At 39.5% G+C, this 144,179-nt stretch overlaps 1 protein-coding gene across 1 annotated transcript; it reads right to left on the reverse strand.

Annotated features, from left to right (window-relative positions):
• Positions 1-31,768: 31,768 nt before the first annotated feature.
• On the reverse strand, positions 31,769-88,758 carry LOC148037775 (uncharacterized). The gene is made up of 3 exons (XM_087676735.1): positions 87,011-88,758; positions 32,814-33,000; positions 31,769-32,534 (listed from the first exon to the last, which is right to left on the reverse strand). The coding sequence occupies exons 1-3, from the start codon at positions 88,667-88,669 to the stop codon at positions 32,386-32,388; spliced, it is 1,995 nt and encodes a 664-aa protein (XP_087532861.1). The 5' UTR covers positions 88,670-88,758; the 3' UTR covers positions 31,769-32,385.
• Positions 88,759-144,179: the final 55,421 nt, after the last annotated feature.

Genomic DNA, 144,179 nt, shown 5'->3' on the forward strand with positions numbered 1-144,179 from the left:
TCAAAGACCTCACCTTTCCAAAGTTTGTTTTCTTCCACCACAAGTTCTCAAGGGACAATGCAAAGTTCCCTCTTTTTACATTGAAGACCCTATCAAGATATCTTGGAGGGTATCCTACTAGGTGGAACATAGAGAATATTATATTTTTGGAGAAACATGAAGTTCTATAAAAAAAATTTCAAGGCCCCAGTATCCAAGTACAATGTAGTAAATAGCACTTAGCGTATGTATCATTTGGCTTGATGAGCAGATTAAGGATCCAAATATGCTTGAAAAATATGGAAAAAGGTGCCTACTTAGAACTAGATCAATTCCAAAAATTAATCAACAATATTTAAAAGAACTAGAGCAACAATTACAAGATGAAGTTGGGCCATCTTCAAAGAGGCCACAAGTAGAGAGTGAGCTTTAAGCATTGATTGTATTATCACTTTACTCAGAAATAGTGGTTTTTCAAAAAAAAAAGATGTATAATTATTGTATTAAAAAATTATTCTAAAATTTGAGAAGTGTTCCTTTGTATCAAGATTTCTCCAAAATTCCTTTTGTATTTATATCATTATGTATGGGCTTATAAGGGAATATTGTTTATGGGTATCCAAGCCTTTCCTTGTCTTTGTCGAGTTTGTCACCACATAGTATGTCTCATTGCTACATTAGAATTCTCCCATGATTCCTTTCTTTTTTTTCTCTCCAAATGTTGCATTGCTTTGTTAATTTCAAATGTTCTTAGTGTTTCTTTTCTATTAGCTCTATGGGTCAAGCTTTCTATAGGTCCATTGGTGTAATTATTTTAAATGGTTAGCTTTCTCTACTCCTCCATTATGTCTTATATGGTTGAAATAGCCTATGTGAGCCTATAATGGTTTTCTCCTTGACCATACTGATAGACTACCATATTCCTTAACAAACCAAGGGGTGTGGTTATATATAATGTGATGTCAAAGCATAAGAAATGATGCCAAATTAGTCTCTCACTTTCAATTCAGTGATTATACTTTATTAAATATTATAAACTCAATGTACCATGTAGTGGATAATGTGCTAATTTGTCCATGCACTAACCATTGACTTTTTAAACTCGTCCACCAATGTTTTTTCAAAGCCCTAATAGTCATGTGAGTTCCATACTTGCATGTCACAAAACTTAAAGATTATATCTAAATATTCCAAATGTTGGCCTTGCACGATTATGCTTTAGTGCTATCAACATGGTCCACAACCGCATTATGGATATACTTCCGCCTGTTGAATTGATTTATTTGAGTGGATTATATAACTTGACAAGGATTATCTAAGGGTGGTACAGATAACAATGTTCGTGCTTTCACACCTCCAATGGAAAGTTTCTTTAGCATGTCTCTACCATCTTTTGACCTTTTCTCATCATTTTCCATCTTTATATTTCCACCATGCAAACCAATATCTGATGATGCCTTCTCAAGTGTTGTAATTTCCTTGACCTACATAGATCTAGTTTCCATTATCCATGCAAAACATATATACTAGAAAAGTAATTTCTCAATGATTTTACGTAGACCATGCATTGTGTAGATATGGACTCGAGACAAGGAAATATCTCATATTGCTCTAAATTTTGGATCTTTGAGATGCCTGTCAAGTGCCTTTTTCCAATTATTTTTGTCAATTTTCTTTGTGGTACACATGCAATATATGCATGGGCTCTTCAGATTTACCCCTTTTGAGACATTGTACATGCACTTTAGGGTCTTCAGATCATTTGCTAGATGCCACTCTACTTTGAATCTTCCAAACCCTTCCACATCCAAGATTCTCCCATTCCTCTGCTCACTAATGATTTGGGGTATATTTTTCTTACGAAAAATCCAATGGAAGGTTTCAATATTCTCAGACATAACTTGGATTACACTCATATTATAAGCATGTCACATACCCACACCATTAGCACAAGCAAAATTTCAATATAAATATATTGCTCACCTCAAAGGACCCTAGAGAGAATATATTGTTATTTGACTTGATACTAAACCATCTTGGATTGTGCTTTGAAATTGTTGGATCAAGTTTCATGTTCATCAAGAAGATGGTGACCCATTCTAGCTTTGTATCCTTCACAATCTGGCACTCATCAAGCTTTAGTACAAATTTCAAGACACCATCACATTCATCTAGAGTCACCTCAAATAATTGAACAGAGTATGACTATAAGGTATCCAAGCTATAAAATATATTATTGTATTTTTTATCAACCATTTCCTCCCTTGCTCCATAATATATATCTTTTATATGAAACAAAGCTCCTAGGAGTTAAAGAACTTGAGCATTCGCTTGTTTTCGCATTTTTTTGAGTGATTTTGGATTTGGTAATATTGATCCATGTAGCTTGAATTCCTTCATCTTTGATTAAAGATATTTATAAATAGTTATGTATCCGCTACTAGATATGTTTGCCTCATCCAACAAAGCTTGCATATTGCTTGAGCTAAGTTGGTTCTCTCTCAAGATGGCCTCAATCTCTTGTTGTGTAAGCTTTTTATACTTTGAATCCTTCATGTTCACTTTGATAGCTTCCTTAAGCATTTTAATGTGTTCCATGGATACCTCTATGCTCGAAGCCTTTTCTTTATTAGATTATAGGATATCTATGTATTCAGAATCAAAATGTTTAGTTATCATATGGTTTGTTATAGATATTGTATGAGATGGAGGAATGAATAAAAAAGAGCTTACTTACTTCAATGTGTGCATATTTTTCTTAATGCTACCACTTTCTAACTTCATATCTTGAATATTTCAAAGTTTTTTACAATGTTTGTGAGCCCCCAATATTGTTTCTTTAAGCCTCTTTGTTTCTCCAGCTATAAAATAGTCTCCTTGTTCTACAGTAGTTTGTGCTTATATTGCTCTAATGTTAGCCTCAAAAAAGAGGTATTATCCTTCTCTCACAAGTCCCTTTTTAACTTATGTGCATTGCTAATGGCATCCAAATGTTGTGTGTATCGTAAGAGGCTATTATGACCATTTCCATTAAAGCTTACTAAGGATGTAATATCCCTAAACAGAGACATGGAGTTATGCAAAGTACCTTTTGGATACAATTTTTCACTAGTCCATTAATCTATCTTCCTCTTTCCTTGTAACCTATACAATTCTTTAAATGTAGAAGACATGAGATAAGGTTTCTTTTTCTTACTCAATGGCTCATCCTCACTCTTATATCTCTTTGATGATGATTTGAGCACCACTATCTCCATTTGTGATGTTGATTCCACCTCAGTCATCTCCATTTGTGATGTTAATTCAGTCCCAATCATCCTTGTTAATTCCACCCTAGCCATCTTCCTTTGTGATGTTGATTTGGCCCTAGTCATCATGTTTGTGATGTTTGTGATGTTTGTGAAGTTGCTTCCAAAAAATAAGAAAGAATACATGGAATGTTTCAAAACATAACGTGGCTGGCATAGCTCAAGGGTTCACATTGTCTTTGGCTCATTTTTTGATAAAAATATACTACACAATTAATCCCAATCAATTTAGATACGAGCCATCAAGTTTTGAGCATCGGGCACTTAATTCCAAGAACTAACCTCTAGACTCTTAATGGCTATTTGACAACTTAAAAACTATGGGCTAATTTGTGTACTTTGAAAAAAAAAATGATAAAAAATAAATTTGTTAAAATTTTTGATGATTTTTAAATTACCTCTCTCTATACTGAGGTGGGATTTTTTACAAGGCCCGAAAATCTCTCCTAATGTTGGCCGCAAAGGGAGGCGGCTAATAAATTGCTCAAGGAATCTATAAGGGTTATCCTTGAATCTATATTTATCCAACTACTTGGCCACTAAATTTTTTGCTTGATTCTTATTCCCAAATGTGTTTCCCATTTTGGTTTAGAGCCTTTGAACAATGTGCATGCATGTTTGCAACATATCCATACAATCAAATAGGCCTCACTACTTGATATTAAACAACGAATGTTGTGAGAATATTGTAGCTCTCACATTCAATAGCATCCTTTGGATTCTATCCATTTCTACTTGCATGGTTGCAAGTTGTTGTCTAGTATCATTATTGAGGTCCAATAACTAGTTTTGATTATGTTTGTCGCTTGCTCCTACAATTCTATGATTTTATTTTTCATGGCCTCGAGGGTCATATTTAAAACCTGAAATTTTATAGCATATTGAAAAGTGTCACCATTTTAGTGACAATGACATTGATGATATACTCTAGGAAGAAAACTACAAACTTCATTGCACTATTTTTCTACAACCAAGTCATCGTGTTTGTGATGTTTGTGAAGTTGCTTCCAAAAAATAAGAAAGATATATGGAATGTTTCAAAACATAATGTGGCGGGCACAACTCAAGGCTTCACATTGTCTTTGGCTCATCTTTTGATAAAAAGAGACTACACCATTAATCCCAATCAATTTAGATACGAGCCATCAAGTTTTGAGCATCAAGCACTTAATTCCAAGAACTAACCTCTAGACTCTTAAAGGCTATGGGCTAATTTGTGTAATTTTGAAAAAAATAGAAAATGATAAAAATTTAAATTTGTTAAAATTTTTAATGATTTTTAAATTACCTCTCTCTATACTGAGGTGGGATTTTTTACAAGGCCTAAAAATCTCTCCTAATGTTGGCCGCAAAGGGAGGCAGCTAATAAATTGCTCAAGGAAGCTATAAGGGTTATCCTTGACTCTATATTTATCCAACTACTTGGCCACTAATCAATTTTTTGCTTGATCCTTTCCCAAATGTGTTTCCCATTTGGTTTAGAGCCTTTGAACAATGTGCATGCATGCTTGCAACGTATCCATGCAATCAAATAGGCCTCGCTACTTGACATTAAACAACGAATGTTGTGAGAATATTGCAGCTCCAACATTCAATAGCATCCTTTGGATTCTATCCATTTCTACTTGCATGGTTGCAAGTTGTTGTCTAGTATCGTTGTTGAGGTCCAATAACTAGTTTTGATTATGTTTGTTGCTTGCTCCTACAATTCTATGAGTTTATTTTTCATGGCCTCGGGGGTCATGTTTAAAACCTGAAAGCTTATAGCATATTGAAAAGTGTCACCACTTTAGTGACGATGGAATTGATGATATACTCTAGGAAGAAAATTGCAAACTTCATTGCACTATTTTGCTACAACCAAGTTTCAAGGGAGTGAAGGGATATCAAACAAGAGTGAAGCAAAGAAGGTACAGGGTGCTAGGAATAGTTTGGTTTGGTTTTGGGGGGGGGGGGGGGGGGGGGGCAGGGGTTTGGTTCATATCTTCATTCAAATTGAGATCTATAGTAAGCAATCATGAGAATCCAGTGTGAACTAAAATTTGAGGCACTATATCAAAATGAAAGCATAAACATGAATGACAAACATAGACAAATAGGTCAGTTTAAATATGTGGCTAAATTTTCTTTTAAATTCATGATCATAGAAAGGAAATATCATTCACAAATGTGTAAAAAAACACAAACAACTAATAGTATACATGTCTTCTTAATGCATTGTTCCATGTTTGCCAGTTCAAAACTCCACTATGTCAAAATTAGGCATTCCAAAACAACAAAGAAAAACAATATTTAGAGCAAACAAAAACTAAACAAGTGGATTGAGAGAGAGAGAGAGAGAGAGAGAGAGAGAGGTGATCAAAAGTGCTATGAGGTAGAAGCAAACAAGCTATGTGGCTATGAGGTGAAATTGAAATATTTATACAATTTTGTAAAAAATAGTATTGTTTAATTCATGACAACCTATACATATAAGGGTTCTCAAATACCTCTTGAATGTGCACATTATAATATATTTATTAGTATCGAATCATCGATATGTGTTATATGGTAATAAGTTGACTCCTTTTTCTTAAGAAATCTATGGGATTTTTTTCAACTTGTAATTAAAATCACCCCTATTATATGGTAATAAAATGATCTCCATTATATGGCAAATAAGTGTGGAAGTCTTGGTGTCGTGTTGTGAGTGTTGATATGGAACTACAATATGCACCTTTAGCTCAAGAAACCACAACCATATTAAAGGATGGCTGATTTTCATATGGAGTGGTTCCATGTCCTTAGGGATCATCCATTCATGTCCATGTAGAGCATTTCTCATCCCTGCTATCTCAATCAATTAGAGTGGTGGTAGTACCCTCAGTATCACCTACTTTATAGACCTTAGTAACACCTACTTTACAAAGCATGCTCAATGTGCAACATGGCAACATAGAAGAAAGGAACATTCAAAAAACATTATACCAATGTTGCAACAAAATAACTATGTGTTGCTTTGATAACTTATATATTTCTTGTAAGCCAACTCATATTTTGAGGTCGATTGATCATGATTCATTAGTAGAAGATAAAAAAGCTATCAAGATTCCAAGCTAGCACAAAACGGGTGCAAGTTTCTCTTTGGTTAGGATTTAAATAGCATAATATACTTAGATGAAGAATACATATACATCTTACCATCTGGGTGTGCATTAAGAACTTGTGGCTACAATTGCTAGATCATAAATGATGGGGAATGTTTGTGCTACTATACATCTCCTAAATATTGAGCATTGTATATTAAGACACATGATGAGTAGAAAAGCAATCATAGATACCAAATGAGATTGCTACATTTATGGGCATTCATTGGGCATACACCTAGAGAATTAATAGAGCACTTTTGGGAGGAGCTAGAGTATCTCCCAAATTCTAAACAGTGCTATGAAAGCATATGGGATGTAAATAATACATTGAGCATGGTTCTTATTTCTTGGAGATAACATACATAGAGATTTATGATGAATTTCAAGAGACCCAAATGGATATTCCATTACAAAAATATCTTTTGAAAAATGCAAGCCTTGATTAGCTAGTACTATTCTCCCTCTCTCTCACTTAAGAATGACTTGAAATTGACCCCATAACTTGGATAAAATCATGACTAGTAGTAATTATTTTATTTTGCAATGTCTTGAACTTGAGAGCTTGATTTCTTTCTCTCAATAATAGATTTATAATATGTTTTAGAATATTCCAATCCAATAGTAATGAAGGCCTTAATTTTTTGAAGGCATGGATGGACTTTAAAATGTGTAAACCAATGTGATCAGCTTGCACTTAGAGCAACAAACTTGAATTAAGAATAATCTCTACATCTCTTAGATCTGGGATAAAATCTTTTTGGCTAAGATAGAACTCAAACTATATTACTTCAAACTACCTTAGTTGTAATAGTTGAACAAGCAACAAAATGAATGAAGATTCCAACTCTAGATGAGCTACCTTGGGGGAGGCTAAGCTATGGTCACTTGGTATAATGTGGTCTCTTGTCTTGCGATGTACAAAATGTGTGAAATTTTATTTTTGAAATGAAGTTAAGTACTTAGGTGTTGCACCTCCCTTTATAGTATGATGTGCACAAGTTGGAGAAAGAAATGGACCATTAATATCCTCATGTTACATGAGCACTTTAAAGTAGATGGGGATTCCCATTCAACGAGCAATAGAGAACAAGCAAAACTAAGAATGAGAAACTATAAGACCAAACACATCAATTAAGTGATTTCACGATTGCACTCGAGTTTGCTTGCAATGCTCTAGGTGGACTACAATCAAGGTCGGGAAAAAAAGTTGCATGAATAAAATTTGAGACCTAGATAGAATTGGGAAAAACATAACACCTATCTTGAGCAAAAACGCTAGAGTATATTGGTAGTATTAAAAGAAGATAGATTGTTTTATTTATTACATATATACTGATACTTTTTTCATGTAGAGGAAAACTAGCTTGCACATACACATTCTTTCACTAACAAGGTGGAAATCACATCTGAAAAAATAGTTCCCATATATGATCACCCCTAAATGCTAAAAAATAAAAGAGAATGCAAAAATGCTAGTAATAACATGGGTACACTATGTACAAAATCATCACAAACCATCATGGCATTGCCAAGTTTTCATGATAGCAACAACTTGACAATGATTGGAACAACACAACTTTTGTCAAAAGCTTATTAGTGCATAAAATCATGGAAAGCTTCATCAAGGTTCAAAACTTGCAAGAGGGTGTAGTACATATTCTTGTAGGGCATGAAACCCCATGTGTATCACAAAAACCCCATGTGTATCACAAATCTTCCTGAAATCTGGGAATGAAATAATGTATCACTTAAGGAAATTTCTATAAACACTCAGGAGGGATCTTGTACTGGCCACAAACAAGAGACCCGCGATCTACTCCAACATCTCCAACTAGCATGTAATTCCTCAACTTCCTAACCCAATGGGTATCGTTAACAATTGATCTAGACATGGATCTAAAGGTACTTGAGGGTTCCTTTGATGAGACAATTGGTTGTTTACTTAACATCCCATGGATAATTGAGAACAAGATGGTCAATGAAAGATGGGGTGGAATGAGATGATTAATGAAAGTGAAATACTTGAGATTTCAATTGACAAAGTCAAAGTCCTCTCTCCCTTGTATCCTCATCCTTAAAGAAAACTTATATATTAGGTATTCTAACTAATTTTTTGGTTTATGATAGGGTAAATTTATGATAAGTAAATTTAGCATCCACAATACTTCAATGTATGATCAGATAAATCCATGACTATTTGTCAATTTATGGCTAAGAATTGGATGTGGAAACCACTTCAAAAATACAAGGATAAAGTAGCCCATGCCAGTGCAGGCTACTTTAAGCCAACATCAAACTTTCTTAATATGGTTTTGGGATTGCATGTGACCCCCTAGCCCCAAGAGGTGAAGAGGCTAGTTGTGGACTACTTGTCCCCCATGAGCTTAGTGAATTAGTTGGGTCAATGAGATAGACAAACAAAAAGGAAAATAAAATAGACACTGGGTCTTTGGATTTTGAAATAATTAAACATGCAGCCAAATTTAAGATTAGAAAGTGGAAACTCAAAGAGCCCTATCCATAGAAGGGATGGAGGAAATTCAATGTACAAGAGCAGGACTCACTACAAGATATAGACCTTATACCGACATTTAAAGCAACAAAAATACAAACAACAAAATTTGCCCCCGTCGTCGCAAAAAGTGTCGTTATTGACGACGCCATAGAATCGTCGCTATATGCTGCCTTGCCACATATAGCACTGTGTGCTGTATGAGAGCCATACAAAATAGTTTCTGCACTGCTGCATACAAACCGCTTGCAAACAAAAAGAATGTATACTGAAATCATAAAACTGATACATGAAATAAATACATGATCGCATAAAATGCGATTGGTACAATCATGAAATGATATCACTAATACATAGAAAATGTCTACATAGATCAGGCGACTAAAAACTAAAGGTGTGTGAGCTCTAAGGATCCAAGGGCGAGCTACAAATCCTCGTCCCCCGAAAGCTCGTCCCGCCACAAAGGAGCATCAAACGGATTCTGCAGAAAAAAAAACAACATATCAATCCACCATACAATAATGCATTCAAATATCTCATGGTAACTACAGACAAGAAAGATGAGTAACTTACAGGGCCGCCGCGTCTATACAATCGGTCGACAATGCCCTGAGACCGTGCCTCTCTGCATATCGAGTCTCAAGTCCTTGCGGATCGCGATTTGTAATGGAGTGCTGCAAAGAAAACAAAATGCTAATTGTTAGAAACATGATTGTCAGTACAAAGAATATCTCAAAAAAACAAATAAGCAAAACAAAAGAGAAACTTACAAAGTCCTCCAAATATGTCCTGTGGCCGCCACTCCCAAGATGATGCACCGATCCGGCCTCGATTCGTGCCCTCACCGCCTCCCGCTCTGCTGACTCCAACGTCTTGGCAAATCTGTAGCCTCCTCCCTCAATCGCGCCAGTCGTCTGCATCTAACCACTTGGGCTTTGGAGCCCCACTCTTGATTGCCTTGCGTGCGTCGGATCATCTATGTGACATGTATGCACGCATGCAATCCATCATCCAACCCGTAGAGAATCTATCTACTACGACTGGCACCGGGAACTCCTCGTGCAAGGATGGTACTATGTAGTCCTTGCTCCCCTCCGGTATGTTCCTCCAATGATCCAGGACGTTGTACCGAAAAACTTGTTGGCACAACTCCCTCATGCGAGCCATCACCCTCCTCCCCTCATCATTCATGATGATGGCTCCTGACCTACTATCCACTAGGTATCCATAACCCCTAGGAGTCTGCCTAAGATGGGCCCTCTCCCATCTCCGTCCACGCTCCTGGGCATATCTAGGAGACCCCTGTACATCCAGTGTACCGACGGGGGTACCCTCTCCCGGAGTGCCACTCAAAGGGGTGCCACCAAAGGGGGTGCCACCAAAAGGAGTGCCACCAAAAGGCATGCCATCTGCCAACGGCTGCGCAAAAGCTTGAGTAACTGGAGTAGACGTCCCCACAGGTGTGACAAATCCTGGAGGTGACGCAGCTCCAGCTGAATGATGAGACGGAGACACCACGTCCGTGTCTCCACAGCAGCACCCCCCTGATCCTCCTACAGTCCCTCCCTCTGGCCCAAGTCGTGAGCGTCGAGATCGTCTGCTCGAAGCTGAAGCATCTGATCGCGCTGAAGCAGATCTAGCAGAGTGCCCTGACAAAGAATGAGACAGCTCCTGGTCTGCCATCTCTCTGAATCTTGAGAGCTGATCTGGAGACATGCGTGCCATCATGTCCTGAAACTCCTCATCGCTCATCCCTCGACTCATCCTGAAAATGTCACCTGCATAGATAAAAGATGATGTTAGAATAATCAATTTAAACTATACAAAGCATAGTAATATAAATCATTTTTGAAAAATCCCTCTTAAAATGCATATCTTATCTACCTTTACGGAAGATCTAAACAACGAATTGAGTAATACAATTCTCCAAGAATGAAGTATTCTATGGTCCCATGCTAATCTCGTGACACAACTCTGCATACACTGGAAGGTCGATAGACATGTCACCACAAAAGAACGAGTATGCCTCGTTCTCAAAAAATTCTACGACTTCTGTATTTCCATCATTGTTAGCCGATGCGGGCTCCAAGCTTGCGATGGCCTCCACCCCTTGTAATATCGACCCCTCTATTTGCATATTTTCTTCATCTATGCCTGGAACATCGCTTTGATCATATACTTTCGCACCTCGAGGAGTTGAAGGTATAACATACCACCATCGAGGTTATCGGGGGTTTGGATAGAAGATTACATGTTCACAAACACTTACAAAGGGAGTTCAAACCATTGTGACATAAACCATGTCGTATTACAATTAGCAAGCAAATGACTATTTGCACATGTTCACAATGGGCCGGCAACACAAAGGTGTCGCGCAAATCCGTCCATTTTTTTTTAGAATCTATTTCGAGAAATCCAGATCGACCTCGTCGAACTGTTGCTTCAGCTCCTCCAAGTACCACTTTGAACCATTGCACATCGAATAGTATCATGGAGAAGCTACGGTAATCCACCGTAATAATACTTTGCAAGTTCCCAAAATACTCCATCTCATCCACAACCGTGTTCGTATCCATTGCTCGTCGCCAGCTCTCTTGCTCAAACCTTGCCATGACACCACAATCCATTGTGGAGCGCATTTTGTCAATACGCTCCACCCGAAAATGCCGTCTGCGTGACCACACTGCACTATATATTTTGTAATGTACATTGAAACACTCAAATTAGATGTAGCAAGCAAATTTAGATACGACACATTCTAAACCCCTCATTACCTTTGGACTACATCCCCTCGAGAACTCTCACTCCTCCATTGAGACCTCTGTCCTTTTACTGGATGCTGCGGTCAAGGCTCCATGCAACCATCATGTTGACATAAACCGCGGCATCTCCTCCATGCCTTCGGGATATCAAATCGATCGGTGACACGTACTGCGTCGGAATTCAGCTCGCGCTTCCTCACGATCTTGCCTTGCAATCTGGTACTTGGCGAGCCACGTCTCCATGGAGGCATGGTGCAACATACAAAAGCAATTCACCTTCTCTTCCATTGAGGCATCCATTCTTTTTTCTACCCATTTCCAACCACCACATCTCCAGTCAGCCTATCATCGTCCTTCAGCGTCCATAGCATTTCATTGTCTAGTTCCACCGTTGGTAGCCATTGTGAGATATGCACTAACGCCTCTGACACCAACTAACCTTCTGCCATGCTACCTTCTGGACGAGCTCGTTTTCGTGAAGCGCTTTGTTCATCTTTAGAAGACATTTGGTCATCTTTAGAAAATGCGGACCTGAGAGAACGCATCATACCCGTCGGAGTGCGAATAGACTTGATTACTTGCTTCACAATGCGCTCTTCTTTGGTAGACAAAACCCAGGGAGTGCGAGGGAGCTGCACTCCCCCTTCAGCTCTCGACTGCGGCCAAAGCGCCTCCATCTTACCTACCTCCTTTAAATCCATACGTGACCCTATAGTGTCTCTCTTTCTTGTGATGTGGTCCCATAGCAAGCTACCCACATTCTTGAAAATATGCATGGGATCCAACAAGTGGTTGACCTGTAAGTGGGTCCAATATGGCAACTCATAGAAAACTGAGAACCGTCGCATTCCATTTGGATGTGATTCCAGGTTTACCATTTTCAGCTCATACTAGCTTGCAGCATTCATACGTGCTGGAGGTCGTCCAAGAAAGCCTTCCCTGAGTTCATGATCCTCCGGCAAGAAAGCGGTGTGTCCTTGATATACCATCTTCTTCATGATTCATGACCTTTGGGAGTCTAGCTGTGGCCCACACAATGGACATGCATGATAACCTAAGGTAACCAGACCTGTAAGGCGAGCCACGACCTAGTGAATACTTGATTGAATGAAATAAAATATAGATATTACCAGCGAGAACAAAGGTCTGCTCACCTGAGCACTCTTCCAATCCCGGAAAGTCATGCATCGTCCACATGAGAATGGCTCGAATGTTGGCTAACCGCCGACCATCGCGCCTGCTCATATCTTGCACCGTGACCCCCTCCTCCCAAAAAATCTTAAGCTCATCGACTAATGGATGAAGATACACGTCCATATTTTTTACTTTGTAGCGGCCTGGGATGAGCAAGCTAAGGATGAGATGTCCTTTCTTCGTAGAAAGCCATGGAGGGATGTTGTAGTTGACAAGCACTATAGGCCACACACTGTAAGAAGTCAAGCGCAGACCAAATGGGTTCACACCATCCATGGCGAGACCGAGCCAAAGATTCCTTGGCTCTCGCGCAAAGCCTGGGAAGGTAGAGTCAATGTGGCTCCATGCGCGTGAATCCGCTGATATTCATTGAACTCCATCCGTGGACCTATTCTGCACATGCCACGTTGTCAAGCTTGCCATGCCAGACATGCGAAACATGTGGTTTATGCGGGGGATGAGCGAAAAGTATCTGAGAACTTTTTGAGGGATGGTTTGCCCTTGCAAGTCCTGTCGATACCTGTGAGCACCACACTTTGGACATGTCTCCATAGTCTCGTATTCATCTCGAAACAATATGCAGTCGTTGATACACATGCATGGATGTTATTGTAGTCCATGCCAAGCTTCCGTAAAACATGTCGTGCATCATCACGAGACTCGGGCATGGTATTTGCAGGTGGTAATATATGATATTTCAATAACCTGAAAAAAATCATAAAACACCTTGAAAAAACACAAATGTTTGCAATAATATTGTTTAAAAAAAATCAATGAAGCCTGTGTGCAAGGTACCTGAATAACTCGGTCACACTTGTATTGATCCAACCGTATTTTGCTTGCACACTTAAGAGTGCAAGCAATGTCTTCAACCGAGATACTCGGCACCCATCATATAATGGTATGGATGCTTCCTCTCTAAGCGGGTCAGATGTCTCAACATCCATGGGAATCAATGCATCGATCATTGCCTCCATCTCAGGCTCCAAGATTGTAGGTAGGTCGAGAAGGTTGTCTGTCTCCTCTGGCATTGACGGTATAGATGGGCCTTGCGAGTGGTCGATTGGCTCCTGCAATCCATCCATCGCACGTCCACGAACTTTTCTAATTGGCCGCAAAGGGTGCACTCCCCCTTGGGTCGAGACATCACCCCCCTGGATAGAAAATTTTCCAACAAGACCCAATCTTATTGTGTATGGTTTTCAAATAGCTTGAGAGTACAATGCATGATTAATATTAACTTCAAATTACCGTTTGCTGAAAATCCGCAATCGCCCGATCAATGATCTCAGATTGAAACTCGTCAAATCGTCGTACGTGTTCTATAGACAATCGGCGTTTTCGTCTAATTGCCAACTTGCATTGAGAGCAAGGACATGGGACACGCTGATTAAGATATGTCTTGCGGTCTTGAACAATAAGACCTTCTTCGTTTTCCATCTTATCTACATTACAGCAAACGAGGCTTAAATGAATAGCTTTATGGAGATGTACGTCAAGTTGCAAGTTGACCATAAATCTTGCATTGTATATAGTAGTTGAGAGATTTTCCGATGTTATATCTCGGCCTTGTATCATGCTCGAGGATTTGTTTGTCCCGGTAGATAATTATTTGTTATATCTCGGCTTTGAGTATAAGTAATCCATTTTAAAATTAATGCGCACCATCTATGAAATTTAATAACTATAGTAATAAAATTTATTTCAATCAATTCTACTCATAGTCATAAGACCTAAGAGAAAATATCCTATACTCAATTTAAGGGTTTCTTCTTCTATAACAATACGTTTGGGTTCATTTTGATGAAGTACCGTAATGACCATTAGCTAGGGTATCATTTTCTTTTAGTCCTTCCGTTGACTAGTTTGCATGATTTCTAATTTGGTATGCCTATAAAGTTAATACAAAAACAATGAATTATGCATATCACAATTAGATCCCCTACTTGGTCATTATGAAGGAATTGACCATTTTTAAGCCATCTTAAAGAGTCACCAATGTATGTGGCCCATGGCAAAGCACATTGCATACCATTATCGATAAGTCTATTATCTTAAATTTCCTTCCCCTCACTCTCCCTCTCCCTCTCCCTCTCCCTCTCCCTCTCTTTCTCTCTTACTCTCTCGTTTCCTCTCCTAAACAAGCAAAAAAGAAAGTGATTTAAAATTAAACAAGCAAAAGGGAGAGGGAGAGAGAGAATGCACTCTCCCTCTCTTTCTCTTTCTCTTTCTCTCCCTCTCCCTCTCCCCCTCTTTCTCTTTCTCTCCCTCTCCCTCTCTTTCTCTTTCTCTCCCTCTCTCATTTCCTTCCCCTCCCTCTCCCTCTCTTTCTCTTTCTCTCCCTCTCTATCTCTCTTTCTCTCTCATTTCCTAAACAAGCAAAAAATAAAGTGATTTAAACATTAAACAAACAAAAGGGAGAGGGAGAGAGACAATGCACTCTCCCTCTCTTTTTCTTTCTCTCCCTCTCTCATTTCCTTCCCCTCCCTCTCCCTCTCCCTCTCTTTCTCTCCCTCTCTTTCTCTCTTATTTCCTCTCCTAAACAAGCAAAAAAGAAAGTGATTTAAACATTAAACAAGCAAAAGTGAGAGGGAGAGAGAGAATGCACTCTCCCTCCCTCTCCCTCTCTTTCTCTTTCTCTCCCTCTCTTATTTCCTCCCTCTCCCTCTCCCTCTCCCTCTCCCTCTCTTTCTCTCTTACTCTCTCATTTCCTCTTCTAAACAAGCAAAAAAGAAAGTGATTTAAACATTAAACAAGCAAAAGGGAGAGGGAGAGAGAGAATGCACTCTCCCTCTCTTTCTCTTTCTCTCCCTCTCCCTCTCCCTCTCCCTCTCCCTCTCTCTCCCTCTCCCTCTCCTTCTCTTTCATTTCCTCTCCTAAACAAGCAAAAGAGAGTGATTTAAACCTTGAACAAGCAAAAGAAAGAGAGAGGGAGACTCACCAATGAGATATGGCCAGCGTGGGGCGGCTTCTCTTTGCGATGAAGGCTCCTCCTCTCCTTCGCGAACAACGGCGGTGGCGGCGGCGGCGGCAGCGGTGGTGGCGGCAAGTCTTCTTCCTCTTCTTCTCTCACAAAGCCTTCGCTCTCTCCCTCGCTCTTGCTCTCAAAACTCGAAGCAAAAGAAATGAAAACCGCGCTCGGGTTTCGGCCGCGTTTTTTCCTTGCGGCATTGCTATTTGCATCGCTATTTGCGTCGCATTTGCAACGCAAATAGCGACGCCGCTATCCGCCGTCGCTAATCGGCATCGCTAATGGCCCAAATCCTTGTAGTGACTTGTTGTAAACCACAATAACCTAGGAAAACTGAAGTCTAGATCTAAATTTCAAGAATGCAAGTGGTAAATACAATCATGGGAGTGAGAGTAAATGCAAATAGAGAACGAAGTGGAATCTGGAAACCTTTCTTTAGGCCATGATGCAAGGAGTTTTAACCAATCTGTATTGGTTTATTCTATTGTGTGACAATTTGTTTGTCATTTGGTTACTTCATGTTGTGTTTACCTCTATGATTGCCTATAGGTTACTATTCCACAAATTTTATACCTATCCATCCAACCATATCAAGACATGGTACATCATGAAACTTCTACATTATGAAGGTTAATGTTGATCACAATAGGGGCAAATAATTGTGCAATGTAAACAGTAACTAATGAGTCATCAAATAGGAAAGTGCCATCCACCAAACATCTCGGGAGAGGTTTTTTTGGGTGGCAATATGCACACAATGTGCACGTCCATCGATTAATATGTGACAATGAACTTCTAGCTTAGATGTCAAAAGATTAGGCTAATATATGTTCAAAACAAGCATAAATATTTTTGTAAACATTAGAGAATTATCTAGATGTAGTAAATACAATTTTTCTTAAATTCTTGAATCCCATGCAATAGGGCCCAAATTCAATGATACACAACTATTTTTCTCATAGTTGGATGCAATGGAATATATTTTCATCAATATTAAAAGTGAAAATCAAGAGATTTGGCAACTATTCATGGTCTAAGTACGCTCTATCTTACAAGTGCACTATACCCATTCTAATTGGAGTGGAGTTGTGTGGCAATTCTATAACACGATTCCTTCTATTGAGACATTATTCATAACAACCAACAAAGTGCTCCAAAAATTTTCATATGCATGTTTTGAATTCGTCTCTTGTAAGTTACCAATCAAACGAATAGAGATAGCACTCATATTCTGTATATGAGTATCAATGCTAGCCTATACACCACAACAAGAAACTAGATATGGACATAATGCGTGCCACATAAGATTTGGTAACTCTTGTCTCTAAAATATAATTATGTAAATGGTATTGGTCATGGAAATATTGAGGGCATAATAGGTGTGAACAAAGATATATGAACTAACTAAAATGACACCATCATGATCAAAGAGTTTGTAGAATAGATGACACATGAGCTTAAATTGCAACCAACATCAATATGTACTCGGTCTATAGTATTAGACAAATCAAGTGTTGAATCTTTCAAAATATCTTTTCATTGAAGATCCATCTATGTCTCCTTAAATTGCCTTTAAAGCTCTATCTATGTTGTCTCCAAGAAACAAGAACTGTCTGCTCAATGTATTACTTGCATCCCATATGCTTTCATAGCACCTTCTTGAATTTAGGAGATGCTCTAGCTTCTCTCAAAACTACTCTATTAAGAGCTTAGTTTGATTAAATCTCGTATTTTCTCTAGGTGCATGCCCAATGAATGCCCATAATGTAGCAATATCATTGGTATCTATGATTGCTCTCCTACTCATCCCATGTTAATATACAATGCTCAATGTTTAGGAGATGTACATTAGCACAAATATCCCCCACCATTTATGGCCTAGCAATTGAAGCCACAAGTACTCAATGCACAACCAAATGGTAAGACATATCTATACACTTCATTAAAGCGTTGTTTCACAAGCATGAGGCAATACAAACTCGAGTCACAACCCGAAGACATGCAAGGACAAGGAGTGTCAAAAATTTAAATGACTTTGTGAAAGAATGGAACTCAACAAGAATAATGTTTCAAAAACGAATAAACCTCCAACACGTAAACCTCTTACAATAGATGTAGAATATCAATACACAAATCAACAATTGGTGTCTGAGCAATAAAGATCATACCTCAATGTGTCAAAACTCATGAATCCACAAAAAAATTTATTTTCTCAATGTTTGAAACTTCAAACACACCAAGCTCTACATCCAATTATATAGTTTTGTGACCCTCCTCTCCTCCCATGAACCAAATTCAATCTCAAGAGAAGGGCCCTTAGCTCTGGCCCTTAGCTTTAGCCCTTCAAGGGTTTATATAGTTTTCTAGTCTCTCAACAAACACAAACATTATTTTTAAAAAATCTTAAAGATTTTATGTTTGTGTTTAAAATCCTTAATTATTTTTTATCTTTCTTTTTTATTATGCTTTTTTGTAGAAAGTAGGCCGCCATACAACATCAAATAGCCACAATTGCATGTGTATCTCCCTTAAAGCCATTTGGCAAAATGGAAGAGCCTTCTCAAAATTATTGTTGTCATTTGATCTACACCATCTCCTCTTGCAAATTGTCTCTTTGCTACTACGAGCCTATGCCAAATTGTTCACTTTGTACACAAGTCAGTGGGGCCACTTGTATGAGAAGTGTTTTACAATATGGCTTTGGACTCTATGCTTATAACACTGTCACCACAAATGACAAGATCTTGATCATGGACTTCCTCAAGCCCTCCCCAGCTGATCGATAATCAAGGTGCATGCATAGCCTTGATTAGCAAAATACTAGATTTTGGAACCAATGGAACCACTTTTAGCATAAGCATCAAGATAATATATTTCATTGCCATTGCTGCATACTAATGCATCAAAACTGTTAGCATGTATTTCCTCTATATCCAAAAGCTCGATTGTTTTTGGCAATGTTATTACTGTTTAAAAAATGAATCCAAGCACAAGTGTGGAAGATTCATATTTTACTGACAACATAATTTCCTATATAGCCTCGATCATTTTCGTGTTAGGTTGTCCATCAACACCATAAGAATCTAGACTGATAACAAACACCCTCTTCAACTTTATATGCTAAATCCTCTTATTCACATAACTGAATTTGAGATGTAGTACAAAGTCAAAACTTGCAATGCAACCATACAAAAAAATCCATACACAAAGATATGGGTGCATTGAAAAAGATTTGTGCCTAGGCTAGTCTATGAGTGCCCATGCATCATGCAATATGCAAACATAGATCCTTGGTTAAATTACAATCCTTAAACTCGCCTCTCAATACTTAGTGAAAAGAATAATTGTTTCGCTCCTCTCCATCCACCCAAATCTCACAAACACTCATGAAACAATGGTCCTCAAGATGTTGTGAAACAACCCATCTCACAATTGTAGGTGTCCTTCACGACCCTTAAACTCACCCAACCACCTTTCCCACTCATCCTGAGGCTCCTAATTCAATTATGAAGATCCCAACTCTTGTGCATGCAAAGAGTTGTACATGCACAACAAAAGGTGTTCTCTCAAGTGCACATGCATCTAAATTTACCACATATAGGTATAGCAAGCATCATGCCATGCTAATGCTCAATGATGGTGCAATAAATGCATGAACCCAATCAATGGCATGGAAGTAATTGAGAAAATCAAGAGAGGACCCCCGAGTGCAGTGCGTCCAACAAGTTTAACGTGAGGTGCTCATGAATCCATACTCCCTATGTTGTGCAAAGATATTAGCAAGGAAATATACCTAATTTAGGATGTCCATCAACTTCAATCAAAATCCAACTCCAACATATCCAAGAAATACCAAACTTGACCAAGATTATCAAGTTTTCAAGCACAACAAATCTTTAAAAAATGTCAAAAAAAATCTAATCTAATCAAACAAAAAAAATATAGCTTAAAAATAGCAAAATAAACAATCATGCAAATGACTAAACACAAAAAAATCCTACCTACTTGATGTTTTACTAGGGGCTTATAGATTACACAAAAACACTTAACAATGTATTATGGTACCAAAATCCTAATCAAAGAAAAACTTGCATTTTCCTTTTGTGTTTGCTTGGAACCTTGATAGCTTTTCTATCTTCTACTAATGAATCATGATTAATCAACATGGAAATAAGGTTGCCTTACAATAAATATATATGCTATCAAAGTACCACATGATTATTTTGTTGAACCATTTACATAATGTTGATTTTCTAATGTTCCTTTTTTCTATATTGCCATATTCCACATTAAGCATACAATTGATTGAGAGAATGAGGATGACCGATGCTATATGTGAACATGAATGGATGACCCCTAAGGACATGGCACCAATCATGTTGAAAATCCATCATCCTTCACTATGGTTGTAGCTGCTTCAGTAGAAGGTACATGTTGTACTTCTGCATCAATAATATTAACATGATGTCAAGCCTTCCACACCTATTTTCCATATAACACGTCATTTTATTTCCATATAATAGGGTTCATTTAAAATGCAAGTTGAAAAAGGGCCCATGAGTTTCTTAAGAAAAATGAGTCTTTTTAGTATCATATAACACATGACTAAATGAGGTTTCTTAATATCCTTTGAATGCATGTGATATGGATGATCTCTTATATGTGCACCCCTTGAGAACTTGATCAATATCTAAAATGTCTATCAAGACCTAATTTGCATCAAGGATTCAATATTAAGAAATCTTTTATATTGCCCATGTTTAGGATTTGAGAACCCTTGTATCTACAAGTTGTCATGAATTAAATGATACAATTGTTTTCAAAAACTTATGAATATTTTCTCTAAATTGATATAAAATACCCCCATGTAATTTTAATACCCTACATTCCCTTCAAATTATATTTAGGATCAGTTTAACCCCCTACAAGCTGGGGATCGTTCTACAAGAAGATGCTAATGCTAGCTAAGGGTAGATTCTTGGTATATTACGTTTGGGTCTATTTATGTTGGTTTCTTTCTATTCTCACATATGCATTTGTTAGAAATATACTCTTTATTTAATTCATCAATGACAAATTTTATCAAGACTAAGTACAAGTACATATACTCAAAATCCATAGCTAACCCAAAGTTCAATTGCCAAATCCCCATAATGCAAGAACCAAGGCCTAAATGGGGAAAAAATTTATCTTGAACCTTTGTAATTGGGAGGAAGATAATAATGAAGATTAAGGGAAAGGAATAACAAGGAGGGGGAGAGGGGGCTCTTAACGATTTCTAGAAATGATGCCCCCCACAAGTAACGGCCTTTTTTCAACATATATAAAAGAAGGCCACCCAATCATTGGGAGGTGTCATGAGTTGTCAAAAGCTCTCTCTCCCTCTCATTTAATTCAATGAAACAACCTCTCCCCCACACCCTTTCTTTGTTCGTAAAACCTAAGAAAAAATATGTTATTTTCCCATTGCCACCTATGGATAGCTTGAACCTCAAAATGATGAGACTAAAAATATCACTCTCTTCTCATGCCACCAATTGAGACATCAAGATGCTTGTGATCTCATGGCATATCCTCCCTCTCCTCCTCCCACTCCTATAAAAGGGATTACTTGGCAAGAAGAGAGACATATATTCTAAGCCAAAGGGCTACTCGAATAAACAATAAAATCACGACTACTCAAAATAGAGAATAGAATGTACAAGAGCAAGAGAGCTTGAGAGGTGAGTGTACAATAGTGAGTGAGTGAGAGTGATACCCTTCAAGCTAAAGCAAAGGTGAATTAAAGTGAGCCCTCCATAGATAAATCCATTTTTCATAAATTTCAAATTATTCACTCTCCTTCTTGATGTGACCTTGCAAATGATCGATACAATGTGACCTTCAAGCATGGCAAGGCCCGCATCAAGCAAAAATAATGCAACCATGCATCCCAACACCCCTAATAATCAAATACAAGTATTGCTATTTTCATTCCACAAATGTTTATATTATATTAAATAGGGAAATACATGTTTAATTAATATAACAAAATTTTCATTTATAAATGATACAAAAGATGAGATAATCTTGAAACATAATTAGAGAGATAGGTGAAATTTTGTTATTATATGATTCATTATCTTTTTCAGTAAGCTTCATGTATTCATTGAGGAATTGATTACTTCACATAATTTTCTATTATCGTTTAAAAAAATATTTAATTGAACTTGTAGACCATATTTTTAAATTAGACTATAATAAATTTAATTGCAAATTAACTATATTCCTAATAGTCTTTGATGATATATAGCCTCTCGTAGAATATTGAATGCCTAAAATATAATCATAAGTAACTAGCTGATCAAGTTGTAAATACAATTTACTTATTTAAGTCTTGAATCTTTAAAAAAGAAATATTCGACATAATTCTTCTTACACGCAACTTATCTTCTCATAGATCTTAAAGCCAAAAAATGAAATAAACAATTGACTTAAATACGGTATCTTTCTTCTCTTGTCTTGATCTTCCCCTTCTCCTCTTGATTTCCACATATATACGTGGATCTTGGGGAAGCATGCTTGAGGGGAGGGTATAAGTCAAAAGAAGATCAAGGACTTGTTAAAAGTAATTAGATTATGTAGTAACTTGTGATCATGAGAGAACAAACATCCTAGCTTCCTCTTTTTGGTACCATATCATGATAGATTTGCAGCCATGAAGGATAAAACATCTCAAAACCACATGAGATGTAGTGTGTACATAAGTATTTAAAGAAAGATCTTCCATAAGAAAAGGTGATAAGGGAGTTCCTTCCAAGTTCTAGTGTAGGAAGTGATGAGACAACCTAGCAAGTAAATAAATATAGTAATTCTTGGCCCTCTAGGCTATTAATAAGATTAAGAATAAGTTATCTTATATATGTGTTAATAAATAGAAAACCAAAAAACGAAATTAGAAAAATGAGTTCTAGTCCATAAGGTGTAGGACCTACCACATAAATTTATTGATAAGGGCTTTCTAGGCTTAAAATATAGAATATTCTATAGCAAAAGTGTAATTCATCTCATGAACACTCCCATCCATATAGAAAAGCTGGGGAGATTGGTTAATTTAGACATGGTATAAGTAGAATGCTCATTTCCTTATTGACAATCTGGGATTTTCCATGTAAGTCTTACAATTACTAGTATGCTATGGAATCTATTAAATCTAATGGGCAGATTTTGTTGAACCTAGAGAGTAGATACTAACACACTGAGAAAAATAGAGTGATGCACATAGAACTAATCCTAGTAAATTAGTATGATGATTCTAATGGAGTACAAAAGGTGACAACTGGAAAAAGATTTTGCCAAGCATTACCCTATGCTAACAAGTGATGGGTACATTAGACATAGTATTAGAGCGAGTTTATTATAAATATTTGAATAATAGTGTTTGAAAATTATTTAAGAAAATAGATTGACAATGGAAAGTTGAAGGATAAGTCTCAAAAATTATGGAAATATGATCAAGGAAAATAAATACCTAAAATTTCAAAGTTTTTCGTGGACAAGATCCATAGTAAAAATCCATAAAAGTGACAGTTGGATACATATGGGACCTAAGGGAAAAACTAGAAGGCACTGATAGATCAAGAAGACGTCTATAATCTAAAACAATATGATAAAATAGTAAGACAAATAAAATCATTAACTAATCACACTATGTTTTAAAAAAAATTGAGATTCTACTAAGGAAATGTTTACTCACTTTCCTTAGTTATGTGCATGATGAGTTGCAACAATTTTATGAACTATTTCCTATGGTTAACTAGGTAGATCTCAATATGTAGCTTCCCTAAAGAGAGAAAATATTGTGTATAATGATGTGGATCTTTATTCTTCCATTCCATCAATTTGTTCAAGAATGGTGGACTCAATACCAAGGCTAGGGTGGATACCTATTTACTACTCCATCCATGCCAACCTAACAAGCAACAGTTAATACAATTTATGGAGGCTACATTCAGTAGAAAAGCTTTGATTGGTCTCACTCTTTACATCTAACAGAAGCCACAATAATCCCCTGGTGCATAGAGAGGACAAGATAATGACCATGAGTCAATAGATTTATCAAAGTGTCACCGAAATTGTTCGGTCAAATCGCATGGTCGTAGCTTGTCTATCTTGTGTTAATAACTATGAGATCAAGGATCTTCCCAACATAGGTAGCAAATAGCTAGCACTTACTACCCTCAAAGAGTCTCCTACTTATTATAGCATGCACGTGTGCATGATCCATGGCTTATAAAATCTATCTACTTAGAATATCTTTTTAGCAAGCGAGTATAATGTTTACCTTATTGTTGCCCACAATACTGCTCCAATTTGGAAGGGCCACATCCTACCTAAAAATTGCATGGTCGTAGCTTGTTTATCTTGTGTTAATAACTATGAGATCAAGGATCTTCCCAACCTAGGTAGCAAATATCTAGCATTTAATACCTTCAAAGAGTCTCCTACTTACTATTCCATGCCCGTGTGCCTAATCCATGGCTAATAAAATATATCTACTTAGAATATCTTTTTAACAAGAGAGTATTGTGTCTCCACCAATCTCTATCCTTAATCTTCTCAAATGTGACCCAAACTCCTTGATGACCAACCCATAATAAGCTCTTAAAAATCCTTTATAATTTACAGCTGAGTATCTATGTCATATACTACTCATAGTAGGGTACATTTCCTATGCTTTGGGTGCTTCCATAGAAAATTGTTCTTTAGAAAATAGCCGTGTCTTTCTATTGATCCTCTTGAACTCTTCATCTATCCACCCTACCCTCCTTGTCAAAGTGCTCAATTATTGCCCAATCTATAACCATTCACATGCATATAACTCCTCTGAAAAAGTTTCTAGAGATAGAACATACATGATAAAGTGTTTTTCCTACAATTTTAGCGTCTTCATCATCTACCTTCATTCTTCTTCACCTTCCATACCTTGCTTTTGAAAGCATATCAATCACTAAACTATCCTTACCTACTACATGTCACTATATGTTGAAATTAAAGATTCATGGGCTTAATACACTCCACAATAGCATAGAAATGTCAGAAGTGGAGCAACTAGTGACCATCCCAAGACGAGGTAAAAATTTTGTTTCCATGATAATTTGTGGTATAATAAAATATGCATTATCACATTTCAAAGTTGTACCACAATTCTCTTTTGATATGTGGACACCTTCTTTGGCTTTCATTTAGCACTTTAGCCCCAAGTCTTCTAGCATACCTGTTTCCCTCATCATCACTATACTTAGAGGTCCAACAAATCCCCATAAGACTCGTATCAACAGTGATAATGATGGGCCTTCCACCTACATAATCAGCCTTCGTCAATGTAGGCAATGTTCATAGTAATCTTTCTCATTGCCTTCATATGCATTCCATCCCACTAATGTTTGCCCTTTTCTCAATAAACTAATGAAGAGTATCAATAATATATGTAGAGAAATCCAAATAAGATAAAACACACAAGATCCCACTAATGTTTGCCCTTTTCTCAATAAAGTGACGAAGAGCATCAATAATATATGTAAAGTGAGAAATCCAAATAATATAATATAAAACACGCTGTCAAGCATTTTTCTGAAAACTGAAATCCCGTAGTCAAATTGTAGTTAGGTTTGATTTTTAGCTAGTTTAGTTGTTGTGCGACAGTTTGTTTTGTTGTTTTGTAATTCGATTTATTGTGTTTGTCTAGCTTAGGATTTATTTCTGTCTTTTTGTTTGATTTGTTGAGTGTGAAACTTGATAGCCTTGGTCGAGTTTGGTATTTTTTTGAACAGGATAAAGTCGAAGTTTGCTAGGTATGTATTCTTGTTGAGACTCATGTACATCACACGGATTATGGGTTCACGAGCACTTCACATTGCACTTGTTGATGCACTGCACTCGGGGGTCGTCTCCTATTCTTATCAAATACTTCCATGCCATGGGTTGGGATTATGCACGTTTTGCGCCATCATTGAGCACTAGCACAGCATGAGGACCGCTGCAACTATATGCAGTAAATCTTAGATGCACACGCACATGAGAGAGCACCTGTCATTGAGCACGCACATTTCTTGCACACACCATTTGGGATGTTCATCACAAAGTTAGGAACCTCTGGTTGAGAGTGTAAGGTGGTTGGGAGAGTTAGAGGGTCGTGAAGGACGCCATCAATTGTGAGAAGGGTTATTCATATTTGGTCAACATCTTGAGGACCACCATTTCCTAGAGTGATCGTGAGATTTTGAATGGGTGGAGCGGAGTATATCATATCTTTTCTATGAGAGCTGAGAGGTGAGGATAAGGAATTTTAAATTAATAATTAATTCTGTTTGCATCTTGCATGACGCACAATCACATCTAGATAGACTAGGCACAACTTCTTCAGTGCATTCATATTTTTTGTGTGTAGCACCGATTGATTGGTTGCATATCATGGATCCAACATTGCATATTTTTTCAAATCATGAATGATTGGGCACGGAGTTCATTTCAGAAAAGCATGTTCCTACTAGGGCACACTGCATAAAAAACAGGTTCATATCCAAAGAATATTCATTTTGAAGACTCAAGGATCAAAGGAAAAAGGTTGTACGTTTTACATCGTCAACGAGTATTTCTTGAAGAAAAATAGGACATGTGTGCTGAAAGTGTATGCAATCACAAGAACAATAGGCCAAGGAAGAGAATAAGTCATCCAAGTTAAAAGATGGAGAAAAATGATGCAATTTACGAATATCAAAATTTTTACTCGATTTTGATGGATTTTTGTAATTCTACTCGCGCTAGCGTGTCGACCAGATGCGTTCCGATCGTTTTAAGTACCCGAATGTCTATATTTGGATCTCAAATGACGAAGTTATGATCCAAACAAGTTACAAATATGCATAAAGCAGAAAAAATGAAAATAGTGAAAAGCTGTAGAAAAGCAAATGCCAAAAGCTGAAAGCAAAAAGCCTAATGTGTGAGAGTGTGGATAGAAAACTGTAAAAGGGGAGGAGAGTGGAGAGTTAGGGGCCTTCCCCCTTGCTTTCAATTGTATTATGTGAGAGAGGAGAGAGGAGGGTCGCATGCTAGAGTGAGCACTTGTCATGCCAATTCGAAAGTTGAAGCTTTTGGGTGTCAAAGCGCCGAGCATCGGCTCAAGGTTGTTAAGGTATGAGAATATATTTCTCTTGGTTTGTTTTCGAATTTTTGGTATTTTCATTGTGTGGTTGTGTGATACTCTACCCGCATATGGATTTGCATCCGACAATGTCAATTACCCCAATCGGCACTCCTTATCGTCTCGTTATCGGGTTGTGAGTGAGGCTTGCTCTCGATCACTGCTCGCGTAACAACGCAAGATCCTAAAAATCCCCACACCTCTGAAACTAATATGCAAGTCTCATCCATCCTATCAACAACATCCACTTGTGCTTGAGATGGCCATCTTCCATATGGACCACACATATGACCCACAATCACGTCTCTTCCCATCCAAACTTTATCTTTGTCCTCTTCTATGAACTCTTTTATCGGTATGTTATTCAGAAAAAGCATAGTAAGTTGCAGTGTATAATCCCGCAATACTTTATCCATTCCATTGTATAGCCAACTGAAACTCATCATAACCAAAATACAAATCACCTAAAAAGTAAATAGCTCTCTTAGAAAAAGCCTCCGCAAATTCATCCACAACAAGACTAACACCCATATTTCTAATGGTCTCTTTATTAACAGACTACATATCCTAAATAAACCTCAATGTTCATTTTTCTTGGGCATTGTTAACCATCAAATGGAGAGTTGAATAGGGCTCCAAAATTCCCATCTTAATCTTCTTGTTCAACCAAATAGTTAACTTGAGTAGATGGGCTTTAGGTACTAGAATCAACCACAAATTCCAAGATACATGCGGAATAGTAAAAACAACCATGACCCTAGATACAACAAAACTTGGATCAATACATCCAATTTCATGTGTCTAAAATGTGAATGCTCTACCATGTCTAAATAGCATTTCCATAAAGCATTGCTTTTCTACAAGTGTAAGAAAACCCTCAACCAATATTTAGTTCCTTGAGAGACTCCTTTTAAAAATCAATGTCCAATAAAATTTCCAGCCTCTCAAATTCAATTGAGAAGAAGCTAATTTAATCTTCTCTTCACTATCAGGAGGCAATGGAAGTGCAACAAGTTTTATGTTTTTTTCCCGTAATTTTATACTTCGTATCAATCCTTACTTCAACCCTCTCATCCAACCACAAACACTTTTATTTCAAAAGCTCTTTACTTGTCTGATACATATCCAAGGAACACATTTAAACCATGTTATTTTCTTATTTCAACCTAGAATTCAACATAGCTAAAAGTTCAATCATAGTATCAACATAAGACATGCCATCATACATCCCTAATATACATTTTTCAGCTTCCAATAATCAACTTCTACTCGTATCTTCATGTGCCCTGCAAACATACTACTTTGCAACCCTAAAAATGCTTTCAAACCTTTGGAAATATACTATGCTACCTATAAAAAATCTAACAAAACGTGTAGACAAGGCACCCGAATCTACTATACGAGGCAAGAGCCTTTTTTATCTTGCACCATCATTGTCTCGCTTTACATGGTACCTATTGAAAACCCATTGATTCACGAGAATCCCTAAATTCTTTCACATTAGGAAACAAAAGGATAGTCTCTCAGACTTTCATGATTTTTTTAATGACTAACACAAACAATCAAAAACTACAAAGCCCCCTTTCCATCGTGGATTCTAATTCTTATATATGCTCAACCATCATCCAAAACTTTAGTTTCCATGCATACAACTAAAATCTATAGCTACCCAAGAATTATAGGATATGAAAAAGAATCCTGAACAAAAAAGTGTTATTCATCTTGGGCATCTACAATAGTAACCTTTACATTAGGACCAACTACATACAAGTGGCCCATAAGCATTATTAACAGTCCACATCCTCCATCAATGCTCTACATCAACTAGCCAAGAGGCACACATATAGACTCCTAACCACAACAATAGTTTCAAATCCATGATCAATCAAAGCAATGCAAGGTTCCTTTAGATCTGCAACTTTCACTAGCAACTCAATGATTGCTTTAGCCCAATAATTCCATGTTTAGTGACTTCTAGATATAACATTGATGCATGGCTTTCATTGTAATGCACTTGACATACCACCCTTGAAGTATGGCTACAATCCACTGCATTTTCAACATCAAGGACTAATTTTTCAGCATTAGTAATTGCATCTACAATATCAACAATTGTATTTTCTACATCCTCCAAAACTCTATTTAAATCAATAGCAATCTCAATATATTATTGCAACTTGTCTCCTAGCTACTTTCCTTTGGGATTAGCATGGTCCTACTTCTTTTCTTTCAATATATCATCCATAGAATGCTCAAGTGAAAGCCTACCAAGAGGTAAAGGCTAATCAAGTTCAAATCTACCACTCCACTTTGCTACCCTCCTTGACGTTTCTAGATTTCCATCATCCCTCTTTCTCTTTTCCTCTATAATAACCTAGTATTATGAGCTTTGGCAACATATACATAGAGAAAAAATCCATTGTGACATCTCATCCTATTTTTTAGGAATACAAATACTACGATGTTCGATTCACCCCTAGTAATCTTTCCTTTCTCTACAATATGCATTGCATATCTCCATAGTTCCATTTGCTTGCCAAGCATAAACTCATAACCATGATCCTTCCCAACTTGCAAGCTTTTTTTGGTGCTTGCTTCACAAGTAACCCACTACAACCACACCACCACATCATCTACGAGTCAAAAGGGTCATATCAAACCAAGTAGCCACTCTTTGGAGCACAATGCCCATCATCCCATCGTTGCACCCAATTCCCTTACCTCCAACAAATTCAAGCCATCATCGCTCACCATTAGAGACCAATATTTTCTCTCAATGAACTCATTGTCTTGAACCAAGCCATGACAAATATTCTTGCCTCGAGTATAATACAATGTTTCTACAGAGCTCTACCGATCAAGATGGAATCCCCCAAGTCAACCAACAAATCAACAACGAATCATTTTATACAAAATAGTAGCTTCCACTTACAATCGTGATGATTATAAGCATTATCTTAGTTTGCCATTTTCTAATTTCATTGTTTTGGAGTCCAAATGAAATGGTCGAAATGTATTCATTTCTTTGTTTCATAGGTCATTTGGACTTTTTTGAGATGTAAACACCCCACATGAGATTATCATAGCTAAGTTGGGAGCATCACCCATGGTGGTTGAGGCCTTGGTCCAGGCAGTGACTTTTATACATAGACTATGGGAGCTCCCCCAAGATAGATACCCACGGCTAGCCCTGGCCTCTTCTAGACAACTAGCAACAAACGATGACAGACACTATTGGTATGCTCAAATGAGTACATGGATAAGTCTACATGGGCTGCAGATTGACAGACTACCCCCCTTTGACTATAGCCTGGATTGCCCTACACTTGTCCATTCGATTCCACCTCATTCGATTCCATTCGATTCCATTCGATTCCATTCGATTCCATTCGATTCCATTCGATTCCATTCGATTCCATTCGATTCCATTTTTTTTTTTTTTTTTTTGTTGGCGACGGACCGACCCAGCGACTGATCCATCACCCGACCCAATTACATGGACACACAGCTACCTCATGGACTACGCACAGTTATTGGTCAGATCCACACCTCATCCCACCACCTGAGGATTGAGACAGACAAATGGGAGGGTATACAGACAGAAGAACGCATATGCCCACTATGCGAGAGAGAGCCAAAGACGAAGGAACACTACATCTGCCAATGCATTGTATATTATGACATACGAGGTAAATACCACTGTCTGTTTCGAGAGGGTTTTGGACCCCCGAGACGGATCATGCAATTTGAGGATCAGAGATGCTTGGGATTCTTCCTCTTGGAGCTCCAGAGGCACAGAGCAACAATTCTATGGAGTAGGAGGCCCCCACAACTCGGCTCACATAGACTGAGAGCAGTCACTGACTTTTCACTGATACACGACAAAGTATGGCAGATACCACTACTACTGCCACACAACCTATAGGAGTACATCATCATTGGACCGCATCTTCTGTAGGTGTCCCTTTGGATAGAGCAGTGGCACTTAGCCGATCTAGGCGCCCACGTCCACCCGGACGAAGGCCTAGACATCCACACCACAGACAACTTAAAGCCATCATTGAGCACCACAGGAGACAGATGCCGAGACGCCTCAACCATGCAGAGATACACCTCCTTAGAGAACAGACATATCATTGATGGAGAGTTTTCCTTTCTCTACTCTCACTTTTAGATCACTGACATGTTTCCCTTTTATAGGACACTATTTCATTTTTTTTCAGTCTTATAGGCATGTTTTTCATCTTTTTCTCATTCCAAATGAGAAACACACCATCATTGTATGTATTGCCTTGGTCTCATAGGCCACATTGGCCTTTTAGAGACGTTAATATTCTCTCTCTCTCTCTCTCTCTCTCTCTCTCTCTCTCTCCACCAAAAAAGGGCAGCTCTATGCACCATGTTGATCCATTGCATTCGCTGAGCCAATTGCTACTCTACTTGGTCATGCCAATCCATGATGCCACACTTCACTCAACCAATCCTCCACCTATCAACCCCACATCACTCCATACTCAACACACTCCATTGCTTTTGGCATTGCCTGTTACCACTGGCTTTGACAAAGATTCAAAGATTCGGCGACTTCTAATGTGCCCACCACTAGCTTGAATATATATATTGGGATCATTTTGGAGGTTCAGCGATCACTAAAGCCACAAGCAAAACAATATAAAACAGATCTTCTCAAACATCCCTAAGAGAAGCAAGGTACTGTCAAATGTGTACCTTTGAAACCATATGCATCTTGTAAACTATGTGTCTCTCTCTGCTTCACACCCATGTGCATACCATCAGAATGAGAATGTGTGCACACGTGCATGTGTGTACATCCCACACACAAAAAGGCAGACTGTGCAGGCACGTGAAAAAATGTAGTGACTTACACTCACGAGTCTTTTGAAACTTGTAAAGTGGATCAATGACCACTGATATTAGTGATTTACACTCACGAGTCTTTTGGAACTTGTAGAGTGGATCACTGCTTGCTGTTATTCAAAAAACGTCATCCCTCAGATCTTAGAGTGGACATAACTCAGCGGAGTGAAACACAAAGCTGTGGCTCACCAAATAATGGGATGGATGCTAACAAGTACATTCAATCGAGTAGCAAAAGATTCTCAACACTTGAAACTTCTATTTTCTTGGCATCAGCACCTCCAGGCATCGAGAAGTGTCATATGAGAGTCATAACAATGGTGTCAGAAATATATGAGACAGCCAAACTACTCTCCTGACACCTAATCGAGGCAGACTACATACAAAGTGCCAAAAGTTCTGGAGAAGGGCTCACCAAAGGATCATCGAGTTACCGGTATACTAAGTTTCCAGTAAAAGTTCCCAGTATAATTAAAGAAATTGTGCCTGTTTATCAGGAGGTTTATCTGCAGGTGGATAGGGGGGCAAATCCAGAATACGCTTATCCTCCACTGCAACACCAACTGCAAAATGGTAGAGACTCTGAAACTCGTTTCCTTGGATACCTAGAACTTGATGCACTGCAACAGAAGGCAAGTTATGATTCAGAATGATTGCTGATACAATTCTCACTTGGCACATAGCTGGTTGAGCTATTTTTCAGTGAGCCAAACACACAATACAATGCACAAGACGTGGTTTTAATCCTAGCATGTTTAAGAAACCTAGCAGCTACTACACAGCACAACAATGATTCCATATAAAATGGAGTCACGGCTGTTCAAAATGATAATTCACACACACACACACACACACACACACACACACACACACACAGAGAGAGAGAGAGAGAGAGAGACCTGGATCATCAAAGTAACAACCTAAACCTGAAGCAGATAATCCCATTGATAAAGCTTCCAGATAGAGCTGCTGCCCAAGCACTCCACACTCCCAGTGTAATCGAGGGTACATCCATGAGCCTTTCTCATTTAGAGAGTTGAAGCGAGCTATCATTGCCACACTAAAGCAGCCACTTCCTCCTAATTCCTGAAGCAAGAAGCAAGAGTCCCAATATTAAACAGCAGAACATAAACAAACCTTTTATACCAGTGATCCACAAAACCGTTAAAAATACATGCTATAACAGTAAAAATGAAATAAACTGGGGTAGCTCATGTCATGAGCATGAATGGCAGATACATCATGGTTTGGAGGTAAGTCAGGCCTGAACTGTTGGGAATAAAGGGCCATCGTGCCTTTTATATGTGCATGGGTGTGAACACACCCTTAGCACATTTGTACTTTCATATATATCTATCTAAAACCTAAAGAGGTACACTAGTCTTTTGTACCCAAGAACATTGTGCATCTCTCTCTTTGACTCTCACTCTCTACTCTTGCTCACATTTTGCTCTCTACATGACAATCTCATTGCCGGACATTGCATCGCCACTGCACATTGCTCACTTCAAACTGGTATCAGGGCACAAGTTGTGCACGCTTTCGAGATCAGACCAGCTGACGGCAAGCAGAAGACATGACAGCTGGGCGACGGTAGGTCGACGGGAACAAGCAACCAGTCCGCAGCTGCTGAGCGTGTGGCAGCAGGCGTGCAGCAGCACGCGACGGGACCAGTCCAGCGGGCGCAACTCAGCAGCAGTCGTGGCACAAGGCAACAAGGCAGGCGCAGGCCCAGCATGTCAGGTAGTGTCACGGTTGACGTGCAGTAACTGAACCAGCGGTGCGCTGACGCGGCGCACAGCTAATGGACAGGGCAGTCGACAGGAGCCACCCGGCCAAATCAGGCACCGTCACCCGTCATTCCGTATTTCCGTTTTTTCCTTTTCTTTGCAAAAACCATTATTTTCTTCAAATTTTTTGTTTGAAACTCCTCTCTCTAACCGGAGGTCATGCGGTGGAGGCACAAAACTCAGATTTGTGCAACCTTGAGCCCAAAAATTTGGGGCTTTTTCAGATTTGTCCAGATTTGATGCGAGCAAGACACAACAGTGATATTTGTCTCAAAAATTGCAGGAATTTGTGACCTTTTGCCTCCGACATTTGGGGCTTGTCATGTACATGCAAGAATTGGGCTGAAATTTACCCAATTTCTCGACATTGATGCACATTGGACCCCATGCAATTTGAGGCTTTTGTTGTTTGGGCGAAATTTGTGCGCCATTTGGTCATTTTATGTACATGCGGGTTTAATTCCATGCAATTTGGACATCTAGCACTTGGAAAATTTAGGGGTTTTGCTGAAATTGCTCTATTTTGGCAAAATTGGCCAATTCTATGGATGTCAAAGACAGTGCAAATGTATGGTTGATGCTTTAAGCACAAAAATTTTGGGGCTTTTGACCATGCGTGTCAAATTTTGTGCCCGAGGGTACATGTACAACAGAAATTGCAGCTAAAATTTGGAACTTCTTGCGTAATGTGATGTATTTGTTCTTGAAACAGCTGTAATCAATTGTGGAGTGTTGTAGCACAAGGTTTAGTACTTCTGAAAATTTATTTGCAGATCTGAATTTTCTGCTTTTACGTGGTTATTTATTGCTGGTTGGTACTTGTTTGTACCTTGGTTACTTGTGTGACAGTTTGGGCTTGCATTTTCTGAATTTGTTGGTCACATTTGGGCTGAAAATCATGGCTGGCAGCAGTGACAGCAATCATCTCATGCACATTAAGAAGCTAAAAGGAGCATATAACTTTGCAATCTGGCAAAAACACTGCTATAATATCCTGTTGCATAAGAAGCAGGCAAGGCCAATTAAGACTAGAGGGGCAAAGCCCGCAGATATGGAACATGAAGATTGGGATGAGTTAAATGAGCTTGCATGCTCAACCATCGAGCTATCAATTTCTGATGCTTTGTTTAACATTGAAGGTTTGGATTTTTCCTATGCTATTTGGACTCGACTGGAAGAACTGTATGCCTAGAAGAGTGCCGCAAGCAAAATTTATTAGCTTAAAAAGCTCATAGATTTGCATATGAAAGAGGGTACAGCAATATCTACTCACTTGAGTGAGTTTAACTCCATTTTCAACCAGCTGGTTGCCTTGAAGTTCATGATTGATGAAGAATTTAAGGCTACGTTCTTGCTTTGCACTCTGCTAGAGAGTTGGGATACATTCAAGACTACTATGAGCAATTCTAATGTGATCCTTCTGTATGCTGATATAGAGAGTGCTCTTCTCATGGAAGAAATGAATCGGCGAAACAATGCATCCAGTAAGTCTTCCAATGCTTTGCATAATAGGGGCAAATCACAACAGAAAGGCAAATCTAATAGCAAAGGACGCAGTAAATTACATGGCAAAGATGTTGAATGCCATCATTGTGGCAAGAAGGGTCACTTTAAACGTGACTACTACAAATGGAAGAAAGAGAAAGAAAAGGGCAAGAAGACAGATGATAGCAAGGAAGAGAAGAAAGAGGGTCAACCTAAGAAGAGTAGTGTCAAAATAGAATAGGTGAATGTAATCACTCATGACAGTGATAATGGGAATGACGTACTCTTTGTCTCTTCACACTTTGGTGCACATGCTTTACTTGTAGATACAGATGATGACATGCACACTTGGATTCTAGATTCACGTGCTTTCTTTCTTGTCACCCCTCATCGTGAGTGGTTTTCTAACTATACAGGGGATCGACATAGTATTGTCCATCTTGGGAACAACTATGCATGTGACATTGCAGGTATTGACAGTGTGCAATTACAGTTTAAGTATGGTTTTGTCTTCACACTTCAGCGTATATGGCATACACCTCAGCTCAAGAAGAGCTTGATTAGCAGAGGGTAGCTAGATGACGATGGATTTCATACCACCTTTGGTGATGGGAAATAGAAGATCTATAAGGGATCTGGAGTGATTGCCAAAGGTCTGTAAAAGTGTCATGTATCTAGTGTGCGTGACCATGTTGTTGCCACGGCCGAGCAACCAAGTGTTTCTTTGTGGTATGGCCGGTTAGGACACATGAGTCAAACTAAAATGAAAGTGCTTTCTCGTTTGGGTTACTTGCCTTGTCTTCGTTATGCTGATTTTGAGCATTGTGATCATTGTGTTTATGGTAAACATGCACAGACGTCTCATAAAAAGTCTCTTTCGCTGAAATCTTCTCCTCTAGAGTTATTCAATCCTTGTCATTCAACTTATTCTTCGAAAGAAGAAAAAGAAAAAATCAAAACTGTTATGGGGAAAAGGAAGAAATTCCCAGTCATAACAGGTCTCATTCCAAGAAAAGGTGGCAAACACCCTTGGATGGGAAGATGGCTATGGAAAAGGTGGTAATCTCAAGTCCCAACTACATACTAGAAAACCCTTAATTATATATATGGATGCCAATGATCTTGGATAGATAGGGGTCCTTTGTGAATAATAAGATGATGGTCATGAGAAACTTTGCTGATCTGGAAGTGGCACTTTTTCTAGTACTAGACATAAGTATCCTTAATCCCAATGAGAACTTCTCGTGATCTAAAAATCCATCCAATTTGTTGAAGTTGTATCCTTCACTATTAAAAGTGACCTCAACCATGTTGGAAACTATTTAAAAGGGAAAGCATCTAAAGCTATTGAAAACAAAAGGTTACTTTGATGGGCTATCTAGTTTGTTCAGCTTAACATCACACTCCAACATATCAAAGGAAAAGAAAATATTATTGTAGATTATCTTTCTCATCATCCCTCAAAAGAATAAAGAAGGCGTGTCTCTCTCTCCTTCTTGTAAGTAATCGAGCCATGTACTATCTCATTTTCTTCTCTAGAACATAAAGAAAGGAGATATGTCTCTCTTTCCTTCTTGTAAATAATAGAGATATATCTTATCTCCTTTTCTTCATTACCAATGATAAGATCATAGCATAGGCCACATATTAGTTGTATCTCAATAGGAATTTTTATATCCCCAAGGTAAAGCCAAGTCTTGGCTTTGGTGGTGATAAGATCATAGCATAGGCCACATGTTAGTTGTATCTCGATAGGAATTTTTATATCCCCAAGGTAAAGCTAAGTCTTGGCTTTGGTGGTGATAAGGATTTTTAAATTATTTGAGAGCTCTACGAGCAGAGGAGATCTTTTTTGCTAGCTTGCATGAGGGAATAATTCTTATGGGGCAGTAGTCATTATAGAGCCTGTATCGATAAGTGAGTTAACAAATATCTTGAAGTATCTAGAGTCTCTAAGGATTACAAACACGGGTAGGATTTGACCATTTCTATTCAACGCATTGATTTTGAGAGAAGAAAGGGATTCTTTGCCTTTGGTAGTAGCTTGTATTGACTCCTTGGTGTGGGTTGTCTTCTGCTGAATGGAAGTACGTAGAGTAGAAATATCTTCTTTATACTGTTTCAAAATTTGATGTAGTGAAGTCACTAAGGATCGGAGAGTAATAGTGACTTGCTTGATTTCCAAGATAATTTGTTGGAGATTAATTTTCATAATATGGAGTTGTCTATGACTTAGCATCATTGCAAAAGATTGTGGTCTGGTCATCTCATTGTAAATTGGGGAGAGAAATTGATTTCCTCTTTTGAGAGTATTCCTACTCAATGTTTCAAGATTGCTTTGCAATTTTGGCATATCATAGGGTGTCTATAGTTTTTGGGAGGGGAGTTTCCTAAGAAGCGTGGTCGAGCAAGCCATCTTTGTATGCACACTTGAAAGTGTTTGGTTGTGAAGCATTTGTGCGCATACGTAAGGAAGAACACAGTAAACTTGAGCCAAAGTCATGTAAATGTATTTTCCTAGGATATGGTGACAAGGGTGAAATGGGGTATAGATTATGGGATCCTGAGAAAAAAAGGTAGTACGCAACAATGATGTTATCTTCCAGGAAGATCGCATGCACAAACAGCCTGAAAGAACAAAGGAAGTCCGTAGAATTATATTCCGGGAAGAAATATCTTTTAGACAGCAAAATGTGCCCGTTGTACAGCAACAAATACCTGCTGTAAATGAACCTGCAAATGCAAAAAATAATGTTGGAAATGATCAGCCAACCATTTCCCATAATGATAAGCCATTGGATGTGCAGAAACAACCAGGACAGCAAGCTGTTAATGCTAATTTGCAAGCTAAAATGCCAGGACATTAAGCTGAAAATGGAAATTTGCTGGCTGTTGCAATGATCATTGGATTAGGAGATCGTCTAAGGCTACTAGACAACCTGATAGATTCGTTGCAAGTGCAAACAATGTGGCTGATTATGTCATGTTGACAGACTGTGGTGAACCGTCTTGCTTCAAGGAAGCAATGGACAGACAAGACAGCAAGAAATGGTATAAAGCCATGTTGTCAAAGATGGAATCTCTTGAGAAAAATGGCACTTGGGACTTTGTGCAGTTGCTTAAAGCACAGAAAACCCTTCCATGCAAATGGGCTTACAAGATGAAGGTCACTTTCAGTTCCTCGCCAAAGTACAAAGCAAGATTGGTTGCAAAGGGATACACGCAGAAACATGGAGTTGAGTTTGATGAGATCTTCTCTCCTATAGTCAAGATGACTACATTGAGAACCATTTTGGGCTTGGTTGCAGCTGAAGATATGGAGCTCATACAGATGGGTGTAAAGACTGCATTCTTACATAGTGATCTGCATGAAGACATATATATACAGCAACCTGAAGGGTTTGTGGCAAAAAGGAAAGAGAAGATGATATGTAAACTTAAAAGAAGTTTGTATGGGCTGAAACAAGCACCAAGGGAATGGTATCATAAGTTTGATACATTTAGATTTTATGCAGTCTCAAGGTTTTCATAGAAGTCAAGTGGATCACTGCTTGTACACCAAGAAGGCAGCAGATGGCAGCCTGATCATCTTGGTTCTGTATGTTAATGACATGCTGATTGCTGGCAAGGATACTCATGCCTTGGACTCACTGAAGCAAAGTCTTCATGGTAGCTTTGACATGAAGGATCTTGGTGATGCAAATCACATTCTTGGCATGTGAATACTCAAAGATAGGTCAAAAGGAGTACTCTATCTATCTCAGCAAAAGTATATCTCCAAGGTTTTGCAACGTTTCAATATGGAGGGGAAAAAAACAATTTGGATTCCATTGCCTCCATATGTGAAACTCAGTGCAGAGGACAACCCTACATCTGATGATGAGAAGGCTAAAATGGCCAAGGTACCATATGCTTCAATTGTTGGCAATTTGATATATGCTATGGTTGCTACGCATCCTGACATTGCCTTTGCAGTGGAAGTAGTTAGCAGATGCATGGCAAACCCTGGTAAAAAGCATTGGGAAGCAGTGAAAGGTATTATGAGATACCTCAAAGGCACAGAGGATTTGTGCATCTGCTTTGAAAAGCAAAAGGCATCTGCCGTTGGCTTTACGGATGCAGACTACATTGGTCATGCAGACTACAAAAAGTCCACTTCTAGGTATATATTTACCTTCACAGGTGGAGCAATCTCTTGGATCTCCAGGCTACAAAAGTGTGTTGCATTGTCTACTACAGAGGCAAAGTATGTGGCTACCACTGAGGTATGCAAGGAGGCTTTATGGCTTTCACGTCTGGTAGGAGAGCTTGGCATTACAGAGTTACATATTCTCCATTGTGATAGAGTGCTATCATGCTAGCACGGAATGCCATCTTTCATGCAAAGACGAAACACATACAGGTGAAGCATCGCTTCATTAGAGATGTACTTGACAACAAAAGCATTGAGCTTGTCAAAGTGCATATAGATGATAATCCTGCAGATCTTCTCACGAAGGGTCTTCCAACATAGTGGTTTGCTCATTGCCGACAGATAATGGGAGTTGGATAGGTATATGTATTTCAGCTTTGTACATACCTAGACTTAGCTGATTCTTTTCTCCTCTTAAGGCACATTACCTTTAGGTGGAAGGGGGAGGTTGTTGGGAATAAAGGGCCATTGTGTCTTTTATATGTGCATGGGTGTAAACACATCCTTTGCACATTTGTACTTTCATATATATCTATCTAAAACCTAAAGAGGTACACTAGTCTTTTGTACCCAAGAATATCGTGCATCGCTCTCTCTAACTCTCACTCTCTACACTTGCTCACGTTTTGCTCTCTACCTGACAATCTCATCGCCGAACATTGCATCAGGGTGTAAACACACCCTTTGCACATTTGTACTTTCATATATATCTATCTGAAACCTAAAGAGGTACACTAGTCTTTTGTACCCAAGAATATCGTGCATCGCTCTCTCTAACTCTCACTCTCTACACTTGCTCACGTTTTGCTCTCTACCTGACAATCTCATCGCCGAACATTGCATCACTCACTTCATGAACCTTGTCAGTTTACATGTTATTATAAATATGTATGCCTGGTTTGCGTGTTAAGAGTTTCCCAGAAGTGTGATCCATTGACAGCAGTATCAGACTCAGCTCTAATAATTGAAGAGTGGGAGAGTATCAATGGTGAAGAAACATGCATGTTTCTTTGATTTCAAATTGTTGCATTCATCACACAGCTTGAAGGAAGCATAATGCATCAGTGCTTCAACAGGAGGCAGCAACAACAAACTGTTTTTTAGACACAAACCAATTTTTGATGCAGTTTTGCACTAATTTTCTGCTGGTTTACAAGCTCAAATGAAACAGAAGATGTAGATATACCTGATGAAGGATGCCTACTTCGAGAGCCCCCTCTATTGACATTTACATACAAAAAATCATCCAGATCCTACACAACAAAACGAGAAACAAGAGAGAGTTTTGATTCGTACGGCTCAAAGGGGTTGTACAAACCTAACACTAGGTCTAGGTGAAATGAAGAGGATGGTCACCATCGTCCCAAATGTCATATGTCCTCCATGATTGGAGAGGTGGCTAACCTCACCAACCAATCCGGATGGTGTAGCAACAGTGGTAGAAGGGGTGTGAGATCGACTATACATGATGCACAAGTACTCTTCAAATTCCTCCTCTATCATGAGACTAAAATCTAAAATAGGAGAAAACTAAGAAGGTGAGGATAAAGGTGGGTGTAATCTTCCTCGCCAAGTTCATGATGCCTCCTTAGGGCCTCCAGTGATGGAGAAGCCTGATAATACATCATAAGGTCCTAGGAAGAAGGTGATTGAGACATTGTGATTCAGTTATGAGTCGTTCGTGTGCCTCCCACAAAACCCAGCACTCCACAATATCCGCAGGATACTCTTTACAAGAACACTGGCTTCAATACCATGTGAAGAAACTACTAGGGTTTGCACTGAGAAGACAGAGTGTACAACCATGACAGAAGTTATGAGTCGTTCGTGTGCCTCCCACAAAACCCAGCACTCCACAATATCCGCAGGATACTCTTTACAAGAACACTGGCTTCAATACCATGTGAAGAAACTACTAGGGTTTGCACTGAGAAGACAGAGTCTACAACCATGACAGAAACACAAACACACGAACAATTATGTGCAAAACTCAAACCCTATACGCAAAATGCAAAATGCAAAACTCAAAAATACAAAAACACAAACACAAACAGAGAGAGAATGAGAACTCTAAAGTGAATAAATCAATGCAATAAATGAATGTAAGAGTATACAGAATGCTCAAGGGCATAGCAACGAGTGTCATAGTGTGGCGTCCACTGAAGAGGGATCTCGAGTGATGTAACCACCAGTTAGAGTGTGTCGAAGGGTATAGAAGACCAAAGTGCAAATCACCAAAAGCAATAGGATGCCTAGCGATAGCAATGGAAATGCATGAGTATGCCAACGATGGCTGAAACTACCAAACGCAGTAGCAACAGTGTTGATTGGGGTTGGCAATGGTTGTCTAGGGCTAAACACAACAATGAAAGTAGCGCCAAGCAACAGCCAGAACCGCCTACCAATTTTACATTTTTCATTAAATATGCATGTTTTGGGGCCGTTTTAAGAGGCTAATCAACATGAGATGCATTTCTTAGCTCAACAAAGGGTGTCAATCTAGATTGCCTAGGGACCTACCAAGATCACAGAGTCAATGGATATCTTCTTTTGAGTCACACAAGTGAAGTAAGACCCAATAATACACAACCATAATCAAGGGTGTTGTTGTGGATAGCACTCCTACAAACCTTGCAAATACATCTAGATTAATTGGTGAGATTGGTCATATTTCCAATCCAGGAGGACATTCTATATTTGGGATGACCGGTGATCCATTTTCTTCATCGCAACCAAGCCTGGTTATTGAGCTAAAAATGCATTACAAATTGATTAGCTCTTATAAACAACCCCAAAACATGTAAATTACCAAAAGTTTCATTAAATGGTGCGTGATCCTAGAGAGTTTTTGTATCCCATAGGCAAAACCCTAATTTGGAAGGACCCTTCTACATCTACAAATAGACAACATGCCCACCATTCAGCCTATCTTATTTTTGCACATTTTTAGCCATCAGCCTTTCATCAAGGGCTGTTCAGCCCATACAACTACTACCACATCATCATCAGCCTATGCACTACTGCTTGGCAACTGCTCCTACTGCTGGTGACTAAATTAAATAGCCTAGACAGCCTATGTTTGCAGTTCCAGCTGGCCACTCTCCTAATTTGCTCATGCATGGACATCAGATTGCTGCCGTTTTTTTATAAAGCAAACCTATATTGCATCCAATACACCTACAAATGTCGCCCAGCTGACTACAACTCCCATGATCAGTTTGCAGCCTTATTCAAGTGGTTCACTGCTTTGTTTGCCAAATTCAGCCTGTAGACAACTGCATTTTGGTGACCAACCTGCTGCCCTTCCACATTCAACACTTTCAGCTCCGACTGGTGATTACAAAACTCGAGATCTGTATCTAGTGAACGTCACACTCTATCTACTTACATTGCTTTGCCTTTGAGCATTCTATACACACTTTCCTTCATTTACAGTATTGATTCATTAACTTCAAAGTTCTCCTTTCCCTATTTGTATTTGTTTTTTTGCATTTATGAGTTTTGTGTTTTACGTTTAGGGTTCTTGTGTTATGGTTTAAGTTATTGTGTTGTTTTAGTCGTGCTTATACATTCTACGTTTTCTCAATGCAAACCCTAGCTTATCTTCACATGGTTTCGGAGTCGGTGCTCTTGTAAAGACTATATTATGGCTATTGTGGAGAGCTTGGTTTCGTGCAAGATACACAAATGACAAGTAAACAATTCACAATGTCTCAAACTCCTTGGGATCCTACTAGGTCTTATCAAGCTTCTAAATCATATTGAGGCTCTAAGGAGGCATTATGGACTCAATGATAAAGATGCCACTTTACCTTCACCTTTTGAAAACGAACCGTCCTTCTTGGATAGGGTGATAAATAACCTAATTTAACACTAATTATAGCAATAATAAAACTCACACAAACTGAAAATGCAACATTACCGCTTAACCTTGGGCGATGGACAGCTTGTTGGCCCCAAAGCTAGTGCCCCTTGCAGCATTTCTTTAGCAATATTTATTTATCTTGTATTGCAATTTGGATGGAATACAATAACATTCTTTGAATCCCCTTTGCTCTCCATTAGGCTCTTGCTATCACAAACGATCAACAAGCCTTCAAACCAATTTGTCCTTTGCTTTGCTCAGGGAATCGGCCTTCACTATGCTCCTCGGGCAACAAATTCAACCTGAAATCATTGTTGGATGCTACCACCCAGTAGCTGTCAAACACAGCTTTAACTTTTGGCATCAAAGGACATCTCAAGGCCCTAGGTCCCACATTGTGAAATAACTAACCTACACCTCACATGTGTAAGTCACATTTGCACATTTGATTCACTTGTAATCAAATGCTAAGCAAGGCATCAAAATTTCACATCCTCGCCCTCGATTGCACTACAATGTGTCAACAACAACTACTACCACTACCGGAATATATACCAACATCATAGTCAAATAATCTGTGCACCTATTACTTAACCATACTCGTGCCCTTTGCATATCTAAAATTCCAATCACTTAAACCAATTACGATCCACACACATGAATCATAACCACTATTAAAACCATAAGAGATGCATCCACACGCCAAAGCCCAACATTGTTTGGACCACCAACACATTGTAATGCAAAAATTGAGTATAACCAACACCTCATAGCAATGATTTACCACATGATATTCATGAAAGCATACATCAACTACAAACAACATGTAACTTATAAAATTGTACTTCTCTTGCATTGCTTGCAAATGTACATTGCATGCCATTCATATATCCCATACATACCTTGCAAATGTACATTATATCCAAATGTATATTTCATGTACTGCATACATGTCAACAACCTTACAAATGTGTAGTTCAAAGCCTATATGCAAACCATACACATCTGCATATCAACTCATAGTGACTTGTGCACCGAATAGTGATCCCAAAGGGAGAAATACTTTCCGCATACACCCTAGATACAAACCAAGTACATCTGAAATCCACTACATAACCAAGTCATCCATCACTAGAGAAGTGGAGGCGTAACCTCCCCCTTGAGCATCATGCAATGCTCTGTACCTTCTATGCTTTGTTGAGCCTAAATGAGCCCAATCCAAACTTGACTCACTAAAACACATCAAGGCAACATGCAACACTAAGGATGATCTACTAGGTCACCCTCCTCCTATTGGATGTAGGGTCCCTTCGTCTCTGTGTAAAGTTATACAGGTGTAAACACATCCTTATTTATACCCTAACATATAAATACACTATTTATTATTTGTGTACCGATACAATCCGATACACTCATCTTGGCATTCACTCTCTCTCACTCTCAACACTACTGCTCCACTTCTAACTCACACTCCCATTGCACGCTCATTCCTTCAAACTGATATCAAAGCTGCCACTAAGATGTACAAGCTTCTCAAAGTCTGTGTATGTCAATCTCAACTTGTCCATGCGAAGAAACGTCAATTCAAGCCAGGTTGAGTATAGACAACAGCTTCAAGCACGTGTGTACTAGACAGACAGGCGACAGGTCAAAAACCCTAAATCTATGCAAGCAATGGTCTTTTCAATCAGCTTTGACCAAGTGAGTATAAGCAACAGTTCCCAAGTCACATACAACAATTCCCAAGTCAACGTGACTACAGGCAACAACTCTCCGACTAGGCGACACAACAGCTCACGTGATCAAGCGGCAACCAATTTTGACCAGCAAGACACATGCGAAAGCTCACAACTGGTCATGACAGGTCACAGCAGTCAATAGACAGTTTGTTTGACATTCTTGTATGAGTTGGCATATTTATACAAGCCCCAATTCACGCATGCAAGCACATATAAGATTTTTCAACAATTTCACACCTGAAATTTGGGGCTTTTCCCAAATTTGATGCCATTCATGCATAATAGTAACATTTGACCCGAAAATTGCAAACATAGTACACATTGGGTCTAAAAATTTTGGGGCTTTTCATATATTAGTGAAATTTTGTTCAATGTGCTGAATTTATTGACATTGGTGCACATTTGGATCTAAGAAATTGGGGCTTTTGCAAGATTTTGTGAAACTTTGCTAAATTTTCTCATTTTATGCTCTCAGAAACACGTATTAATGCAATCGGGGCAAATTGGTCAATGAAATCTTGGGCCTTTTTGTTGAAATTTGTGGATTTTGGACTGATGTGTGCAATGCATTTTGGGGACATTGCTGAAGCAATCTTGGTGATATAAGCAATGAAATTTGAGCCTTTTATCTCCCACTTGTGAGATTTTGGAGAAATTATAAAGAATTTTCGGGTATTTTTTGTGTATCAGAAGTTGATTTGGACACATATATATGTGTAGTGTGCATGTCAAACAGCTCCTATTGAGTTGATGTGTTGCTGAATATTCATGGTGCGGCAGTCTTAGAGATCACTTGTAAATCTAGGATTTTTGCCGATGTAATTTTTGGTGGCATTGCTGAAGTGGGTGAAAGTTATTTCCTCTACTGTTGTACTTGTATTTGGGCATTATCTGTAATACACTGACACTAAATCTTGCTCTTATTTCTTGAAATTTTGGGCTGAAATTAGCTGAATATTCAGCCTGTTGCTTGTTATCATAAATTACAACATCAATCCTTGGTACTTTGCTGACAAATGGCCACTAATGCTTCTAGCAACAGTGACACTAAATCCCTCCTTGAAATCAAGAGGTTTGATGGCACTAACTTTGATCTATGGAAGGACAAGATGCAAAGCATTTGTTTCTCAAAGACTATGATGATGCTCTCTTAGAAACTAAGCCTGTAGCTATGGCAGATGTGGATTGGGTTAGACTCAACAAGAAGGCCATTGCATACATTAAAATGGTTGTATCTGATGATGTACTTACAACCATTAAGCGTCACCTTGATACAACTTATGCTGTATGGAAAATGTTAATGGATACTTATGAAAATACAACTCCAGTAAATCAAGTGCATCTCATACACAAGCTTGTGAACATGAAGTTGGATGAGTCTAAGCCAGCATCTTAGGATTTGAGTGCTTTCATAAGGATTTTGAGTCAATTGTAGGACTCTGGTTTGCAGCCCTTCAATGATAAGTTGAAAGCTATTTTCTTACCGATGGCTTCACCTAATAGCTAGGAGGCTTTGGTTGTTTCACTTAGCAACAACATTGCTTTAACCTATGATGGTGTTAGGGGCTCTATCCTCAATGAGGAGATCAGAAGAAAGTCTAGTGGAGAAAGCAATGGTTCAACCTATCATCTTAGAGGTAGGTCAGTGAAGAGGGGTAATGCAACAAATAAAGGCAAAAGTAGAAATAAAAGAAAGGGCAAACAACAAGATGTTACTTGCTATCAATGTGGACATAAAAGGCATAAAAACCCTGAGTGCCAATATTACAATAAAGAGTAAGAAAAAAAGAAACAGCAAGGAAAGAAAAAGAAGAATGACAAGAAAGATGATAACAACTCTCCCTCAAAAGAAGTTGCTGAGGCAAATGTTGCATCTAGTGTGGTCATTGAGGAGCTCTCTAACACTAGAGAGATATTTGTTACAGCCTCATGCAATGTAGACATTATGGCACCAATAAGTGATATGCGCATCACCCAAAAGAAAGTAATTGATGCCTTACTTTCAACTCATGATGGGATCCATTCTTGGAGCCATTTTCTAAATACACTACAGGTTGCCTAGCCAAGGTTTACTTACGCAACAACTATGCATGTGAGATAGAGGGGGCACATTCATTTGGTTCTCGAAAACAACCAAGAGCTGGTTTTACAGGATATTAGATATGTACCTGGCATAAAGAAAAGTCTATTGTCAATTGGCCAACTTAATGCAAGAGGGTATTTTACTACCTTTGGTGGTGGATCTTGGAAGGTCCACAAGGGCTCTATGCTGATTGTTAAAGGCAGCAAAAAGGGGACTTCGTATTATTTGCATTGTAAAGCATTACCTTTGGTGGTGGATCTTAGAAGGTCCACAAGGGCTCTATGCTGATTGTTAAAGGCAACAAAAAGGGAACTTTGTATTATTTGCATTGTAAAGCATTACCTGGCAAGTTCTTAGCCATGGCTGAAGTTCATTAATAGATGGCACTTTGGCACAAAAGACTTGGCCATATGAGCCAAAAGGACCTTCAGATTCTCTCATCTTTTTAGGGAGATTTGATATAAATGGCTCTGGTTTCGAATTTTGAAATGATTACATACATGGAAAACATGTGAAGTCTCCTTATTACTCTGGTGTCATTAAGAAGTCCAATGCTCTTGATTTAATACACTCTTATGTGTGCACTATGCATGTTATTTCATATGGGGGTGCACAGTACTTTGTCACCTTCATTGATGATTTTAGTAGAAAGTCATGGGTATATGTGTTAAAGAGCAAAAAGGAAGTGTTGGATACTTTTAAAAGGTTTCATGCTTTTGTTACCACACGAAAAGGACTTAAGTTAAAAGCTATTAAAACAAATAATGGGGGTGAGTATATTTCCAATGAGTTCAAAAAATTTTGTGAGATACATGGCATTAAGAGAGAGTTGACAACCCCTTATAATCCTGCAACGAATGGCATGGCTGAAAAATATAATCGCACACTTTGTGAGAGAGTCAAATGTATGCTATCCACAACTAATCCCCCGCAGAAGTTCTAGGGAGAAGCTCTTAAAACTACACTTCATATATGCAATTGCTCTCCAAATTGTACATTGGAAAATGGCATTCCTGAAGAGGTTTGGTTTGGCAAACCTACTTCATATGACCATTTGTGTGTTTTTGATTGTGATGCCTTTGTATATGTACTTGTAGATCAAAGGACCAAACTAAACATGAAATCTATCAAGGGCATCTTCATGGGATATGGAGATGAATAAGAGATGGGTTATAGAGTTTGATTTCCTCAAGGTAGGAAGATAGTACGCAGTCGAGACATAGTATTTAATGAGGCAAAGTTGCTGAAACATGCTACATAAGGTGACCTTGACGAAAAGGAGGTCAATTTTCAATTCGAACAGCCCGCCATGCAACAGCCCTTAGCTGAAGATTCTATCCCTTTTGATGCTGAAAATGAGAAGCAACCCATTGTGCTACAACCAAAAGATAATGGGCAGCATATAAACGCACAAAATGGAATAGGACAACAAGAAGAACATGCTGAAAACAAGTTACAACAACACAAAAATGCTGAATATCAACAACCTAGTGATGATGTGCACGTACTCGAGGATGTAGACCTATTGCCCGACAATACAAACCATTGGGTAAGAAGATCTACACGTGTCAAAAGGCAGCCATAAATGTTTCAGCCATCTTTGGATTGCATTTTGTTGACTAATTAGGGGGAGCCTCTAACATTTAGAGAGGCACAGTCATCTGAAAACAAGAGAAAGTTCCGAGCTTGCTATGCGTGAAGGGATGAAGTCTCTGTATGCAAATAACACTTGGGAGCTTGTACCTTTGCCCAAGGAGAGGAAAGCTATCCCTAATAATTGGATTTACAAACAGAAATGTTCTGATGGGAAGTCCAAGTACAAGGCACAATTGGTTACTAAGGGCTATACACAAACAGAAGGCATAGCCTTCCAAGAGATCTTTTCACCAGTGGTGAAGATGATTGCGCTCCATGTTTTGTTTGCTCTCACTGCATCCTTGGATTTAGAGTTGGATCAGATGGATGTAAAGACTACTTTTCTTCATGGTGACCTGGATCAGCTTATATGGGCTAAAAAAAGCCCCCAAACAATGGTACAAAAAGTTTGATACCTTCATGCTCAACCATGAATTTAAGCGTAGTCATGCTAATCACTACTTGTACACTAAAAAGGCTGATGATGGAAGTCTTATTGTACTGGTCTTGTACATGGATAACATGCTTACTATAGGAAAGCATAAGAGTACTTTGAATGCTCTTATAAGGCAACTAAGTTCAACCTTCTCTATGAAAGATTTGGGAGCAGATGAACACATTTTAGGCATGCACATTAAAAGACATAAAGGGTAGCACTTGTTGTCTCTCTCACAAGACAAGTACATTAGCAAAGAACTTGACAAGTTTAATATGGTTGATGCTAAGCTTCTTGGTATGCCTTTACCGCCACATACAAAGCTTAGCAAAGCTAATTGCCCAAAGCAAGGTTGTCCACGTCCAACGGACGGGTCAACTCATCCAACCCATCCAATCCCATCTGCCACATCTGGCCCCACCTAGACCCATCCGGTCTTTTCCCCGCCGAGTCATCCAATTGCGTCGACTCCACCCTATCTAACAGTCAACCGTTACCCACACGCTTGTAGCCAACAAGCAATCACTTCTTTACCCTTTTTCCCCGTAACCAGTTTATTTCTTATCTTTCTTACCTTTCTTTTCTTCTTTTCTTTCTTGAATCTTCTCTTCTTTCTCTCTATTCTTTACTTTCTTTCTTATCTTTCTTTTCTCTCTCTATCTTTTCTCTCTCACACAGACTCGAGAGAAAATATTAAAGATTAAAGTTTCAAACTAACAAGTTTAAAAACTCTCTCTCCTTTCTCTCTATTATTTACTTTCTTTCTTATCTTTCTTTTCTCTCTCTATCTTTTCTTTCTCTCACACAGACTCGAGAGAAAATATTAAAGATTAAAGTTTCAAACTAACAAGTTTAAAAAATTTCTCTCCTTCCCTCTCCTTCTCTCATGCTTCAAATTTCATCCATCTCTCTCTCTCATATATACACAATGGCACAATGCAACCATCCTCTCCCATGGATGATGGACCACCATTCAAATTTCAGAATTTGAAATCTCTTTTTTTTTTCGTAAAAGGTAATTGTATTAATTACGGAAAAAAGGTACAAGTTTACACGATTACAAGATACACGAGAGTGTAAAATCCCAGTACTAAGCCACAAAAAAGTTACACAAGTCATGGCAAAGACCCAGAGGAAATTGCCATATGCCAGGGAAGCAAGTCCTCCCGGGGGAGCAAGTCCGAGTGCCGAGATCTATCTGCCAAAGCAAGAGACCTTTAAGCCGGGCAATGTGTCTCGAATCAAAAAGAAAGGCATTCCGAGTGGTCCAATTATGCCAGCATCCCCAGTATCTGAAAAAGTGGAATAAGATCTTCATAAGCAACTGTGGTGGTGTGGGGTATTTTGGCCGCACGAAAACCCAATCGAAAGGGGTTAGAGAGGACCCCACCACTGCAAGCAAAACCTGTGACAAGAGTGACCATATATTCTTGGCGAGCGGGCAAGAAATAAATCGATGTCGGGCCAATTCCAGAGTAGTGGTACAGAAGAAACAATTGCCATTCGAGATTCGACACTTGGAAAGGGCCGAGGCAAGAGGAAGACCACCAATCATCACCCGCCAAAGAAATACCTTACATTTGAAAGGTGTTTTATTCAACCAGCCCTCCATCACAATTGCCTTCCACCATGAATGAGATTTTTGCAATCCCCATACAGTATTAGCTTTAACACCCAGCCATTAATGATCTTTAATCAGAAGATGATATACCTACTTAGCAGAGGAGGCCTTTTCCAGACTCAATCGGCCTGCAAGATCCCAGTCCTGCCAAGGACGATCTACAACAAGGGCAGGAAAGGGTTGCCTGCCCTGAAGCACTAACAAAAGCTGTTCCCATAAATCATGGTATCCACACGGGAATCTGAAAAGTCTCCTAGCAATATGAAACGATGCGAAGACATTACGACTGGCAAGGGTGGCATCCGCAACTGAAGTCACACCCAAACAGGCCATGCGGTTAAATTTTGGTCTGAGCTCATGTTTGTCTTCCCATTAAAGTAATCTCGAGACTGCCAACAATTCCAGTTGAAAGGAGTTAGTATACAAGCGGTCCTCTGCTGGATGCCAACACGCCTTTTGGAGCATCACTTTCCAAGAGCCGACCAAATGCAGTAACAGCAAGGAGGAGGGACTGGTAAACCGAGAGTCTGCATTAAGGACATGCCACCAGGAGCCCCAAGGTTGTGTATTACCATGCCAAAGCCCGTTGTCCTCAAGAAAATAACGGGCTATAGATGATCCACGCACATAGCGCAAAAAAGAGACCAATGAAGAGCCAGCATATGAGTTTCAGCATCCAAAATAGCTCCACCACCCAGGCGTTTGGGGGTACATGTATGTGTCCATGAAATCCACGAAATACCTGCATGCAATGAATCCTTCTTCCATAACATGAAACGAATGGGGCAAGTGACAATTTGAAATATCTCTCTCTCTCTCTCTCTCTCTCTCTCTCTCTCTCAACCCTAAACCCCAAAGCACTCTCCCTTTCTATAAAAATCTCCCCCCCTCCAACCATCTCATTCATCCTTTCAAGTTTTCCACCCCTTCTACTCCTTTCAAGCTCTCCATCCTTCCTACTCTCTCAAGTTCTCTCCTCCCTTAACCTCTCAACCCTTCCAACCTCCTCTTTCATCAAGCTCTAGCCTCTCTCTACCCCCTCAAGCTCTCTACCCTCTCCACTCCTTTCTTCAATCATCTCACCCTCCACCCGTGACCCTCTAGGCTCTCTCTATACATCATCAATGGCACCCCCTCTCCATGAGGCCTTTCACTTCCATTGCACCTACATCGAATGAGTGAAGGAGAAATCCAACACTTGCAAGTGGCAATGCAAGTATTGCCCAAAGCTCCAAATCTCATCCGTCACTCGCATTCTCATCCACCTTTGCAAATTAGGAGGGAAGACCACAGCATGCCCCAATATTCCCAATGATGTCTATGAAGATTGTTGTCGGAAATACTTGCCATTGAAGCAACGCAAAGGCCTTTCAAGGGCAAGTGAGGAAGTGCTCTCTCCCGATCATGAGGTCTCGGATACGGAATACGATCCCTCTCCAATTGTCTCAATTTCCTTCATTGTTGGAGGGGCCTTTTGTATCCCATCTAGAAAAAGCCATTCGAGTGGTGCACCTATGTCCAACTATGCCCAAGAGACAAGCCACTCTTACCCAAGCAACAAGGCAGGTTTCCGATCCTCTCTCCTTTCTCAAGGAGAGGCAAGGGCAAGCGAAAATAGAGATTGCACGCACCATAATTGAGTGCAATCTCTCTTTCCATATTCTCAAAGTGGATCGATAGAAGCAGATGGTGAAAGCCATTGCCGCCGTTGGTCCATCCAAGGATGGTACGGTGTCATGTACAATGACATGCATACCAAGAAACTCAATGAGGAGGAAGAGATAGAGAGGATGGGCAAGTCCCTTGAGCCTGTGCATACCGATTGGGCAAAGTATAGATGCTCTATCCTATACGATGGATGGAGTGACCACAAAAAAGGCGGATCATCAACATCCTCCTCTCTTGCCCACTTGGCACATACTTCCTATGAGCGGTGGATGCTAGCACAAGGAAAAGGAGAACCACGTGCTCGTTCATGTATCGGCACAAACGGCAAGCGATCATTGAGATAATGCTTCTAAATCCGTTATTTTGTAATCTCTCTTTTCTTTTAACCTCCCAAATTTATTTTAATTTCATTGTGTATAATCTTGTAGACTGGGCCGCAAAATGTGGTGCAAGTTATCACGAACAACGCCTTGAATTGTGCATCTATGGGGCGGGAACTTGAGGCCGAGTTTGCGTCCATAGTATGGATACCATATGCTACACATTGTCTAGATCTTCTTATGGAAGATATAGGCAAGTTGAAGTGGGTGGCAAGGATAGTCAACAATGCTTACACAATCATTGGCTTTGTCAACTCCAAGGTCCGAGTTCTTGCGATTTATCGCTCATACTTGGACTTGAAGTTGAAAAAGCCCTCTAAGACTCGGTTTGCGATCATGTGGCTTCTCCTCGAGCATCTCTATGACGTTCGCAATACGCTACAAAAAACAGTCGTGTCACATGAGTTTAAGGAGTGGCTTGAAGGGAAGTCCACATCAAGCCAAATAGAAGGAAAGGCCATTTAAAGGCTTTCTTTGCTTAAAGGAGGAATTTTGGATGAAAGTAAGAGACATTGTCATTGTCGTCGCTCTCATCTACAAGGTGCTTCGTATGACGAACATGGAGGGGGTTACTATTGGCCTCTTCTATCATCTTATGGCGGATGCGATGGAGGAGATACAATCATCAACCATCTTGGATGGGAAGGCCTCTTCTTCATGATATTGTTTTTATTTCTTTTTTTTTAATGATTCATGCTTCTTTTTAGTTTTAGAATCTATAATTCATATTGTCTCATTCTCTTTCTTTTTAAATTTCACCTCTAAATCTCTATCATCTTACACCTATTGTAGTAATATCTTGCATACCACCCCTAAAAGAAATTATTTTCTCTTTTTGACAAAGAAAAGATAGTAGTGGATGAAGCGACCCATACATGGGTTTGCAGCACTCTTGCATCTCGCCTCCAAAAAACCCTCTCTCTTTATAGATGCCAATGTCCTTGCGGATCATGATGCCTTTCTTCCAAAGGCTCTAACGGAAGAATACCATGGTGCCTTCCTCTACAAGCTCATCAATTATAGCAATCAAAGAGGCACCGCTTTCACATCTACCATTTTTTGAAAGCGGGAATCGTTTGTAAATCCCTTTTTTTTGTGAGAGTCATTTAGCTACCAATTGCCTCACCTCCAAAGAGTGGCCTTACGCATTCTTGCACATATTTGAAAATCTCTTCTCTTTTTTCATTTAATTCTAGTTACAACTTACAACTTGCAAATTTAAATTTCAACTTACTTTTTCTTCGCATGGTTTAGAATTGTTCGTCGAGTGCATGTGAGAGGAATTGGTCCGCCTATTTCCTCATGCACACCAATATCTGTAATAAGTTTAGGACACGACAATTGAAGCGACTAATTTATTGTTACTCCAATTTACGCATGCTACACAACATACATGAGATATCTATGGCAAAGTAGGTATCGTATTTCCAATTTTTATATATTTTAGTTCATAACTTTATTCATAAATTATGAAATATATTTAAAAAAGTTTTATTTATTTAATCTAAGTTTTTCATCCTTTGAATGTATAGAAAAATGTAGATTCACTCAAGCTCTCTGCTAACACACTTAAAAGTGTGACTTGGAGCTAGCAAATCTTTAGGGAGCTTTACTTGGAGCTCGAGGAGATGGACCAACGGGTCTCTCACACTCGTGCACGTCGTACCCGTATTGTTATTTGTCTTCGTATAAGTAGCAATGGAGCTTCCACTTCGACATCCATATCGACTGCCCGTGATGCTTGTGGGGCTCTTAGATGCTACGAAGTCGTGAAAGTGGCTTGAGAAGTACTTCTAGTTCGGCCCAGGAGGACATATCTATCACTGCCTCTCACCTGGAGCTTAGAGAGCCGGAGTGTGACATTAATGTGACATTAAAGTGACATTTAATGTGACATTAAGGTCACAAACATTAATGTAACATTAACGTGACATTTAATGTGACATTAAGGTAAATCAAGGGGAACACGCACGAGGATGACCGTCCGGGGTCCTGGGCGCCTGAACGGGGTTTAGGGGAGCCTAGAACCAAAGAGAATCCAAGAATAGTAGGACTCACCAAGGTTTGACGGTTGGCAATTGGATCACGATGGGTCTGGCCAGCAATAAACTAGGCAAGGCTGGGAGGTGAAAGGATGACTCGTGCTCATTCATCCCGACTGCTTTTCCTCTGGCTTTTATGGTCTTCTTCAGAGTCATCTGTCATTGGTATCAGAGTCATCTGTCATTGGTATCAGAGCCGACGGGTCTCGTTTTGTGGATCCGTGAAGCTGTTCGAAGAGAAGACGGAGCGGACGGGTTTTGCTCAATTGACCCGTGAAGTCATTCGTTTTCGGCGCCCTGGTAACAAGTCGACGGATCTTGCCTCATCGACCCATGAAGCCGTTTGTCTAAGGCGCCTTGGTAACACGTCATACTAATTTGACGTAAGGTTTATCTTCGCCACGTCACGAATCATTTGGCGAAAAAGAGACTGTCCTTTTTATCGAACGTCGTAGGCTAGATCGCGCGCCGAATTCTGGCTTAAGCCCAACTTAAAAAGCATCAACGGACCTAACGCCTTGTTCCCCTTTCCGCAGGTTGGCCCTCCAGTTGCGTGAAACTAACATTATTTTCTGGTTCTTTTGTGACCAGTCGACTGCACGCTCTGGAATTTCTCTCGCTAGCCCCGACTGCACTTGCATCACAAGTACAAGTTCAGCAGAGAACAAGTTCAGGAAAGGTGCATTGATGGCCTGCGTGATCATTAAGAAGGGGGCTGAATACTAGTTGTTTCTGCAAACAAGCTCCATTTCTTGCGTGACCAATTTTGTTTGAAAGATAAAATTTGTTCCTTACTCTTCGGGTTTATTTACAAACTAGCAACAACTGCCTGCCATTAAAATCAAGGAAGTACTTTACTTTGTCTGCAAATTTCTTATCTTTGCTTTCCAATTCCAGTGTATTAATGGCAGAAAAAGGGAAAGAGGAAGTAATGGAAAGTTCTAGTTCTGGGGACCACCCTATGGTAGATCCCCATGAATCAGAAATGCTAGAAGAACAGTGGGAAGAATTTTTTGCTACACGAGAACAATTTGATGATCTTACTGCTCGTGTACAGGCTCAGGGGGTTCAAATTGAATTTTTAACCCAAACACTCATTGAAATAAAATCTCAATTAACTTTATTGTTAGAAAGAGATAAAAATAAAATAGAAACCTCGGATGTCCCATCTTCATCGAAAGATTTAGATGTGACTATGCGAGATCCTAAGGAACCCCACCACAAATTGAGGGATAATCCAGTTCTAAAGGATATGAAACCCCCTCAATTTCACGGGGAGGAAAAAGATAGAAATAAAGATACAATCTTTAATTTCCTCCAAAAATGGGAAGATTTACATAAACTTAAAAATACTCCACCACATCTCCTAGCATTGGAGGCTAGTTTAACTTTGAAGCCCAAAGCATATAAGTGGTGGCGAACTTTAAAGGAGGCAAATAAAATACCTGAAACTTGGGCTCAATTTGTATCCGTCTTTTTGAAAGAATTGCTTCTTGAAAATGAAATGGAAAGAAATTGGAAAGATTGGGATTATGTCAGACAAAAGGGAAGACCCCTGCTGACATATCTGGAGGAATATCGTGAGATAATCCTCAAATTGGAAGGAATAGATGAATTTCAAAAGACAAGAGGATTCATTAGGGAAGTAGATAAAGCCTGTAAAAAGGAAGTAAAAAGGAGTTCACCTAAGACGCTGGAAGAGGCAATTAAATTTGCATTAATCAATGAAGATAGTGTGCGTCCAGCTACACTCACTAGTCTCACTGATACGGAGCCCAAGTCTAAGGAATTGGAAACCTCAAAATTTGTGGACAAATTTAAAAGAAAAATGCCATTTTTTAAGGGTAAAAAACAACCTTTTGAAAAGAAACAATATGTGAGGCCAAAGTTAAGTCCTGATGACTTTGATAAGGCCAAAAAAGAAAAGTTGTGTTTCAAATGCCTATCCCCTAACCATGCTGCTTGGAATTGCCCTCAAAAGAAAAAGGGGGAAGACAAAGGAAGGGATAAGGACAAGGACAAGGGAAAAGAAAAACAAATCCATGTAGTGCAGACCTTAGAATTAAAGGGGCATGAAAAGTACAAATCTTTAGAGGTCTTGCACATGGATGTACAACACAAGTGTTGTATGTCAACTTCTATGTGGCAGCCTACTTTTGGGCCACATGATTTACTTAGAGTACATGGATTGATAGCTGGAAAGAGAGTTAGAGTCATCATTGATGACTCTACTACACATAATTTTATAAACTATGCACTTGTCAAAAAATTGAAACTTCCCCAATAAAAGAGTGGGCATCAATATGTTGTTCGTATGATGCAAGGCCAAGACAATAAAATATGGGATACAATGGTATTCAATTTGGAAATTGAGATTCAAGGATATAAAGATAGACTTGATTTCCAAATTATGAACATGGAAAGAGCTGATATTGCTCTAGGGAGGGAGTGGCTATGGGGATTGGAACCATCCTTAAAACGTAGTTACCATCATAACACACTGGAATTTGAAAGGGATGGTGAGACTTTTATCATTCAAGGTGAACATGAAGTATCTGATAATCCTTTGTTGTCTTCTACTGAAATTCAGAAGCTGATAAAGAAGGAAGTTTGTGAGGTATATATGTTATGGTCTCTTCCTGTACAGAACACTTTTACTTTCTGTAATATAAAGCAACAATGTTCTTATGTTTGTGAGTTGAATGTTAATAATGAATTAAGTAGTTTGTTAGATGATTTTAAAGATGTGTTTCCTTCTGATTTACCAAGTGGCCTTCCACCAAATAGGGGTGATATAAATCACCCAATTGACATAAATAAGGATACACACCCTATTTCTAAACCACCATATAGGTTAAGTGAAACACAACATCAAGAAGTTGAAAGACAAATTAAGGATTACCTTGATAAAGGGTTTATACAACCCAGTAATTCACCTTGGGATTCACCAATTTTATTAGTAAAGAAAAAAGATGGTTCTATGCGACTTTGTCTTGACTATAGAGCACTTAATAAAATAACGGTGAAGAATAAATTTCCTATGCCCAGAATGGAAGATCTTTTTGATCAATTGCAAGGGGCAAAATTCTTCACAAAGATAGATTTAAGATCAGGCTATCACCAAGTAAGAATTAAGGCACAAGATGTTCCCAAGACAGCATTTCGTACTAGATACAAGCATTATGATTTTTTGGTGATGCCTTTTGACCTCACTAATGCACCAGCTACCTTTGTGAAGCTGATGAATAGTGTGTTACGGCCCTATCTAGGACATTTTATAGTAGTCTTTTTGGATGATATCTTGATCTTTAGTAAATCAAGAGAAGAACATTTGGAACACTTACAATTAGTATTCCAACTGTTAAGAACACATTCTCTTTATGCGAAGAAAACTAAATGTGAATTATTCGCACAAGAGGTCAAATATTTGGGGCATATTATCTCGAAAGAGAGAATCAACATGGATCCAGAAAAAGTAAGGGCAATTATTGAATGGCCATCTTCAAGGAACCTGGAAGAGCTGCAGATCTTTCTAGGTTTATTTGGATTTTATCGTAGATTCATTCGAGATTATGCCAAAATAGCCGTTCCAATGACTGACCAACTTAAAGGGAAAGGAAAGAGCTTTAATTGGGAAACAGACCAAAATGAAAGTTTTCAAAAACTTAAGATAGCTATTGCTACAGCTCCAGTATTATTAATTGTGGATTCCAATAAACCATTTGTGGTTGAAGCTGATGCCAGTGATAAGGCGATAGGCGCGGTCTTATTACAAGAAGGTCGACCAGTTGCTTTTGAAAGCAAGAAATTAGACCGTGCAAAACAAAATTATTCTGTTTATAAGAGAGAGTTGTATGCAATAGTACATGCAATGAAGAAATGGAGACACTATCTATACGGTGCCAAACTTTTGATTTTATCGGATCATGAAAGCATTAAGTGGCTTAATGATCAACCAGATTTACACGGGCGTAAAGCCAGATCGGCCGAACTCCTCCAAGAGTTCGACTATGAGATAAGATATAGAAAAGGAAAGTATAATATAGTAGCTGATGCACTCAGCAGAATGCCCATCATTAATGAATTGAGTTTTACTCAGTTCACTTCCAACTTGCTTGAATCTTTAAAAGTAAAATGCCAAGTTGATCCGGCATATTCCAACATATAGGAAGCAATAATAAATGGGGATCCAAATGAAAGTACTTCTACTAAGCAAGGAATATCTGAGGATGTTCAACAAAGAAATGGAGCATTAGGGGTTGCTCAAACCGGATTCAAGTGGAAGAATTTTACCATTGATAATGGTTATTTACTCTACAAGGGTAGGGTATGTGTCCCGAAAGATATAGAAATAAGGCGCCAGATACTCTTTGAGTGTCATGATACCCCTAGCGCGGGATATCCAGGAGTTAATAAGACTTATAGCCTTATTAAAAGGCAGTTCTATTGGCCTGGAATGAATAAGGACGTCCTTGACTATGTGGTCAAATGTAATAAATGCCAGGTTAATAAAGCTGAAAGATTGAAAATGGGAGGACTTCTCCATCCACTAGAGATTCCTTCGGGAAAATGGGAGAGTATCTCCATGGACTTTATTGTTGCTTTACCTAGAACACAGAGGGGGCATGACTCTGCGTGGGTGATTGTGGATAGGTTAACCAAAATGGCTAGGTTTATTCCAACTTCAATTGATGTTAAAACACCAGAATTTGCTAGATTGTTTGTAGAGAACATATACCGATTGTATGGCCTTCCGGCAAATATAGTTTCTGATCGGGATAGAAAATTTGATAGCCAATTTTGGCGTGCGGTATTTAGGAAATTGGATACTAAACTTAGCATGAGTACGGCGGATCACCCGCAAACAAATGGGCAAACTGAAAGGGTTAACCAAATCCTTGAAGATATGCTTAGGGCATATGTAAGTAAAAGGCAAACTAATTGGGAAGAGTATCTACCGATAGCAGAGTTTGCATATAATAGTGCCAAGCACTCTTCCACTGGATATAGTCCATTTATGTTAATGTATGGGTTTCAACCCAGAGCTCCTTTTGCAGTAGGACTGCATAAGGAAAAGGTTCAGGCAGTCAAAGACTTTTTGGAGGATATGAATAATATGTTAAAATTTGCTCAAGAAAATATTAAAAAGGCTCAAAATCGAGCTAGAGCATATGCAGATCCTCACTGAAGAGATATCTCCTTTGAAGAAGGAGAATTGGTCTATCTATCTTAAGGTGCCTGAACAAACTAAAACTATGAAAAAGGGACAATGTCCAAAGCTTTCACCAAGGTATTGTGGTCCTTTCATAATACTTAAAAAGGTGGGAGAATTGGCTTACAAGCTCCAACTACCTGCTGGTAGTAAAATACATCCAGTTTTTCATGTAAGTAAATTAAGGAAGAAGCTGGGTGATTTGGATAATCTAATCTTAAATTATGATACTGAGGAGCTATTAAATGACCAATCTAATCCACATGAACCAGAAAGAATATTAAATGTTCGTAATAGACGAACAAGGAATACTATTTATCAAGAATGTTTGGTTAAGTGGAAAGATTGTTCAGAAGAACGCTCAACATGGGAGCAAGTAAGTACTTTAAAGAAAAGGTTTCCCAATTTACAATTAGACCTTCCAAGTATCGTTTTCGAGGACGAAACCGATTCTTAAGGGGAAGGAAATGTGACATTAATGTGACATTAAAGTGACATTTAATGTGACATTAAGGTCACAAACATTAATGTGACATTAAGGTCACAAACATTAATGTGACATTAAAGTGACATTTAATGTGACATTAAGGTAAATCAAGGGGAACACGCACGAGGATGACCGTCCGGGGTCTTGGGCGCCCGAACGGGTTTTAGGGGAGCCTAGAACCAAAGAGAGTCCAAGAATAGTAGGACTCACCAAGGTTTGACGGCGGCTGGCAATCGGATCACGATGGGTCTGGCCAGCAATAAACTAGGCAAGGCTAGGAGGTGAAAGGATGACTCGTGCTCATTCATCCCAACTGCTTTTCCTCTGGCTTTTATGGTCTTCTTCAGAGTTATCTGTCACCGAGTATGATGAGGAGGGCAATGTCATTAGTGAGGGTGATTTTGTTGAGAAGGGTGATGGCTCCTCAAGCGACGACGAGGATACTTCCACCTTCGATGTGGAGAGTGATATGAGCACCTAGAGTAATCATGTATCTTGATTCGGATTGAGCCATGGATTATGGCTTTTATCTCAATCCATTTTTGTATACTTTTTGTGAGATTGCACATCTGGCTCATAATAAAGTTGTTGGTTTCATTATTCATGCTACACTCTTGAGTCTTGTTTCAACTCTCTTTTGCACTTTTGACTTGAATCTCTAAGTTTATGTTTTAACTTTTAAGTCCAAATATTAAGCATAGACTTAAAATTATACGTATTTTTTTTTCATCGGACGTAACATCGGACATAGATCCAAAATTTACTAGTCCGATTAGTGTCATACTAGCATCGGACTGTACTAATCGAACGCCATCGGACATGACAATCGTGGCCCAAAGAATGATGCAATTGTTAGCACTATGAAGGGCATACCTTATGCATCAACTTGTGGATCTTTGATGTATTCTATGGTTGCAACTTGCCTTGAGATTGCTCATTCCATGGGAGTTGTTAGTAGATTCATCCCTAACCCTAGCAAGTCACATTGGAAAGCAACAAAATGTATCTTTAGATACTTAAAATGTATGCAAGAGAACTATATATGCTATGAAAGGGTACACTAGAGTTGTAGGGATTCTGTGATTCGGACATGGCAAGAGATCTTGACACTAGGAAATCTACTGGCAAATATGTCTTTACTTTGACTGGTGGGGCTATCTCTTGGTACTCAAGGTTGCAGAAAATTGTAGCACTGAGGCTGAATATATTTCAGCCATAGAAGCTTCTAAGGAAGTTATTTGGCTTGGCCATCTGATCAAGGATTTTGGTCTTTCTTCAAGTACCCCAGTGCTTGGTTGTGCTAGCCAGAATGCAATATGTCTAGCTACGAATGCCATGTTCCATATCCAAACATCTAGATGTTCGGTACCACTTTATTCGACAAGTCTTGGATGGTGGTAAAGTCCCTTCGTCTCCGTGTAAAGTTATACAGGAGTGAACACACCCTTATTTGTACCGATATAATCTAGTACACACTCTTGGCATTCACACTCTTTATTCTTTGCGTACCAATATAATCTAGTACACACTCTTAGCATTCACTCTCTCTCACTCTCAACACTATTACTCCACTTCTGACTCACGCTCCCATTGCACGCTCTTCCCTTCACCTCCATCTATTTGCATCTGTCAATAGGTGAAACAATATTGAAACTTCACCGAGAAGCACATGAAAACTTTATCTCAATCTCTCCATGCCCCAATACTTATACTAGATCCTAGGTCCTTTTTCCTTTTGATCACATAAATCCTTGGAACTTTCACATTGCTACCAAAAATGATACATTGGCTGCATTTCCCTCATGACCAACACTATATTTAGCATTTGCATGGCCAATATTACTACAATGGGTCCTAAACACAACGAGCTACATATATACATTGCCAAACTTACCACTTTGTACCCAGCATCATTCCAATATTGCTATACATTGGGCGTTTCATTCCAACCACCATACCCAGATATATTGGACCTTACATACCATGTATAGGTGGCTGCACACCAAATATATTTAATTATTGCATTCCCATGGCCGAAGCATTATAAGGCTATTGCTTGGAAAACCGAACCACTACCATAAGGGTCTCAAGTGACCCACATTATAGCATGTATGCCTTGATATCCAAAAAGCATTAGATTTGCACTTTCAAGTTGGCCTTGCATGTGCATCAATTGCCCCATTGGCATCATTTGCTTATGCTCATTACCCACATTTGAAACATTATGCTATTGCATTGGCTGTTCCTTCAATGCATCCTAGTATCCCATCACTCTGAAAGGCGATTTCCTCTTTTTGCCTTTACTAATCTCCTTTGGGAGGTTCAAAAAGCACATAAACCAAGGATCTTTTGCCAATTGCACAAACATTTCAGCTGTTATCCTTGGTTGATCTTTAAACTAGTCATCAAATTCCTCTCCCTCTTGCTAGTCATCAATGTCAAGAGGCCTAGAAGGACCCACCTCTTGTCCAATTCCCACATTCTCAACTTGCTACCCATACTGAGTCCCTTGTCCAAGATTAGGCATTGCATTTCCCCCAACACTTCATAAATTTTTCAAATTGAAAGGCATCATCCTTGCTCGATCCCATCTTGCTATATAAAGACATTCTTGCTATAATGCTCAACTAATTACAATTTCAACACTAGGGCAGTGCTTTTAACTTTCAATGAGGTGCCATAGGCCCACCAATTCAAGGGAGTTGATGGTATCCCAATAATGGAACCATGAAACCAACCTTTTTTCTCGAATAGGGTGGCAAATGACCTAATTTAACACTAACATAACAATAATAAAATTCACATAAACTGAAAATGCAATATAAACCAAAATGGAACAAAATTCACATAAACTAAAAAAGCAATATAAACCAAAATGGAGAGGAAGCTTTAGAGAGAGATTTCAGAGTTTCATCGCTAGAATGGACTGAAATTGAATGCTGCCCTACAATATGGATGGTTGACTGACTGCAGCCCACCACCAACAAGAGCCCCACATGCAATCACATATCGTTGTGGGCCCCAAACTTGTTGTCACCTGCCTATAGACAGCCTACAAGGGATGTCACTTGCCTCCCGTGGCCTCCTAATCAAATAGAGGCACCTCTTTGACAAACTTTGATGGCTAGGTTGATCACCAATGGCTGGAAAATTGCAGAAGCAACTCTCCTTCCTCCTCTCCCAACCTCCACATTGCTATAATGGGGCTCTAACAACCTCTAATAGCCTTTCCCTCACTTGCATGGGCAAGTTTCACCAAGTAGCAACCTTCTAATTGCATGTTTCAGCAATTCTTAGCCCAATTAAAAACTAATTTAATTATTCTTCATTTGTGCTCAAAATTTTTATACCAACCAACAATTAAACTCATTAGGCCAATTTACCACCCAAGTATTCTTGAGCACTCTCATTAGTCCCTAGACTGGCATTATTTCATTAATTAATGCCAAGCACCTAATGTCATCATTGGCATTTATGGCTAATAAAGTGACCTAGGCCAATTTCTAACACGAGGTACCACTACTACCTATCAAATACAACTTATTACAACTTTCACCTTTGGCACCAACTAATATCTCATGGTCCTAGGTCCACATTGTGAAATAACCAACCTACACCTCACACGTGCAAGTCACATTTGCACATTTTGATTAACTTTTAATCAAATGCTAAGCAAAGCATCAAAATTTCACAACCTCATGATACCTTCTTCTTGGCCAAATACAAGATTAATGATAATAAGGAGTTCCAAGAATACTTGCACGTCAGATATGGTTGCAACTACCACTCTCCAACTCCTGAAAATCTTGCTCCTAATTCATCCGGAGTGGTTGGTGAGGCTAGCCATCTCTCCAATCAAGGAGAACATATGGCATTTAGGATGAGTGGCAATCCATCTTCTTTATTATAACTAATTCTAGTGTCAAGTTCGTCTACCCTTTTGAGTTATTTGAATCAAAACCCTCCTCTATTTTTCCTTTTGTTGGGAACAAAGGCTCACCGTGCCTTTTATGGTGTTCAGATGTACACGCACCCTTATACGTACCTTATATATATTATCAAAAAAAAACCTAAAGTGGTACACTTTTGTGATTGTAACCACATCGAGTGTTTAGCTCTCACTCTCTTCCTCACGCTCTACCTTGCACTCACTCTCTCTCTTTCTGCAAAGAAACTATTGTACTTGTCTCGATTCTCGTGTACTCTGTCACAACAAATTGATATCAAAGCACAAGGAGTGCACGCTTCTCGAGGCAAGTCAAGCTGGACAAGCAAATATTGGTCGCAGTAAGACAAGAGAGATAGGTGCGTAGGCTGATATTCATGATGTGGATAGCCTTGGTGTGATGCGACGACCAAGCACATGCTTGGCGTGACGTGAGAAGCTTGACGGTTGGTCAATTGACACGAGCGACAATAGACCAAGGCGGCATGTTTGGCATGGCATCAGCTAGGCTCACTGGCAATGAGTACTGAAGCCAGTGATTGTATATCGGTCAGGCACGAGAGGCCAGCGCAAGCGACAATTGGCGAGCAGGCAACGAGGCAATGGCTAGCAAGCAAGCGACAAGACCACGCGATAGGCGGCAAGTCAACATATCCAACGTTTAGATTTGATAGCCACTTTTTCGTCTTTCTTTTTAAATTAATTTCTCAAATTGTCCCTCTTCCACTGACGTGTGTTCGCATGCCCATGCACAGTGTGAAATTTTGGCCCAAAAATTAGGGGCTTTTTCCGTGTTTGGGGATTTTGATGCTAGACAGGACAATCGGACTCAAAAAATGCAAATTTGGTGCACATTTTCCTATGAAATTTGGGGCTTTTCACGTTTTAGTGAAATTTTTTCAATATTACTAAAATTTGTGTACACCGAACGCAAGAAAATTGGAGCTTTTGCAGAATTTCACCAATTTGTGCAAGAATTTCTAGTATATGCTCTTGGGTACATGTATTGATGCAACTTGGGCGGATTTGCCTTTGAAAATTTAGGGTTTTTGACCACAATCGTCAAAGTTGTGCCAGAGAATGCATTTGGAGTAGAAATTGCAGCAAAATTTTGGGGATTTCACATGTAATTGGTGCATTAGCCTATAATATAAATCTAGTTGTGATTGATTGTGCAGTACAATAGCAAACATTCTCTAATTCTGGAAATCAATTTGCAGATCTGAAATTTCTGCAATTTCCTAATTTTCACTATTGGTTGGTACTTGCAATGTACCATGGTCATTTGTGTGACATTTGGGCTTGCACTTGCTAAGATTTCAGTCAATTTAGTGCCACAAATCATGGCTGGAAACAATGATAGCAACCTTTCGCACATCAAAAAGCTTGAGGGTGCACACAATTTTGCAATATGGCAAAAACAATGCTACAATGTCTTGGTAGTCAATTTAGTGCCGTAACACTGACAACATCAACCTTTTGCACATCAAGAAGGTTAAGGGTGCACACAATTTTACAATATGGCCAAAACAGTGCTACAATGTCTTGGTGCAGAAGAAAAAAGTGAAGCCCATCAAAGTGAAGGGAATAAGACCAACACGTATGGAACAAGAAGAGTGGGATGCTTTGGATGAGCTTGCACGCTCTACCATAGAGCTCTCAGTGTTAGACAACTTGCTCTTTAACATTGAGAAGTTGAATTCTACATATAAAATGTGGTAAAGACTTAAGGAACTGTGTGCTTAGAAAAGTGCAGCTAGCAAGGTTTATTAGCTGAAAAAGTTGATAGACCTTTCAACGAAGGAAGGTAAAGCCATGTTTGTACATTTGAACGAGTTCACCTCTATTCTCAGTTAGTTAATTGCTTTGGATTTCCACATTGATGATAAGTTCAAGGCTACTTTTTTCGTTATGCACTTTGCCTGAAAGTTGGGATACTTTCAAGACAGCTTTGAGTAACTCAAATGCTCAGTTGTTATATTCTGATGTGGAGAGTTCTTTGCTGATGGAAGAACTCAAGTAGTAAAATAATTCAGCAAACAAGTCTTGATACCACTTCTCCTCCAAAATTTGGGATAAGCAGCAACTAATACTATACATGGTTGCTGCTAAAAATATATAGAATATTTCGCCCCTTTTAGGTGGTTTTAAAATAGGTGCTTTGGCAAGCTCCTGCTTCACATTATCAAAAGATACTTTACAAGCATCACCCCATGCAAACTGACAATTAAAGGACAATAGGTTCGCCAGTGGCAATGTTCTTTCTGCCAAGGCATTAATAAACATCTAATAATACCCTGCTGATGACAGAAATCTATGCACTTCCTTTGGAGTACGCGGTGGACTCATGGCGACTATGACCTTAATCTTTTTAGGGTCAATAGCAATCCCTATGGAACTGACCACATGGCCTAACAATAGCCCAAAGGCACTCCAAAGACGCACTTCCGCAGGTTGAGAGCTATGCAAAATTTTCACACTAGGAGCAAATTACAGTAAAAAGGCAGTTCTGAAAATAGAGCACACAACAAGTCTCATGGCAAAAATGTGGAGTATCATCATTGTGGTAGGAAAGGGCACTACAAACAAGATTGTTTTCAATTGAAGAAAGAGAAAGGCAAAAGCAAAAACACTGGAGACAACAAGGCTAAGAAAAAGAACAGCCAACCTACAAAGAAAAAGAGTGTGAAGATAGAGGTGGTAAATGTAGTCACTCATGAGAATGACGACGACAATGATGTACTTATTACTTCTTCTTTGAGTGCACATGCATTGATTGCATATTCTAATGATGACATGCACATGGATACTTGATTCAGGTGCGACTTTTCATGTTACATCACATCATGAGTGGTTTTCTGACTACAACGGTGGAGAGCATGGTGTTGTGGATAACTATAAATGAAAAATTGTAGGTATTGGTAGTGTGAAATTTGAATTTCAGCATGGCTCCGTGTTTGTTTTGTATAATGTGTGGCATGTACCTCAGCTCAAGAAGAGCTTGATAAGCACACGGCAACTAGATGACCAAGGCTATCACACCACCTTTGGGGATAGCAAATGGAAAATTTGCAAAGGCTCTCGCATTGTTGCCAAGGGCTCTAAAAATGATACTTTGTATCCTTCGCATGTAACTAGCGTACGTGACCATGTAATCACTATAACTGAGCAGCCAAGTGTTTCTTTATGGCATAGCCAATTGGGACACATGAATCAAACTTAAATGAAAGGGCTTTCTCATTTGGGTTATTTGTCGACTTTGAGGTATACTGATTTTGAACAATGTGATAATGGTATTTATGGTAAGCATGCTCAAACATCACATAAAAAATCTCTCTAAAGTCCTCACCCTTAGAGTTGGTACATTCAGATATATGTCAAATGCCAAGGTTATCTCTAGGAAAAAAAAAAAATTTCATTACTTTTGTTAATGATGCCACACGCAAAGTATGGGTTTATCCAATTCGTCGTAAAGATCAGGCCTTGGATAAATTAAAAAAACTCCTCGCACTTGTTGAAAATCAAACCAACAAGACATTAAAGTATCTTCGCTCTGACAATGTTAGGAAATATGTGTCCAAAGCCTTTTAGGACTTTTTGTGACAGCAAAGGGATTAAAAGGGAGCCCACCACCCCTCACAACCCACCCCAAAATGGTGTTGCAAAGCATATGAATACGACCATTCAAGACATGGTTTATACAATGCTGCTACATGTTGCTTTACCTCATGGATTTTGGGCAAAGCCTGTTATGACAGCCGTACACTTGATTAACCGATCACCAAACAAGTCGTCTTTTTTTGGGGGAGGGGGGCGACCTTTCCTCAAGAAGCATGGTCGTACAAGCCATCTTCATATGCTCACTTAAGAGTATTTGGCTGCAAGACATTTGTGCACATTCACAAGGAAGAATGCAGCAAACTTAAGCCAAAGTCCTAGAAATGTATTTTTTTACGATATGGTGATACAGGTGAAATAGGGTACAAGCTATGGGATCCTAAAAAAAGGAAATTTGTACATAACAATGATGTTATCTTCCAAGAAGATCACATGCACAAACAACCTGAAAAGATTAAGGAAGTCATAAGGGTTGTATTTTGGGAAGGGCTGAAACAAGCACCACGAGAATGCTACCATAAATTTGATACATTTATGCAATCTCACGGATTCCATAGATCTCAAGTTGATCACTACTTATACACCAAGAAGGCAACAAATGGCAATCTTATTCTCTTGGTTTTATATGTGGATGACATGCTAATCGCAAGCAAGGATATTCATGCCTTGGACTCCTTGAAACAAATCAGTAGCTTTGATATGAAGGATCTTAGTGAGGCCAATCATATTCTTGGCATGCATATACTCAAGGACAGATCGCAAGGTCTTCTCTATATGTCACAGCAAGAGTATGTTACTAAGGTTCTGCAACGTTCCAATATGGAGGGGGGGGAACCATCAGTGTACCGTTGCCTCCATATGTGAAACTTAGTGCAGATAAAAGTCTACATCTCATGATGGAAAGGCTGAGATGGCCAAGATTCCTTATGCTTCAGCTATTGGTAGCTTGATGTATGCTATGGTTGCTACACGTCCTGACATTGCATTTGCGGTGGGAATGGTTAGCAAGTACATGGCATATCCTGGCAAAAAGCATTGGGAGGCAATGAAGGATATCATGAGATACATTAAGGGCACAAAGGACTTGTGCATCTACTTTGGAAAGCAGAAGTCATTGGTTGTTGGCTTCACGGATGCAAACTATGCCGATCATCCTTGACTATAAGAAGTTTACTTTAAGATATGTATTCTCATTCACAAGGGGGGCAATCTCTTGGATATCTAGGCTACAAAAGTGTTGTGACTACAGAGGCAAAGTATGTGGCTGCCATTGAGGCATGCAAGGAAGCTTTATGGCTTTCACGTCTGGTGAGAGGGCTTGGCATTGCAGAGGTTCCTATCCTCCACTGTTATAATCAGGGTACTATCATGCTAGCACGGAATCTTGTCTTTAATGCAAAGACAAAGCACATACAAGTGAAGTATCATTTTACCAAATATGTACTTGACAACAAGAGCATTGAGCTTGTCAAGGTACATATAGATGATACCCTTGCAAATGAAACCGGTCTATGACTCACATAAAGCGGTAGTTCCTTCAATTAACACCTAGTCTTTTCACACAAACAAAGACCTCACTCCCTCGCTTAACACCAGATTGGCCCCGAAGACCGGCGCCCCTCTCGGTATTTATTTATCAATTAAAAGATGGAAAGTTACAAAAATGAAATGTTCCAAAATACATAACCTATGAATAGTTGGTTTTCATCTTTTCTAAGTAAATCCCAACTGCATAAGGATACTACACCATGACCAAAACAATATTTATATAAGTAAAGAAAAGAAAAATAAAATATTTATATAAGTAAATAAGAAAAGAACCTCGCTAAGGGACTTCCAACATAGCGGTTTGTTCATTGCAGCCAAATGATGGGGATTGGATAGTATATGTGTATTTCAGGTTTTTTCATACCATAGCGGTTTGCTCATTGCAGCCAGATGATGGGAATTGGATAGTATATGTATATTTCAGGTTTGTACATACATAGACTTAACTAATTCTTTCCTCTATCTTCAAGCATGTTGCCTTTAGGAGGGAGGTTGTTGGGAATAAAGGCTCACCGTGCCTTTTATGGTGTTCGCATGTGCACATATCCTTACACATGTACTTTATATGTATTATCAAAAAAACCTAAAGTGGTACACTTTTGTCACTTGTGATTATACCAACATCGAGTGTCATGTTCTCACTCTTTTTCTCACTCTCTACTCTACTCTCTTTTTTTTCATGACGATAATTGAATTAAATAGTAAATATTTGCATCAGACCATCAAGTCAGCAATCTCTCTGTATCTCTTACTTTATGTTATATCAAACCATCAGGTCATCTGAGAATCTCTCTCTCTCTCTCTCTCTCTCTCTCTCTCTCTCTCTCTCTCTGCGTTTACATTCTATTACATCAGACCATCAAATCCTGAAAGAAAGTGACGAAAGACTATTAGGACTATGACACAAAGAGAAAATCACACTGTTGGTGTAGAGCAAACAATGGCCAACCAATGGGCAGCAATGTTAAAAAGAACCAGGTCAGCTAATCATAGAAGAAATCTGCCATAGCACTAAACCTCGAATATGGGCCACATGACCATGGATGCCGAGACCAAATCAAAAAGAAAGGCATTCCGAGTTTGCCAAATATGTCATAAGGCAGTCCATCTAAGGAACTAAAACACACACACACACACACACACACACTCTCTCTCTCTCTCTCTCTCTCTCTCTCTCTCTCTCTCTCTCTGTGTTGCTAACAATCCCTGTGAGTCTCCATCCTCTCATGGGCCCGTCACTACGAGAGAGAGAGAGATGAAAGAAAGGCATTCCGAGTTCGCTAAATATGCCATAAGGCAGTCCATCTAAGGAACTAAAACTCTCTCTCTCTCTCTCTCTCTCTCTCTCTCTCTCTCTCTCTCTCTCGTAGTGATGGGCCCATGAGAGGATCGACTCACAGGGATTGTTAGCAACAGAGAAACAGAGAGAGAGAGAGAGAGAGAGAGTTGAGTAGCAAAGAGAGTGAGCACGATTTTTATGGGTACAATGACGAGTGTACCACTTTAGGTTTTTAGATAGATGTATATATAAAGTACAAGTGCTAAGGGTGTGTTCACACCCGAGCACATTTAAAAGGCACGAGGGCCTTTATTCCCAACAACCTCCCACCTAAAGGCACATTGCCTTAAGAGGAGAAAAGAATCAGCTAAGTCTAGGTATGTACAAAGCTGAAATACATATATCTATCCAACTCCCATCATCTGTCGACAATGAGCAAACTGCTCTACTGAAAGACCCTTCATGAGAAGATTTGCAAGATTATCATCTGTATGTACTTTGACAAGCTCAATGCTCTTGCTGTCAAGTACATCTCTAATGAAGTGGTACTTCACATGTATGTGCTTCGTCTTCGCATGAGAGACGAGATTCCGTGCTAGCATGAACTCTGACTATCACAATGGAGAACAGGTAACTTTGTAATGCCAAGCTTTCCCACCAGACGTGAAAGCCATAAAGCCTCCTTGCATGCCTCAGTGACAACCACATACTCGGCCTTTGTAGTAGACAATGCATCACGCTTTTGTAGCCTAGAGATCTAAGAGACTACTCCTGTGAAAGTAAACACATATCCAAAAGTGAACTTTCTGCAGTCCGCATGACCAGCATAGTCTGCATCTGTAAAGCCAACGACAGATGCCTTCTGCTTTCCAAAGCAGATGCACAACTCCTTTGTGCTTTTGAGGTAACTCATAATACCTTTCACTTCTTTCCAATGCTTTTTACCAAGGTTTGCCATGTATCTACTAACCACTCCCACTACAAAGACAATGTCAAGACGTGTAGCAACCATAGCATACATCAAACTGCCAACAGCTGAAGCATATGGTATCTTGGCCATTTCAGCCTTCTCATCATCAAATATAGGGATGTTCTCTGCACTGAGTTTCACATATGGAGGCAATGGAACCCCTATTGTTTTTCCCCCCTCCATATTGAAACGATGCAAAACCTAGGAGATGTACTCCTACTAAGATAGATAAAGCAATCCCTTTCGACCTATCTCTGAGTATTCGCATGCCAAGAATGTGATTTACATCACTAAGATCCTTCATGTCAAAGCTGCCATGAAGACTTTACTTCAGTGAGTCCAAGGCATGAGTATCCCTGCCAACAATCAGCATGTCATCAAAATACACAACCAAGATAATCTAGCTACCATCTGCTACCTTCTTGGTCTATAAGAAGTGATCCACTTGACTTCTATGAAAACCTTGAGATTGCAAAAATGTCTCAAACTTATGATACCATTCTTTTGGCGCTTGTTTCAGCCCATACAGACTTCTTTTGAGTTTACATACCATCTTCTCTTTCCCTTTTTCCACAAACCCTTCAAGCTGTTACATATATATATCTTCATACAAATCACCATGTAAGAATGTAGTCTTTATATCCATCTATATGAGCTCCATATCTTCAGCTACAACCAAGCCCAAAATGATTCTCAATGTAGTCATTTTGACTACAGGAGAGAAGATCTCATCAAAGTCAATTCCATCTTCCTGCTTGTACCCTTCCGCAACCAATCTTACTCTGTACTTTGGTGAGGAACCAGAAGTGACCATCTTGTAAACCCATTTGCATGGAAGTGTTTTATACCCTTTGGGCAACTGCACCAAGCCCCAAGTGTCATTTTTCTCAAGAGATTCCATTTCTAACAACATGGCTTTATACCATTTCTTATTGTCCTATCTGTCCATTGCTTCCTTTAAGCAAGACGGTTCACCACAGTCTGTCAACATGACATAATCAACCACATTGTTTGCACCAGGAATGAATCTATCAGGTTGTCTAGTAGCCGTAGATGATCTTCTAACCCAATGATCATTGTTTGCTGGCTGTTGAGCATTTTCAGCTTGCTATCTTGGCATTTCAACCTACAAATCAACATTAACAGCTTGCTGTCCTGGCTATTCCTGTACATGTCATGGCTCATTATAATGGGTAATAACTGGCTGATCATTTTCAACATTATTTTCTACATTTATAGGTTCATTTACAGCAGGTATTTGCTGCTGTATAGCAGGCACATTTTGCTGTCCAAAAGGTATTTCCTCCTGGAATACAACCCTATGAACCTCCTTAATCTTTTCAGGCTGTTTATGCATGCGATCTTCCCGGAAGATAACATCATTGCTGCGTACTACTTTCCTTTTCTCAAGATCCCATAATCTATACCCCATTTCACCCTCGTCACCATATCGTAGGAAAAAGCATTTACAGGACTTTGGCTCAAGTTTGCTGTGTTTTTCTTCACAAATGTGCACGAAAGCCTCACAGCCAAACACTTTCAAGTGAGCATATGAAGGTGGCTTGCCCGACCACACTTCTTGGGGACCGATTAATCAAGTGTACAGCTGTCATAAACAACCTCTGCCCAAAAACCATGGGGTAATGCAACATGAGACAGCATTGTACGAACCTTATCCTGTATGGTCCGATTCATACACTCTGCAACTCCATTTTGGGGTGGATTATGAGGGGCAGTGAGCTCCCTCTTTATCCCTTTGCTGTCACAAAATGCCTGAAAGGCCTTGGACACATATTCCCCACCATTGTCAGAGCGAATACACTTAAGCGTCTTATCAATCTAATTTTCAACCAATGCCAAGAATTTTTTAAACTTGTCAAGCACTTCATCCTTGCTACGAATAGGGTAAACCCATACCTTCCGTGTAGCATCAAGAACTTCAAGGCAACCAGCTGGCTGAAAATGGAGTTAAACTCACTCAAGTGAGTAGACATTCTTGTACCCTCTTTCATACGCAAATCCATAAGCTTTTTTAGCCAATACACTTTGCTTGTGGCACTCTTCTATGCATACAGTTCTTCCAATCGAGTCCAAATAGCATATGTAGAATCCAAACCTTCAATGTTAAACAAGGCATCAAAAACCGATAGCTTGATGGTTGAGCGTGCAAGCTCATTTAACTCATCCCAATTATCATATTCCATATCTGCGGGTTTTGCCCCTTTTGTCTTAATCGGTTTTGCTTGCTTCTTTTGCAACACGATATTGTAGCACTGTTTTTGTCAAACTACAAAGTTATGTGCTCCTTCAAGCTTCTTTTTGTGCATGAGATTACTGTTGTCACTGCTGCCAACCATGATTTTCAGCCCAAATGTGACCAAAAAATCCAGTAAATGCAGACCCAAACTGTCACACAAGTGATCAAGGTACAAACAAGTAACAACCAGCAATAAATGACCACATAGAAGCAGAAATTTCAGATCTGTAAGTAAATTTCCAGAAGCACCAAACCATGTGCTACAGCATTCCACAACTGATTACAACTGTTCCAAGGGCAAATGCATTACATTACATGGGAAGTCCCAAATGTTAGCTGCAATTTTTGTTGTACATGTACCCATGGGCATTGTCACGAAAACGTGAAATTTTGAGATGCTTTAATCTTGCTAGTAACATTTGATTAAGTTACTAATCAAATGTGCAAGGTTGTTTAGCACATGTGATGCACATGGCAGTTATTTCATGGAAACGGGCCAAGGACCCCGAGGATGCAGTGGGTGTTAAAGGCAAAAGTTGTGTTAAGTTATGCCACCTGGGTTTTTGTGGTCAGTTGGTGCCAGGTTGGACCCTAGGACAATTGTTTGGCCATTAAGTGTCAGTGGTGACACTAGGGACTAGCATTAATTAATTAATTAATGCTAGTCTAAGGGTCAACAGAGGTTGGGAACCACTCCAAGTTGCAAATGGCCTAGCCAATTTCATTCCAGATGGGCATGTTTAATTTTGGGCAGGGTCAAAAGGGCTGAAATTAATTTTCAGAATTAATTAATTCTAAAAAATTAATTTAATGGCTGAAAATGCATTAGGAAGACTGCCACTTGGCAAAACTTTCCCATGCAACTAGGGAGAAGGCTGTTGGAGGGTGGTGGGAGCTGAATGGCAGCCATTCGGAGCTTGGTGGAGGTAGAGGAGGTGATCAGATTTGGCTCTAAGAGGCGACGACGAGTAATCGCACGTCGTGACAAGGCAGGGGGCAACAGGGGTTCTCTTCCGCCTCAAGAGAGGCGGCGGTAGGAGAGGAGGGCTCGCCAGCCGAGCATGTGTTTTACCCCCCTTTTGAAGCTGTTGGTGCCATCAGATTTGTCATCAGAGCTACGAATCAGAAGATACATTTCAGCTGATTTTCTCTCTTTCTACAGCATTCTCTCATCTCCTCCAGTCTATGCTCAAGTATTCTCAGTAATTCTCAGCCATGGGTAGTAGAGTACAGCCAAATTTGGTGGACAGCAAAGAGTTTACTGCTGTAAACCCTAAATTACAGCAGTAATTAGGGTTTAGCAGCCACCTTGGGACCTATGCCATTAGTCAAAGGCATTGTACACTGAAATCAACACCGGAAATTCGTGGAATTGTGAGGATTTCAAATGCCAGCCCATCTATTGTGAATTTGGGGCAGCATTTGACCAATTGGGGTTCCATTAGAGCAAGTCCTAGGTAAAAATCAAGGGGCAATTTGCCCGAATGCTTTGCTGATTATTGGAACAGCAAGGGGCTTTTGAATCAGCCAACGAGATTGTGAAATCTCGGCTTGTAATTTATCCATCAGCAATTGAAATTAAAGAAATACTGAAAGGGGCACCAGTTTTGGGGCCAACAGGGTGTCCACTGTCCAAGTTTATGAAGGTAAAGTGAGCATTTCAGTTTATGTTCATTTGCTAATTGCTGTAATTAAGTACTTAATCAAGTTAAACCACCCTATCCGAGAAGGAAGGCTGGTTTCAGGCATAAAATTTGACATGCATGGTCAAAAGCTCCAAAATTTTTTGTGCTCAAAGCATTATCCATACATCTAAACTGTCTCTGTCATGCATAAAATAGGCCAATTTTGCAAAAATAGAGCAATTTCAGCAAAACCCCCACATTTCACTGACAAATCTGTCCCAATTGCATTAATACATGTTCCCGAAAGCATAAAACGGGCAAAATTAGCAAATTTTCACAAAGTTTTGCAAAAGCCCCAAATTTCTTGGGTCCAAATGTGCACCAATGTCAAACAATCTGACTCAGCTCAACAGAATTTCACCAATACGGTAAAAGCCCCAAATTTTATAGGTCCAATGTTTAGAAATTTCACTCAGATGAGCAAAATTTCAATAATTTTGGTAAAATCCCCAATTCAAATGCGCACAATGTCTGCAATTTCTAACGCAGATGCCTCAATTTTGCATGGACAGTACTCAATCTAGAGAAGCCCCAAATTTCTGGGCCAAGATTGCACAAATCTAACCTTTTGTGCTTGCACGCACAAACCCCATTTAGAGGGAGGAGTTTGAGAAAAGATTTTTTTGAAAAAAAAAAAAATGGATGACAAGTCCGTTGACCCATCAGGACTGTCCTCACCCCGCTGGCCCCGTCCGTCGCGCACCCTATTGAAGTCGCCTGCAGGTTGTCTAACGCCTGGCTGCCGTCTCCCATCCGTTGTTTGTCAATCGCCACACTGCCACACCTGCTCCTTGCTTGACTGGTTGTCGCCCTACTCGACTAGTTGTTGCCCTGCGCATCAGCCCGTTGCCTGCTCGCCCAACCTATCGCACCACTACCACACGTGTGTTGGTCACTTGACTGCTAGTCTTCAGCACAACTTGTGTTAAACGTGCCTTGTGGCTCGAGCAGCTTGTGCCGTGGTCTCGGGAAGCTCGCGAAATCTATGCTCTCATACCGGTTTTGTAGTGACGGGCCCGTGAGAGGATCGAGACTCACTGGGATTGTTAGCAACAAAGAGACACAAAGAGAGAATCGAGTAGCGAAGAGAGTGAGCACGATTTTTTTGGGTACAATGACGAATGTACCACTTTAGGTTCTCAGATAGATATGTATATGAAAGTACAAGTGCTAAGGGTGTGTTCACACCAGAGCACATTTAAAAGGCACAAGAGCTTTTATTCCCAACATCTCTCTCTCTCTCTCTCTCTCTCTCTCTCTCTCTCTCTCTCTCTCTCTCTCTCTCTCTCTCTCTCTCTCTCTCTCTCTCTGTGCAGGCTGAGAAATTGTTGTACTTGTCTCAATTCCTCACGCACTCTGTCACAACATCTTTTAGCATACAAGATCAGAATAATGACAGGTTTGAGTATATAAATGTAAATCAAAGAGACACTCGAAGCAAATGCACTTCGACAAGAATATCTAGCTGAAACTAACCATCTTGGACATCGAAAACCTAGTTGGCCCAAACTGGTGCCACTTGCAATATTTATTTAGCTTGTATTGCTAAGGATTGATGTACACTAAGATGTCTAATCTCCTTCAATCTACAATACATCTTGCTGTCCATAGCAACCAACAGGCCTTCAAACCAATTTGCCCCTTGGTTTGCTTGGGAATTGGCTTTCAATCTACTCTTTGGATGACAAATTCTAACTTAATGTTGGTTGGCTTGCCTCTTGAAATTCTCTAAAATTCCCAACTTTCAACTGCTAAATTCAAAGACTAGGCTCCAATTTCTAAGCACTCTTCCAAAGCTAGTTGGCAAACACTAATTTCTACTATAAATTAGGGTTTAGCAACAAAAAATCTTCAATTGCACTCTCTTTGGACTGAATTCAGCAAAATTAGCTTAGAGAATGAAGAGAAAGCTGGAGAGAGAAATTTCAAAGTTTTATCGCCAAAATTGGGTGAAGTTTATTATTTAATATTGCCTTGTCGTGAATGGCTAGTTTATTGCAGCCCACTATCAACAATAGCCCCATATGCAGTCATTTGTCCTTGTGGGCCCCAAAATTGTTGTCACCTACCTACTAACACCATACAAGGGTTATCACCTGCCTCCAATGCATAGTACGGGGGAGTTTCGGAAACGGGAAAAACGAAAACGGAAGAAACCGGAGTTTCGGAGTTTCGGCCAAATTTTGAAAACGGAGAAACGGCGTTTCAGATTGTACACTTAAAAAAATACAATAATATATGGGTATGTAAATATATCAATGCCTACAACAACATGTATCCAAATTTCATACAAAACTTTGAGTCTTTATGTTATATGATTAAAATCATGATTCATTACACATTCCACGAGTAGAGTCACGACTCATGAGTGAAGATTGAGGAGTCAAGACTGAGGACTCAATGGTTGAAACTTGAAACTCAAGACAGCTTAACACAATTAAACTCAATTTTTAAAACTTAAGGCAACAAAATGAATTAGAATTTATGCCTTATGAATAATCTATGATCTAAAGAGCAGTGAAGACTGACATCAAGAACAATGGAACAAGAATCAAGATGCATGATAAGTGGGATCAAGATACAATTATAGTAACTATGTCATGTGAATAATCTGTCAAAGCTCCAAAGTCCAGTGAGGCTAGCTGCTATAAGTATCAATATCAATGAACAACTAGCAACTCTACTCTGGACTTTGCACTGCTAAACTGACTCTTATATATCACGAGTCATGACTCATGACTCATCCAGACTCTGAGAATCTGTGCACCATCTCCTTGTTCGACTCCGAGGATCCTAATCGATAAGTTGATGAAGCAGCCTCAACCTCATCCTCAAACTCTGGCTCTAACTTTGTCTGTGATGCACGACCACGTGTGGCCCTCACTCTAACCCTTCTCTATGCACGAGTCTCATACACCGGTGTCGATAGCTCCTCATAGAACATGGAGTAGATATCCCGCTCCTCCTGTGGTATCTGCGGAATGTCACGCATCTTCTCTATATCAATCTTGTCAACATTCACTTGTAAAGGTGAACGAGACAAAGATATATCATATGAGAGGAGATTCAATATGTTCAATATTCATACATATCACAATTTACAATCCAACTTCCAAGCAAATTAGCAATGTCATGTGTCAAAGACTCAAGGTTAAAAAGTTAATTATACATAATACTAATCATTACTAATTTACATGTGAAGGCTCAAGGAACAGAGCGGTCCTCTCAAGAAGCTAGAGATTGCAATGGAAAAACACTAAACGCTCCAGCTATACAATTGTGAGTTCGTTTCTCTTTTTTATGTGGAAGAGGGTTCATGTGCTCCAGTTCCTCTCAGCAGGCCCTGAACTACAATCTTGCGAGAGGACCCGAATAGCAATGCGTTTCTATTCAAATTTAAGAGATTGAGATTAGGTAATTGGCAATTGCGAATATACATGCCGCAAAATCAACATTTTTTAGTAGGTAATAGGTTACAAAACTTGTTACCTACGTTGCATAATACATTAGACAATCAAGATTCAATATATAAAAGCCACCAATCACATATCAAAGTAGGAGCACAATTGCCGTATTTCTCCCACCAAGAGACAGGCTAAAGCTGTCCCTCTCAAAGCCTAGCTGTGGGTCAGCCAAAATGAAGAGAATGATTGCAGAATGCCAGCAAATCATCCTCTACTCTTCTCATCAAATCTATATCCCCTGTGAGGCGCCTCATGTACTCCATAAAGCCCTCCTCTAACTCCTCGCTAGTGTATTGCTCCTCACTATCCAAAGGGATGCAAGATATGTGCGACAACATGGATTGGTTAATGGAACCAATCCCATCGTGCATTCCACACTGTACAAATCTCATGAACCCTATAGATAAAATAAGTTAAAAACTTAGAAGTTAGAATAATGATCAATCATCAAGAAGTCATTAATACCAAATAATTACATGTGTAAAAGTTAAACAAAAACTTACTTGTCTTAGAGCAAAAAGCTATTACCAAGCAAGGCCTCGCCAATTTTATCCATATACTCATATAGAAGCCCCAAAGTACTCCCCTCCATATCAATGATACACAATATAGTATAAATAGGAGTAAGACTTTTCACCAATGACCAATGCCTCTGTCTCAATCCACCAACTCTCATTTAAAATATTGCGCCTAAAAGTAAGAGCCTTTGGAGACTCTCTCTCACTCTATGTGAGCCATTCCTGGAATGTAATGGTCCGTATCAAATTTGAACGGACCCATATCAACCTCTCCAATACAATAAACATATAAGCAAATCTAGTGGTGGAGGGCTTCAATAGCTCGAGTGTACTATTGGCTCGAAACATGCTTGTGACGGATGGCCTCTTCTTCACAAAACTTACCATGCTTGTTGCCGTCTTGAAAATGTCATCCACCCAAGATACTTACCCAACATCTTCAATAAGCAAGTCAAGACAATGGGATGCACATGGAATCCATACTATGCTAAGAAACTCCTCCTCAAGCATACATCCCATAGACACACAATTGCTTCCATTATCTGTCACTACATGTGCTCCCAAATGAAAGCTCCTGTGATGGTAAGACCTGAGACAGAGGCATCAATGGCCTTAATGAACATGGTGCTTTTACATGAAGACACCAAAACATTGTAAACATTCCTTCGACGCATATCTGGCCATCCCTCGCATAATATTGTGCATCCATATTTCACCCATGTCTCCTTCAAGGGCTCCAATTAAGCCTCTATGGATGTTTTCTCATTTCGAAGCTCCCGTGTGTATAATGCATTTGAGGATGGACCTTCCTACTTACACCCTATGCGGCTTACTGCCCTAATTGTCTTTTTCCATTGATGTGTAGTGGCCACATTGAAAGGGATAGCACACTGAATAAATAAGCGTGTGAGTTTCCTAGTTGCCTCCACAATTGTCTGCCTTTGAAGCCTTGCATGGACACTTGCAAGGAGCCCTTTTGCCCACCACCACTAGAAGATGGCAACAGGGTTCTTTTGGCACTTGGACCCAATACGGATATGCATGCACTTTTTTTTAATGGGCCACTAGCATCTCCAATTTTGCTGGCGCCACTAGGTCCACTAGCCTCTCTTTGCCCCACTTGTACTTCATTAGCCCAATGTGGTGTTGATTCATTCTCTTCTGGCTCAATACCCATACGCTTTTGGTGCCAAAGATGAAGACTTATACTTATGCCGATACATTTACACAAGGCCCGGTGTCTTTGTTGGGAACGCAAGCCAAGTGGTCTTTCGCGCGCGTTACACTCTCCGATCTCTCCAATCCACAATAGTTGCACCGCCACTTCTTTGATCCGCCGGAGCCCTCGTATCCCTTGATTGGAGTGGCGTGCCTACAATATGGATTCGACGCCATGATATGATCAGCCTTTAGGAGCCAGTACCTAGGTAATGGATTAAGGGAGAAGGAGATTCGAGAAGAAGAATAAGAAGGAGAAGAAAGAAGAAAGAAGAAGAAGAAGGAGAAGTCTGAAAGAGAAGGAGAAGAAGAAAAGCTTAGAGAAAGAGGAAGAGGAAGAAGAAAGAGAAGAGGAAGAGAAAGAGGAAGAGGAGGCATGAGTTGCTGGTGTGCCGCATGCGTGAGTCCGAAGACGGAAAGGAGAACGAGTTTCGACATTGGATAACCACCCGAAACGGGCTGCAGGACTGCCGAAACGGTAGTCTCCCGTTTCCGTCCCTGTCCGAAACGGCCGGTCTCCATTTTGGACATGCCAAAACGTTGTTTCGGGGTACATTGCTCCAATGGCCTCCAAATCCAAAACGTTGTTTCGGGGTACACTGCTCGAGGAGGAGAAGAAAGAAAAAGAAGAAGAATAAGAAGAAAAAAGAGAAAAAGAAAAAGAAAAAAGAAAAAAGAAAAAGAAGAGGGAGAAGTCTGAAAGAGAAGGAGAAGAAGAAGAGCTTAGAGAAAGAGAAAGAGGAAGAAGAAAGAGAAGAGGAAGAGAAAGAGGAAGAGGAGGCATGAGCTGCTGGTGTGCCGCACGCGTGAGTCCGAAGTCGGAAAGGAGAACGAGTTTCGACATTGGATAACCACCCAAAACGGGCTGCAGGACTGCCGAAACAGTAGTCTCTCGTTTCCGTCCCTGTCCGAAACGGCCGGTCTCCATTTTGGACCTGCCAAAACGTTGTTTCGGGGTACACTGCTCCAATGGCCTCCGAATCAGCTGGGGACAGCTCTTTGACAACCTCCAATGGTTGGGCTAATCACCAATGGCTGAAAAATTGCAGCAACACCTCTCTCTCTTACTCTTCCAACCTCCACAATGCTAGAATGAGGCTCCAATAGCCTTTGATAGCCTTTCCTCACTTGACTAGGCAAGCTTTCCAAGTGGTAGCCTTCTACTTACATTATCTGCAACTTTAAGCCTACTTGAACTAATTTCCAAAATATTGACTCTTACTCATAGAATTAACTATAACAACCAACAATTAAATTGGCTAGGCCAATTTTTCATCCATGCATTCTTGAGCATTTATTAACCCCTAAACTAGCATTAATTAACTCCCTAGTGTTACCACTAATATTAATGGCTAGTAAGATCTTCTAGGCAAATTCTGACACCAACACCACCTAGTACCTATCAAGGATAACCTATTACAACTTTTGTCTTTGATACCCACTAACTTCTCAAGATCCTTGGCCCGTCATTGTGAATTAACTTGCATATCACATGTGCACCTCATAATTACAAATTTGATTAATACTCAATCAAATGCTACACAATGAACCAAAATTTCACATTCTTATGAAATGACAATTCTGTTTCATTTGAGCATGTTATTGGTAGTCCTCAAACTCTTTCCATCCCTCCATCTTCTAATCAAAACATAGATTTCCTTTACTTTTCTTTCAATACCTTAGGATTGCACTCCACATATACATCTAGCTAGGATTGGAATCATCTTTTTCAATTCCTAATATCTTTTCTTTTTCATCGCCATATCTTAGATATCCACATATGAATGCTATCTGCATCTTGGTACATTGTTAGCAAGAATTCCACCTCTTAACATTGCCTTACCCCAACCCACAAGTGAGCACATCTATCTATCTTGGGACAGATATGATGGGCATCCCCATCACAACCCCCAAACATTCAACCCCCCCATCTATCGACCTCTCGAATGTAGAGATTCACATCCTCTATCTATGGTGCACTATCCCTCACTCCATGGGTCACTCCCAAACACGGATATCCATCCTCTACCTACAATGTTCCTATCCCTCCTCCTTGGGCTACACATGTAGCTACCATACCCATGCCAAATCAAACCATACCCACTTTTGGATCCACTATGCACACATCCCACATGCATGATGGGCACCTTGGGGTTAAACCCCAAGTGTACTCCACTTTCGCATCCTACCCCCCCTATTCCTCATTTAGCACTATCGCTCCTATTGCTACGAGTAAGAACACCTTCATTGTTAAGACTCGTTTTAATGGGTCAAATTTCACCATTTGGTCTAGCTTTATGCAATAGGTGCTTTGTGTCTTTGAGACCTAGTTATAAGTCTAGACCCTCCTCAACAGACTCATCATAATCACAACCATCAATCGAGAGCCCAAAATGCCATAGCAAATGTTGAATTAATTCAAGGATTTCTTTCTAAGTTCCATTCTCAATTACAACACTTTCCCTTCACATTTGAGCATTGGAATCTTTTGCTTCACCACTATGTGAGAAGAGATCGAACCAAACATAATCTCCACTAGAGCTTCAAGAATTTTCTATTAAGGAGACAACCTAAGAGTCAAGTTGGCCGAATTTAGGGGATTACTCGCCAAGTTAGCCACTTCTAGTTCACCAAAATCAAAGAATGATCAAGTTAGGTTCTTTTAAACATATTGCCTCAAAAATACTTCGATTTTATCCAATACATCATTTCATTTCTCCGATCGTCAACCTTTTATGAGTTCTAATGTCAATTCTTGCATCTTGCCAAGCTGTATGATCAAGTCCATAAGAAGTCCTCCCCACATTCTTATTCAAAGAGAGGTTTGGTTACCTCTTCTTTGAACTCTCAAGACTCAAAAGCAAATCAAAACAAGAGTGACACCCCTTACTCAAACGAAAACAAAGAAACCGAACCCATCTAGCAACAACTCCCTTTACTAAAAAAAAATGTTTTGAACACATTGTCAAAGAGCAAAGCCAATGTAGATGAGGAGTATCATACTAAAGCCAAGGGTCCCCTAACTAAGAAACCACTACAGGCCACAACTGCATCCACTTTCCTTAGACAGTCGAGTAGGGCTACGTCATCTTCTACTTCCCCATTTGCTCCTCTAGGCACAGTTGTCATTGGATATGTAGCAAACAAGCAGCCTAAGCAACCCGTCTTTTTGTACTCCTGAAGGGTTAAGTAACCAATCTGCTAATCTCTCATCCATTGCCATAGTTACCAAGGGTTTCTAAAACATGAGATATGAGACGAGTTTCATATGTTTCATACGAGTTTCATAAAATGTTAGAAATGTGTTTCATTCGATGGAAAAAGTATGAAAGTTATATATATATATATATATATATATATATATATATATATATATATATATATATATATATATATATATATATATATATATATATATCTCCTGTGACTTAGAAAACACTGATTGACATTATTCATTATTTTACACAATACAAATCAAAGTTTTATTTACATATATTATATAACTCATGTGAGGTAGAAAACATAGATTGACATTATTCAATATTTTACACAATACAAATAAACCTTCAACATAGCATTAATATTTGCATGCATAATGGTCCACTATCCATGCCCAACATCAACTTTAGCCATAAAAGAACCCATCAATATATGCAATCATCATGGATAACAACTCAAAACAAAACTCCAACAACCAATGCCAACATCCATGTCAACATATTAAATAAATTCATGATAAACAATTATTACAAAAATCCTAAGACAAAGTATAGCATTGCTGAAAATTTAAAATAGGTGTTTCATGGATTAATACAATGCATAGCTACAAAACGAGTTTCCTAACCTTATGAAATGAGTTTCTTGGCAACTATGCACATTGCACTTTATGCATCCATTCCACGATCTCCTTTGGCACCCCCACCTAGGAACATTTCCCGCCTCGAAATGAGTTTCTTTGGTTATGACCTATCGATGGCCATGCGCACTCGTGGCCACACACTTATCACCCTTAGGATACACTACACCCATTTCATACTACTTATTAGCACTCTTAGCCCTTTAAGCTAATGATTCATGCCCATAGGTTACTTCATTCTAAGGCTTTCCTCACTCTTCTGCTACATTCACGCATGATAACATGCTTGCTAATATGCACTCAACTGATCGAATAAGAAATCCAGCCAAGTAGTGTGACCCCCTCTCCGTATAAAAATCCAAAGAAGCGGGTAACCTAACATGCCAATGAGAGTGTCCAAGCCTAAAATGAGTCACATGTGATGTAAATGGTATTTGAGAGGAAATGGATAAGCCAAATCGCTAGTCTAATTGGGAAAAATGGCAATGGACTATTGAAAGCACCGAAGAGAACTCCTACCAAGAATGGATATTACAAACCAAAGAGTATGGGATAGGAATGCATGCTAGCAATAAGGAGAGAGAACTTGGAGAAGAGGGAAAGAAACTATTGCATGCAATATAGGCCTTGTGAGGATGAAAAACCTTAAAAGATTTCATCAAGGTTCTAAAAATCCTCCTCTGAACTAGGAGGACCACGGAATCCATAGTTGCATCACCAATATCAATATCCATTCCAACCACAAAAGGCGGTCCAAGTGTAAACAAACGACAAATTTTGGGGATAAGAACATGAACAGGGATGAGGACCGAGACAAGGACAAGAATGGGGCTCTAATGGGGACAAGACTAGGATGGTACAGTGATAGGAGAGGATTCGGACCATGTTACTGTGAGTGGGAGGGAACCACCACAAGAAATGGTGGGGGATGGGTAGGGTCGTAAGTATGGAAGGTAGCTTGATAAAAAGAGGCGAGGCAACGGGGAGATGTCAAGAAGGACCCTACTCAAAAGAAGTGGAAATAAGAAAATAGAATCGAGAAAGTCCGCATTCTTGAAGACTTGTCCAATGGATGGCTCTTGAGCTAGCATCCTCCACAAAGACTGCCTAAAGACAACCCAAATATCAAGTGAAAAAGGCCATTAATGAAGAGGAGATGGAAGCCCAAATCCAGAACATGTAGGATTTTTGCTATGCAATGCTCAAATGCAAATAATCGAGAAATGACAGCATGGAGACCACACCACAAATAGGCTATGACATTTAGGTGTGATTGGCTTCAAAATCTCCGTCATTAGGAGGGCTCTATTATGGTAGGTGACATTATTAACAGAAGCAAATGTGGATGAAATCCTAGGCTTCTCCACTCCATCTCTCGCACCTATTCGAAGGTGAGGGTATTTCTTCTAGCACTTCTTATTTAGATATGTGAGAACTTCCCACAGTGAGGGCACTTGGGAAAGTCCTTGGATTTAACCGATCACTGATTGCTGGAAATAAATAAGGATGCCCACAACATGCTCTTTTACAGAGAATTTTTGGGCATTTGTCTTGCTATTCAAAATAAAGTCTTTTATTTTAGAAATGTTTTTTATTTCCTTTTGGAACAGTTTTAATGAGTTAAACTAAACATTAATGCCTGTAAATTTGAGATCAGTGCATGCCTTTATTTTAGTGGCTCAACACCCCCCCCAAAAAAAAAAAACAAGGGATAAAGTAACAAATGAATATAAGGAAAGGCACGCGTATATACAATGTGAGAGAACGGGACGCCACCGTAGAAGACCAAGGTCAGCCTACCAAAGTGTCACTAGACCACCAAATATGGCCACACACCCCCCATATAAAAGCCAATGAAAGGCCTCATACACACACAAAATGCACTCATGCTAACACTTGCCACTTGCACACACTCACATTTCTCAAATTGAGAGTTCTTGTCTGTCTGTCAACATTCCCCATAACTTTGCAATTCAAAACAATGATAAGTCCATCCCCTTAAGACCATCATAACAAAAATTTCAATAGCAGGATTTTGTATGCAATTTCAACAGAATGTCCTAGTTCAGGAAACATAACGGCAGCAAGAGGTTAACAACAACCTGATGACAAGACAACTGCATCGATAGTTTCTCCATGTCAGATTCAGCCAGCTTGTAAAATGGTAACTTTTCAGGACAATTCTCGGTCTTCTCCCATGAAAACTGGGGCCTAAAAATCTGTCGAAGCTGCTGTTCATGGTCACTGTTTCTCACCAATATATAAAGACCCTTGGGTAGTCCAGCAATCCTGTGTGCAAAAATGACCATGTGAACCTCTGCATTCCACGGTAGTATCCTGAAAGGGAACTGATGTGCTGAACCTTGATGTTCAACACCATAACCAGAAGGCAATGCCTTCCATAACATCTGGTATAATGCTCCTTTATCCAGGATGCGTTTGCCATCAAACTTAACAGCACTGCGCCGTTTGTGTATGAGTTGCCGCAATGTGTATGGCTTGTAGTGGTGAGTAAACACCCAATACTGAGGAATAGCCAGAGTGTTGACTTCTGTTGGTATGGTAGGCTTTTCACAAGCAGTTGCAGCCTTCTCAAGTGTCTCTGACCACACATGTTGCTTGCTCAGTTCATTCAACCTGCCTTTCCACTGTAGTCCTGCCATGCGTGAACGGACTGCGTTCAGAAGACTTTCAGATGGGACAGTTAGGCCTGATATCTTCACAAAAGCTGTGGACTTGCAGTCAAAGTCATAGGTAACCTTTCGCCGGCCTGGATAAATGGCTATTATGCAGCAGGCCCGTTCTTGTTCCAGCTCAGGGTAATACCCTTGCTTGGGTGCATGAACAGGAATCTCTTTGCGCCGTGCAATACCTATTAACTGATCTAGGTCAGCGTTTCCCCATCCATCCAGCACAAGTGCATCCCAACCTTGCACGCATGCTGCAATCGAGATAGCACCGATAGCATGCCCCATATCTTGATGACAATACCGGAGACCTCGGTCTCCATATTTCCAAGCCTGCCTCCAATAGATGGAACTCAGAACCAAAAAGATTGTGTCAAAAGGAAGATCCTTCTTCAGCTCGCTCATTATATCCATGGGGACCTCTGCTCTAAGTTCCAACGCATGCTCACGTGCAGCATAGTGAGCAACGTACGGCTTGTCGTTGATGCCGATCATGGTACTGCTGATGACATAACATTCAGTGGGATGAAGGTTACCACTGCTGGGGACGATGCGTAGGGGCCACACGGTATCGCCAACCTGCTTCCAGACCGAGACTGCGAACGAGTCGTAGAGGAACTGGGATAGGGAAGCCTTGTTGATGACGGTAGGGTTGAAGAACTCAGAGTAGGCACGGTTGTACAGCTGGTCAGCAGGGTTGCCCTCGGCAGGAGGCAAGTGGCGGAGGGGGATGGGCTTGATGCCGATATACTTCCGGAAGGGGTACGGCTGGTCGGCCCAGTTCAGTCCCTTTGGCGTGTCTGCGTACCTCTGGAAGGAGTGCTTGGTTCTGTCGTGGTAGTTGACTATGGATTCCACCAGGGGCGTGCCGAGGGAGAAGGAAGGGGCCGCTGCTGCAGGGCATGCTGCCTCCTCATGCACCTCCGCCGACGACGGGGAAGAGAAGTGTCTGGATTGGTCTATCGAGAGGTCCCCATCGACGGTTGCACCACTGAGCTTGCGCGTGGCTCCGGCTGCTGTAGTTGTAATAATATGTCTGCAGCTCACGGCTCGGGAGCCGTTCAGCCGCAGCATCGCTCAGCTGGCCCTTCCCGACCCCTCTCTGAAGCTGGGAACTTTAAACCTTTCTCGACATTTTTCCATCGCGCTGGAACTACACTAGGGTTTAAGGAATAATAAGTTGCTAGGACAATCCCTTGCGCCATTGGAGTTCCCATTAACATTCCCTCCCCATGAGTTCCCACTAGGCGGCTCCCCATCCAAATTCTTCCATAGCTTTGCGCTTAGGATATTGTCAATAATAGTGAAGGGATTTCACATCCTAATATATATTTCATGTGGTAAGAAGGTTCATGGGTGGTTGAGTCACAAAGAAGCTAATTTCATAGGTATGTATGTATGTGTTCATTTGTCTAGTCTCATAAGCCCATCATTTTTCTCTCCCCTCATCTCTTATCTCTTCTTTCTTTTTCTCTCTCTTGCCCCTTCTCTCTTATATTATTATTATTATTATTATCATTAAGCTTCTTCTTCTTGGTATTCTCCTTTTTCCTCTCTCTCACTCTTTCTCTCTCATATACACATATGTATATGTGTACACGTGTGTATCTACATGTGTGTGTGTGTGTGTGTGTAATACATTTAAAGTTTCCATTTGTTTATGGTCTCATAAGTGTATGTGTCGTCTATCTCCCTCTCATCATTTTTCTCATCTCCTTTTTTTTTCATGAATCCCTTATCTTTTCAGCTCATACATGTGAATGTTGTGTATGCATGTGTGCATGTGGATATGTGTGCAAGTGTGTGTGTGTGTGTGTGTGTGTGTGTGTGTGTGTGTGTGTGTGTGTGTGTGTGTGTGTGTGTAATAAGTGTGTTTCCATTTGTATGTTCAATATGTATGTGCGCGTAATACATATGTTTCCATTTGTGTGGTCTGATAAGTGTGTGTGCCCTCTCTCACCCTCTCATCAATTTTCTCTCATCCCCTTTCCTTTTTTTTTCCAAGTCCCCTGTCTCGCATCTTTTTTCACCTCTATATGTGTGCATGTTATGTACATGTGTAAGCATGGATGTATGTATGTAAGTATATATTTTTGCATGGATGTATGTGTCTACATATGTGTGTATGCATGTATATATGTGCATGCTTTATAAGTTTGTATCCATTCACTTTTATATTTCTAGTCTATCTCCTCCTATCTCTCCATTTTTTCACTCATATATTTACGTGTGTACGGTCATGTGTACATATACACATACGCGACTGTACGTATTTGCATATATGTGTGTATACATACATACATACATACATATGTTGTATGTGTGTTTTTATAGTCTATATCTATACTATATATTATTTTGATTGTGGACTTGGAGATCCACGAACCTCCAAAGTGATTCAAAATCTATAAACGGTGGTCTCCAAACTAAATCTGAATTTCAAATCTCTCTCTCTCTCTCTCTCTCTCTCTCTCTCTCTCTCTCTCTCTCTCTCTCTGTGTGGGAGAAGCCTTGAGAGAAAGCACATGAGCAAAAAGCAAGAGCTATGGTGGAAGGAACAAGAGAGCCAAAGCAAAAGACACAAGATGTGGGAACTTCAATAGTCATAATGTGTGATTGACCTTCCCTTATTTGAATGTTAGTGAAAAAATAAAGAATGAAGTGATAGTGATGGGTACCCACCACCTACAATATATAGGTATATGGATATTGTCAATGTAATGCATATAGAGACACTTAGGCACGGACACCTTCACCCCCAATAACCTTCCACTTAAAGGTGAATGTGCCCCTAGTGAGGAGAGAACAAACAAAAAGTAATGAAGTACAAATGTACATAAAGTACAACAAGATGAGGAAATATATCATCTCATCCAATGCCCATCAGCTTCCTGAGGAAGGCAAAATGCTTTGCTGAAAGACTTTTAGTGAGCAAATTTACAAGATTTTGGTCAATTGAGATCTTAACAAGCTCGATGGACTTGTCCTCCACCACCTCTTTGATAAAGTGATAACGCACCTCAATGTGTTGTGTCTTCACAGCATGGAAGATCGAATTCTTGGTCAACTTAATAGCTCTCATAGAATCTGAAAGCATTGTAGGGACTACATCAATAATACCAAGGTTTGCAACTAGACGACCTAACCAAAGAGCCTTCTTACAAAGCCTTAGTGGCCGCAATTTACACTGCCTCTATAGTGGATAGGCCATGCAATTCTATACCCTAGACATCTAAGAAACAACACCTCCAACAAAGGTGAAGACATAGCCAGAGGTGGGCTTCCTACTATTTGTATGTCTTGAATAATCACTGTCAATATATCCCATGACTCATGTATCCTGTCCACCATAATACATGTGCATATTTGTAGTGCCCTTAAGGTACCTCATGGTACCCTTCATGGCATCCCAATGCCACCTGCCAAGGTGTAGACATATACGTGCCAAAATTTCCACTCCAAATAATATGTCATAACAAGTGGCTATTATGGCATACATAAAACTATCCACTACATATGCATAAGGGATCTTGGCCATCTTGGCCTTCTACTCATCAAACTCAATCGGTCTGACTAACCTTCATATGAGAAGGTGAAGGATATCCAATAGGCGTAACATCTCGTATATGAAACCACTCAAATACCTTTTGAATTATGTACTCCTTCTATGATAAGTAAAGACGTCTCTTAGAGCGATCACATGTTATGCACATCCCAAGAATATGTGAGGCATATCCCATGTCCTTTATCTCAAAGCTCTTATTGAGCTAACTTTTCAAGGTATGCAGCTCATCATGAGCACTCCCAACAATCAAGATATCATCCACACAGACTACCAAAATCATAAGGTTGTCATTGCGGCCCTTCTTCGTGTATAAACATGGATCTACGGGTATATCCCTATGAGTGTGTGAAGGCATTGAACTTGTGGTACCATTCCCTAGATGCCTACTTAAGACCATAAAAGCTCTTTCTCAACTTGCATACTAGGTGTTTTTTACCTTTTTACTCAAAGCCCTTAGGTTGCTATATATAAATCTCATTATGTAAGAAAGCCATCTTAACATCCATATGATAGAGGTCCAAATCTAGTTGCACAACCAAAGCCAATACCAAGTATATGGTCGTTACCTTGACTATAGGAGAGAAGAATTTATCAAAGCTAATACCATGCTTTTACTTAAAACCCTTAGCAACCAATCTAGCCCTATAGGTTGGCAAAGCACGTTTTCAACTTGTACACTCACTAGGTAAAGGAACCAAATTTTACATATTATTTTTATGCAGCAGTGAGTCATACTCTAACTACATGGCTCTCTCCTAAGAGTGACTATCACCTTTGTGCATGGCCTCATCATATGTAAGAGGCTCACCAGCGTCGATTACCATAATATAATCCATAGAGAGTGCACACCGATCACATGCTAACGTTGATCTTTGATAGACCATCATAAAACAAATTGTGGGACCTATGCCTCTTGTTTAATATCATGGTCCTAGGCCAGCAAGCTGTTCAACTGGTTGTATAGTAACATGAGGCTTCTCCTAAAATATCACCTTGTGTACCTCAACAACCTACTCAAGTTGATTATCCATTTTCTCCTCATAGAAAATGACATTATGGCTACAGATGACCTTCCAAGCCCATAGATCCTATAGGCGAATAACCCATCTCACCTGCATCTCAAAAACCAAGAAATATGTATTTTATGGACTTAGGATCTAACTTATTACACTTGTCCTTAGAAACATGGTACAAAGCTTCACATAGTAGAAATCTTCACAACCAAAGACACATAATGAGCATATGATAGAGGTTTTCCATACTATACCCCCTCTACAACTTGATAGTCAAGAGCAGTGTATGGGGATTGATTAATTAAATGTATGGTAGTAATAACGATCTTAGTACAAAAGTATTGTGGTAAGCTTGCCCGGCTAAGCATACTCTGAACTCGCTCCTAAATTATCCTATTCATGCACTCAGTTGCCATACCATTTTGGGATGGGGTGTACTGGGCAGTCAACCAATGCTTAATACCCCTCTTATCACAAAACTACTCAAAGACTTTAGATACATACTCACCCTAGTTCTCAAATTGTAGGCATTTCAATTTATACCCAGACCGGTTCTCAACAAAAGTAAGCCAACACTGAAAGGTAACCAAGACTTCTAACTTTTGCTTAATGGGGTATACCTAGACCTTATGTGAGTAATCGTTAATGAAAGTAACAAAATACTTCATGCCACCTAACAATTTGCAGGGCATAGGCCCATAAATATCAAAATGAACAATAGCTAGGGGCTCACCTATGTACATAATGTAAGACTTTTCTATGAATTATGAGCCAACCAGCCATAAAGACAATGATCACAATAATCAAAACACTTATAGTCAAGGAGTGGAGGATATTGCAAACGAGTAAGCATTTTCATTCCCTTTAATGATATGTGTCCAAGGTGACAATGCCATAACGATACATGTGATATGACAACTATTACCAAAACATGGTCGATAGACCCAAATACAAGTAAGGGATAAAGAGTGCCAGACTTGGAACCTCATGCTAGGACAAGATTCCCATGAGTAAGTGTCCATGAGAAATCACAAAAAGATACAACATAACTACATCATCCAACTGTTGAATTGAAAGTAGACTTTTAGTTAAAGCCAACATATGGCACACCATGCAAAGTAAACATATTGTCTCAAGGAAACTACAATTAGACATCTCTAATACCAACAATATCCAATGCCTAATCTGACAAATCATGTCATGCTACAATAGGATTGAAACCATTCTCGATGAGGAGTGACATGAAATGAAGCCCTTGAATCAATCAGTCAACACTGAGCATAGGTAGATGAGGCATCAATCAATTGCAAAACATCAAAAGAAGAAGCTGCAAGTATGTAGTCATTAGCAAAATCAGTTGCACAATATTAATATCTTCAGTATTGATGCTAGACTTAGTAGGGATAATGCTACAATCATCATTCTTTTCTTACACTTTACCTTGTCCCTTTACCTTGCACTTGTCATCACACACTTTATGGCATTGCAGTTGAATATGACCTTACTTCCCACAATAGTGAAAAGTCAATGTGAACGAGACTTTCAGAGTCTCTCCTATGGTGGGCACTACTTCTACCATTATTGTCTCAGACTATCAAAGTATAAGAGGTGTAGGAAGTATCATTCTTTCAGTTAACATCTTCATTCAAGAGTGCACCCTCTATATCCTACAATTTCAGTCCATCAATAGATATATTTGCACACATAGCAGTACGCAATATTTCCCATGACTCAAGCAATGTAATCAAAAGAATAAGTGTGGGAGCTCTCGCTCAAAACTGCCAAGATCCATGGACCACGTATTGCTTCAAGCATTCCAAGCCGAGCACTAATGGCTACCTCTCACATAGCCGATGCGCTACCTATCTATGAGTGTAGTGAGCTTACCTCCATGCCGATCGAGTTACCTCCTCTCCGGCGCACTTCGGTAGCTCCACAATCCAAGTGCAAGCTTCAAGCAAGTTCCATCCTCAAGCTCCATGCTCCAAGCTCCATTGCCGCGAGCAAGAGAAGAGAAGAGAAGAGAGGAGAAGATGGAGAGCTTCTCCTCCTCAGTCCCTCACCCTCACACACTCACTCCCTCACACTCCCACACTCCCTCACCCTCACACACTCACTCCCTCACACTCCCACACTCCCTCTCTCAAGCACAAGCTCAAGCAAGCAAGAAGAAGAAGAAGATGAGAACCATTTTTGGCCACACACAAGAATGAGCTTCTCATTTACTTTTCAACTTTATATACAAAACCCTAAATCCCTTTTGGGCGGTCATCCCCTTATCCCCCTTTTTTACATGGCCAGCCCTTTTTCCCATTGTCCTCCTATCTTCCTAGCTTCCTTTCCATTGCCCGTCTATATTTACAAATTGTATGAGTAAGAGCCTGGCACTCTTAAAATAAATCATGGCGCGCCTTGCACTTTTTTACAACAATATAGACTCGCGCTTTTTCTCATGCATCTTTTTCCTTGATTTAGGACTTTTCTGCACTTCTTGTGTTTCCAGATTCTTCTTGGTGCGCCTTCGTCTTTTGTTTCACTTTTGCCTTGGCCTTGTCTTCTGCTTTAGATTTTCCAGCTTTTCCACCTTGTTCGTTTGAGGGTTAACAATAAGGGAGGAAGATTATCCTTAAATTCAATCCCCTACAAATATAAGTGGTAGAAAATAGAATGAAATTCATTTAAGTGGGTAGATATGGAAGTCCCCTCATTCACACAAAGGTCCATGAGTTACTTTAGCTAATACATCTAACAGGCAGGGCCCTACTTATCATAGACATTATGAATATTATCCCATAACTACCAAGAAATCTACCCATTAGAGACAACATTATAGTAGACTTGTTTAGAGAGTGACAAAATGATTGTAGATTTACATAACTTGTCTAGTTTAGCCCCAATCCTTTGCATCAATGTGTTCAGTCCTAACACCCTCATGTCTCAAAGCTTAATTTGTAATTTCTACACTATAATCTACTAAATTTGTGCCTTTCAATAGCTGTAGTTGGTGCCATCCAACTTATCAATATTGAAGATAGCACTATCATTCAACCCACTAACCATAATGGAGTAAATGAAGGCACACTCTAAGACAAACATGTTGCTATAAATGACAGAAAAATAGCCTCAAAATCACATCGAAATCAAGGGCTAAGCAAGAGGAATTGCCAAAATGGTCAGTTGTTCATAAACTGTAATCAAGTAGCTATACAATCCAAGTGATTGCCCTCAAATAGAATGCATAAAACTGAAATGACAAGCTAATGTAATAAACTATAGCAATATGCCTACAACCAACTATGAGCAACTAAGAAAGAAAGACCAAGAACAACCAGCACTGAAGGCTATCACAACTATGGTGTGTTAGTAGTTGTATATGTTCTAGACATATATATCATGCACATAGGAGGTCTCAGGGTAAAGAGAGGAGAGCTACCAAATGCATAACCCATTGAGAAAAGCTCAATATATAACCCAAAAGCATATAAATATAATTGATAACACATTGATAAACATAAGTGTGAGGTCCAAAGTAAGTGATCAGATCAGCCCATTGTAGGGTAATTCCATCCAATGCATATCAAGAGCATGTACATGAAGTAAGTGTCCCATGGTCTCGGTGAAAGTAAGCTCAAGCTCAATCACTAATGTCCAAAGCTCTATGGTACATACAAAATGTCAAGAAATCTCCCATTGGCATGAAGAGTGAATGCCAAATGAGTAGAAGAAGCTAAATACATCAAAGGTGATACATGTGACATACATTCGGGAGCATAATACCTCAATAATGATCAAGCTAGTATGTAAGAGTACGAAAATAACCATAGTATAAATCCAATGCTCCAATACATGTAACCAAGATCAAATCACATCTCAATAGCACCTGATCAACATATCAAGACATATAGAATCAATGTCATACATCAGGACAACTATTGAAGTGACCAAGAAGACACAATAGTCATAAAGTGCTTCAAGATAATTGCTTGATGTATAAACTATTTATAGTAGTAAAACTGTCAAGAAAATGAGCTAGTGCAAGCTCAAGATCAATCTCAAAGCATGTTAGATCAATGTCATAACATCCACCAAGTGTCAACGATCAAATACATGTTGTATAGGTAGTGCAAATGAGCACCAAGATCTCAAATAGTAGATGAAATGTCTATCTTGCTACTATTATAACATGCTACCCATAGTATATAGTAGTAAAATAATAGTCAAAATCAAGTCAATGAGAGCATGAATAAATCCCAAAAGCATTCAAATACATCCTCGAATGATTCATCACCAATGCATAGGCATACAAGCATCATTAGAGCAATATGGAAGCCACAATTGCTGAGAAGATATTGTTCCAAGTCTATTACAACAAGTCTACTATACATATACATCAATAACAGAGTTTGGGAGCTCCAAAACTCAAGTGTTTTGGGAAAGTATCTAAGAGCCCAAGTTTTGGGGAGTATCAGATGCCAACATGGGAGATAGGAGATAAACTAAATTGATCAAGAAATGGGATTGGACGGCAAGGCCTAAATCATGCTAACTGGCTATAGTACATGCTCGTCCTGCTACTCAAATATTGAGGCTTAAACATTGATGAGAAAGGTCTTTTCCACCCCTAGAAGAGCAAGCCTTAATAGGCAAAAACAAGCCGAAGAGCTCAATGCATACCTTAGGGTGAAGAAGCCATGGCTACCATGAGTGAATTGCTATAGGTATTCGTATGGGCTGCAGCAAATGTCGGGTGAGGCTTCTTGATCTCAACTATGATACCATTTGAAGGGAGAAGCCTTGAGTGGAAGCACGCAAGTAGAAGCAGAAGCTATAGTGGAAGGAGCAAGAGAGCCAAAGGAAGAGACACAAGATGTGGGAACTCCAATTTTCACAATATGTGACCAACCTTCCCTTATCAAAATGTCATTAAAAGAATAAAGAATGAAGTGACAGTGATGCACACCCACCACCTGCAGTGTACATGTGTGCGAGTACTATTAGTGTAATGAATACATGGGCAACTAAACATAGGTACCTTTGCCCCCAACACACACACACACACACACACACACACACACACACACACATACACACAATCAAGGCTATGTCTCTAATTATCCTCTCTCTCTCTTTCTCTCCCTCTCTCTTTTTATGATAGGGCACTCTCCCTAGTTCTCTCTCTCTCTCTCTCTCTCTCTCTCTCTCATAAGCAAGTGAGTGAAAGGTGTAGTGGAAGGGCAACAACTCACATTAGTGGACAAAAGAAAATGGTGGTAGTAGCAATTCAATGGTGCCCCCCCACGTGCTCTCTCTCATAGACAATAGGGGATATTAATATATTGCATACAGAAGCAGCAAGGAGTGAAAAATGGTAGCGATGGTTGTGAGGTCAATTGACACCGATGGCAATATGAATGCCAGTTTGCGAGGTCGACTGATGGCACAACACCTTACACACACACACACACACACACACACACACACACACACACACACACACACAGGGTCATTTAAGAATAAAAGAAGAGAGGGTAGTAAAATGCACAGAGAGAGAGTGTGTGTGTGTAACAATAATAATAATAATAATAACAATAATAGTAATTAGAAGGGAGGAGGAGGGAGAGAGGGAATGAAAAATTCAATTTGAAGAATTTGGGTTTTGTGCGTGTGTGTGTGTGTGTGAAGAAAGTACCTTAGCTCACCCAAATTCTTCATCTCAAACTTCTTCTTCAAAAGGTCCTTAACTTTAGCAATCCCAGTGTCATTGTCACCTGTAATAATCAAGTCATCCACATAGATGACTATGATAACCAAACCTATATCTCCCTTTCTCACATAAAGTAAGTGATCAGCATCATAAAAGCCAATGTTGACAAAATACTCTCCGATCTTGTCAAACCATGCTCTAGGTGCTTGCTTCAGCCCATAGAGAATGCCTTCTTTAACCTGTACATATATATGATACACTCTAAATCCTCATAACCTGCTAGCTTCTCCATATACACCTCTTCTTGCAATTCACCATGTAAGAATGCATTCTTTAGATCCATTTGCTGCAAACTCTAACCTTTGGCTGTTGCCAAAGCAATCACATATCTAATAGTTGCCATCCTAGCAACTAGGCTGAATGTCCCTTCATAATCTATGCCATATGTTTAACCATAGCCTTTTGCAACCAGCCTAGCCATATACTTGCTAATAGAACCATTTGCATTATGCTTAATTTTGTAGACCCACTTATAACCAATAGCTTTCTTGCCCTTAAGCAAAGGTACTAGATTGCAAGTCTTATTGGCTTCTAATGCAACCATCTCCTCATCCACTGTTGCATCCCAATGAGAATGACCAACAACATCCTCAAAACTAGTGGAGTCAACATCCTCAGCTACCTTTATCGTATGAGCATAATGCTAAGTTGTAAAGGGAGCTCTTACTCAACTATTAAGACCCACAGACTGCTTATTCCTTCAAGCTTTTCAAGCAAGCACTAATGGCTACCTCTCACATAGCCGACGTGCTATCCCTCTCTATGAGTGTAGTGAGCTTACCTTGATGCTCGATTGAGTTGCTTCCTCTCTCAAGCACTTCGATAGTTCCACAATTTGTGATGCAAGCTGAAGCATCCTCAAGCTTCTTCCTCCAAGCTCCATCCTCCATAGCCACACGTGAGACAAGAGAAGAGAAGAGAAGAAGAAGAGAGGAGATGGTGGAGGGCTTCACCTCCAAGATCCCTCACCCTCACACACTCACTTCCTCACTCACTCACACTCCCTCCCTTAAGTACTCACAAGTAAGAAAGCAAGAGAAGTGAAGGAAAGAAGAAGAAGAGTCTACTTTGCCACACACCAAAGAATAAGCTCTCATTCACTTTTTGGAGTTTATATACATGCTTTAAAAATCCCTATGGCAACATCTCTTTTTTACATGACCAGCCATTGTGGCAAGGTTCGATGTTGGTGGTTTGCAGTATCTGACATTACCTGAAAAGAGAAGAAATGTGCTACATCTAGGGGGAGTATCTACCTTACTATGTGGTGCATTGTGCTCATGCTAGTGAAACCAGGAACTGAGTCTAACCACAGGCAACTAACCATAGGCAAACTGACCACATGCAACTTGGGTGTTGTCTCACACTTGAGGACCCAGTTTGTGTGTAAGGGAGGTGCAATGCATGTAGCTTAGGGTGACAGGTCTAACCATAGGCGAGTGTTATCTCCCTAGGTATGTCCTGCCCTTGATGTGCCCTAAGCGTGATGTGGGGAATTAAAATGGGCTAGGGGATTAGAGACAGAGCCAGTCGACCGAAGCCACCAAACGTTGCTAACTTGAGAACCCCTAGGTGTAGTGATTGTGACCTTCGTGCTTTTTTTCTTTGCCACATTGATCTAGCCATAGAATAGATATCTTGGCCAGCATTGGAGGTCAACAAGAGTGGTGGGGGCATCCTTATCATAAAAAGCTCCCTCTCCAAGGAGTCGCTGCTTTGCTGTCCCCTTTCAAAACTTAGTTCTACATCTTCGGTTGGCCGTCGCCTTTCTTTTGTCCTATGTTGTGGTGGTTTTGCTTTTGTGGGCCCTACAATTTGTGTTTGGATGTGTAGCCCATGCCTTAGAGCCCTACAGGTGATCGTTAGCTTTTTCTTTAAGGACTCAACGGCCTCCGTATCTTTAGATTGTGTGGCATCCAAGAGAGTGCGAAGGAAGGCACGCTGTTGGGCATCCAAGGTCACATGTATAGCATTTGCCCTATATTTTGCTAGCACTTTGTCGCGTTTTGTAAGGGTTAGTCGGTGCGCTAAGGCACTCGCTCTTTTTTTACTTTTGTTTACCCATTCATCTGATTTTTTCCTCATATCTCACAAGCTTTTGTTGTGCCTGCAGGCTAACGCCCTTAACCGTTTCTCCTATTCTTTGATCTCTCATTTCTAGTGTCGCTGTCCTTCAAGCTCCGACGCTAGCATTTGTTCCAGATTTGCTATGTGCTTTAGGTGTCGTCAGCTTCTTCCTTCTTCTAGGGCTACTAGCTGCTCTGTGGCAGCTCGGATTTTTTCATTTTCTTTTGCAGATCCTTGTTCAGCGCCACTGGCTCATCAAAATTGCATCGTAGGCTCATGAGGCTATGTGTTTTCGCCACGAGTTTTGCTTTTGCCATCTTTGTCTTCTCCTCATTTGGCCTCGACCTTCGCTTTTAGCTCCTTGATCTCTCTTTGATTTATGGCCACTTGACGGGTTCTCTCTAATTGAGAGGTTGTCATCATCTTGTTCTTCTTTCTTTCATTGTTATTTCGTGCTTTTGGACTCATTTGTGCTCTGTGTAGGTCGGTCCTCTCCTTCTTTCCCCTCTCTCCTTGGGCCTTCTTTTATGGAGTCCCCTTCTTTGACTTCTTAGCCCTCCCTTAGCCAGAGTGTGCTTTTTGCTCTCCTTTGTTCTCACTCACGGTACTTTCGTTGGACTACTCATGTCCTTGGTGTGGAGAGGACTTGCTGAGCATCCCAGTGACTGCCTCGCTGTCTCTTGCTTTCCCTGGTGATTCTGTTATGATGGCTATCAAGATTCCTCTGATGCTGATAGTGGAGGCCTTTGAGGATGACGATTTCCTGGCTTTGGAGGCCAGGGACTCTCCCCCTACGGGTTTTTCGCCAATGGCTAATGATTTTGCCATCATCTCTATCGTCTTCCTCACGAAGCCATTGAGGTTTGCTGACTGGAGAACATAGCGTGTACCATTGGTATATTGATTTGATTCATTGATGTGTTATATCGCTGACTTGAGAACAGAGCGTGTACCATTTTGGCATGTATTTGAACCTCAAGGTCGGCAATGTTGGCTAGATTGATGCTGTCATTAGTGTGGACTATCACTTTGTCCATCCCCAACATATTGTACACATATCGTTTTGGCCTTTTTTCCACTTTGTTTGGTAAGCCCAAATGCTTTCTATGTACTAGCTCAAGGCTCAGCTTGATGTCTACTTGGCAGGCTTCATTTTCTTAATGCACCATGATAGTGCCACAATTTTGATTGAAAATTTGAAAGAACTCGAAGCAGTTCTCATAATCGATGGCTTGGCCCACCTTTTCCACGTACTTTCGCAGCTTGCACTGCTTCACCAGTTGTTGGATGGCTAGTTCCTCCACAACTATGTCTTTTAGATTCAGGATATACCTGAATTTGAGTTGATTATAAGCCCTTGTCTCCAACAAGAGGCCGTGTTTTTGCTTGCTTCTCCTCCAAGAATGGAACTTTGTTGCTTTTGCCTTGACTTGCCATAGTGGGTACCTATCATAATGCCATAGTTCACCATTAGTGTTCTCAAGGTAATTTTTTGCAGAAAGGTGAACATGAATTGATTATGCTTTCTACGGAAGAATAACATGCTTAGTTACAAAGAACATCATTTTTTTTCCTCAAGAAGTCCATTCATTCCAAAGATTTTACAACTTTTCATCAGTCACTAGTTGATTTTTATCCACTCTCTTTTGCTCTTGGTCACTGATGGAGGTGTCATTTGTGCACTTCATTCACCTTACCTGTTCACATGTTTGATTCCACCTTGCCCCAAAATCCTTCCTAGAATTAAGGTGTGAGGGGTCAAGGGTATTCAACACCGGCTCACGGTGTTTTACTTCTGCATGAGCGAATCATAGAAGTTGGGATTGTATTCAAGATTAGTATAGCGGTCCATGTCGGAAGGACGGATGCCTACTTGAGTGATGTAGATGAGAACATCCGTGGACAAAGTCATCAGAGTCAATCTTGCTAGCTATGTGTAACTCTTCCTTAGTTAGAGTTCGATCTAAGTATGGGTGGCTCATGACATGATCTTCTAATGATCGATTGCGAGTGATAGCCAATACGCTAAAGAGGTAGGAGCTATGTAAGTGGGATCATACTTAGAGGTCTTAATGGTGCAATGCTGCTCAGCATTAGTCATGATTTGATAGCCCTCAAATTCCCATTGAAGATAGAGAGCGTACCATTTCCTCAAGAAAGAAGAGTTGTTGTCAGTAAGCTGGTTCAATTCTTCGATCTCTTTGTACGGTGGTGTATACAATGCATTTGTCATATGATGTGATAAGACATCATTTCCGTGCTTGCTCATGAGAAATATCGGTGGCGATTAACTCCTTAGCTATGTCGGCATTCTTAATGAATACGAATTTGGATTCTTCCCATGAACAAGATAGCGTACACACCTCTGTTGTTAAAGGTTCATCTAAAAGACCTAAATCCAGTTGGCCGTAACTCTTAGCAAGCATGGTAAACGTGGCGTCCAAGCCTCTGAGACAGGCAACCAAGTCATCACCTCTGAGGCAAGCAACCAAGTCATCACCTGTATTCTCAGCTAGGTCAGTAGCTAGGTTTAGAATGGATCTCCATTGGTAAGAGGGTCTAAGGTTGGCAGGTGGGTGAGGTTTGGTGGGGCTAGATAGTCCTGTAGTTTTCAGGTCTAGCTCTTGTTGCAGTGGTAGCAGTGGTGCACTAGGGGAAGCCCCTATGGTGGGTGGCATGCCACCATATGCTTGGGTGGCAGTTGGGGTACTAGCAGGTCAAGGTTGAGGCGGTTTAGTAGCAATGACATGCAGTTTGGGTCGATAGACGTGTTGAGTTGCGATGGGTTAAGGTTTTGGAGAGGCCATAGGCCTTGCAACCAGGGGCCTTTATGGCATTGATGGTGGATTCGTTGTGATGCTTCATGTGGTTAAGCTTGAGGGTGGCCTTTGGATAGTGTGCTTCATGGGGTTTTAGGTACCCAAATCCAGGTATTACCCTCGTAATACCCTTGCGCTTGATAAGGTCATTTGAATGTTCGTGATTGGGTGCTCCTAGGTGGTAGTTTTGGATGTTTCAGTACCCATTTGAACTGATGTTCAAGGGTTTTAGCTTCATGGTCGGCTTTTTGGTGGTGTTGAGGTTCGCGGCAAGGGGTGACAAATCACGACCCTCGTTCGGAGGCTTGATGGTGGATTTCTCTACTGGTGGCTTTGCATATTGTGATGAGGTTGCATAGCCCTTGCTGAAAACTATGATGATTCATACATTTCTGATGGCCAGGTGAATACTCTGTGATAGGCAATTGACATTACAGTGAGCATGCTTCTTAAAGGTTCGTTCTAACAGCGATTCCGTGCCTGCATCTTTCATGTTTGGCAATAGATAAAAGACCATGGGCAAGCTCTCAGACTCGATAGAGACTACAAACTTGCATTTCCCAGAAGTTCACATGATTAACCCCCAAATGGGTTGAGTTTGGTATTGGTGGGCTATAACTGTGGTCTGCCAATTTAAACCCAATGATTGTGAGTTAAGATATTAAAATCAACGCTGTCATTGATCAACGCCTCAAATGTGTATGTTTGATTGGCTATGATAGTCATGCGTAGGTAAGCTAAAGCTACTACTTTCTCATCTTCATCTTCGATTTTCGTGACAGTGGCCACTTGTACCTTGACAGGGGATTCTAGCAATGGAGGCTCGTGTAGTGGGTAGTTGTCCTCGGTGCTGTAGGAGTAGTAGTCCTCATATTCGCTCTCATCACTGAAGAAATAACAGTCCTTGTATTCATCATGAGAACTATCCTCATCCAATTGCTCATCATCTCCTAAGTCTTGATGCAACGTTTCCTTTTTTTATTGACGATGACTAAGGCCCGATTGTATATTAAGTTCAGGTTGTGCACCCTAGTCCACTACCACTTGGGTTCATCCAAGAGATGGTTGAGAGGTTTCAAGTTAGCGGTAGGGTTGTTGACTAACTTGCTCGTTGAGTACTCCAAGACCTCTATTCCCTGACTGCTTGTAATAATTGTCTAGGGTCTCTACTGCTCCCCTTTGCTCAGTTAGGGTAATTCTATGGTTTATGAGTTGGTTTCGGTGTCAATTCTGGTCGGTTTTGGTAAGCGGTTGGTAAATTTTCCCTAATTCTATTTTGCCCTGTTGGTATGATTCCCAAAGTCGTATGGTTCGCAATTCTGGTGGTCCGTCACTGTAGTTGATCCGACTTACACTGTCCTAGTTAGATGGTCTGATTGGTCATACTCTAGGAGTCGGACAGTTCGAGTCCCATTGGGTATGTCCAACTCGCCTGATGTGGTCCAAATGGTAAGTCCAATTGGGGTTGTCTGACCAGACATGAGGTCGTTCAAATGGTACTGGTCAGACAATCTTGGGTTGACTAGAGTAGTCTAGTTCGATTGGTTCGACTCTAGGAGTCGGACGTAGATTGTTGGTCCACTGCGTGGGCGTAAACTTGAATGCCAGTGTGATCAATGTTGGAGATTCCTAGGGTTCACCGCCTAACTTGTAACCTTTCAGAACCAATGATTAGAACACAAGGAAGGCCTGGAGATACCTGGACTGAAGGATCAAATTCAAAATCAACATGCTCAATTCGTTCTGTACCACTTGCAACTCTCTCTCTCTCTCTCTCAAGCCCTCTCTCTCACATTGGAGTGCAGAAATGAGCTCTTTCCTATTGGTTTTAGATTTTTAGGGTCCCATCCAGCCAACCTCAACCTTCCAAATCCATATCTTCCAACAATTAAACCCCATAACTCATTCTTTCCCTTGTTCTGCTTGTTTTACAGCATGAAAACCCTACTATTTCCCTGCGAATTATTGGTCCTAAGCTACTCTAAATGCAATAGAAATCCAAAATAGAAAACTGAAATGCTTCCTCCTACTTGCGTAATCACCACACAACTGAAATATTTACATGTTTTGAAGATTAAAGCACCTAAATCTCCTACCTATAAAGAGCATTGGTTCGGGGCGAACCCTACTTCGACGCTCGATTCGAAGCGCGCACGTGCTCAAGCTTGAATCTGTTTGTCTCAACAACGGAACCAAAATGTAAAGGGAGCTCTCGCTCAATCGCCAAGACCCACGGACCGCTTATTCCTTTAAGTGTCTCAAGCGAGTACTAATGGTGGCTACCTCTCACATAGCCGATGTGCTATCCCTCTCTCCGAGTGTAGTGAGCTTACGTTGATGCCTGATTGAGTTGCTTCTCCTCTCAAAGCACTCTTATAGCTCCATGATTCGTGATGCGAGCTCAAGAATCCTCAAGCCTCTTTCTCCAAGCTCCATCCTCCATAGCCACATGCAAGACGAGAGAATAGAAGAGAAGAGAAGAAGAAGGGAGGAGATGGTGGAGGGTTTTACCTCCAAGATCCCTCACCCTCATACACTCACTCCCTCACTCAATCATACTCCCTCCCTCAAGCACTCATAAGCAAGCAAGCAAGAGAAGAGAAGGAGAGAAGAAGAAGAGTCCACTTTGCCACACACCAAAGAATGAGCTCTCATTCACTTTTTGGAGTTTATATACATGCCCTAAAATCCCTTAGGCACCCGTCCCTTTTTTACATGACCAGCCATTGTGGCAAGGTCCTCTTTTCCATTTTCATTCTACTATCCCTATTTTTTCTCTTTGCTTGTAACACTTTAGATATACTTGAAGATGTGGGGCTACTCATCGTCTCTTGGACGAAGGGCTAACTATAGATGTAGTAGTAGATGGTGTTTTTGGTTTACCAAGGCTACGTGATTCTTGATTTTCTTTCAACACATAACTATCATGATCACCATCATTTTCCAATGCATCACCATTATATGCATACCAATTACTCATCATTTCATAAAAAATAATATTCATGCTCACGCTTAACTCACCTATGATAGGGTTGTAGCAATGATAACCTTTTTGCTCTAAAGAGATCTAATTAAAATACAAATTTCAGCCTTTGAAATCAAGCTTCTTTTGCAATTCATCTAGCACATGAACATATGCAATACAACCAAACACTTTCAAGTGTGACACATCGGGCTTCTTGCTTGTAAAGCATTCTTTAGGGGTCATCCCATGAACTATAGCTATGGGAGTTTTATTTATAATATAGAATATGAAAACCTTCAATCCAAAAATATTTTGGCATATTCTTTTCACCCATCAATGTCCATGTAGCTTTTGCAATATGCCTATTTTTTCTTTATGCAACCTTATTTTGCTGTGGGGTATACCTACAACTAAATTGTATCTTTATCCCATGAGACCTCAAGAAGTCATTAAACTCATTAGAGAGGTACTCTCCCCCTCCATCTGACCTCAAGCACTTAACTTCCAATCCTATTTCTGTTTCAGTAATAGCCTCAAAAGTTTTGGAGTGCTCAAATACATCACTCTTTTTCTAGCTTTCTTGAACAATCATTAATTAATGTGACAAAATATTTGCTATCACCAAGAGATATGTTCTGTGTAGGACCCCAAATATCTATATGCATAACATCAAGTATATTCTTACTCACATCTCTATCATGTAAAGAGGGTTGTCTTGCTTGCTTACCAAACTAATATGCTTCATACACTTTAAAAATTCTACAACTCTAAAAAGAGGCAACCCTTTGGATTGCATTACTTTCAGTCTTTGCACATTTATATATTTAATATATTTGTGCCATATTTCAATGTTTGCAACAACCATTCCTTTGCCTTTGGCATATGTACCAACATTCATAGCAAAAATTCCAACATCTAAAGTAAACTTGCAGCCAACTCTACTTCCTTTTGCGACCAACCTACACTTATCATTAAAAATTTTCATAAATTATTCTTTTATATTAAATTAGCCATTAATGCTTGTGCAACTTCTCTATTTTTCCTTTCTACAATCCCGTTTTGTTGTGGAGTATACATGCAAAGTAAATTGTCTCTTTATCTCACGAGACTTCAAAAAGTCACTAGACTCATTAGAGAGGTACTCTCCCCGTCCATATCTATCTGACCTCAAGTACTTAACTTTCAAGCCTATTTTTGTCTCAACAGTAGCCTTGAAAGTTTTGAAGTGCTCAAATACATCACTCTTTGCCTTCATGAAATATTCTCAACCACAAGTTTCTTGAACAATCATATATCTACACTCACATCTCTATCATTCAAAAAAGATTGTCTTACTTGCTTACCAAACTAACATGCTTCACATACTTTATTAAATTTTGCAATTCTAAAAGTAGGCAACCTTGTAACCAACCCTTTGGACTGCATTAAGTCTAGCCTTTTGTATATTTGCATATCCAATATGTTTTGCCATATTTCAATGTCTACAACCATCTTTTCCTTTAGCATACATACCAATAATTTCAACATCTAAAATGAACATGTGGCCAACTCTACTTTGTTTTGTGACCAATCTATACTTATCATTAAAACCTTCCACAAAGTAGCCTTTTACATTAAATCAAACTTGCAATCTTTACTCTACCATATGACCAACTAAAACTAAATTTTGTGTGATTGATGGCACATGCAATATATCTGATAGACTCTTTATCCGACTATCATGCAAGGACAAGGGAACTTTTTCAATTTGTAAAATTGGATGGCATGAATCATGATCCCTCTACACCTAGATTTTAAATCCTTAATCTCTCTGAATCATTTAGTATGATTAGTCATATGATTGGATGCACTTGAATCAACATACCATACATCATCGTGTGTTCCCTTTCTTATAATAACGTTCATCATATGTTGCATAATAAACAAATACTTATTTTTATATTCATTTTGTTGTGAAGACGATGCATAGTTTCCTTATTACAATTTACCACTGTGGATATCATTCTTCTTAGCATAACAATGGGCTACAATATGACCTATTTTGCCACAATAATGACAAAAAATACCAGAATTTTCAGAACTTCTATTCTGCCATCCACCTCTTCCTCTAGAGCTTCCCTTGCCTCTAAAGTTTTCATGGTCTCCTAAAACATGTATTTAATCAAACTATTGATTTAACCTATTTTGCTGGTTATTTACTAGTATGTCCCATACCATGGCCTCTTGAGGAGATTAGCCACATCCCCTTTGTGAACTTAGGTAAAAATCTTGGACTCATTCACTACTTTTTTTAGATGATTCACCCTGTATATTGATCTCTTCAGTGATCACAAGATAGACGAAGTCATCAAAATCTGAAAATGGTTTCTGTATATATACAAAAGTGACAAATGATTTTTTAGGCCTTCTCATTATTAAGACTACCCAAAGTAGATAAAATCACATCATCATCATGAGGCATTGCATCAATTGTTGCCAAGGCATTTGCAATGCTCCTCACCTTCAAAACATACTCAGCATTAATCAACATTTTTCCATTCTTCAAAGTATTCAACTCTTACTACTGTTGAATCTTCTGTGCCTTTGTATTTATTAAAAAAATATTCTAAAAAATCATCCAAGCTGCATGTGAAGTTTTTACATTTTTGATATGCATAATCTTTGATCAAGAGTCCCCAAATGGATACTTGAAGGCTAGGGAAGAATCACCTAATCGATGTATCAATGACTGCAAATAACCAATACATCACCTTTTTGTCTTTTGCATTCCATTCTTTCCATGCCTTTAATTCATTTGCAGGCAGTCATGCAAGGTTACTTTGCTCTAGCTTCTTTTCTGCACTTGAAATAAACTCATAAAGGCCTTTTTCAATAAGGAAGTTTGTCACACAGACTTCCATGGTAGGTAGTTGTTATTGTCTAGCTTTTCAATGATGGGGTTTTCACTGTTCTTTGCCGTTATCATAGAACTGATACAAAACAACAAGCAAGTCTTTTGCAACCTTTCACAAGTATACAACAATATACCAAGCAACCTTTTTTAACTGCTCAATAGTACATGCAATTTGCAATCCTTGCTCCCCTTGGGTATATTCTTCCAATGGTCCAAGATGTTGTGCCAAAAAACGTATTGGCACAACTCTCTCATGTGAGATATCACCCTCCTCCCCTTATCATTCATGATCACAGCACCTGTCCTATCATCTACGAGGCATCCATACCCCTCTAGGGTACATCTAAGGTGTATCCTCTCCCACCTATGACCTTGCTCCTAGGCATAACCAGGAGACCCCTGTATATCTAGTGTACCCAAGGGGGTAGTATCTCTTGGAATAGCACCCATAGGGGTGCCACCTACGAACGACTGAGGAGTTACTGAAGTAGATGTCCCCACATGTGTGACAAATCCTAGAGGTGACAAATACCCACAAGATACTCCATCAATGCCTCCACAACACCCACTTGATCCACCCTCTTTGGAACCTATGTGAGAGTGAGGAGTAGCATCCCTATCTGGAACCAACTGTGGGCTCACAATATCCACATCTTTGCATCACCCTTAAGAACCACTCCTTCCATTCAAGCCCAGTCTAGAGCGTTGACCTCGTCTACTGAAAACTGAAGTATGAGAGTATGCTGAAGTAGATCTCACCGAAGGGCCTGATGGTGTCCAAGACAGCTCCTGGTCTACCATATCTCTAAATTGAGCCATCTGATCTGGAGACATACGTGTGAATAAACCCTTGCAACTCCTTGTTGCTCATTCCTCGACTCATCGTACTCTTCAAGTATTGTCAAAGATAACCTGCGTAGACAGAAAATGATGTTAGCATAATCAATATAAAGATTTAAATAAAACACAATAATATAACTTTGAAAAAAAGATGCTAATTAAAATGCATATTCTAAAATATCTTGAAAAGTGATTCATCAACGAATTGAGTAGGCAGATGTAGCAAGTATGACCTAGCCTATGGTTCCATGTCAATCTCTTGGCACAACTCCATGTACACTGGAAGGTCTATAGATAGGTCACACATAGAAGGAGGAGTCCATTTCATTCTCAAAGAATTCATGGCCTCCTATCTTTCCATCATCATTACTTGTGTTTGCCTCCTTTACATGCTCTGAGCCCTCTTCGATCTCCACCCTCCGCAATATCGACCCCTCTACCTGTATACTCTTCTTGTCTATGCTGGGAACATTGCTCCTATCATACACTCTCGCACTCCAAGGAGTTGATGACACAACATACCGCCATCAAGGTTGCCAGGGGTTTGGATAGAAAATTACCTATTTAATATTACATATAAGAGTGAATCAACATTTGTGCTTGTTCTATATCGTGAAAAAAATTAAAAAAATAGGTCATGAACGTGTTCACAATGGGTTGACATGACAAACATGTCACGTAGATCCATCCATCTTTTCTCAAAATCTATTTCTAGAAATCCAGATGGACCTCGCCGAACAGTTGCCCCAACTCCTTCCAATACCACTTTGAACCAATGTACATCGAAAAAAATTATGGAGAAGCTATGGTAATCTACTGAGATAACACTTTGCAAGTTCCCAAAATACTCCATCTCATCTATAATGATGTTTGGATCTGAGGCCCACTGTTGGCTCTCTTGCTAGAACTTTGCTATGACACCACAATCCATTGTGGAGCGCATTTTGTCGATGCACTCAACACGAAAATGTCACCCGCGTGACCATACCACATTTTAGATTTTGTATTGTACATTGAAACAGTTAGGGTTTTCACACATAAAATCTAGATACAATAGCTTGTAAAACATGCGGTCACCTTTGAACTACATTCCCTCAAGAATTCCCACTCCTCAGTAGAGACCTCTATCCCTTCACGAGAAGCTATGATCAAAGCTCCATGTAACCATCACATAGACATAAACTATGGCATCTCCTCCATGCCCTCAGGATATTGAATCAATTGATGGCGTGTATTGTGTCTTGTATCTAGCGAGTCACTTCTCCATGGATGCATGATGCAACATACAAAAACGATTCACTTTCTCCTCGATTGTAGCATCCATTCTTTCTTCTACCCTATTTCCAACCACCATATCTCCGGTCAGTCTATCATCATCATTCTTTAGCGACCATAGCATACTATTGTCTAAATCCACCATTGGTAGCCACTGTGAAATATGCACTGATGCCTTCGACACTAGCCAAACCTTCAGCCATGCTACCTTCTGACCAAGCTTGTTGTCGCACAAAGCCCTTTAGGGTTTTCATGAAGAAGCACTCAAAATAAGAACATCCATCATGTATGGACGGGTCTCCACTTCATCTACAAGGTGCACTAGGAGATGAGTTTGTATCGTGAGTATGTTGGTGGGAAGGTACTTCTCAAAGAGATAGACTGTCTCCACCGCTCCCCGCTTTGTGAATTCAATAGAGGATGTCTTGATCTCCTTCTTTGAGAACCATTGCACTAGATTCTTGACAACTTGTAAATCGACTCGGGTATTTTTGGAGTGAGGCATCCCGTGATCGCGATTGATAGTACAAATTGCCACTAATAAAGAAGTATTACAAACACCGACTAGATACTAAATAATAAAATACGCATGCTACTTGCAATCGAGGCTAGTACAAACCTGACATATCTTATGCCAATCATGGGATTTTATCCTTGATAGTTGGTCGTCTTTAGAGAAAGTGTATATGAGGGAACACATCATACCCATTGGAATGCAAATAGACCTGATAATTTGCTTCATAATGGCCTATTCTTTAGTGGACACAGGACCCAAGGAGCGTGAGGTAGTTACAAGTGACCATCAATGCTCGTCGACTATGGCCAAAGCGCCTCCATCTTGGCTACCTTCTTTAAATCCATTTGTGCCTCTATAGTGTCTCTCTTTCCTATAATATGGTCTAATAATAAGCTACCCACATTCTTGAAAATATGCATGGGATCCAACAAAAGGTTGATTTGTAAGTGGGTCCAATATGGCAAATCGTAGAAAACTGAGAACCATTGCATTCCATTTGGATGTGACTCTGTGTGGATCATTTTTAACTCATACTAGCTTTGGGCGTTCATTCGTGCTGGAGGTCATCCAAGAAAATCTTTCCTTAGTTCATGACCCTCTGGCAAGAAAGCATCATGTTCTTGATCTACCATCTTCTTCATGGTTCGTGACCTTCAAGAGTCATTGTGGCCCAACTAATGGACATGCATGATAACTTGAGGTAACCAGACTTATCCCAACACTCCTATTTAGTCAACACAAACTTGAATGAGCTATGTTAGATATCACCAACGAGAATAGAAGCATACTTACCTGAGCACTCATCGAATCTCGAAAAGTCATGCATGGTCCATATGAGAATGGCTCGTATATTGGCGGGGGACCGTTGACCATCGCGCTTGCTTATGTCTTCCCACGACAACCCTCTTCTCCCACAAAATCTTGAGCTCATCAACTAATGGTGAAGATAGATATCCATATTCTTGACTTTGTAGCACCCAGGAATGAGAAGCCAAGGATTAGGTGTCCTTTCTTCATAGAAAGCCATGGTGGGATGTTGTAGTTAACAAGGACTACATGCCACACATTTTAAGAAGTTGAGCAGAGATCAAATGGATTCACACCATCCATAGCAAGACTGAGTAGAAGATGGCTCTGATGCAAAGCCTGGAAAGGTGGAGTCAATGTGGCTCCATGCGTGCGAATCTGCTGATATTCGTTGGACTCCATCAGTGGATCTAGTTGGATCTATTCCGCGCATGCCACGTTGTCAAGCCCGCCATGCTCAACATACGAAACATGTGACATATACCCGTATAAGTAGAAAGTATCTAAGAACTTTCGAAGGTATGGTTTGGGCTTGCAAGTCTTGTTGATATGTGTGAGCACCATACTTTGGACATGTCTCCATAGTCTTATAGTCTCCTCGGAACAGCATCGAATTGTTGACACATGTATGGATGCTGTTGTAGTCCATGACAAGCTTTCGTAATACCGTTGTGCATCATCATGAGACTCAAGCATCACGTTTCCAGGTGGTAATATATAATACTTTAGAAATTCGAAAGAAAATCATAAAACACCTTGAAAAAGCACAATAAGTGTTTTTTATAATGGAGTAAAAAATATAAACAGAGCGTATGTAGATTATACCTGAACAACTTGGTCACACTTGCATCGCTCCACCCATATTTTCCTTGCACACTTAGGAGCACAAGCAGCATTTTCAAGTGAGATACTTAGTACCCATCATATAATGGTATGGACGCTTCCTCTCTCAATGGATTAGATCACTCGGTATCCATGGGCATCAATGGATCAATCATTGCCTCCATCTCAGGCTCCAAGATTGGAGGAAGGTCCGAAAGGCTGATTGTCTCCTCTGGTATCGAGGGTGTAGACTAAATCATGCCTTCCAACTGGTGGATTGGCTCAATAGGCACTCCATCCATCACATGCCCACCACAAACTCTTCTAACTAGCCGCAATAGGTGCATTCCTCCTTAGGATGAGACGTCATCTTCCTATATAAATTTTACGGGCATGTCTAATGTTTTTGTATATGATATTCAATTATTTTGTGAATGTAAGGCATGATGGATACACACTTTTCTTACCGTTCGCTCAAAGTATGAGATCGCTTGATCAATGATCTCCAATTGGAACTCATCGAAGTGTCGTATGTGTCTATAAACAAATGACACTTTTGTCTGATTGCCAACTTGCATTGAGAGCAAGGACACAAGAGATATTAATTAAGATATGCATCGCAATCTTGGACATCACGACCATCATCGTTCTCCATTTGGTCTATGTTACAACAAACAACATGCTTTTGTTCCCCTCTTTTATGCTCTTCCTTCATTTTAATCTCTACTCCTTTTTCTCTCCCTTTTCCTTTATTTGTTTGCCTCCCTCCATCTCTCTTTATCCATTTCTTTTCTCTCCATGTTGCTCTGTCTTTATCTATACCCCTTTTTATTTCTCTCCCCATCCCCCCCCCTCTCTCTCTCTCTCTGTCTTCCCTTTTTTTATTTGCCTCCCTTCCTCATTTATTTCTCTTCCCACCTTTCACATTCTCATTCTCTTTTTCTTTTTTTATTTGCCTCCCTTCATCCTTCTTTGTTTTTCTCTCCCTCCTCTCTCTCTAAATGTTTCTTTCTCTCCCTCATCTTCCGTTCTCACTCTCACTTCTTCTCTCTTTTTCTTTCCCTCCCTTCTTTTCTCTATGTCTTTCTCTCTTTTCCTCTCCACTCGCACTCGACACATCTCATTACAATCAAAATCAAAGATAGAAAATAAAAAACTCATAAAACAAGACATTGAAAGACCCACTCTCCCCACCTTAGAAAATGAGAATAAACGCTCTAAAACAACCATCTTCAATCACCAACTCCAGCTTGAACAAATCCATGATTCTTTCTAATACCTAGATCTTGCAAACAATTCTGACAAAAGGAAAACACCTTTTATCCATTAACTCATCCTAAAAAGATATAATCATAAAATTTTTGCAAAGGATATAATAGATTTCTTCTGTTCATTGCAATTCATAAAAAACTAGGCAATCAGCGAAGAACCATCGTCTTGATCAGCTTCATTAAACTACAATCCCTTCATATACAATTCATACACCACATATATAAACTAGACGTAAAATATTAACCTGAATGGCACCTCCAAAAAATAGAATATATCATTATGCCTCAGCAAAAATAAATCAAGAATCAATGGAGTATATCACACTTAAAATCTTGATAGTTTCTAAATCTGTCTATGGAGAGGGATTTATCCACAAATGTCTTGGGAGGATTTTGAAAGAATTGCAAATAACACATTCTCTCTACAAGTACAAGATATCTTCTCGGAAGACATAGAACATGCAAATACAATATGTCCAACTAATGGAGATTGTTATCTACATTAGCATTAAGGTAAAATTTACATACTAGCTTTTGATAATTATGAGAATGACGATGCATGTATGCCAAGTACCGGCAAAATGAGTAGCTAATCTAACTAAAGGATCATTGATGATATATCTAGGCAAACTATAAATAACTTTGATAAGCTTGTATAGGAGTCTTTCATTCCCATGGAATGATAGGCTAATTAATCTAGGGATCCATTAATGAATCTATTTGACGTCATACTCTACATCTATGTATTTGCAAATGAAAACTTGAGTGGCTACTAACCAACTGAGGTGGACCAAAACTAAAAGATATGGAAAAAGGAAGAGGAAAAAGCAATAAAGGATGAAGTGACAGATATGCAAATTCATAAAAACAAGAAAGGCTTAAAGATGGATATTCAAGTATTTTAATAGAATTTGATAAGAAAGGAGTTAAGAAGTATGTTGGAAAAGTAGAAAGGAGTTTAGTAGACATAGGACCCACAGAGGACAAGGAGGGGGTGAAAAAATACAATCTATGATGAATGAATAATGAGGAGATAATGAGTAAAAATTAAAATTTGAGAATTTGATTTAGGTTGAAAAAGAAGTGGACAAATAACATGGGGAGTCGATTGAAGTACATATAAATAAGAATCAAATTTGTGGGCTATCTGTTGTGATAAACAAGTGAAGGTACAAACAAGCCTAAAATAGATTGACGATTGTAAGCTTCAAAGAAGGACTCTATCAAAAGGAGTTTGTGCATAAATAGGGGCTAAAAGATCCTAGCCCTAGTTGGTTAGCATTTTGTACACATGTAAAGACTTTTAATTGGTGAGAATTCAAGGTAACAAAATCTATCATTAGATGCCAAGAAACTTTTAGTTAGTATGATACTTTAGATGAATAATCTTGAAAAATCTCATTTATTAGTATCTCTAGATATCAAACATAAAGGACAACTTGTAAAATAATATCTCCCACATACCAGAGAACAACCAAGTCCATATCTGACAAAAAAGGGACTTGGGGTACACTAGGACTAGGTGGAACAGAGTGTAATTGAGGCAACTGTTCTTTCAATTCCTTGATCTGAGTATTTTGACTATCAATTGTGGAGTTTGGTAACTATAGCTCCACTGTCTATGTGTAGCAACTAAGTCTTAAAACTCCCGATTTTCATTAGAAAGACAATATCTTTCATGAGTAACAGTAGCTTCCCGAGTTTTTGCTTTAGTTTTTTGGCCTTGCAAAGAAGATATTTTCACTTTCTATGCTTCTAACAATTTAGTCTGCTGCTCAGTTTGTTTGAATAAATCTAATAGATTTTCTTTAGTAGAGACAAGCTCTGTAGTGGCCTTGCACAACTTCTCTTTGGACTATTGCATCTCCTCATAAAAAGAAGAATATAACTTCTAAATACATGTAATAAATGATATCTCAATGGAGCTTTGAATATCCTTACACAAGAAAGGAATGACATCTCTCGCTACTAGAGGCAGTGTAAAGAATGAATTGATATACCTATATTACCATCTTTGTGTGCCCTAAATAAATTTATAGATGTAAGGCATGTAGGAAGAGCACCTCTTAATGTAGCAGGGACTGACATTCGAGAAACTAGAACTAGAATCACCATAGTAGGAGGAGAATCATTATCTTCAAGGATAGGTTTAGGATCTTCTATAGGAGGAGGAACCACTAGAAGAGTTTCAAAAGATGGTAAAATCTCTTTGGTAGGGGTAGAGTATGTCTAGAAAAGCATACAAATACGATCCATAGGTGACATTAGTCACATTACCCCTAGTGATCTTGATAAAATATTAATCTATTTTTGTACAAAGATACAAACTCCAGTTAATGACCCCTTCTTTAAGCACCATTCCAGAGGTAGTGAACAACTCCTTAGATAGGTAATTGGATGGAGTCTTGGCAAGCACAAACTTGTCCTAAAGAAATTGATACAACAGCTTCCAAAATGGGTTTGAGATCATTTTTATCAAGACACATAAGGTGGTGAGAACTTTCTTAGGATCTAGGATAATACGAGTTTATTTCTACAACACCTTGATAATGTCCTCATTAGCTAATAGCTGATTGTACAGGACCAAAAATGGGCCTAAAACTAGTTCTAGGGATCTAGCCAGGACTCTTCAACTCACCTAAACAATCCTACAACCTCGCAGCCACATGAGCGTATAGACACAATGAAAGAACTGATTGATCCAAAGAATGCATTTATAGATAAAATTACTAAATCGTAGTCCAATGTGTTGCCCTTTCCCACTCCAAGCAAAAGGAGTATCCAAACATATTGGTGACTAGCACCTCTTAACACACACGAAGGGAGCACCCCCATGTTATTGTTGTGGCCCCACTATGGCTCTCCTCCTATATCCTAGGGATTAGCCTTAGGATGTGTCATTTCAACATAAAGTACATACACAACATAGTCCTCTCTTTTAGTAAAATATTCAAGAAGATAATATAGTCCTTACCGTATTAGTCCCCAAAGGAAATGATAACATTAGACCTATGACTTAGGGAACCTTGCACTCAATGTGGGTCAATCATTCGAAATCAAGTGCTATGCATCCAAGAGATAATTCTCTTGATACCACATATGAAAGTGCGGATGCAAGGTGAATGAAATATATGCACAAAAAAGTTATTGTGTGGATCAATCAATGTGGATGTGTACAAACAATCCTTTCATGATTTCACTCTAGCTTATTGCTTAGTTGTTAAGGCAGAGCTGGGATAACCCATGCTATTGCTCTTTTTAAGACTTAAATCAAACAAATCATATATGCTAGAATATGCATAAAATCAAAATTCAAATGATAATTAGCTTCCACAATCCCCTTTCCCCTATTGTTTAAGGATTATGGGTAGGTTAAAAGGGTATTTCATATATATTTCTTTATGTAGAAAGAAACAAACATGCATTAAAACATACAAATGGAAAAAATTAAGGCTAATCCTGATGCTCTACCTTCATTATACGTGCACAAATATATTTTTAAATTTTGATAATTTTTTGGATATAAAAACTATTTTTTCTATTTTCTTTATTTAAAACTATATTTTGAGTATTTTTTCTTATTTTCTTTACATAAATTACTATACATTCTTATTTTTTTGAGTCAAGAAATTAATTCACACTTTGATCTATCATCACTTTTAATTTTATCCTGTATGAACATTATTTGATCACCCAAAGCTAATAAAAATATCAAAATTTCACTTAAAATATACATTTTGAGTTTTTAAAAATTAATAACTCATGCATGGATACAGATTCTTTATTATATGATCCACAACTCTCAAACATATTACAACCAAGCCTAAAAAAGTTTTCATTGCATATGAACAAGATTTGCATCATGAAATATAAAAAAGAATCTAAATTTCTATTAAAAAGAGGCTTACCGCTATTTTTTAGGTTTTAGGTCTCAAGAATTGAATTTTTTAGGCAGCCATCAAACCCACCATTGATCTCCAAATAGCGTTGATCATCAGTTTTCAACTTTGGTATAATTTCATATCGATCTGGTATTAGCTAGACAACTCGTCTTTATCGTGTTATTCTTCAATTCATTTGTGCATGAATAACGCATTGGAGGAGAGAGAAAGATCGATTTTGCAACTCCATGCTCAGGCCACCAATTTCAAATCTTAGATGAGCAATATGGAGCGAAAAATTTGAGCATCAAGTAGATAAGATTAGATATCATAGCCTTCTTTGTAACCTCCATAGCCTCCTCCCCTCCACAAATCATGTTGACGTGTAGGCGGCACCTTCCTCCTTTTCTTCTTTGAAAAAAAAATTATTTCGACATTTTGCTTCATGTTGACGTGTACTCATTTTGCTTCATTTCGACATCTAGAAAAATTATGAGAAAACTGAGATCACTGCAAAGTCCGTCTTTAATTTTCATTTCAAATTTGGCACATTTTTGACATTCTCTAGGTTGTAAAATCTTACACCCATTGGCAACCATGGGACAGGCCCGTCGAATCCATGAATTGAGCTGCACATACAAAAACCATAAAGAGTATCAAGTTGCTACAAAATAATTATACAGCAAAATACAAACACAACTCTCACCCTATTGATAGGCCAAGTAGAGATCTAGAGCTAGTTGCCAACCAATTGTCCCAACATAAACCTGCTAAAAAGAACTAGCAAAGGAGTCATCCTAAGTGATGGTCTTGCTGACCTATCTATCTAACCTAGGGCAATTGGAATAGGAACTCCTACTAGGCGAGGACTCTTATAGCTTGGACTTGTATTTTTCGATAGTTTATTGATCACTTTTTTATACTTTAGGGCTTGATACTTGAGTGTGTAACAACGAGGAAGCTAAGCATATTGTGACCCAAGGAGAACATGCATTAGTCTTAGGTCTTGTCTCGATACCTAAGAACCTACCAAGCTCTCGTAAGGCAACATTGAATTCTTTTCTTTTGCTCCAGCCATCCTTATTTATTTTTCAGCTAAATGTTGTCAGGACCCAAAATGGGCTCGACACTGACTCTCTAGGCATTAGAGCCGAGCCTCTCTACACTCAAAGAGCACACCCTCTTATCCTTGCAGCCATGAGCCTCTAATGGACCCACTGCCCTAACTTCTATCATAAATTTTCACGTTTGTTTTGGATTGTAATCTAATAGTTAAGCCTTCCCCACACTAGTCAGAGGGAGTCCCTACACATATCAGTGTAAAACACCACCTAAGCACAGACAGAGGAGGCACCCCTCGGCTGAATATCGCGGCCCCACTACGGCTCTCTTATACCTTAGGGATTGGCCCCTTGATGCACCGCTAACACAAATAGCACGTACATAAAAAACTCCACTCTTGTTTTCAAACGTTGCAAGAGATATATATATTTTTCTCACTAAATAGTCCCCAAGGAAACGAATCGTCTAAACCTATATTTTTCTTGCTAAATAGTCCCCAAGGAAATGAATCGTCTAAACCTATAGCTTAGGATATCTCATATACTTAACGTAGGTCATATGCATGAATACAATTGTAATACATCCAGTAATGATACCATGAGTTACGTGCAATGCAATTGTGTATAAACCATAATGCTTAATCATTTTATCATTTAGAAATCAACATTGTGAGGTGCAAAGACATTTCTTTCAATGATTTTAATCTATACATAATGCTGCATTGTTGAGGGTTAACACTAAGTATTCTTGTGCTGTTAGACCCTCTTAAACTTAAACCATAAATGTCCTATATGCCATGCATCAGGAAAAGATCATAATTTAGAATCTTATCAACAATTAGTCACCCTCAAAACCCCTCCTTCTCCCTACCGCTTAGGTTATGCATGCTTTGATAGGTGTATGAAGTATTTTTAATGTGTTTTTTCTTATAAAAGCAATAAAGACTCCACTTTAACAAAAAGACAAGACTGAACTGAGGCTCATCCCTCATGCTCCAACCATGTCACACATCCACACACATAAATAATTTTATTTTCTTATTTTTTGAATGTAAAAAACTTATTTTTTCTCTATTTTCTCTATTTTTTCTTATTTATTTATTCATAAAATATGATATTTTCTAATTTTTTGGTTTGGAATGATCATTTGTACTGAGAATTAATTTTATATCATTTTTTATTCCACACAAACCCCATGAATACCACAAAAATCTCAAAATTGACCATTTTTCTTAAAACCACGTAGTCGTGGGTTTTGCCGGTTTATGTATAAATTATTATGTGATTGAATTTTCCTATTTTCTTCAGCATCTCTAATAGATTACAACATTAACAACCAAAGACAACCATTCCCAAACAATTTCAACCAAAATCTATCATAAAACAAGTAGAACAATTGTTTATGCATAAAAACACACTTTTTGAGACTCGTATTTCAAGGTTGGGAGACTGATGAGGCTCTTTCTTGGCAGTTGATGCTCTTCCATAGCCTGATCTACGATCTTTTGTGCTCCAGCTCTATCACTCCATCAACATCTTTCATCAAACCCTACCCCCTTCTCTCATAGAATGAAGCATATGAATGGGCAACAATAGGAGAGAGGAGAGAGGAGAGAGAAAGACTAAGAAATCTGAATTTCATTTCCTTGATAATATTTCACATGCTTACAATCAAAATCTTGCTCTTGGCATGTAGATCAAGCTTTCATCCTCTCTCTCTCTCTCTCTCTCTCTCTCTCTCTCTCTCTCTCTCTCTCTCTCTCTCTCTCTCTCTCTCTCTCTCTCTCTCTCTCTCTCAATCGGGGTGTATTGAAGAGGCACACATCCATCCAAAAATGGGGCGCAAAACAAAAATGCCCCCTCCTCCTTTCGAGCAAGAATTTGTATGTTTTTTTCATTTATATCTCATTTCATGTCATTTATTAAATGTCCACTTTGAAAAAACCACTTTCACATTGCTTCGCAAGGGTTTTCGGCATGTTTGGAGGGGCAGATGGATTCGGAATTGCGATCCGATCAGACAAATGACTCCGTGACATTAAAATCTATAAACCTTGACCCTGCCATGCACTTTTTGGCTTTCAAATCACATAGCTACTTTAGAGCGTAAACCTTGCGAGGATTAAATGGGGGGTCAAATGACCTTCGATCGACGAACAGAGACTTGTGTTGGATTCCTGGCGTCAAATTCTTTTGAAAAAAACTTTAGCTCGACCATCTGCCATCATTTAATTTTGCATGAAAATTTGGTTCTTGATGCCTCTCGACCACTTTTCCGCTCTCCAAGAATGGGCGCACATGCTTCAAAAATGAGTCCCATTTTCTAGCTTTCATTGGTGACAATGGGATAGGGCGACTCAACTTGTCGAATCCCACGAACTGATCTACATAGACATGATAAAAAAAAGCATCAAGTTGTGATAAGAAAGAAACAACAACACATATCACAACTCTTGCCCTTCCCTTGACAAAAATCACGGCATGAAATCCACGAGGGAGAAGTTAAGCAGTATCTGATCAAGAGGTTAAGAGTCAGTTGTCAACCAACTGCTCCAACATAGCCTAGCTAAAAAGAACTATAAAAGAGATCATCCTAAGAGGTTGTCTGACCTACCTACCTAATCGAGGACATTAGAACCAAGAGCTTCCACTAGGCAATGACTCCTATAGCCTAATCTCATTTATTTATTATTATTATCTTTTTATTTAGCTTTCTTTTCCTTAAGAACATGATACTTAAGCGTGTAAAAAAGGAGGGAGCTAAGCGTAGTGACCCAAGGAGAATAGGGCATCAGCTGCCTCGGGTCCTGTCTTAGCACCCAAGAACCTACCAAGCCCTCGCAATTCGACACTTAATACTTTTTCAATGCTTACTTTATTTTCACTCCAACCTTCCTTTTTCTTTTCTTTTGTGGCAAGATGTCACCCCAAGGAAGGGAAAGGCATCGACCTCGGGTTTGATTCATCCCTAGGAACCTACTAGGCCTTCGCAAGGTGATAGACAATTGCTCTAGGAAAACTTTTCCTTTTTATTTCAGCTATTGCTAGGGGTGAGAACCCCTTTTTACACACCTTTGTATATTGGTTTTCCTTAAGATCTTTCTTTCTTAATCATATAGTTTTGGGGAGGCTTCGCTAGCTGTCTCACTAGTAATAGAAGCTCCTAGAAATAGCTGCCTAGGAGGCTAGCAAGACAGGGTCACTCAAGACTCCTCAAAATGGCTCTTTTAATGCTAGACAATGGCTTCATAGGAGGTGGCTAATTGCTCGAACCTCCCCCCCAGACATACCTAACTAAACCATGGGACTCATGCCATGACTTGCTGGTCCCCAATAAAATAAAATAAAACCCCCACAAATACATATATATAAGCAGCTTAAGGAAAAAAGCTCAAAAAGGCGATGACACCACTTGGATTGGCCACCAAAAGCTCCCATGCAACAAAGGCTCTCTTCAAGTACCGTGTTGAACTTGCTTGGTACAACACTAAAACAAAAACTGATTAAAAACACCCGCACCAAACAATCACAGGGCCCTCTTGGCCTAAACAAATATAGGAATGTAACTCATAGAAAACCCTCCTTGGACTAACATTGATAGACAATGCGACACTCCATTCCAAGGAGAAAATTGGGCTTCAAGCCCTAAACTAAATGCATTAAATTGTGACCCATACCTCTTGCATAGATAGCAAGAGGTGTACACAAAAAGTGTTGTCTAACCAACCTATCAAGATAATAACGGCAAATGGGTCTTGGCTACTCTTTGCATCACCCATACTAACCATCACCTACCATATAGAGCATGTTCTAATAAAAGTCCCCATAATCGACTGAGTCTTGTCTTGTTATCAATAAATATATCCAAACCAGGAACACAATTGAAAAATAGGTCTTCTTCATATGCATGCATAGTTGACAAATTGATTCCAATGTCGTGGAATCAGATGAAGAGACACTCTCTCAAAGTCATCGATCAAGTTCATGGCAGCACGATAGTATATATGAAGAATAGGGTTCTGTACTGTGTACATCCCATTCAATGGGTTCAAAACCAATTGGGAATTCCCTTTTACTAACAACTGGCAAATATCGCTCTCCTTCACAATGTTCAATCCCATAAGCAAAGCTTTGTACTTCGCCATATTATTAGTAAAGCCTACCCTAATGTAGATAGCCGATTTCATCATGATTCTATGTCGGGGATCCCTAATAACCACACTTATACTCACTTTCTTGTTGGAACGCCTGGATGCTCCATCAAAGTATAATGTATACATTCATGATGGGTTCACATAGCCAGCCATCATCACCTCTACTCATAATTATGATAATCAAAATTTAGCATGTTCAGAGGATGTACCAAAGACTCCATCCCACCTTCTTCATTGAATATAACAAGGATACTCGTTAGAATTCGTAAGCAGTGATGACATAAGACTTTGATTTTCTGAAAAAATGATCCATCCTCTTGCTCAATGATTTTATATCCCTTACTCCACCAAATAAGCTTTCCCTAATGATATCTCTGCTCCAAGTATGGGTATTCCAAGTAAGAAATTAGTCCCCATCAACCAACGTTTTCTATTGCAAGTTTGAGATCACGGACCTGCAAGGTATAATTCTCATTAATGCATTTAGAGATAATAAGGTTTAGTCTTATTACGATTAACCTTATTTTTAAACTCCACTCCTTGTTGATAAGCTAGCAAGGATGTGGACTTTTTTTTCCTATTTTGACTATTTTGTAGGGACCATCCCACTTAGGCTCTAGTTTCCTTGGAAACACCTCCCTACATGCATAATAGTATAAAACTAATTTCCCTTTGTTAAATGTATATTTCTTCACTTTTAAATCATGCAACTGATTCATGTGACGCTTAGCCACTTCTTGGTGTAATAGACTCTGCAAATTGAGCTCATCCAGGTGTGCTAAAGTCATAAAGCACTCAAAGAGTGCATCTTTGTCCCCCAAAGAATGGTTAATTGTGAATCTGATGGCTGGTAACTCAATCTCTAGGGGTAATACACACTCCTCCCTATAAACTAACTTGAATGGGGTGTGACATGTGGCTCATTTAAACGTTGTGTTATACACCCACATTGCCACATATAACTTCTTATCCCAATCTTGTTTCTTCTCTAATACTATCTTTGATAGAATGCCCACAAGCTATTTATTGGTACTTTCAACCTACCCATTCACTTGCGGGTTATAAGGAGTCGTCTTATCGTGCTTAATTTTCCATGATTCAGTTAGGCTCTTAATCACCTTATTTAGAAAATGGATTTCACGGTTAGACACTAATTCATTTGGCGGACCAAATTGGCAGATAATATGCTCAAATAGGAAGCTAGCAGTCTCCTTTGCATCATCCTTCTTCGTCTCTTGTGCTTCTAATCACCTCGTAAAATAGTTAGTTGCCACTATGATATATCTCTTCTGTGTAGAAAATGACAAGGTCATAGGACCCACAAAATTGATGCCCCACTTCTCAAATGGTAGTATAGCCATAATAGGAGTTAGTGGGCGCTTTCTATTCTCTCTATTGTCATGCCTTTGACATATATCACACCTCTTGACATACTCAAATGAATGCTGGAAAATAGACGGCCACCAATATCGAGCTCTTAAAGCTTTTTGTGCAATCAACCACCTAGCAAAGTGCCCCCCACAAGTAGAGTCATGGAACTCTTCCAAGATAAACAGAACCTTGTCAAGCATAAACATAGGTGATAAACATCATCAACCTCTTGTCGATATAGTGTTCCTGCAATCAAGGCGAATTTCAAAGTCTGATGTCTAATTTTCCTCTTCTTTGATTTTGATAAAGTAGCTCTAGTATCTCCTATGGATAAATAGTGCATTATAGTAGCATACCAGGATGGAATGGAGGCCGTATCAATTTTAAACAATTCCTCAATATCACTAACTTCAGCCAAGATTTCCTTCGGTTCCCCGAAATCCACAAGACATTCAATGATGCCTTGAAACTTTGGTGGCTTGCTCCTAATTTCATAATCAAACTCTTGTAAAGTAATCAGCCATTTCGCTATGCAATCAGGTGGCTGTAACTTGTTTAGCAACAATCTAAGTCCTTCCACCTTCGTATAAAATACTACATTTTTAAGAGAATATAGTGCCTGAACTTTTTGGTTGCAAACACAATCTCAAGGCACAATTTCTCTATGTAGGTGTAATTAAGTTTAGATATCCCCAATTTATGACTAGCAAATACTATTGGATGATACCATTTCTTCTCCTAGATATAGGCTAAATAACAACTAATGCTATGCATTGTGGTTGTTTAAAATATATAAAAAACATCACCCCTTTTGGGTACTTTCAAGACTAGCACTTTTGCCAATTCATGCTTCACATCCTCAAAGGATACTTGATACGGATAACTCCAAACAAACAACAAGTTAAAAGATAATAGATTTGTCAATGGCAATGTTCTTTTTCCCAGTGCATTAATAAATCATTGATAATATCCCACTAATAATACATAAAGCTATGCACTCCTTTAGGAGTACGTGGAAGACTCATATCAACAATAACCTTTATCTTTTCAAGATCGGTCGCAATACTAGTTGAACTAACCACATGACCCAATAGCAGTCCATAGGACACTCTAAAGACACACTTTCTTGGGCTAAGAGCAATGCAAAATTGCATGCAACGGTCAAAACACTTCCTTAAAATAATCAGCATTCTTTCCCTTATGGTGGTTTCTCCCAAATCGTGATATCACCAAAAGTCTTATCAACTGTATGTTGCTTAGAACCCGGTGCATTGCATAATCCAAATGCCATGACATGATATGCAAAGGCACCAAATACAGTAATAAATGTTGTTTTTAGCTTATCTTCATCTGCAATAGCCATTTGATTATATCCAGCAAAGCAGTCCATAAATGAATAAACATCCCTACATACTAAACTGATCTAGAATTTTATCAATGAATGGCAATGGATAGTAATCTTTAACCATTTGTTTATTGAGCTCCCTAAAATCTATGCAAAGCCAGATTTCATTATTCTTCTTTTTCCTGATAACCACTGGAGAACACCACTCCATGTGTTGTACAGGAAATATCATGCTATTCTTACACAATTTTTGTAAGTACTCAAATAGTCTGTCCCTTAGTGCAAAAGGCATACGCCTCACTTTTTGTTGCACAGGATGGCTACTTTCCTTCAAAGGAATAGTATGCACAACCAAGCTAGGAGGAATACCCCTCAGCTCATCATAACTCCAAGTAAAGATGTCGCAGAATTCTTGGATTAGGGACACAGTTCCTTCTCTTTCTAGACTGAGCATAGCCCCTAATTTAATAGGCCGTAGATCATTCAACGTTCCAAAATCTAGCTCAATCACATTTGCGTCTCTTATTCTATCCCGAGCTTCAATTGACTCATTTAGAGTCACATGGTATATATCCTTTGTAGTGGACCCCTCTTTTGATTCATCGCTTGATGATGTCTCATTGTTAGATGGTTCCTCTAATGCATCTAATTCTGACGAGGATAAAGAAACTCTCTCACTTTGAGGAGACTTAGGATATGCATCTACTACCATACAATTGGCACCTCTGCCAAAAATCAAACAACTAGTATGTATATCCACTTGATAGTCAAATTGTGATATCCATGGCCTTCCTAACAATTGATAGCTTGACCGTCTTGTAACCCGAATAACCCTAAAGTCTACAGTGCATTCCACACTTGCAAAAACAGTCACATGGACCTTGGTAATGCAACCTTTAGGTTGTCTTAAACTATCATCAGCCATTCAAAGAATTGTGGAAGCATCCTTTTGGATTTCTAATCCTAGCCTTTCCATCAATTCTGAACTCATGATGTTGATGGAGGATCTCGTGTCTACAATAGCATGATCCACTAATATTCCATCAACATATGTTGCTACCATTGGGCAATGCTTTTTAGCATGCTCAAACCAATCCTCTCCCACACAAGCTATTACCAAGGACTCAATGATATACCCAATGCGAAGAATCTTTTTAAATTCTTTACACACTCCTGGAGATAACTTGATCAAATGCAGGAGGTTCACATCAAATGTTACGTCGCAAAGAGAACTTGCTAGATCAAACTCATGATAATTAGCAATGGTTCTCTTCTCTTGCCAGACCATTCTCTCCTTTGGCCTTTGAAGTGGCTTTGGTGCCTCCTTCTTGGCTTTTACCTTCTTCTTTGGCAACTTGTTTTGAGGGTCAGCTTTGCCATTAGCAACTTTTAGAGGACCAGCTTCTACATTAGGGTTAAGGACTTGTATCCCTTTATCATCTTGTTTAGGGTTTACCTTAGCATGTTTAACATTATCCCTATTGCCCTCTTTAGCCTTTTGCCCTCTTGTAATGGCTCACAAATTAGAAGCTTCAATGTTGTTGACACTCACAGCTTCAATAAGGTTGACACCACTACCACTAGTAGGTAGCTCTTCTACAGTAGCTTTCCCTCTTTGCAATATTTACTTTGGTCCATCATCTTGCTGGAGATTATTCCCTTGCACTCGATGATTGAATGGACCTGGTTGCCTACTCCCTTTATTGGAGAGAACTAATCTTAATCCAATAGGTATTAGCTAGATGGTTGGACTTCCCACATATGTCACATTTAACATTAGAAAAATTCCAAGGGAAATATTGACCACCACACCACTTATAGCTGAATCTTGAGAGGCACCTCTTTAGGGTGTCAACTCCCTATCAATTTTATTATTATTTAAGAAAATTGACATTGATAGCTATTTTCCTATATTGTTCAATGATCATGTCGGTATAGTGCTTCATCATATCCTTAACTTCAATAAGGACATTCGATGCACTAGACTCATAGCCATGATAATCTACTTGCTGTTCCATCGGCCTAACCACCTAATTAGGGGATGGCTGCTGTCTGTTGCTGATTATTTGGAACCACATTAGGGTTTATCATTTGACTTCCATTATTTAGTCGAATCATCTGACTAGCCATTGGCCTTGCCACACTGGGAGGAGGGCGCGTTTCGTATTATGCTTTCTCTCCCATTCGGGTTAGCCATAGCTATCCCTTGACTTCCATTGGCCAATGATGAATTATTTCTAGGAACTAGACTTATTGGCTCTAGAGGCGTAGGCTACTTGTAGTCAAGTACTTCCTCTACTTGCCTAATAGTAGTATCTATATCTGGTAAGGTGACACTACTCAACTACACCTGAATATTGAAGTCCAAACCATATAAAAAGTATTGTAGTTGGGATATGGATAGAGGCTTGCAATTTGTGAAAGACCTCTTTTAACTTCTTGGTAAATGCTCGGATATCCTCATGTGGCTCTTGACATGTCACATTTAGTACACATAGCCAATATTGACCACCCCTTTCACGGGGAAATTCCCTTCGAAAGGCTGTGTAAGACAAATCAATAGTGGTTATGGTTTCGGCCTCTAGGCTGTGATACCATACTGTAGCTCTTTCCTTGAGAGCCATGTTAAAGAACATCATTAAATGTCCTTCATCTTGGATATGATAGCTGAACATCAACTTTTGAAACTCCCTAATGTGGAGCTCTGTATCTTCCTCCATTAACCCATTAAAGATGGGTAGGGGGAAACCTAAGACTGGCAAATTTGCCATTCTAGTAGGAATTGCGATAGGCTGCACCATAACGACGATTGGATTTGCAATAGTATTTGGTGAAGGTGGGTTTACACTTGCACTTGATGTAGGTTGACTTACTAGGGAAAGGGGAGTACTAGAGCTTCCTCCTCCTAATGGGCTACTTGTGGCTCTAGGACCACTAGATCCACTCCCTTGTAGGAATATTGGACTACTACATTGAGGGGGATACCTTCTCAAGATCTCGGCACGTCGCCTAGCTCTTTCACCTCTTTCTTGCTTTTGGATTTCAACTAGATGGTATTTATAAGTAAACAATGGATCAATCTCAGTATCCTTTGGCATAAACTGGCTAAATGGTCCCTAGACAATCGAGATTCGAGGATCGACACTTATAAGCGGCTCTTGAAAAATGCACCATCTATTGCGACACCCAAAATGGGCTCAACACGGACTCTCTAGGCACTAGCCGGCCCCCTCTACACTCAAAGAACACACCCTCTCGGCCTCGCAGCTAGGAGCGTCTAAGGGACCCAATGCCCTAACTTCTATCATAAATTTTGCATTTGTTTTGGATTGTAATCCAACGGTTAAGGTGTCCCTACACTCCTCAGAGGGAGTTCCTACACATATTGATGTAAAACACCTCTTAAGCACAGACAAAGGAGGCATTTCTCTGCTGAATACTGCCGCCCCATTTTGGCTCTCCTACACCTCAAGGATTGGCCCCCGTCGATGCACCGCTAACACAAATAGCACGTACATCACAAAATCCACTCTTGTTTTCAAACTTTCCAGGAGATATAGATATTTTCCTCACTAAATAGTCCCCAAGGAAATTGATCGTCTAAACGTATAGCTTAGGATATCTCACATACTCAACGTAGGCCATATGCACAAATACAATTGTAATGCATCCATTAATGATACTATGAGTTGCGTGCAATGCAATTGTGTATAAACCATAGTGTTCAATCATGTTATCATTTAGAAATCAACATTGTGAGGTGCAAAGACATTTCTTTCAATGATTTTAATCTACGCGTAATGTTGCGTTGCTTTGAGGGTCAGCACTAAGCATTCTCGTGCTGCTGGACCCTCTTAAACTTAAACCATAAGTGTCCTATATCCCATGCATCAACAAAAAATCAGAATTTAGAATCTTGTCAACAATTAGTCACCCTCAACCCTTCCTTCTTCCTACTACTTAGGTTATGCATGCATTGGTAGGTATAGATAGATTTTTTAATGTGTTTTTCTTTATAAAAGCGATAAAGACTCCAATTTAACACAAAGACAAGGGTGAATTGAGACTCATCCCTCATGCTCCAACCATGTCATACATCCAAACACATAAATCTTATTTTTTTTAATTTTTTGAATACAAAAAACTTATTGTTTTCTATTTTTCTATTTTTAAATTTATTTATGCATAAACTATGATCTTTTTTGATTTTCTGATTTGGACTGATCATGTGTATAGAGAATTAATTTTATATCATTTTTAATTCCACACGAATCCCATAAACACCACAAAAACCACAAAATTGACCATTTTCCTTAAAGCCACGTAGTCGTGGGTTTATGTATAAATTATTGTGTGATTGATTTTTCTTATTTTCTTCAGCATCTCTATAGATCATAGTATTAAACAATCAAAGACAACCATTCCCAAATGATTTCAACCAAAATCTATCATAAAACAAGTAGAAAAAACACGCTTTTTGAGATGTATTTCAAGGTTGGGAGGCTGTTGACGCTCTTCTATAGCTTGATCTATGATCCTTTACACTCTAGCACATTAATCCATCAGCATCTTTCGTCAAACCCCACCCCCTTCTCTCATAGAATCAAGCATATGAACGGGCAGCAAAGAGAGAGAAAAGAGGAGAGAGAAAGACCAAGAAATCATAATTTCATTTCGTTGATCATATTTCACATGCTTACAGTCAAAATCTTGCTCTTGGCATGTAGATCAAGCTTCCATCTCTCTCTCTCTCTCTCTCTCTCTCTCTCTCTCTCTCTCTCTCTCTCTCTCTCTCTCTCGATCGGGGTGTATTGAAGAGGCACACATCCATCCAAAAATGGCGCGAAAAATAAAAAATGCCCCTCCTCTTGTCAAGCAAGAACTTGGATGTTTTTTTTCATTTACGTTAAATTTCATGTAATTTATTAAATGTCCACTTTGAAAAAACCACATTCACATTGCTCCGCGAGGGTTTTCAGCCAGTTTAGAGAGGCAAAGGAACTTAAAATTGTGATATGACTGAACGGCTGACTTTGTGATGTCAAAATCTATAAACCTTGACCTCGTTGCATACTTTTCGGCTCCTGAATCACATAGCTACTTTAGAGCACTAAACCTTGCGGGGATCAAATGGGCAGTCAAATGACCTCTGATTGACGAATGGAGACTTGCATTGGATTCATGGCATCGAAATCTACTTAGAAAAACTCTAGCTCAACCATCCACCACGGTTCAATTTTGCATGAAATTTTGGTCCTTGATGTCTCCTGGCCACTTTTTCGCTCCAAGAATAGGCTCAAACGCTTTAAAAATGGGTCCCAAAATCCAACTCTCAAATGTAACCCCCAGGAAGATAAGGCATCGTCCATGAGTCTAACTTGTCCCTCGGAACCCACCATGCCTTTGCAAAAGGCAATGATCAGCTACTCTTGGAACATTTCTTTCTTTTTCTTCTATTAGGGGTTAAAACCCCTTTTTACACACCTTTGTATAGTATATAGGGGTTTTCAAATATATTCATTGTTTTCTCTCTTTCTTTTACTTGGTAAGCTCCTCTATCTGCCTTACAACTAACAAAAGCTCATAGAAATAGCTATTGAGCAGGCTCGCAAAATAGGGTTACTAGGACAGCTCTCAAAAATAGCTCTTAGGGTGCCCAACAATGGCTTCATAGGAGGCAAACAACTACTTAGAACTCCCTAGACACACATAACTTAAATTTTGGGACTTCATGCCTTGACTTGCTAATCCCCAAGGGAATAAAATTTCCCACACACACATATACATATATAACACAAAGGGAAAGTACACATAAAGGAAGGACATTACATAGACTTCACCCCACAAGAAGCTTCTAGCAAGAGGCTCGCTCTAGGTATTCCATCGAATATGTTTAGTATAGCACTAAGACAAGAAACCATTAATCGCACCTGCACCAAACAAATACATGGCCCTCTTGGTCTTATGAAATCAACCAATGCATTACAAAACAAATGACCCTCTTGGCCTAATGAAATCAAACCATAAATCCAACTAGACAACCTTCTTAGCCTAAGGAAAAAATATATATAAAGCACAATATTTAGCATCCTATGGATGAAAACAAACCCTTGACCCCCACATAAGTCATACTGAAATATAGTACTAGACCAAAGACTGGACCGCTCAGGCCCTACACCAAATGCATCAAATTATTAGCTAACCCCCCTACATAAATGGGAAGGGGTGTTCAATGAATATATAGTTTAATGATCTTGTGTGTCCATGAAAAAATAGAAAGGTGGTTAATTGCTACCCGATGACTCATCACCCATATTAACCATCGGCGGCCATAACAAGATATGTCAGCAACAACAACAAGCACTCCCCATAGTAGTCCTAGGCTAATAAGATTTTGCAATTCTAATAACCCCTTGGGACCATAGTTGAGAAATTTGTCCTTAACAAAGAAATAACTTGCCAACGAATTTGCAAAGTGATTCCACCGAGGACGAGGAACTAGTTGATAAGTCACTATCTCAAAAATCTCAAGTATATCCAAGGATACATGATAATACATCCACACAATGGTATCCCTCACTCTATAAGTCCCATTCAATTGATTGATCACTAACTAGAGTAGCCTTTAACCAATAACTAACAGATACCACCACGTTAAGCTATATTTAGCCCCATGATTAAGGCCTTGTATTTTGCCATGTTATTAGTAAAAATGGTACCTAAATAAACTCCCATTTTCATATTACTATACATTGAGGGTTTTTAATAACCATACCAACACTTGCATGCTTAGTGGGCCCTTGTGAAGCTATGTTAAAATACAAAGTATAGACCCATACTTCATTGATAGGCCACGCCATACGGATCAGCTACTCATGGTAATCAAAGTTGAGCCAAGAGACCTCGACGATGTATGACAAGTAGAAATATTCCTTTCTAAACTCAATTAGAACACTAATAAGAACCCTACGACAATGGTGGCAGTAGATCTTAATATCCCACATTAAAGGTCCATCTTGCTACTCAGTAATATGATAACCCTTACTCCATCAAATTATTTGACCTTGGTGATAACATTGCTCTAAATATAGATATTCAAACTCTAACCCTTGTAAATCTACTAAAAGGGTTGTAGAGCCATACTTTCCTATAATACAAATAATCTTATAAGGGCCATCCCATTTGGGTTCTAACTTATTTAGAAATAACTCATGACATGCATTATAATATAGGATAAACTGACCTTTCACAATTTTATATCTTTTGGCACAAAGGGCATAAAGCGCTTTCATTGTTTTCTTCCTTACCTCTTGATGTAATAAAGCCTATAAAATCAAATCTCATCAAGGTGTGCCAGCGAGGTCAACCTTTCTTGCAATGTTTTCTCTTCACCCAAAAAATGGTTAAATGCAAAACTCACAGTGGGTAACTCAATTTCCAAGGGCAAGACACACTTCTCTCCATATACCAACTTAAATGGGGTGTGGCCTCATACTCTCTTGAATGCAGTATTATAAGCCCAAATAGGCACATGAAGTTTCTTGTCCTAGTCGCACTTACCCTCTGATACAGTCTTGGATAAAATCCCTACAAGCTGCTTGTTGGTACTCTCTACTTGTCCATTTGCTTGGGGATTGTATGGGGTGGTTTTATTATGTTTAATTTTTAGGGCTTTAGTCAAGGCTTCTATAACCTTATTCAAAAAGTGTGTCCCATGGTCGACACCAGTTTCTTAGGTGAACCGAAACATCAAACAATTTGTTCCATAATAAAACTAGGTGTTTCCTTAGCATTATCCTTCATCGTAGCTTGAGCTTTAGACCATTTTGTAAAGTAGTCCATCATCATAATGATATAAGCTTTCATATAGTAGACGAAGAATGCACAGGTCCAACAAAATCAATGCCCTACTTCTCAAAGGGCAAAGTCACAAGAATAGGATCAAGAGACTACTTACAATTTTCCCTACCATTGTCATATGCCTGCCTATTGGTTGTTGTCCAAGCATGTTTTAGTGGTCCATCGAGAAACGAATCTAATCAACACTGCCCAGCATTGCCATGGAATGTTTCGGGGTTTTTTACCTAGGGTTTCCCGAGTCTGTCTCGCAATGGAGCGTTCGCGGTTGAACCCACTAGGATCGACCTGAAACTTGAGTCCCTAGGAGTCAAGGTCTCCTGACAATATTCCAACGTCGGATTCTGGACATCCTACTTTACATAGAGATACCCGATCCGATGCAGACCCATGCCATACTTGGTTCAAGGAGAATGGGAAATGAGAGGCATGCGCCGCTCAACCTCTTTGCCCGTAGGACATAGTTCCATTCCGGTCCCTTAAAACGACATGAATCGGGTTCTAACCTAGCATTGCCTAAGGGTCGAATGATGGTAAAACCTTGTGAGAAGCCTCCCAGTTCTCTAGGACCATCCTGTCATAGGACAGGCCCGTCGGGGGTTCCACCCACCCGCTTCCCTCAATAGGCGTATGTTGGTTATCTAATTAGCGCTATCACATTTATGTGTGACATGTAAAAGTAGCTTCCTTGATTAAGCCTTTTAGGGAATAGGGTTCGTTCATGTAATCTTATGGCATTGACACACAAACAAATTCACATAGGTTCCTTGGAAGTAAACTTAATATTATCATTTTATCAGAGATATAAGTCTTGTTCAAAAGGAACGACAAACACAATCTATAAGGATGCACTTTATTTCCACCAAGTTTTCACCTTGCGCTAGTAACAAGGGGCCCTCAAGAATCTATCTCAAGTCATGCAGATTGTTTGAGTAGGACCTGAAGGCAGGGAATTTATAGCCAGAGCCCCTTGGCATCCAAGCATTCTTCTACAATCAAATCAAACCATAGGGAGACCTCTTGTGGTGGGTTCGGTCCACATTCTCGTCACGGCTATTTGGAACCCCCTTGGCTAGGGTTGGTGGCCAGTTGGGGGTGGTTTGGCTCACCCTCGAAAAGTTCAACCTGATTCATTATTCTCATTTCTTTTATGAGTTTGGGGTCACACAATCCTTCTTGTAAGTAGTGTTCCTAAATTTACAAGTACAAACAAGGGTGCAGATGAGTGCTCGGGACATCTGCTAAGGTGGGGTTCCTCCCTTGACTCTTAGCGTTTTTCCTTCTTGCCTTGGTGGCAATTTCCAATATCCTCCAAGGGTTAGGAAATACATTCTTTCCGACCCTACTCCTGTGTGGTAGGAGCGAGCAATTATGCAATTGGATCTATATCTGATAATTCTCGGATGACAGTTTAGTCTTTGGTCCAGGGTTCTAGCCTTGGAGAATGACACCCAAATTTTTCTTGTATTAACATTGAGTTGTATCATGGTTAAGGGTGATATCATCAATGTTGTATTGACTTTGTTGAGGCTAGATGTAGGACAAAGACCAAAGAGTGTTTTACTTGTCTCAGGGCCCTCCTAGTAGTTTGGTTCACTTACTTTTAAACCCCTAATAAGTTGAGTTAAGCCCTATCCTTGCATATATAGGGTTCATTTTATTGAACGGCCCTGAATGGCTTTAGCATTTCATATGCGTGACTTACGGTTATCTTTAAGATGAATCCCTAGTAGCGCAACTAAAACTAACCATGATGCCATGCAATCTAGATGCGTGTCCTTCCTAAGACAATGATGCAATGCAGGGCTTTTGCTTTTGGGAATTCATTTCGACGTGCTTATGCAAAACATAAATAGAGACTTGTATTTTTTTTTTTGAGTGGGGGAGTGAAGTTATCAGGCCTAATGCAAAAGCAAACCACTTTTCTTTGAAGGTTTATAAGAGCCTAATACTCGGCTTAGTATTGCAATAACCAAAATATACTTAACCGTTATCGTAGTGAGGGCTGAAATGATGAATGGGTCGCCTCTTACCCATCCAACCTCCAATCCTCACTAAGAGAACTAAAGAGGGGCACCACCTAGCCAAAGGGAGGATGGGCTAGGACATCCCTTTTCTCAAAGAGAATCAAAAGAACCAAGACACAACTTCACAAGAGAGGATATATGTACTAGACACCATATTATAATATGAGAGAGAGAGAGAGAGAGAGAGAGAGATGAGAGGAGAGGGAGACAAGAGGAGAAGAGGTAGAGAAAGCTTGCCATTATGTATTCATGGAATAAGAAGATGAGAAGAGAGGGAGACAAGAGGAGAAGAGGTAGAGGAAGCTTGCCATTATGCTACATAATAAAAGAACTCACTCATAGCTTACCTCAAAGAGATGGACTAGCATGAGGATATTCTAGAGTGTTCTCATGTGCTTTTCATTATCATTCTCATTCTCCCTCTCCTCCTCTCCATGGGCTCCTTATATAGCCTCCATGAGGGATTAGATTAAGCTAATCTTCTTGATTAACATAATCCTAGATGATGTATGGCATCTTTGAAAATATGGAGAATAGTGGATGGGACAAGTCCCCACCTTGGTCATCATGCAAGAAGCCAAGGGTGGTGGTAGACAAAATAGAGAAAGGGAGCTAGATTACAAGAGGTGGGTGTCCAAATCACATTGTTATAATATATTTACAAGAAGGATAGAATGGAAAGTTGATGTGGTGAAAGAGAGAAGAAATTTGCATGTAGCCAACAGTTTGCGCCTTCGTAACTTCAAATCGGTGAAGAATTTGAAAAAAGTTTATTCTACAACTTTGTAGACCAGGTCGAAATCAATCGGGCTATGCGAGAATTTTATTGAAATTCACTTTTCCTTGGGAGTTATTGAGATTATAAAAAAGGGCTTCCAAAAGCTGCTTTGACTTTAGTCCCCCATATATATATATATATATATATATATATATATATATATATATATATATATATATATATATATATATATATATATATATATAAATACATACAAGCATGTGACAAAAGAGGTCCATGTTTATAAGCTTTTGTGTAAGATCCAAATAACTCCATGATGTGGATATTGACTTGTGTACTAGGGTGAGGTGTCCTCTAATGATGGTGATAGATTCCAAATCTTAGTGATGCAGGCGGAACCCACATGTAGTTGGAGGCTAGTCCTTTGAAAAATCTATGCACTCACTCAACTCCTAGGTGTAATCCATTTCCATCTTCACTAAGATAACCATCCCTTTTACCCTTTACATTGATATCCCTCGACCTAAGAACTTGTTCCCCCCATTTGCTAGAGTTATCATAATTGAGAAGCAATGTAGCATACCTAGTACTTGAAGAGTAAACCCAAAGTGATACGGTAAGGCTCTTGATAGGGGTTTTGGCCAAATTTTGTGGTAGAAATCCGATTTGTAAAAAACCCGGATCAATAGCAACTCACAATCCTTATGTACTTAATTCAAGCCTTTACACCTACCTTTCCAAATTCACAAATTTCACGATGTAAAAAAGTATAATTTTCGCTTAATGACGAATATGCATAAGCGTCCTAACAACCCATTTTTCAGTACCTTCAAGCATGCCAATGCTAGTGCATAATCTAAAGCACTATGAACACAATTAATAAGGTCCTTGATTTTTTTAGTGTGCATGAATGCAAAATCTTTTGTGCAATTTATTAGTTCAAAACATGCCAAAGTGCAATAAAGCACAAATTTTGACATGATAGAATGATGCAACCTAATGGTGGTTAGTTATCATAGACTTTTGCCGAATACTTCTCATGAAGTCGGTCTGGTTCTGAAGGGCTCCCATCAAGGTAGGATTTATGGGACGCACCTGGTTACCAAGCGTCAAGGTTCTTTGACCTGCAACTCCATGGGTTGAAACAAGATTCGCACTCAATTGGACCTTACTTCGCTTGGGAGGCATTGTATAATTTGGCTTTTGTTTTGCGGCTACGCACCCAAGCTTTAGGAGAGTTGATTCCTTGCGAGAGGAAATTGTCCGTGGGATTCCTCTCAGAGGGGGAAAAAAGAAAGGTAAGCTTGGAGGCCTTCAAAGAGGAAACTTTCCCTCTCTCTCTATCTTTTCTCTTACTCTCTCTTACTCTCTCTTTTCTCTCATACACACTCTCTCTTTTTTCTTCTCTTACTCTCTCTCTCTCTCTCTCTCTCTCTCTCTTTTCTCTCACATACACTCTCTCTCCCTTTTCTCTTACTTTCTCATCACTAGTTGGACATTAGTGATCCTCCCTCTCTTCTTTCAATGCCCAAGGGCCCTTTTATAAGGGGGGGGGGGGGGGGAGTTTTGGTAAGGTATGGAGACCCCCCCTCTACTCCTAATAGGATGGCCAGCTGGATGGTTGCCACCATGCAGAGAATGGGGGAGGGGAAGAGGGAGTATTTGTTATCCCCCTACCCACGTCGTCCCGGAGCTCCCTCCTACTGCACATAATCAATGGCAGCCCCCCTCCTCCCTCCGACGACACGTGACAGCCTCCCGTTTATACGCAATAACCCTATTGACACACGGTAGCCCCCCGCCCTGTTCGCTAGTTGGTGGTGTGAGTAGGGGGAATTTATTCTTTTTTTTCAATTAAAAAAAAGTTCATTTAATGAGGGGGGCCATACGACGGGAGGGAGGGGAAATGTTACAACTATCGTGTCTCAGATAAACATCACAATGCTCAACATATGCAAAAGTATCTTGGAAAACCATCAGCCACCACCAATAGCTAGCACATAAAGCTTTTTGGACAGTGAGCCGTTGTTGTGCCGCTACGTGGACACAATATGAAAAACTCTAGAGTGCATCATCATTTGACTTTCTTATTGATCTAGAGAGTCAATGCCATATTAATCATTAGTGTCAGTGTTCATAGTGTGGATGGTTCAAAATTACTAGATTTTTGGACAAGTTTGGCCCATTTTTAATATTTTGGATATTATTTCTTGTAAATATCCAAAAGCTATAGACAACTTATAGAATAGGATGACATGTAAAAAAAAAAGCAATGGATTTCAGCCATTTTTGGGAGATTTTATGCAAAAGAAGGATTAGCGAAATCACGCGACGTGTGATCTAGTTTACAAGCAGCAAACAACACTCCGAAGTGGGAGAAGAGAAAGAAGTGATTTGGGAGAATTCTGACCATGTGACTTGGCACTTTACCCCCTTTCAGAGCCAACAGAGGCAACAAATTGGTGGTCTAAGCAACAGAGAAGAAGCTACTGTTTGATGCATGTTTTTGGCCTACAAGGGATTTATCTTCTCAGGATGCAGAAATAAATTGACATGCTTCACCTCTATGAGTATTCTTCTACATCTTCTATTTCTTCGAACACCTTCTCTTTCATAAATTTCTCTCCTTCCCTTCACCCTACTGTCTCTTACCCCTGTGGTAGACCTTTGACCCCAAATGCTCCATCGTAGTTGGTGAACCCAACGTGAAAGTTGACAGTAGGAGGTGTGTAAAGATGGGGGATTCTACAGGTTCAAGTGGTGGTGATACTTTACAACAGATGATTACTTTGTTGCAGCAGCAACAACAACAACAATTGTTATTACAACAATAAATGCAAACTCGACAGTAAGAAAAAATAATTGATTCCTTAGCTATGAATGCATTGCAGGCAATGGGATAGGAATTGAAGCAGTTTAAGGGTCAAAATGTTCTCACCTTCATCTGGTTGTATGAAGAAAAGATGTTGGTTCTTGGGGTACCCAGTATGCATGGAGTCAGCATTTCTCTCATTTGACCATGCATGCATTGCATGATTGGATTGATGAGTTAGATAGAAGAGATGCTAATTGGGCAGCTTTCAAGAAGAAAGCTTTGAGAGAAGAGTTTTTCTTGGAAGATGCACGATTAGTAACTAAAAAGACATTTATAGATTGGATTGAAAAGCCCAATAAAGGGTTGGCTGCTACTATAGCTTTGCTCCATGAATTTGAAAGTCAGTGTGCACAGTTGGATGCCGATGAGCAACAATCATTGGAAAGTCAAAAAATTGTTTTGTTTCTAAAGGCTATAGATCTTGTCTTGCAAGAGAAGTTGACAGATCATTTAGAAGATGCCTCTTTTGAAATGGGGTTGAAATAAGATTGGGCTAATGTAATTGAGACAGTGCATATGTTGGTAAAGAGAGAGCGGATGAAATTAAGATGGGGTACATGCACCACACTCGCCAATGCTCAGAAGGGGGACTGAAATTGCAGCCAAGGCACGTATGGCTATGGTAGAACAACCGGCTATACCTGTTGGTTTAGATCTTAAAGGTGATGCTATGGTGGATGAATTAATCAAAGGCATGTATGATTTGAGACTAAAGTTGACACAAATCTATGCAAAGGCCGAAAAGTTGGATGTTAAGGTAGAAGAGAAGGGTCGGTAGGCAACAGTCCAAAGACCGTACAAAGAAGAATATAAAAGGAGATGCATTTGGTATGGCAATTTACAACATGAAAAGGGAGTCTCTACAGCCTATCGTGAAGCAGAAGCGAAAAGGTTAGTCTTTTGGAAAGATGGCAAAATACATGCAATAGAAACTGGTCTCCCAATAGAGCCAAATTTTGGAATGGTGGCATACCGAGGATCAGAGATAGAAGGAAGTAGCGATAGGAGATGGAAGAGAAGAAAAAGAATAGACAAGAGGTAAACACGATAAAGACAAAGCACAATGAATCCAATCAATATGTATTGATAGAACCTGAAATCCCTTGTTTGGCACTACGCAGAAGCAATCTCCAAGCATTAGATCTCCTGGAGCTCCTTCATAGACCAAAAACGTGGATCAGCTTCTTCTCTACTACTCGGAACCCAAATCTGATGGCTTCGTTGGCTCCAAAAGGGGGGTTAGAACCTTAGGGCACCTCCTCCAGAATCTCCCAGTTCACTCCTCCTTCTTCTTCTTCTAGTTCAAAGTGCTATTTTAAGACTGTCAAGTGCGATGGCCACGCATGTGATTTTGCCCATCTTTCTTTTTTATGAAAAATCCAAAATTGGCTGAAAAAGCAACTTGCTTTTTGCATGCCATCCTAATCTAGAAGCTTTCCTAACTTTTTAAGATTTTTACAATAAATAATATTAAAAAAAGACTAAAATTGTCAAAAAATCTAGTATTTTTGGACCATCCATGCCATGGACACTAGCACTAATGACTCAGATCACATTGACTCTCTAGATCAATAAGAAAGTCGAATGATGATGCAGTCTAGATTTTTTCACACTGTGTCCGTGTAGTGGCACGATATCCACCCCCTCCAAACTTGCACATCCTTTGGTATGTGCCAAAATCCTAGTTGTCATCAGATTCTGAGTCCTCCTCATCCTCTGCAACCATATCCTTTACTTCTTCATCTTCCATATGTTCCTGGCTATCCCCTATATCATGGTCAGGATTTTCTTCCAATTATGGCAACTCATAAGTAGTAGATTTATGTATATCATTTTTTTGTGCAGGATTCATGTAGTTATCCGATGATTTTGGGGTAGCCCTATATTTTGAAATCAAGGCTGGAAACGAAAGCCTTGGAATATGGTTCTTCATATGCTCGAGCTCAGAGCAAAGACAATACAAAGGTGATACAATTTCTCACTATTTGTGTGAATCATCCTCGGAATCAGGATAGGTTACGGGATAATCCCATGCCACCTAATGCACAAGAATTTAAGGGTTTTTAGACAACATTGTTGTAGGTGGAGGCTATGGCAATGCCTCTAGGAAGATAATTATTCCTCCAAGAAAGGGGGAAATTGTGTTTGTGTCTGGATTGTAGGAATGGACAGTATGTAGTCTTGGTAGTTTTAATCACATATTCACTCTAGCCTTGATGGCTGAGATTATGAGAGAAGTAAAGGAGCTAGTAGACTTGGAAGAAGCACTTGCTAATCCAGCATGGAGAGCAACTATGCAAGTTGAGTATGACAACATAATACAGAATGACACTTGGAAGCTAGTGGATTTGTTGACCAGAAAAGAGGAAGATTGGCACCAAGTGGATCTGGAAGATAAATTACAAGGCTAATGGTAGCTTAGAAAAGTCCAAATCCAGATTAGTTGCACAAGGATTTTCACAAGTTGAAGGATTTGACTTTCAAGCATCATTAGCTCCAACTACTAGGATGACCACTATTCACACAGTACTTGTAGTGGCTACTGATAAGAATGGTCAGTTTACCAAATGGATGTCAAATTAGCGTTCTTGAATGGTGGCCTCAAGGAAGAGGTGTATGTGGCTCAACCACTAGGGTTTGAGGCTCCCCATTTAGAGAACAAAGTTTTTAAGCTAAATAAGACATTATATGGGCTGAAACAAGCCCCTAGAGCATGGTACCAACAGATAGATAAATTCTTTGTAGGTTTGAATTTCAAAAGACATGCCTCATATGCTAACTTGTATGTTCATATGGATAATGAAAAGTCTATAGTGATTGTTCTATATGTGAAGTATCTTCTTACTATAGGTGACTATGAAGATATGATCCATTAGACTTGGAAGGCTTTGAGGTTTGAGTTTGAAATGAGAGACTTGGGCGGCTTGTTGCACTATTGTTTGGAGATTGGTGCCTGGCAAAATCTTCATATCTCAAAAGAAATATGTATGGGAGATTTCAAAAGCATTTTGCACGAGTGAGTGTAAGGAGATAGCTACACTTATGGAGGTTAATGTGAAGTTACCCATTGAGGATACATCAACATTAGCATACATTGGGAGGTATAAGAGGTTGGTTGGTAGCCTTATCCACTTGTGCAACACCAGGCTAGATATTAGCTCTGCTATTGGTGTTTTGAGTAGGTTCTCAAACAAACACCGAGAAATTCATTGGAAAGCTGGGATATAGGTGCTTAGATACTTAAAGAGAACTCTTGACTATGGTACCAGATACAGTTTTAGAAGTGCTCTTATGGAATACTGTGACTCAGATTGGGAAGGTGACAGTGATTCTAGGAAATAAGTTTTTGGATATTTTTTCTCATTAGGCTGAGGAATTTTCGCTTGGATTAGTAAGAAGCAATCAAGTGTGACATTTGTCTTCTACCAAAGTAGAGTACAAGGTAACTTGCTTTGTTGTATGTGAAGCACTATGGTTAAGGAGGATCCTATGGTATATGGAAGTACAAGATCGGGATCCAATAGTGCTATATGACAATCAGAGTTGCATCGCCATTACCAAAGATCTAGATTTTCATGTATTCACCAAACATATTGAGATCCAGTATCAGTATGTGCGTGACTTGATCGAGGATGGGACATGAGAGCCGGTCTACTATCCAATGGAGGAGAATGGAGTAGATATCTTCACTAATGCTCTTATGAAGGATCTCCTTCAAATTTATCTTCAGATACTTGGCATCAAGCTGAGAATGTAGTTCACCTATGGATATTGAGGGGGTGTTAGATATGCTCAATGCCCTAGCCTCATAAGATGCCACCAATGATCCATGGTGCTCAAAGTTCTAAGGCCCCCATTATGATGAGGAGCCATGTGTGAGCATGGATATTGGGTGGATCTTGACTTGTATGTTAGATGAGGTCTATGTGACCGGATCGCAAAATGGTGATCTATGTGGATCTAGCCTTTGGGTTAGATAGAGTAGTTATATTGGTAGAAACTTGAGGCACGATGCATCATGTTATGAGGTGTGGGAGTTATTAAGGGCCCCTATTTTAGGGTCTGGGGGCCTCAAAAGCACCCTTGGTGTGGCTGAGGGGTCTCAGGGGGGCAAGTAGCCACCGTGACAGAGGTTCAAGGATAGGAGAAGGACAGTACCCCCAGCTTGATGATAAATGGAAATTTTTTTGGAATATTCCTTGGTCGACTAGAAAAGATTTATAATATGGTTGGACTTGTTGATCAAACTACCTTCCTGAGCTTTAAAAGGACGACCCATCTAAAGCCATTGTTAATCTATCTTTCACTTAGTTAGAGTTCTTCTAGCTACCCTAAGCTCTTTGCCAATCATATGTTTGGATCGCCATCTAAGCTTCACAATGGAAGTGTGCAGGTGGACAGAGCCATCTTTGTATTAGTTTGTTTGAAATTAAAGCAGATTCTATTCTTCTCATATTTGTTGTGTGTTCTCTACTCTTTGATTAGATAGTGTCTATTGTGCAGTATAATTTCTACCCCACCATATAACATGATCACTGACAATGCCTAGGATTAATGCTCACTAAACATTAAAAAATATCATTTGCAAGAGTGGGGCTAATTTGACTACTCCAATCATGTCCATTTGTGGCTAATCAATAGTATCCTATGACGACT

This window comes from Lygodium microphyllum, chromosome 4, assembly GCF_053477565.2.
Source record: "Lygodium microphyllum isolate KBCC chromosome 4, Lygodium_microphyllum_v1.1.10, whole genome shotgun sequence".
NCBI lineage: Eukaryota > Viridiplantae > Streptophyta > Polypodiopsida > Schizaeales > Lygodiaceae > Lygodium > Lygodium microphyllum.

Coding starts and splice junctions, on each gene's coding strand:
- LOC148037775 (XM_087676735.1), bottom strand. CDS start 88,669: ATGCTGCGGCTGAACGGCTCCCGAGCCGTGAGCTGCAGACATATTATT. Junction 33,001..87,010: donor TGCAGTTGTCTTGTCATCAG/GTTGTTGTTAAC, acceptor TTCTTGCTTCAG/GAATTAGGAGGAAGTGGCTG. Junction 32,535..32,813: donor TTGTTACTTTGATGATCCAG/GTCTCTCTCTCT, acceptor CTTCTGTTGCAG/TGCATCAAGTTCTAGGTATC.